At 40.1% G+C, this 132,777-nt stretch overlaps 8 protein-coding genes across 9 annotated transcripts in view; 5 read left to right on the forward strand and 3 right to left on the reverse strand.

Annotated features, from left to right (window-relative positions):
• The window catches only part of dapk1 (death-associated protein kinase 1), a 32,485-nt gene extending 808 nt beyond the window's left edge, over positions 1-31,677 (forward strand). The window contains exons 2-27 of the mRNA XM_088424304.1: positions 1-87; positions 12,519-12,740; positions 14,152-14,290; positions 15,011-15,140; positions 15,731-15,779; positions 15,940-15,966; positions 17,388-17,540; positions 18,352-18,397; positions 18,481-18,570; positions 19,348-19,440; positions 19,919-20,137; positions 21,081-21,179; positions 21,318-21,416; positions 21,510-21,707; positions 21,911-22,108; positions 23,039-23,137; positions 23,222-23,299; positions 23,726-23,945; positions 24,533-24,724; positions 25,210-25,407; positions 25,473-25,611; positions 25,778-25,898; positions 26,076-26,264; positions 26,432-26,929; positions 27,469-27,810; positions 28,565-31,677. The exon at positions 1-87 is cut by the window's left edge and continues 103 nt beyond it. Coding sequence (XP_088280430.1) covers positions 26-87; positions 12,519-12,740; positions 14,152-14,290; positions 15,011-15,140; positions 15,731-15,779; positions 15,940-15,966; positions 17,388-17,540; positions 18,352-18,397; positions 18,481-18,570; positions 19,348-19,440; positions 19,919-20,137; positions 21,081-21,179; positions 21,318-21,416; positions 21,510-21,707; positions 21,911-22,108; positions 23,039-23,137; positions 23,222-23,299; positions 23,726-23,945; positions 24,533-24,724; positions 25,210-25,407; positions 25,473-25,611; positions 25,778-25,898; positions 26,076-26,264; positions 26,432-26,929; positions 27,469-27,810; positions 28,565-29,014 — 4,350 coding nt within the window. The 5' untranslated portion in view covers positions 1-25 and the 3' untranslated portion in view covers positions 29,015-31,677. The remainder of the gene's footprint in view (positions 88-12,518; positions 12,741-14,151; positions 14,291-15,010; positions 15,141-15,730; positions 15,780-15,939; positions 15,967-17,387; positions 17,541-18,351; positions 18,398-18,480; positions 18,571-19,347; positions 19,441-19,918; positions 20,138-21,080; positions 21,180-21,317; positions 21,417-21,509; positions 21,708-21,910; positions 22,109-23,038; positions 23,138-23,221; positions 23,300-23,725; positions 23,946-24,532; positions 24,725-25,209; positions 25,408-25,472; positions 25,612-25,777; positions 25,899-26,075; positions 26,265-26,431; positions 26,930-27,468; positions 27,811-28,564) is intronic.
• Positions 31,678-35,027: 3,350 nt separating this feature from the next.
• ctsla (cathepsin La) lies at positions 35,028-40,891 on the forward strand. Its single transcript, XM_088410939.1, has 8 exons — positions 35,028-35,187; positions 36,414-36,548; positions 37,637-37,759; positions 37,836-37,997; positions 38,896-39,120; positions 39,188-39,356; positions 40,318-40,435; positions 40,505-40,891. The coding sequence occupies exons 2-8, from the start codon at positions 36,426-36,428 to the stop codon at positions 40,602-40,604; spliced, it is 1,020 nt and encodes a 339-aa protein (XP_088267065.1). The 5' UTR covers positions 35,028-35,187; positions 36,414-36,425; the 3' UTR covers positions 40,605-40,891.
• Positions 40,892-42,034: 1,143 nt separating this feature from the next.
• Positions 42,035-50,535, reverse strand: fbp2 (fructose-1,6-bisphosphatase 2). Of its 2 annotated transcripts, none has more exons than XM_088416203.1 (7): positions 50,342-50,535; positions 49,275-49,437; positions 49,098-49,190; positions 48,000-48,140; positions 47,721-47,858; positions 44,577-44,696; positions 42,035-42,271 (listed from the first exon to the last, which is right to left on the reverse strand). In XM_088416203.1, exons 1-7 carry the CDS (start codon positions 50,512-50,514, stop codon positions 42,086-42,088), a joined length of 1,014 nt encoding a protein of 337 aa, XP_088272329.1. In that variant the 5' UTR covers positions 50,515-50,535; the 3' UTR covers positions 42,035-42,085. The 2 variants fall into 2 exon arrangements, with proteins under 2 accessions (XP_088272329.1, XP_088272339.1); XM_088416213.1 differs by lacking the exon at positions 50,342-50,535 and adding an exon at positions 49,652-49,684.
• A 2,271-nt stretch (positions 50,536-52,806) lies between these two features.
• On the reverse strand, positions 52,807-57,198 carry LOC148429282 (fructose-1,6-bisphosphatase 1-like). Its single transcript, XM_088423898.1, has 7 exons — positions 56,979-57,198; positions 56,146-56,308; positions 55,990-56,082; positions 55,751-55,894; positions 54,657-54,794; positions 54,149-54,268; positions 52,807-53,323 (listed from the first exon to the last, which is right to left on the reverse strand). The coding sequence occupies exons 1-7, from the start codon at positions 57,146-57,148 to the stop codon at positions 53,126-53,128; spliced, it is 1,026 nt and encodes a 341-aa protein (XP_088280024.1). The 5' UTR covers positions 57,149-57,198; the 3' UTR covers positions 52,807-53,125.
• A 2,383-nt stretch (positions 57,199-59,581) lies between these two features.
• On the forward strand, positions 59,582-93,792 carry kank1a (KN motif and ankyrin repeat domains 1a). Its single transcript, XM_088427351.1, has 12 exons — positions 59,582-59,793; positions 76,398-76,541; positions 84,210-86,630; positions 88,688-88,807; positions 89,348-89,456; positions 89,569-89,733; positions 90,020-90,107; positions 90,246-90,465; positions 90,626-90,768; positions 91,970-92,170; positions 92,787-92,885; positions 92,960-93,792. The coding sequence occupies exons 2-12, from the start codon at positions 76,505-76,507 to the stop codon at positions 93,020-93,022; spliced, it is 3,666 nt and encodes a 1,221-aa protein (XP_088283477.1). The 5' UTR covers positions 59,582-59,793; positions 76,398-76,504; the 3' UTR covers positions 93,023-93,792.
• Positions 93,793-95,033: 1,241 nt separating this feature from the next.
• On the reverse strand, positions 95,034-99,564 carry LOC148429284 (cilia- and flagella-associated protein 157-like). Its single transcript, XM_088424700.1, has 7 exons — positions 99,413-99,564; positions 98,840-99,111; positions 98,182-98,335; positions 96,789-97,056; positions 96,252-96,352; positions 95,924-96,032; positions 95,034-95,204 (listed from the first exon to the last, which is right to left on the reverse strand). The coding sequence occupies exons 1-7, from the start codon at positions 99,562-99,564 to the stop codon at positions 95,034-95,036; spliced, it is 1,227 nt and encodes a 408-aa protein (XP_088280826.1).
• An 851-nt stretch (positions 99,565-100,415) lies between these two features.
• dmrt1 (doublesex and mab-3 related transcription factor 1) lies at positions 100,416-120,254 on the forward strand. The gene is made up of 5 exons (XM_088432387.1): positions 100,416-100,677; positions 101,043-101,208; positions 103,134-103,285; positions 107,851-108,007; positions 118,317-120,254. The coding sequence occupies exons 1-5, from the start codon at positions 100,441-100,443 to the stop codon at positions 118,448-118,450; spliced, it is 846 nt and encodes a 281-aa protein (XP_088288513.1). The 5' UTR covers positions 100,416-100,440; the 3' UTR covers positions 118,451-120,254.
• Positions 120,255-124,403: 4,149 nt separating this feature from the next.
• On the forward strand, positions 124,404-128,711 carry dmrt3a (doublesex and mab-3 related transcription factor 3a). Its single transcript, XM_088432375.1, has 2 exons — positions 124,404-124,813; positions 127,128-128,711. Exons 1-2 carry the CDS (start codon positions 124,456-124,458, stop codon positions 128,084-128,086), a joined length of 1,317 nt encoding a protein of 438 aa, XP_088288501.1. The 5' UTR covers positions 124,404-124,455; the 3' UTR covers positions 128,087-128,711.
• Positions 128,712-132,777: the final 4,066 nt, after the last annotated feature.

Genomic DNA, 132,777 nt, shown 5'->3' on the forward strand with positions numbered 1-132,777 from the left:
GCACTCCTCCAAGTGCACACACAACATGACTGTTTTCAAGCAGGAGAATGTCGAAGACTTTTATGAGATCGGAGACGAGCTGGGCAGGTGAGCTGCGCTTTTGCTTTGAATCGTCTTTGCACCTGTTTCACACCGACATGGGCAATGCAAAATTCATGGAAAATGAAAACGTAATCCATGCTGTACTTTGACTGCCCCCAAATATATTGCGATGCTGTTAATCCATTCCTAAAACACCAACAAAAATGTAGTGTGTTTTATCATAAGAAAAATAATCAAAACACAATTAAATAAAATTAGAAAAAAAAGTTAAACCATTTCTACATAATTATAATTCAATGGGCATTGTGCTACTCCTTTTAATGTGCAAGCCTTGGACAAGAGGCAGCATAATACTATAACATTAAGGCAGTGCTTCTCAATTATATTTTGCTACCCCCCCCCCCCACACACACACACACACATACACACAAGAAAGAGAAAACGTTTCACACCCCCCACCTCCACTTGCCATGCTGACCATAAACAATATTATTATTGTCTCTATTGTATAAGTATACCTAAAACTGTATCCTTTTTAACACTGACAAAAGGAAAAAACAACATAAACCATCTTTCAACAGCTGTTGAGGATAAGCTGCTATAAAAAAAAATGCATGAATGAATCGATTCTTTTAACATTGAAATCACAGTTAATAAATATGTTCAATCCTTCATTTTGAAACTTAGTATTCATTCAACTACCAAAACTCGACTTTAAATAAAATCGGCAAACGAGTGATGAATAAACAAGTACACTGTTCATCGCACTGGTGGAGTGACTGTGTATTACTATTAATGATGTTCTTCCACATCTATTGTACATGTCTTTCTGCAAACTAGTCAGACAACTTTAGCAGACTAACAGGACAACCACTACCTTTTACTAGGAAGCCAAAACTACTAGTGAGCATTTTGATGCTACCTGTAGCAACCAGAAAGCTCTTCATGTGTGACATACTTAAACTAGCGGGCTTTGTCATGTAACTATTAGTTTGCCTGTAATTTTAATTGCCTACTATTAGGTCAGAAATGGCAGCAGTTGTTTAAAAATACATAGGTCAAGTCTGCCTATTTGTCTTGGTATAATGACAAACTAAGAGCATACTAATACATGAACCTTAAGCTGGATATCAAGGATATTGAATAAATGCTGTGTAAGAGGCAGAAGTGATAGAAGGCTAATACCCTTCATGCACCCACTGACCTAAATTCAACCCCCTTTTACCCAGGCTGGCATGACTGGGTGGATGGGCCGAGACTGTTTGGTAGACCTGTCACTCATCCTCCCCCACTGTTATATACGACTACCCATCCCAAGGAACCAACTTTATTCGCATAGTGACAATTTATTCTTGAAAATATACTTTATTATTACAGACTAATTCTCATGATAGTGGAAAAAAAATAATTGATGCAAGTGTTAAAAGTAAAAAAAAAAAAGTGAGCTAAATGACTTATTTTCTTAAAATTACAACTCACTGTATCAGATAATGTGGTAGACCACCTAAATATGAGGGGATTATAAAGACATAAGATAACTTTTATTAGTATCAAGTGATTTGTGGATTATTTTACTCACAGCCCAAACAGACCACTGTTATTTTAGTCAGCCAAGTGTCAAAAGCTTAAGCCCCTATTCCACCGAGGGCAAACATTTGCGTGTGTGTACAAAGGCAGCAGATGTTGCGTATTTTCGGGGTTTGTTCAAGGTTGCAAACATTCGCTAGACGTTCGCATTTATGAAAGTGTGAGTGCGAACATGATACCTCCTTTTTTTCTAATCAATACCAGTACAAGTACAATACTCAAAAGACATGATTCTTTCAAATGCAGATTCTTTCACTTCTGCACACATGCGGAAGATCAAAGCCAACTCTCATTGCTTTGTTAACTGAACCAAGTGTTGACATTTGGTTCAACACTTTTTCTAAAAGGGCATCTAGCATTGAAAAATGTTTCAATTTGACAATTTCACTTGAGCGCATGTGCTAAGGATCTTAGCTGGCTGTGTATGTTTATTTGACTTTGAAAATCTCTTCCGCTAGTCATACTCAAAAAATCAGAAATTGGGAGAACTTAGAGCATTGTGCCAATGCTTTAATGCAAATTCTTTAGAGTTTAATGGTTGTTCTGTGGTTTTATGATTTGGAATGGGAAGGGATTTCATACTGAATTCACCTTATTTTGAGGGGTGACGGGATCCCTGCCAACTGTGTTAGTGGGTAACGAGTGTGCCCGTGTGTGCGTTCGTGCGTGTTTGTGTATGTATACATCCCATTGTGGTCAATTAGGACAGTCGCTCAAGTGTGGAAAGTTATGTATGCGGTCCTCCACCGTGAATGACCTTGTAGTCATCCCTAGATGTGCATCATAGTGCACTAATTGATTGTTAAGAATTCTTTGCGGTATGGATTGTTTGATTGCGTCTAGAAGCAGTAAAGTGCATTATAAAAGATGTCTGGTTGCTTTTTTGATTTTTTTTGTTAGCAGCATTAAGTTGGAATTCTCTGTACATCTGCGCTATTCACTCGGTACTTCTGTTCAGAACATTCAGAGCGATCTTTACTCATACCGTTAACATTTTTGCCATCATAGTTTTGTCTGGCTAAACACACTATTAAACAAATGTGAGAAAATCAAAAAAAGAACAGACTTATGACGTTGTTTTCAGTAAGAGTGATGCTGCCTGTTGGGGCGTATTCAAATCAAATGAATTTGATCTGTATTGCCCTGAATCACCACAGGTGAAAAAAGAAATCACAGATAGGATCACACTGAACATTTCAAATATTCAACGGCCTTCCCCTGAACAAAGCTTCCAGAAAAGAAAGGCAAAACTCTTCCAGAAAAGAAAGGCAAAACTCAAAAACTCCATTGAGAAACCTTGAGAAACGACCATAGACGTGAGGAGCCCCTATATTCTGGAATTTGCACAAAATGATTGCTTCAAACTGAAATGGTTAACCTTTTTTATTGCAAATACCGAGAAATGATCAATTCAAAAACAGCCACGCTCTGCTCACATTACAACATAGGTGTGAAAATCTCACTGTGCACATTTAGGCAAAATCCCTTAATCGGCGTGCACCAAAAATGCGACTTTTTCATGTGTCCTGTTATGACAGACATGTTCACCTTATGGCACTATATACTATACTATATACACTATACTATATATACTTATATGTTGAAACCAGTTGTGCTCATTTTTTTAAAACTGGAACACACCGCAGATTAACAAGTGTGTCACATGATGTTATCTGTGTAAGCCAACTGACTTTGTCCTGAGGTCATGAAGGCACCTAAAAAAACAGCCAAATGTCAGTTTTATAAGACGGGAGATGATAGATGGATAAATGGAGCAGCTGGTGCCCCCCTCCCTCCCCAAATCCCCCCCTCCCACCTTCTGCACTTCCCACCATTTCCACAATCACCTCCTCTTCCTCCTCTTCACATGCCAATCGTGCACTTTGCACATTTTGTCTCAGAAAAATCATGTTGACATTCCATTAATAATTCAACTAAAGGCAAACTGTTTTATTTCAGAAGTGGCACCTGTAAATTCTGTCTAATTCAATACAACCAAATGGATGGAGAAATTTGCCCTTGCATACATCTGTTATACGAGCATCACAAAAAGAAAACACACACATTCTGTATTAACTATGTAGTTGCACCTGTAATATTGTGCAATGTGGTAAGCGATTGGAAGTCGCCCCACTAACATGGCAAATTAAAGAAAGGAACAAATAAAAAAACACAAATAGTCATAATAATCACAATAACAACAATGATACCAATATTTAATGAGATACTAATGAATGAGCCAATGAGAGTACTCATTTTGACTTAAACATTTTTTCTAAAATGACAATTTTGACCTTTGAACCGATTATTTTGAGTTTGCATTGTTTGCAATGGAAACCCCAGCAACAAGTACAAAATGGCGGCTCTGTGTTGTGGAGATGTGATAAATTGTGACAGATTGAGTCTACTCAGTGACCTCACCGTGAAGTTTGCTGGTGTTATGTGTCCCTGATGTGTCTGAAGGCATTCCAGTGAGACCTCAAGGATGCCAATTATGCTGTGATGAACTCAGCAAGAAGTAACAAAGATAGCTGGAAGGTCATGAAAACAAAGCAGCATCCACCTCATAACCATAAAATTATAACAGTGGTACTGCGACATGACTCATGCTGGTTTCAGGAACACGTTAAAGACCTCTCCATGTTGATAGCAGCATATCATAATAGTAAAGATGGTAAAGTGAGCCTCTCTGGAGCACAATGACCGCCATTGTTAGGCCTGCCAGGGTCGAAGTATGCATGATGTACATTCCTCCGATACCCTCACTGGCACTTTAAAAGTAGTGATGTATAAACATATCCTAAATCTAATAGCAGCTGTGTTAGGTTTGTGATTGACAGCCAGTGCGAGTGGCGAGATAAGATGGCGTCGTCCATGTCTGCTGCGGCTGCTTTAGTATGTGATGGTTTTGCCTAACTAGGAGTAAACAAACAAAACCAGTGGATTCCTTTACAACAGATTAGTTGAGCCTCCCTAAATAAATATGGACCACACACTTTCATGTCAGTTAACACCCTCAGCAGTAATGGTTGAAGAGTCAACAGCATATGAAGCAACAAATAGATAAGCCTAAAATTCATGATAATTTTTACATTCAAATGTTCGTTTCTTGGATCTGACCGGCCGAAGCAAGTTACCTGTTTCAGCAGCATGGAATTTAGCAAGTATTTTTTTTATTGATGGACAGGTATCGATACCAGATCTGAGTGTCGGGCAGATTTCGGCTTTATTGAAAGCCAGTGGTTCTCAATGTTTTTCTGTGAAATAGGTTTTTATCCAAGCACCCCTTAAACAGTGCAGAGCATTTTGGTGTTTAAAAAAAAAAAAAAATTAAAGGTTGCCATCAGTGTTTGACTTCTTAAACTGGAGAACCTTTCAAACTTAATTTTTAATTGTCCACAAGATATAATCAACATTAGGTGTCCTCTTTTGGAAGAGATCTGTCATAAAAAAGAAATAACTTAGTAAATATTTGTTCACAAAAAATAATCAACATAAAGTGTCAGACCTGTTCTCAAAAGTAAATAGTTATTAATGAAGATTTGTCCACAGAAAAATACTAAACATAAACTGTCATCTTTCGGGATTACAGTAGAGATCTGGTCACAAAAATAAATGATTAACTTAACAGGTAGCAAGAAGTGGCATGTGACAAGTTGGGTCGAACCATTCAAGTTTGGGGGAGAATCTGGCTTTTAAAAATAATGAAGTTGAATAACCTAATGAACATGAAAAAATAATTGTAGGAACTTATATTTCCTGAAACATTTAATTCATTCCATAATTATATTTAAAAGAATTTTTGCATGTTTGTTAAAATCTCAAGTACCCCCTGGAATTCCTTCAAGTACCCCCAGGGATACCTGAGCCCCCATTTGAGACCCATTGTCGTAAAGTATCATGTTCTCAGATAGGCTGGTGATATTAGCCACGAATAAAAAAAAATTAAAAAAAACTGACAGTAGTTGGAGCCTTCCTATGGCAGTTTGACTCATTGAAGAATCCTCATCTTGTGAAAGAAAAGCGTTAGTTTATATTTCACAATTTTTTGGTGTTGTGATAAAGAAGTATCAGTACTTGGTATGAGAGTACAGGTCTGAAAAAAGTGATATTGAATATCTCTCATGTTTTTGTCAAGTAGACCCACAAAAAAGTTTGAAGAAGAATGCATGAAAATATGGCCACGTGGAGATTTTTGACTGTCAAACTATCAATCAATCAATCAATCAATCAATCAATCAATCAATCAATCAATCAAATTGTATTGTATATCCCTAAATCACAGTAGTCAAACTAGTATTTATGAATATGTTTTAACCTGTTTAGTTCAGGGGAACATATTTAAATATGCTCAAATGTATTTTCAGGTACGTTTGACTGTTTTTAAAATAGGTTCTAATGTACAGTACAGTATTTTCAAATGCGTTCGGATGTACTTGCAAGCATATTCAAACAATAAACTTTTTCCGTATTTCTATGGCTTATGCTTGTCAACACCTAACATTGTTGAAACAAATGCTATGTTTTTAGCATTTAGCCGTGAGCTACGTTCGGACTTACTGTATTTGCAATTATGTTCTGATGTATTTGTGAGTATATCTTTAAATATGTTTGAACATACTTACAAGTACCATTAAATGTATTTGCAAGTCAATTTGGATGTTTGTAAATTAATTAAAGCGTATTTGCAAGTACAATCAAATGAGCAGTCAATCAAAAATGTTTACCCCACATGGGGACCTATGCTTCTGTGTAAAAAAGACACAGGAAGTCTGCCATTCTGGTTTGTAGCTTCCATTTTATTGTGGTCATTTCCAGACAGACATTTCTAGACAGATGGATGACACTAAATAGCAAGGACTTTTAGTTTTCGTTATTGTGTGTGGGTAGAGCAAGGTAGTGAAGCCTCGTGACTGGACATAAAACTCTGAACTCTTGGTGTTGTCTGCATAGCAATAAATGAGCTCATGAGAAAATCCGCCCACTATCCTGACAGATGTACATTTTTTATTTACACTACGTTGATAATCCATCAGCTTCTTCCTTCCGTCCAGCAGCCGGCGGTTCCTCTTCTCACTTCTCAATCATGTTGCCGTGGTTACCCTTTCCGCCAGTACACAATGGCGCGGCGGTTGCGTAACTGTTTTGTGGCCCTCACGTTGTGAGTGCCTCACGCACACACACGCGTGCACACACACAGCGCACCCGAGTGGGTCGGGAATACTGGGAGCCGGCCTCCCACGCTGCTTACTAACTGCTAATTGCACATGGTGGCCGTATCATTAACATTAGCTACATTGCCACATTCGGTGCGCTCCAATACAATAGCTGCTTCTTTAACTCTGCCTTTACTGAAACGGAATCAGAAGTGTGTATCTTACTTTATTTTTTGCTGGTCTCTCAGTCGTCAGTGCACCGCCCCCCTTCTGTCAACGTCGATCCCCCCAATTTTTCATCATGCCAATCAATTGCCGGTCTGTCGTTCACTTCCATCTTCAAAGCACCAACCCCCCCCAACCAAAAAAAAAAATTGGAAACTCCATCGTTCTACTAAAACATAAAAATAAATTTAATATGTGTAAAAATACAGTAAGTGTACACAATACGCTCTATAGTTTGGCCTTAAAGTTCAAATATGCAGTAGTCAATTCAAACATATAAGCACCCTCAGCAGTAAAATGCAATATGTCATCATCAGAGGTGTGCATCTTACAATTTTTATGCTGGTCCGTCAGTCGTGGGTGCACTGCCCCTCCTCCATCATTGACGGTCTGCCATTTGTTCATGCCGAAAATTGTCGGCCCTTCAGACATTCGCCGGTCCGTCGCTCACTTCCGTGAAAAAAATAACCACAATCACACAGACATAGAGATTTTTTTGTTGTTGAGCATGTCTGAATTTTTATGTATAGGGTTAGGGTTTTATTTATTTATTTTTTGTTATACTGTGGCAGTAAGTTAAAAATGACTCAGGCAATCATTCAGTTATGCAAATAGGATATTCTAAACTGCTACCGCAAACAACAAGCACGTTATCTTATGTTGACACAGCTGTGGTATTGGGTTTTATATTGTGACCCGATAAGGAAGTTTCAGGGTGAAAAACCAGTAGAAAAAGTTAATATTTAGTGAAATAATCACCTCACATGACCGGTGTGCGCAATGTTGCCGTACTTGTGGTATTGTAGCTGACAAGGTTAAAAATGATGAGGAAGGAGAGGAAGGGTCTGGATCAAGTGCTGAGTGTTTTTTGTTAACCGAAGGCGTGGGACCAAGATGTTTAGCATCAGCACTTTTTAACATGCCCGTTGTGTAGTGACGAGCAAACTGGCAGGCATCTTTGTCGTGAAATATTCATGTCGAGTTGAAGAGCAAAAACACTCAGTGATTATTTTGCATTTATCACATTTATCGTCGATGTTAAAAGAAAAGTATATGGTGACCCTAATAGCATGGTTGTCTTAGTCGGTTCGCATAGTGTCTTTGTAATTGTGATAGTAAGTAAAAATGTCATGATATATATGTAAAATAGTCCTGCAGTTTTTGGTTTGATGATACTTTTGTTGTGGTTATTGTTGTGGTTATTTTTTGCAACATTATATTTTTTCCTCATAGAATCACTAGTTTCTTGTAAAGGTTAACTTTACTTCATTCTTACCATTTTGGTACTCATGTACACATGATTGAAGATTATTCTTGCCAAATGAACTCTTTATTCTTAAAACATTATTTGTCTTTTTTACTTTCTCAAGATTTTTTTTTCTTTCGGTGTAGATGATTTTTCTCAAGAGAGTATTTGTTTACTGTTGTAAAATTGTTACTTTTGTCTCTGATTCAAACTTATTTCCAGTCATGACTTTTTCCAGTTAAATTAAGACAGTTTCCCCCCTACCGCTTATTTTTTTTCCCCTGTATTCCTGCAACTTTTTCTGTGTTTTCTCTTTTTACAGTATTCTTGTAAAATAATGGCTTTTACTCTTGTAGAAATATAACTTTTTTGGTAAAACCACAACACTTATGCATCAGTGTCGATATGCTTTATTGTATGCAATATAATATAATTAGGCTGCATACAGTAGTCCTAAATCATAGGTGTCAGACTGCTGTCCTAGAGGACCGGTATCCTGCATGTTTTCCATTTTTTTTCTCTTTGCATCAGTGACTATACGCTTTTCTCCAATGCAATATAATATAATTAGGTTGCATACAATAGTTCTAAATCATAGTTGTTAGATTGCGGTCCTTGAGGGCCGGTATCCTGCATGTTTTTGGTTTTCTCTGCCCAACACACCTGAATAATATAATTAACAGATCAGCAAGCTCTGCAGGAGCTTGAAAATGATTCTAATTGTTTGAATCAGGTGTGTTTGAAAGAGAAGGTTCAAAAACATGCAGGACACCGCCCCTCAACACTTGTGACCTAAATAAAGGAAGAAAAAAAACAATACATTATACTGTACGGCAAACGACAATGTGTAGGTGAGATCACACTCTCACTGCATCAGTCTGTTGTGCATCACCACATTTTTGAAGCGCTGCCAAGCAGCCTTGATATCCTACTTAACACTTTTGAGCTTTTCAGCACCTTCTTCGCAAGAAGCCTATCAATAGCTGTGTCAGAGTTACTTGCTCATCCTTTGGTGCTTTTTTCCCTCAGCCCACATCTGTTTATATACTGTGTGTGTATATACATGTATGTGTGTTCACCATTATGATCAAATTGGATTTTTTGTTTGTTGGATGATGATGAGTTTTTCCAGGAAAAGGGCTTTCATTCGAAATGATTCAGTAGGGTGCATAGACACACACGGTGTATACATACACACATACGTACATATTAGGTTTGTAACAAGACCTAGTTGGACTTCTAAAATCTTCTCGTGATTTAAAAGATCTGAGCACACCAGATGAAATCAAATCGTTCCACTTTGAAGTATATCAAGATACGTATGAAACTGTCTTTTATTTGAGTTGTATCTTATAACAAAATTGCACATTCACATGACAAATTCATTTAAATGTATGTAAAATGACAATAAAAGTCACTGCATCATATTGAACTGAGCCATACCATATTTCATCGAATCCCTCCTGAGTCAAACCGAATTAAATAATTCCACTTTGAAATACATCAAAATACGTATTAAATTCTCTTTTATTTGACAGGTAAATCTTCAAACAAAATGGCACATTAGCAGAACTGACAAATTCATTTAAATGTATGTAAAATGACCATAAATGTCACTGCATCATAATCTCATGAATTATAGTTAATAGTCAAACCATATTGAATCAAATTGTATTCTTACTGAGTCGAACCGCATCAAATTGTTCCACTTTGAAAAAGAATCGTCATTAAATTGTTTTGCACCGTACATATCAAATCATTTTTTGTTGAGTGATGTGCAAGTATTTTGGTCATTACATAACTAACTACACAATGTTTATTTATGACCAAGGGAATCCCTCTACACTTACACAATTCATGCAGTAGACAGGGTGTGGTGGGGGGGCGCAGAAATAATGAGGGAAGAGTCCTTCCGTGCAGACGGAGAACAAACAGAGGCGGGGAGGCAGTTTTTCACAAGGCCAGATAGCAGGAAGCCAGATCAAATGTCCTCACTCCCTTTGTTGTGGCTTAAAGTGCCGACAGGCCTTGACGCTTTTGGGATGACTTGCCAGAGGAGAGAGGAGACGATACGAGAGGGGGTGGGTGCTGGGAAAGGAGCAGGGTGCTGGCTGACTTGGGTTGGGTCTGTTGCGTGATCTAACACTGCAGGATGATGTCTGTTTATCTCAGTTCAGCAGTGAACTTTTGCTGTTCATGGGAATTCAGGACCAATTGTTTAGAATTGACTGAATCAATAGTTTAAAATAGCGTTGCCAGTACTTTTGGTACCGGTATATAAAATGTATGTTACACCAATGACAGATAACTGCTTTTCCTCTGTCTGATGCACGAACTATTAGTAAGATTTTTTTTTTGTTTTGTTTTGTTTTGTTTTTTGTGTGGCTGGTATTGGCAACCTTCATTACTACCCGATGCTGTGAAATTAGATGCATAGAGGAATAACCTCAGGGCCCGACTGCTAACCCAAACAGCAGCACCATACTAGGCCATGTCCTATGTACACCTTTTGGAACGAGCTTCACTTGACATTAATAATCGATTTTAATGTGCCACCACTTACACAGTAAACGGTCCTGATTAAACACATAATCCCACAGGGTCACGGCATATCATACTCTCTGCAACTAAAGTCGATCAAGGTATTTATTTGTGTAATCTTTGCCCTTAATCCCAGCATTATCTAGCTATACCTTACAGCTAATGTAATATATATCATGAGACCCAGATCTCGAGTCCTATTTTCTGTGCCTACTCAGATATCAATGCATCTTTATCAAATATAATTCTTTATCTTTATCAAATATAATTCAAGCAGTATGAAGTAACAATGCTGTACCTTAACACACCAGTATAAACTATTGATGTCTAGTATCACATATAAAGGCTTCCGTAACAAATATCAAATGTATAATACCAATTATCTGTATTAAATATCAATATGGTATCGAATATCAATGCACCAGTATCAAATATAAATGCCCAGGCATCATGTAACGTTACATGTCTAACATACCAATGCACTGGTATTAAATGTAGACACAGTATCAGATCCTTGATACATCAATATGAAATTGTGATGGTCCAGCATCATCTATCAATTCACCGGTATTAAATGTCAATACACTAGCAAATATCAATACACCGTTATATCAATATAGCTGATATGTTATTAAATATGGATACATGAGTATCTGTGTACCCTTATAAGTTATATATAATGTTTTGTCATCACTGCAAATCACTTAAATATAAATATTTTGTCTCACATGCAGTTTGTCCCTCAAATGCTAAGATACCAAATCAATAATCTTATATAGTGACTCCTCATGCTGTCACAACAGTATTGACACCATTAGTCATGCACTTCTTGAGTTCCTCTAGAGGCATGTGGACATTGTTGAATTTGACCAGGAAACAACCTTTTTGCCTGTCTTGACCTGCAGTGGTTGGCTTAGTTCATTCGCCGTGTCTAGTGTCGTGATTAGCTTGGGCTAATCATGATGCACTTCCTCAATCTTGAGCGATCCCAATGTTATCATTTATTAAATACAATATTTGTAAACTCTACGGGCCTGTACATTATGTACTGTGCTCCAAAAAAATCAGCCAATAACACACCACATACTTATGGCCTTCATCTTCTCATTCGTTTAGCTGGCCCATGAGTAATTTGCTTTCAGCAATGGCAAATGTTCACTGCGTCTCTTTATCTATTTGTGTTTTTATGCATAGCAGTGTGCGCCACAACAAATCCATCATACTGTACAAGTGGCATGTCAGCATAGTCGTGTTAAAGGGGTACACATAATTACAGCATTAAATCAGCAAAGTATGACTCGTGTTCCCCCCTGGCCCAGAAAATGAAATGGTGCAGTCCAATTGTCCAGTCATCTGGGTTCATTCATCCGTGCTATAATAAAAATGCTACAGTTTACTCTATTTTGTAACATTTGTTTTTACGTTTTAGAAGAGTCTGCTCCCCCTGAAAAAAAAAAAATGGAAGGTTCCAGCCTCCTTGTCTCATCCATCTTTGCCGTGCGTTAAGTTTAATAAATGTTAAACCCATAGAATCATAGAATCCAATTACACACTAATTACATTGTAGAACCAGTCACTTTTTCACCAATAATCCAAAAATGGTTACGGCTCAGACATCTTGTGCCATTCATCTGCAGAACATTCTGGAAATGTAAAAAATGTCTCTGCTGTTTGTGTACGTGCTAATTAAATCTCGACACCCTGTTTCCTCATGACGACAGTGGCCAGTTTGCGGTGGTCCGGCGGTGTCGTCAGCGGAGCACGGGCACCGAGTACGCTGCCAAGTTTATCAAGAAGCGGCGCAGCAAGTCCAGCCGACGCGGTGTCACACGGGAGGATATTGAGCGCGAGGTCAACATCCTGAAGGAGATCCAACACCCCAACATCATCACGTTGCATGAGGTTTTCGAGAACAAGGCTGACGTCATCCTCATCCTGGAGCTGTAAGTTGGCCAGCTTCTTGAAAATCATAGTGGAAGAATTTAGTAGAAGAACAAACGGTCATTTTACAAGACACTTTTAACTTGGCAATTGTTTACAACACTTGTGGTTTGCCGATGTAACAGGAGAAAACTAAAACAAGGTAATTTGTGTTTACTTGAAATGTTATCCCAGAAACAAAACCAAATCAAACCCAAAACAAAAGCCCACAAGGTGACCTTAGGCATGTGGTTTCCAGCTGCACCAGTCGGACAACATTTCTTAAGAGTGACTAAGGCTCAGTTACACTTCCAAGCAAACAATAATCATTTTTAACACATTCAGCTTCTCCCCTGTTGCTTCGCGTAAGTGACCATGTGGCAAAGTTAACTTGTTAAAATAGCCATGTGAGAAAGTGACCATGTGTCAAGATTACCATGTGTTACTGTGATCATGAGTCAGTTACTAGATAAATTACCTTGTTCCAATATTACCTCATGTTAAATGGCCATGTGTCAATCCAAGCATGTTTTAAAGTGACCAGTCAGCTTTTTATTTTGTGCCAAATGTCCAGGTTAAAGGGACCGTGTGTCAACATTACCTTGTCAAAGTTGCAGGTTTAACGTGACCATGTCAATGACCACGTTACAATTGCCAATCGTATAAGTGACCATGTGTCAACGTGACCATGTTTCAATATTGCCATGGGTCAATATAATCATGTTCAAAATGACTGGGTCAAAATTACTATAAAATTGGCCAAGTGTAAGCTTGCGGCTGATGGTCAATGACCATGTGTCCATCTCAATGTGAAAGTTGTTGAAACAATTACTCCCTTATTGAAATACTTGTCGATTAATTTGATATTTGAATACTTGTCAATTCATCGATTCATTTTGACAACTGTATGTTTAAGTGACCATGTGTCCAAATGCTCACGTCAATGATTATGCGTTTCTCCCCTCGATGTCAATGGTCATACGGGTCCTTACTGTAGCCTTTGCAATCAAATAAATCCCATTTGCAAGCATTTAGGAATGAATGCATTTTGCCGTTTTGAACCTAAACCTGTTTTGACAATCTATTGTAAGTTTTTAGCCTATTAGTCTTTTTTTTTTAATGCATTTTGTTAATTGGGTCAAAACCGACACAGAGGTTAAACAATAACCCGTGGTGAAAAACTGGAGTCTTATCTTCTTATGGGGGGGAACATTCTGCTCAAATGGTCCAAGTTGCCTTAAACAATTCTAAATCCAACCTTGAACCTGTTTCCTGGTTTCCTATTGTACTCTTATTGATGCATTCAATTGGCATGATGTCAATAGCAGAGCTGCTTAAAAGCAACTTTGCCTGCCCTCTAATGCATCTGCATGATGAGATTAGTCTCTCTAAACTCCATTAAAAAGATGCATGACTCTTTGATTTTCTGTTTAGAGTGGCTGGCGGAGAACTTTTTGACTTCCTGGCAGAGAAAGAGTCGCTGAGCGAAGAGGAAGCCACCCAGTTCCTCAAACAAATACTGGATGGAGTTTTCTACCTGCACTCCAAACACATTGCTCATTTTGACCTCAAGGTAAATTTTTATTGTTTAAGCCACACTTTTTTGAGTAGTATATCACATCCCAACTATCATAACATTGTCCCTTTCCCCCCATAGACATTCCAAATTTGTTTTGGGTAATATTAGAACTTTATGCTCAAAATATTGTGATGTTTTTTCTCATAGTATTGGTGCTAAATTGTCATCAGATGTATTACTTGTTACATTATTTTTAATTATTCCATTAGTGTTGTAAAATTAGGAATATTTATCATAAAATGTTTACTTAAGTCTCGTAACTCTATCTCAAAATATTCCTTAAAAATACAGCTTATGTCTTCATGATATTCCGACGCTATTTAGCAAAATCAACACATTTCTTCACGCGAATTACATTTTTTGTTATGAAATTCCGCTTATTTACTCATAGAACTCATAGAAAAAAAATGTGCTTCTAACTTGTTTCCACCAATTACATTTTTTGGCTTGATTGTGAATGGGACTGGAGTGAAATGAATACTTTCTTCTCTTAAAATTGCAATTTGAGCCTTTGAAAAATATACTTTTTTTCATAGTATTAGTGGTATTTCAGTAAAATCATACTTCATTAGAATTTGATTGTATATAAATAATTAAAATTTATTTGAATGATATAGCTTTTTCTCAATTTTTTTTTTTAATTTAATTAGGAACAGTGTACAGTATTTCATCATACATTTTCTTTGACAAAGTTTTTTGTTGTTGCGTTTTCAGCCAGAGAACATCATGCTGCTGAGCCGCTCTGTGCCTCACCCTCGCATCAAGCTGATTGACTTTGGCCTGGCGCACAAGATCGATTTTGGCAATGACTTTAAAAACATCTTTGGAACACCGGAGTTTGTTGGTCAGTACCTCACACGAGTGCATGTGCTTGCTTTTGCGTTTTTTCTTGAATCCACATGAATATGAATGAATCACACTTATGCATGCTAAGCAAAATAAGAGCTATGGTATAATTAATAAAACATTCAATTGTGCATTGTGAATCCTTCAAATGGTTGTCAAACTTTGCCACCATTCATCACCTACATGAGACAGGAGATGAAAAACCTTACCAAATGCACCTGTAGCTAAGTCAAATATTTCAGGAGCTTTACTTCCGGAGTTATTATTCGTTCAGTTTTTTGGGGGCCGGTCATCAAATGTGAAAGTTGAAAAATCAATGCTGCGTTCTTGCCTTTTTGTGACTATTCTCATGATAGACATGTCCACCAAATTTCATGGCTTTAGGTGAAACTAGTTTAATGACGCTAAAGGACTGCTTCATACCAAAATGGCATATTTTCTTTTTTCCTTAAATATTTATTTTTGAGTTGATTTTATTTTATTTTTTTTATCATAAATAGACATGCCTACCAAATGTCATGTTTCTTGGTGAAACTGGCTTGGGTTTGCTGGCTGAAAGAAGAACATGTTTTTACATTATTCTTGCAGCTCCTGAGGTGGTCAACTATGAACCTCTGGGCTTGGAGGCCGATATGTGGTATGTGAGCAAAAGAGATATACATGACACACACACACCCACACACGCACACACACACACACAAACACGTGCGCGCACATATATGCTTTATTCCAGTGAATATCTGCAGTCAAGTTAACATTGATGACATCATTAGCAAGTCTTTCTCTTCTCTCTGCAGGAGTGTTGGTGTGATAACGTACATTCTGTAAGTAGTGCACAGTTGCTTTAATAAAGATATGATTTTTTTTCTACCATATAACAAGAATTTTTTTTTAGTCTTATTTTTTTCTTCTGACTCTTAACTTAAATGTTACGTCATGTAAAGAAGTTATAAATACCAGTAACAAATGCTTGCTATTAAGTGCAGATTTCCATGATACAGTAGGAATTTTTGTGATGGATGTAAATTTTTTAAACAGAAATATTTGCAATATAGCTTTGTGGCATGCAATACAGCTGGAGAATGCTGTATTTATATTAAGATACAAAAAAAGTTCTTATTTTGTTGATGCTTGTACAGTAAATTGTCCCTATTAAGGCTGCCTTGACTGCAAGTGCATGATTGCCTTCATGTCTGCTGCAGCTGTCCCGCTTGGAGTCAGCGTCTGCTACTGACGAGCTGGAGAGGCTTCGGGCACACTTGCCTCACTTTCTGGCTTTAGCCTCAATTCTGTATCTCATTTATATAATTGAATTAGTCTTAGTTCAAATCAAATCAAGCATAGAATACGATTTTTGATTAACTAATACATTGAATTACATAGTAACATAATTGAAGATTATGTCATATCATATACTCATACAAAATAGTTTAATAAGTTACAATTAAGTGACTCCGTAAGCTTCTGCACTTACTTGCTTCTGTTTTTTGCAGATAAAGAATATATGCCTGTGTGGATTGTTCTGTGTGATTGCACTGTTTGTGATCAAATATCCATTTAAAGGCATAAAGCAACATAAATGCTAGTTTTATTTGCCCATCTTCATTGTTCTGCATTTTGTGTTAGCATTAAAACAGCAGATTTTAAGGAATTAAGGAAACGTGATGTGGTTTGGTTAAATATAGGCATGCTGTAGTTTTCAGTTTGGGGTTTTGTTTTGCAGTAAAGATCACTGCTATCATCTAGTGGTACACTTTTTGCTTGCGACGCCAGACAAAACAAAACATATTTTTCTGATAAAATTGAAACGTTATTCTCGTGGAATTATGGAACATAAACTTGCACACCTACATTTTTGCATTTACTGCTTTTTATGACTATTTTCTAATGAATATATTTTTAAAACCGTTTTTTCCAGTTAACTGTTTTCTTTCAACTAATTATGATTTGTTCTGCACTACGTTTTTCATTTTTTTCTCTAAATTGTGACTTGATTCACCAACAAGACGTTTTTTTTCTCTAAATTTACTATCTTTCTGTGTTTAGTTAAGAAAAGACTAACTTTCTTTTGGATGGTAAATTACAAATCTTTGTCCTAAAATTTCATTAACACTGATTTTTTTGGTAATATCTTTCTAAGAGTTTTCTGCAAAAAGACAACTTTGTCTTGTAAAAACAACATCTTCATTGTCATTAATGTAATACAAATGATGAGTAACATTGTGTTTGACCTCATGTAAAAAAGGCTGAGTGGTGCTTCACCTTTCTTGGGCGACAACAAGCAGGAGACACTTGCCAACGTGTCGGCCGTTGACTACACGTTTGATGACGACTTTTTCGGAGGCACCAGCATCCTGGCCAAAGACTTCATCTCCAGACTCCTTGTCAAAGACCCCAAGTACGTAACTCGTGACGCGTGCGCCCCCTGCTCCCCATTCATCTCGAGAAATACATTTGATGCTGCTCCAAGTGAAATTTGATATATCTGCATTCTTGTATTTTATTTATACTTTTATTTTATATATGTGAACATTTTTACAACTTGAAAGTTATTGTGATGAAAAAGAATGTGAATGCATTTAAATTTTACGACGCTGAATATACATAATGCATTTATATCCATCCATCCAGTACAAATGAAAAATAGTGACTTTTTGAAAGTCTTTTATACAAACACTCATAAATATAAATGTATATTTACGAGTCCAAAGTCCAATTCAGTCCAATTGGTGAATAAAATGTTGCAATAAAATTTTAGTGATGTTATTGTTCATTGTTCAATTTATAAATGAAATTGAATATTATACCGAATTTAATGGGATGGATTAAAGAATGTGCAAATGGTATAAAAAGGTTATTTAGTCAGTCATTTTTGCAGAGAAAATATAATAAAATATACATTTCTTAAGTCATTTCCTGAGAAAAATGATTTATGACGCCATATGTTGTACTCACAAGAATAACAATGATCAAATAAAACTTTTAAGTTGTTATATTTTAACAATAAAGATTATTGCATATCTGTAAATGAATTTTTTTAACTTATTAAACCTTATAAATTATGACGATAACGTAGTAATTTTTATATATACACTGTATAAAGGTGTATCCTTCATGACAAAAGAAAAATGTTAATTTGATAAAAATGAGATTTGTTGGAAGAAAGTCACATTATCGCAATCATTAATGTTAATGTGTTTTGTTTTCAGAAAGAGGATGACCATTCAGGACAGTCTTCATCACCCCTGGATCAAGGTAACACTCCACCATAACGCTACACAAATTGATTGATAATCAACCTTGAAGAAGCCATATTCTCAATTTCTTCCCATAAACAGCCCAAAGACACGCAACAAGCGCTGAGTAGAAAAGAGTCTGCAGTCAACATGGAAAAGTTCAAAAAGTTTGCTGCAAGAAGAAAATGGAAAGTAAGTATCTTGAGCCATCAAACATGTCAACAGTTCAACTCTGTTGCTAACCAATACAGCAAGCCCTACCGAGGCATGGACTTACTTTCGGATTACTTTAATCAGGAACAGGTTTTCTGCCGTCTTTTTGGTCATGTCGCGAAATGATTGTTTACACTATTATAAAATTACAATATAAAAAGAAAATGTTCAATTGACTTATTCTTCCACGTAAATTACGGATTTGTATTATGTCCTTTTAAAAAAAAAAATTCACAATCTATATATTTTTTTCTAATAAATTGCATTTTTTTCATTTTTTTTTAATCATGTTTACTCCAAGAGTAATTTATTTGTTCCTCATAAAATTACAACTTTGTTCTTAAAAATGACATTTTATTTTCTTGCATGAATTGCCACAAGTTGCTCATTATCGACATAGTTTTTCTGATGCATTTGTTTTGCTTGTTTTTTTTTTTTTGTTTTTTTTTGCTCTTTAAACTTCCAACCATGTTGATGAGCTTTTATGTTTTCATTATAAAATCATATAAATCGTTTTAGCAGATTTGCATTTTGTTGTTTGTTTCACAGTATTTCATATTGTGTGACTCCAGACTGGTTGCTACACAATGTTGTGCCCTTCAACATAGCAAGCGGCTATGCCACTCATTTCTTCCACGACCAATCTTTATTTTGTACAAACTTGAACCTGGATGTTGAACTTGATTCCAAACATAAGAAATGTAGGCCTCTTCTGAAGTTGAGTAAATCTTGGTCCCTACTTCGTTTTTTTTGCAGCAATCTGTGCGACTCATCTCCTTGTGCAACCGTCTGTCACGCTCCTTCCTGTCCAGAAGCAACATGAGTGTGGCCCGCAGTGATGACACATTGGTAATGTGCGCGTGTGCACACACTCACATGGACAAAATTACAGTTTAATGAGTCTTAATTACTCGTGGAGTATTATTAGCTGCGCGACCTCACTATGCTGCTACACTGCATGACAGCGCAAGCATTCATTAATAGCTTGGATGTATCTTGTATGTGGGTTTGTATATATGACTTTGTGAATTTTCCAGTGTTTTACTTAATGGGTTGTGTGTCCACACGTGTGTGTGTGTGTGCACGTGTGTTTGTGTGCGTGTGCCTCGGTGTGTGTTTTTTGTATGTGCAAGCTTTACTGTGGTCCTTAAGAGTGTATGCATATTTTTCATCTAGTTCACATACTTCGACTTTTCAACATCATCAGTAGAATTATTTTTTGATGACTTCAAACTATGATTACTTTGTTGTTAAACAATGTTTGGTTTTTTTTTTTCTTTCTCATCTGACATGTTAAGAGTTGCATCGTTGTGTGATTTCCCTGCAGGATGAGGAAGACTCATTTGTAATGAAGGCCATCATCCATGCCATCAATGACGACAACGTGCCGGGCCTGCGGCACCTGCTAGGCTCACTGAACAGCTATGATGTCAACCAGCCCAATAAGCACGGAACACCTCCGCTGCTCATTGCCGCTGGCTGCGGCAACATTGACATCATCCAACTGCTTGTGAGAAAAGGAGCCCGCATTCAAGCCCACGACAAAGTAAGTACATACTTGTCTTTTGCCAAATTTATTTTCAGTTGTTGTTTTTTCCCAGGTTGCTAGGTATTTTTGTGACACTTGTTTCATTATTTTACATATATTTACGCAATGTTTTTTTTATTTTAATTATGATTTTATTAATTCACATACTTTTTGTAAGGGTTTTCTTTTTTTATAATTACACATTTTTCTTTCTGTGTAATTTAGTTCCTGATTTTTGCTTTTATGTTTTTGAAAATATATTTTTTTCTGCATATGTGTGAGCATATTCTTAATTTAGAATTTTATGACCTTATATATTTCTACTTTTGTTATGATTTTTTAAATTATTGTTTTTAGCTGATCTAAGATTGAAGTCATTGACACTTTTTGCATTTTTTAAGCTGATTTGATTTTGTTTTCATTTATTTATCTATTTGGCCGATTCATAATTTTTTTAAATTATTTTCTTCAATTGATTTCGTTTTAGCTTAGAATTAGATCAAATGTTAATTTATAGTTTTAATCGCATACTTATACTGTATTTAACAAATTGGTTCTAATGAATTTTGATTCATTTCTTTTTTTATGTATTTTCAGTTTTTAATTTTTCCTCACCACAATGTAAAACATTTATTTTTATACTTCCTTAACTATATAACTTTTTTAAAATAATTTTTAGTAGTTATTTTTTATTTATAAGCTTTTTTTTACAGGGACAGTGTGTAAGATTTGGCGTCATGTATTTTTGGGAGAAAAAATGTTATTCACTTTAAAAACTACTGTACTTATACATTTCTTCAAGAGCTCTCAAAAGAACTCTCAAAATCTATATATTTTTCTTTAATTTTTTGTTCATCTTTTTTTATATATTTATATTCATTCACAATTTCTATTTTTTATCTTTCTATCTTTTTTAGTCATCTTTTATTTCTCGATGTGTGTTTGCATGTTGTTCCACTAGAATGGGGCCAACGCCATCTACTATGCAGCGAGACATGGCCATGTGGACACACTCAAATTCCTCCATGCTAACAAATGTCCTCTGGATGTACAAGATAAGGTGTTAAATCTATAATGAATAAGATTCTTCTCAGTAGTTCACTTTGTTCTCGTAATTGACAACATTACTCAGATATGAAAAAATCAAATCAGTATTGTAACTTAACCGTCAACGTGTCACTTCACTGTTGTGTTGCAGTCTGGCGAAACAGCATTGCACGTAGCTGCCCGTTATGGCAACGTGGATGTGGTCAGCTACCTGTGCAGCATCCGGGCCAACCCGGACCTTAGCGACAGGGTGAGCTCACGCATTCCAAGGAGCCCTGCTCAAAAAAAATAAAAAAATCAAGTGTTGAGCGACCCATTTTGAAAGCCACTCTCCCACGTCCAGGAGCAAGAGACAGCTCTGCACTGCGCCGCCTGGCACGGCTACTCAGCCGTGGCGCGAGCCCTCTGTCGGGCCGGCTGCCGCGTAGATGCCAAGAACCGTGAGGGCGAAAGTGCCCTGCTCACTGCGTCTGCTCGGGGCTTTGTGGACATCGTCGAGTGCCTGGCAGAGCACCATGCTGACCTCGAGACCACTGATAAGGTTAGACTTTTTTTCTTTTTTCGGTTGTCTTTCTTTGCATGTTTTTGTATTCATTTATTCTTTTATAGGTTTAAATTAATCTGCCAACTAATCAGAATTTATTTTTGTGCTAATAATTGTGAATAATTGCCCCCAATATGTACATATCAGTCGTCTTAGTTATTTCTGTTGCCTAACATGATGCCTTCTTGGTCCTCCTCCAGGACGGCCACACGGCCCTCCACCTGGCCGTGCGGCGGTGCCAGCTGGAGGTGGTCCACTCCCTGTTGGCGTGTGGTTGTCAGCTGGACCGGCAGGATCGCCATGGCAACACACCGCTGCACATCGCCTGTAAGGATGGAAACCTGCCCGTCGTTGTGGCACTCTGCGACGCCCGAGCCGTTCTTGACATTCCCAACAAGGTAAAATTCTGAACCGCGTTTTTTTTGATTGAAGGAACTATGAAACTAGTTAGCGGTTAACGTTAGCACCCATCCCCTTTCTGGACTTCCAATGCTTCCTCATCCTTTTTCGTTTATAGCCTTCCTCTACTCTGCAACAAAGGAGAAGTATTATCACATTATTCACCAACTGTCATCAACTCTTAACAGCTCCTTAGATTTTAGGCGTGATAATCCAGCATTAGTGCCTTGTTTAATGGGTTTATGACTAAATCTCCCCTGGCTTACCCCAACACTAATAGGCGCAGTATTTCATCTGATTTACTTTTATGTACATTTACTTATTTTTATTTACTTACTGCTACTACTTTACTACTTTTTTTTAAAATTATGTATTTCATGGTTTTCCATGTTTCTAATACTGTACCTCTTAACTTGTAGCCTTGCCAAGGCTGAACAAACAGCCAAATCACCCCTGCCCTGCCAGTAATCTTTGCAAAATCTAATTTTTTTTTTTAATCACAACATTTGCATTTATTTATTTTGATTTGTATTCGTAATTGAACTACAAATACATTGAAGTACTTTTTTTTTTATTATTTCCCACTGTGTCCACGCTCTAATGGAGTTTAGAGCAGGATAGGTCATACAAACATTAAATGTATTAGAGCATTCCAATCAGAATTTTTCTGAAATGCTTCACTTAGGAGGTCATCAGGGTCTTCATTTATTCATGATGATGCTGGTGTGTTTTAGCTTTGTATTCTACCATCTTAACATCTGAAGAACTAAAATGATTAATCTATTTTAGGATATATGAGTGCTTCCTTTTAATGCTTTTAATGACTTTCCTTTATGAATATGCATCTGGTGTTAATGTTAGATTACAACTTCAGCTACACATGCCGTTACTCTTGTTTGATGTGCGTTTTATGTGTGTTGACTCACTAGTATGGCCGGACCCCCCTCCACCTAGCTGCAAGCAATGGCGGTCTGGAAGTGGTACGACATCTCTGCCTTTCCGGAGCCAACACGGATGCCGTAACCAATGTAAACCTATCCGAAAAAAAAAATGCAAATCAAGTCAGACAGATGTACCTAAATGGATTAATGAATGGAATTGATCAATTTCAGGATGGAAAAAGCGCTGAGGACTTGGCTTCAGCTGAGCAACATGACAGTGTAGTGGCCTTGTTGGGGAAGCTTAAAAAGGTAAACAAAGGTGAAAAAGGTTTGAGTGTGATTGACATTCATCATTTCTTTGAAAGTTTAATGGCGATGTCGGTACTCAGGTGGGAGTACAGACGGCTCTCAGCCACCCACACTCGCACCTTTTGGTACATGACTCATCCATCGCACTCGCAAGAAAATGTCAGCACTTGAATTGATTATTTACATTCAAGCTAGCAAGCCCTTTGTAATATGAAATAGCAGAACAAATTTGACCCACCCATTTTATAGCCATAGCATCAAATTTATGGCAAAGGTGGGACACATATGTCCTGCAAACGTTGGTATTTTACTCCTTTTTGTCAGGGTCGCTGTTCTGTTTCGACTGATGCATTTATTACTGCTGGCTTTCCTTTGTGAAAGAGGCTATTATTACTTAACATGCTGAATGTTTTGCTTGTTGTGCAGGACAACCACAAACTGGCCTTCATCCAGCAGCTGCGGCCGACGCAGACTGCGCAGCCACGCATCAAGCTCAAGCTTTTTGGCCACCAGGGGGCGGGTAAGAGCGCTCTGCTGGAGTCGCTCAAGTGTGGCATCCTGCGCAGCTTCTTCCGCAGACGTCGGACCACACGCATGACCAACGGGACAAGGCATCCCAACTCTCCGGTCAATTCTAAGCCTGCCGGTAGGTTACATAGGTTCCACACTGTCACCATGTGGTGATGATTTATTTTAGTGACTTCCTACGCGATTTTGAGGGTTTGTTTTTGTTGTCGTTGGGGTTTTTTTTGGTTCTACGAAAGATAGACAGAATGTACAAAATCCATGTTGCTAGGAAAAATCTCATATCAGGGATCACTTTGCAAAGTTTAGCACTATGCCGGATGATGACATTTTTTTGCAATTAATATTAACAAATATTTGTGGGGTTTTTTAATTGATGCATCAGACAAAAATGATGACATGTCCAACCCTTTGTTGAAAAAACGGGACATAATTCAAATACTTACTTACATTATTTCAGAACTTATTTACGATTTACAGTTTCTGGTTTGGTCGTTAATATTAGAAAATTAGCACCAATTTTTTTTTATCAAACTACAAACAGGCTTCCTATGACAAATTTTTCAAACTAGAATTCTGTGTTCACATCCTGAAATGGACACAATTACTTTCCCAAAATTGAAGACTTTGTCTTGTCATATACTGTATGGCTTCCACTTTTTTGTTTTCTACTCATGGTAGACCTACCTACCAAATTTCTTGTTACAGTATCGGTGAGCATTTCCAACTTGTACCCGGGCTGTGAGAATGTGAGCGTGCGCAGTCGCAGCATGATGTTCGAGCCCAGCTTGACCAAAGGCGTCCTAGAGGTGTTCTCGCCTGCCCACTCTGGCCTTTCACCCGCAGCCGCCGACGAGCAGGCCACAAGGGCTGTTGACATCCAGCATGCCAGCATCCATGGTGAGATGCACCATCCATATTCAACGTTGCAGTCACCACCTTTTTACTATTTTTTATTTGGAGTTGGTCATGAACTGTAATTACTTTATTCTAAATATCAAAATTAAAATGAACTGAATTATGACTGGAAAAAATCTACTTACTGTATTTTACAAGTACCATATTTATTCATTTTTCATTGTTTTTACTCATTTATCACTTTTTTGTATTTTATTTTATGGGCCACTTAAGGACCTATGGCATGACTGCTATCAAGGAGTATTCACAGCACACAGTAGTACTATTCAATACTGTACAGTGTTTTCCCTACCTTTTGTAATTACAATTTTTTTGAGTACTGAAACGCATCCGTAATGGGTTTGAAAAGTTTGTTTTGGTAAGTTTAAATGTTGTTTAGAGCATATGGAAGGGATAAGTGTACAGTACACTGGCTAATGTACAGTGATCTTTTTTTTCCAGAAGCTTACTGCATTCCATTTTTGTAGGCGTAGGAGATTTCAGCGTGTGGGAGTTTTCCGGCAACCCCGTCTATTACTGCGCGTATGACTACTTTGCTGCCAACGATGCCACGGCGATCCACGTGGTGGTCTTCAGTTTGGAGGAGCCATACGAGAGTCAGCTGAGCCATGTCAGCTACTGGCTCAATATGCTCAAGGCCCTCACACCGCCACATCCCCACATCTGTGAGTCTTTCAAATGTTGTTGCCTTTGTTTTGCTTGTCAGTGGAGTCACTGTGACCCCCTGCAGTGTTTGGCGGGAGAGTTCAGCAGCCTCTGGTGGTGGTCCTGGTGGGCACGCATGCAGATCTGGCTGACGTTCCCAGGTGTTTCTCTGGAGAGTTCACCTACAACAAAGAAAGGGCGCTACTTAAGGAAGTCAGGAACAGGTCAGAAATGTTCTTTATTCTAGGTTAGTTTTGTTTATAATTTACCTTCTTATGAAATAAAATAGAACCTTTTCAGCCAATTTCTACACACACACACGCACACACACACAAGCACACACACGAAATCAAGGTAATGACGTATTTGTTGTCTTTGCTGCATTTTGAGGTTTGGAAATGACCTGCAGATCAGCGACAAGTTGTTTGTGATGGATGCCGGTGCCTCCAACTCTAAAGATATGAAGCTGCTGAGGAATCATTTGCAGGAGCTGCGCTCGCACATCATCTCTGTGAGCACACACACACACACAAACACAAGAGGTGCTCAATTCAAGTCACATGATACATGTCCAGTATATTGTATATGTGTGTGGAAGTGGGTGTGAGTGTTGTGAAGGCCTGCACATATGTGAGTCCTCCTCCATCTGACACATACACAAAAATTACATTTTTGCTCATGTGCACAGAGCTGTGGCACCATGTCGCTGCTGTCGGAGCGTCTGCTTGCCGTACTGCCGGCCTGGCGTAAGTTGAGTGGACCCAACCAGCTAATGTCATGGCAGCAGTTTGTCAGTGACGTCCAGGAGAACATCAACCCACTGGTCAGCCAGCAGCACCTTCGAGGTTTGGCGCTGCAACTGCACAGCATGGGAGAGGTCAGTCAGTCACCGTTGTCACCTCCTCCATTTCTGCCACTGTTAATTCAGCCTACTATGAACCGCCATCTTAAGGGACACCTTATGTCACTGCTGACTACAGTTCTAGTGTTTACATGAAAAATGAACTGGTACAATTGGGTTGAATGTCTTCCCATATTGCACAGATAAACATCATGCAGAGCGAGACGGTGCAGGACGTGGTCCTGCTGGAGCCACGCTGGCTGTGCACCTCCGTTTTGGGCCGCCTGCTATCTGTGGAGACGCCCAAGGCCATCCACCACTACAGAGGGCGCTACAGGCTAGAGGAGGTGCAGGCCCTGGCGCCTGACAGCGACGTGGAGGAGCTTCTGCAGATCCTAGATGCCATGGATGTTTGCGCCCGCGACGCCACCGACCCCGCCATGGTGGACGTGCCCGCCCTAATCAAGTCAGGGGGGCTGCGGCGCTCGTGGGCCGAGGACGACGCAGAAGGGGACTCTGCCGCTATCTACGGGGGCGTTCGACTGGTGCCCGCTGAGCACCTGGTTGCCTTCCCCTGCGGCTTATTCCACAAGCTGCAGGTCAACTTGTGCCGATGGAGTCGACAGCAGAAGCCCAGCGAGGAGGAGGATGACGATGAAGAAAGAGAGGCCGACATTCACCTGTGGACAGACGGAGCCAAGGTGAGCAGGGCGGGTCAAGGCCAGGCCTGCGGCTCAAATGCCAGGAATAGTCATAATTTTTACTAAGGCATGACCAATAATGGATTCTTTCAGCACGGTTTTGCTATTGGACAGAATGTTATAGCGATAACAAATTCACTTTTCGATTAATTAAAAAATAATATAGTACATATTGAATAAAGAAACTTATTTTTTAGCCCCTAAAAGGTTTAAACAACAAAGAACATTTCACTATTTTACATTACTTTTTTCTTTTCAATGGTTTGTTAAAAATCATTTAAATTTATAAACTTATACTTACATGGTAGATATCACATTTTCCTTCAGATTTTGCAATGTTGTTTTTTGAATTTGAAACCAAACATGTAGACATAATATAACAATACCCACAGACATCTTCCTTATCCTCTGCAAAGAATATCTAATCGTAACTTGGCTCAAACAGTCCTGTTATTAGAAATACTTAACAAAAAAGGATCTTTTTTTTGGGGTGGTGGACTGTAACAGATTATTGCAATGGAATTTCTCCCAACCTTAAGGTGAGCCGATCGGGCGCGGAGGCCATGGTGCTGCTGGTCAACCACGGCCAGGCCGTGGAGATCCAGGTGCGTGGGAATGAGACTCAAAGGGCCAAGTGCTACGCACTGCTAGATACAGTCTGCGGCATTGCCGAGAACCTGCTAGCGTCCACCCTACCGGGCCTGCTGACCGCCAAGTACTACCTGAGCCCCCAGCAGCTCCGCGAGCGCCACGCTCCCGTCATGGTGTACCAGCCCAAGGACTTCCTTAGGGCGCAGGTGCAAAGGGAGTCCTCGCTCACCAACACCATAGGAGGATACAGGGAGAGCTTCAGCGCCATCCTTGCCTTTGGCTGCGCAGAGGTATAGACAGCATCCTTAAAATATTTCACTATATACAGTATCAGTCTGTCTCTCTTTCTGCTTAAATCATTTTTGTTTCCTAATTTGAGCCTATATTTTCGCAAATGGTCCGAATGTTCTCATTAATTAAAACATTCAGGCCAGTTCTGCTACATTCAAGCATACTTTTTCGAGAAATGTTTTCTTAGATTAGTCATAATACATTTCTCTTAAAATTATACTCATGCAAAGTTGTACATTTAAAACCGGACAAGCCCCAAAAATTTTCTAATTACTTTATTAATCAAAACAATGACTACAATGCAGTAGATTTAAGTAAAAATAATTGTAATGCGTACTACTTTATTAATCAAAACAATGACTACAATACAGTAGATTTAAGTAAAAATAATTGTAATGCGTAGTTCAACTTCAATTACACAGTAGGAAAACACAACACAGGTGTGTTGCTTTAAATGCTTAACCGATTCTTGTGATAAGATTTGTTCCTTTATCATTTCTTAAATGGTATTGATCTTAAGGTTCATCTTTTAATCTACGAAAAAAACGTTTTTAACAAGGAAATTTTCATTTAAGATCTTGAAATAAAATCTGAGATTTAAGATCGTGAAATAAGTATTTGTTTCTTAAGATTTTTTTTCCACGATATATTTTTCTTTTTAGACAAGAAACAAGAATGTATTTATCATAGTGAGAATTTTTTACTTTCTTAAAAAATACACACACCCACACACACTGTACCTTTTGTATGTAGGTGTACCAGCGTGGCATCCTGGGCCCCGAGGTGCACATCGCCGACGTGCCGCCCCTGGCTCGCCGCAAGCTGTGCCGCATGCTGGACCCGCCCGATGCACTAGGGAAAGACTGGTGCCTTCTTGCCATGAACCTTGGCCTCAGCGAACTGGTGGCAAAGCACAGCGGCAACGGGACGCCGCCCGGCGAGACGCCGGCCAACGCCACGCCTAGCCCGACGGCCGCCTTGCTGAACGAGTGGAGCGGGCGTCCCGGCAGCACGGTGGGCGTCCTCATGCTCAAGCTACGGGAGCTCGGTCGAAGGGACGCCGCCGACTTCCTCCTCAAGGCCTCGCCCGTCTTCAGAGTCAACGGCGGCCCCGCTGACGCCAATGGTTACCCCGACGGGTATACCGCCACCTGCAATGGGGGCACGTCCTACAACTCCATCAGCTCCGTCATATCCCGCTAAAAGCCCCCACACCACATACCACCTATTGTGGCTCAGACTTCGGCCCAAGTTAACTGTGACATCCATTATGTGTTTACGCCGTGATGTCAGAGTTGATCTTTTTTTTTCTGAGGAAGTCGAAGCCCCTCTTACACAGACTGTCTAAGCCGTCTTTCTTCCTGCCTTGCTATTTTTCATTCAAGGTACTGATATGGAATTCAAAAGCGGACCCATTTCCGACATGGTAATAGCCTGGCCGCTTTGGGTCCAAAGCATTTCTCACTGCCCCAGGAATGTGTGGAAGGTACCGATACAGAATTTCCATCCAGTCAACTCAATTTCAACACGGTATGAAAGACATGGCAATGACATGTTTACCATCCGAGGCTTGCTTTTGTGTCCGATGCAATTGTCACCTCAGAATTTTGTAAGGTGAATCAAAGACATTAAGGGCGCTGTGTCTGGGAATTCTGGTGTGCTGGGACAGGGGTGTAAAGTTCAACACTCAATTTGCAGCTCTGCTGCCCCTTTGTGTTGACAGCAGTTATTGTTGTAGATCCAGGCATGGCAGTCTCCTCGAGTTGCGTGTAACTGCCACGGCGGTGAGCATGTGTAGATGGCAGTGTCTAACTTGAGCGAGTGCGATTGGAAAGGCAGAGAAAATGAATATCAGCGCTACCGTTATCCCTCAACTGCGCCAATTCACTTGGGAAAAAAGGGACTATAAGCCACACAATTGGTGTACTGTATCAGAAGCCCCTTTCACACTGTCCGTGGAAGACAATTGGGGTGTTTGAAATTGACCTGTGAGACCACAACGTGACCTTTAACACAAGATTCTCAGACCACACATCCTCCGATAGTGTAAAACCATAGTGTGTTAAAGGGATAAGACTCCTGCAGTGTGGAAGGGGCTTGCATGCAGACCTGGTTTTCTTCACCATATTGTGATGCTTTGGAATCTGTGTTCACAATTGTTGCGACGTGAAAGCGCACACAGACGTAACAATATCGTACCTTTGCTACGCTGTGAATAAGGCACAGACAAGACAAATGCTGGATCCGCTGTTACGTCTTTTCTCAATGCGCAATTTTTTTTGTGTATTGAAAACAATTATGTTGAAGTTGTGTAATTTTAAGACTAAACCTGTGTGAAATGGTGCACCAATGTGGCAATATCACCAGGGTCTGTGTGAAAGGCAAAGACACTTGAAACTGCACCTAACAGCAAATGATCACACAGCCTTTATGTCCTTTGTGTGCTGTATGTACATCTTACACAACTTAGCGTACGTCTTGTCCACCATTTCCGCAGCCAAAGTGATGCCGTCATCACCTCGTGTTCGTCTCTGCCTTTTCTTCAGTTTTGCCACAGCATTTATTCCCAGTGCCTTTGTGGCTTTCTACCTCCCCCAAGCACAAATAAAAGCATGTGTGCCTTGGCTGCATAAAACACTACAATTAGTTTTAGATAAAGCCCCCAAATTAAAGCAAACAAACAACAAAAGAATATGAGTCCAGTATTTGCTAGGATTGTCAGGGTATACTCAAAGTGAATTTGTATGTTAAATGGCGAAGTTTTTTGGGGAGAACATTTTCATTTTGGGGTTTGAGAAAAAAAAAAAAAAGAAAGAAATTCAGGGTGTGAGCCCTCAATACTTTTCTGCCCCCTGTGGGCACTTGGGTCCCGGGTGAAGTTTTGGTGACTTACTCAAAGGGTGCTTAATGAGTCAGTTCAGACCTCTAAAATTGCTACATTTTTGTAAGGATGCTCACGTCAATCTTCTGAAATTTGAATCTCTAGTAAGAGATAGTCATAGTTTGAAACTTTGATTCCTGGAATTGCTTCGAAATTCCCAACTTCCTGTGCAATTTGCATTGTGAGTCTTTTGAATTTTTTTTTTTTTTATGTCCACTAAGCTCAGACATTTTTTTCAAGCTATGACTTTTGGGTATCAATTCACATTTTCTCACATAATTTCCAGCCTGCTCAAAACTAATTCAAATGGATTTAATTTTCCACTCCCCCTCTTCCTCTCAGGAAAACTGAAACTGTAAACTGGTATTAGTTCTTTATCCGCATGGACCCCAGCAAAAATTACACTTTCAGGATCACCATTCGATTCGCTGTCGTTTTAGTGGCCTCAATTTTGTCTTTAACTTTGCCGTCGGCGTTACCTACATTTTGCGTCTGTCCTCAATTTTGTCTCCTCGTTGGCCTAACTGGCCAAAAGCTGCTAAATGTTACGTGTTGACCATGTATTTGAAAAGTCGTCTACTTCCTATCCTTCCACCTTTTGTCATAACGGTTGACACGCCCCAATGTCCTTTTGTGTCACTTTTTTTAATGCCGATTGAATGTACGACAAAAAAGACACACACTTGAGTTTCATTGGTTTTGTGTGTAAATGTTGCCAATGTTTTGTGGCTTTAAACATACCAAGGCCTTGTCCAAGATCACCCCCACTATGAACTGAAAGGGGATTTTTTTTTTTTTTTAATAATTACATCATTGTTCTCTGACCAAAACAGAAAAGAATTTTAACCAGCTTTTTAAAATAAAAAAAAGGTTTGTTTGTTTTTTTCACTCTGCTCTATTTATGTTCTGTTTCTTCAGCATGTTCTCAGTTCTTTATAGTGTAATATTTTTTTTAATAATAAAAAAATACTGATTTTGGTTTGTACATGTTTGGGTTTTCACGTTATTTTTGTGATGCGTTCAAAAACATAAAAGATTATAGAAACTTGAGCATTGAAATTATGAAACCGCTTTTCTGGAAAAATAAATATATATTATGCATATACTTTTCCATCATTGAAACACTTGCCAGGTGGTGCTGTTCCTCAACAGGAATCAAGCCTCAGAAAACTGTATTGAAAATAAAACTACACAATATGTTATCATTTAACAATTGGGAGTTTTTTAGTATATTTTTATATGAAAATCATTTGCAGTATTGTTTAATTTCTTTTTTCAATATTCAATCATTTCAACAGCATTGCATTATATGAAACATTTGTTTAAAACTGATATAGACAAGTATAAAAACATTAGTAACATGTTTTCCACTCACGTTTGGAAGGCTCAAAATGTACTGTATTGTCTGACCGATGATACTAAATATCAAAAAGAATGTTGATTGGCTCAAGAATACACAAACGCACAAATCGACCCTGTAAACACACTGCAAAATATTCATATCCGAACTAATAGTGCAAAATAAAGGAAACCAATGCATCACTCCTGCGGAATTATTCATATTAAACAGCATTAGTTAACTTTGGTTGACATTCATATTGTCAAACTACGCTGCAAAAGGTGCCCGTCTAAAAACAAGAAAAAAATATAAGCAAAGAAAATCTACCAGTGAGGTAAGAATTTTTTTTTTAATGGTTTGAAGAACAATCGGAGTGCAAAAACAAGTCAGAAATCTTTAATGTAAGCTAGTTGCGAATCACATTCAAGCAAATACTGTCGTTCCCAAGGTGCAATTTAAGGTGCTCCCAAACAAAGAGCCCCTCACTTGTACAGTATATAAAGATTCTTTGTTAAAGCTAGAATGGAATGACCTTGAAAGATAAATTCAATCAACGCGAGTACTCCTTCCGCACTTTCTCACAAAGCGATCGGCTGTACCGTTAGGCCTATGTCCATTTCAAGCTTCAAATACAAAGAAACCCAAAAGAATTTGTTTTCCAGGCTTTCATTACATCCTCGGTTGTAAGTCGCTTTAGATAATTGCGTCTGCTAAATGTAGTCATGTAAATACTAAAAATGTCATGTAAATCCCTTCAATGGATAGAATATGAATGATCTGATTAAAAAAATTGATTACCATTACAATTAATGAAACACTTTATTAAAGAGAAAAGAATTGTATGCAAATGCATAAAATACACATTGTGTTTACTTTGTTTTGACTCCTTAACAGCACATTATAGATTAAGTTGATTGTTGTGGCGGTCTTCATGGCACAAGCGAGTGTATACGTGGTCGTCTGACCTTTAACCTGATAACCTGCTCAGCTGACTCTGAGGAATGTACTGAATACATATGTCCAGTCAGCATAACTTGAAAAAGAAGGGGAAAAAAAATCTCTTCCTGTTGCTTGTTGTTGGCCTTCTTCACATGAGCGTGCTGTCCGGACTTGTGCCGGCCGAAAAAAAAGCGCTCCGTCAGTCATCACGCCGTCACGCTAACAGACTATCATCAAGTCGTCACGCTAGGGATTTAGACGCTGACTTGCGCAAGCGGCGGCCAGTGATGCGAAATAAAAATTCAGCTCTTTTATTTGCAGCAAAAGCTCTTTTTGTGTGTGCGTGATATGGCATGAACCACCCCCCAAAAAAAAGGTACATTAAAGATAGATTATTGTTCACATTTTGATTGCTAGTTTAGCATTTATCTTGTTTACCACCGTTAAGCTAAGCTAAGCTAAAATACCAAGTTACTGGAACTATGTAAAAGGTCATATTTGGCTAATGTTGCGCATTTAAAAAATGTATAAGGAATGACCATTGTAGTTGGCCCCTAGCTCAGTAATCTGGAGTGACTATTCAAGATTTGGTCTCATAAATATCATATGCGCTCTTTTCATATCATGAAACCTATACAAATGAGCGCAATGTCAGTTTAAAATCCTTTGATCACCTCAAAGAGATTCACAAAAGGCGGGGTCGCCGTCTGTGCCATTGAGACATTCGGCTTTTGATAGTCTTGTATCAGAAACGATCTGTCCTGTATTTCTTATTAAATTTGCTTTATTTACAGATCAGGAGTTCGCGCAAATCGCTTCTACATTTGGCGTGACATCGTGACTTTTTTGTGACTTTTTAACTTCTTCTGTCATGTATGTCATTAATTATTTAATTTTCTTTGCGCTTCACTGTACCGCTTAAAGAGAAGTTGTACAACCACACGGCATGGATGATTTTCCTCCCACTGGATATTTGGGATTCATTTATTTATTACTCTTTTAATTTGAATTCATCTATTGTTCTATACAATGTTTTTTATGTCAAAAAGATCATAGAAAATGTCCGATCCTATCATACAATTTAAAGAAAAATGTGGCACCAAAAAGGACTTTATTGTACTTTCTTAGTGTGTGTTTTTGTTTTAATCAAAGTTGACTGCTGCTTTTGCTATTTAAATTCGGAACAGGCTTGTTGGTGCACATAACAAAAATCTACATACAATTGACTTGAATTAGTTATAATTTGTATACCATGATTTTACTAGTCAGGCCCACTTGAGAATACACTTTTCACCATGTGGCTCCTGAGCTAAAATGAGTTTGACACCCCTAAGCTAAAGTAAAAAAATAAAAGTGGGAGAAAAGGCATAATCGGTTTTTAATGTTAAAATCAACAACAGAAACCTAAAAAATTCCAAAGTACTATTAACGATTTAATGTTAATTTTTCAAAACCACGTCGATGAAACTAAAATATGAAGACACCGATGTGTACAATGCAGTTTTACAAAAATGAGAATTTTTGCTCGCTTTAAAACGGCATGTTCATTTTAAACAAAGATAAAGTGGCTAATCTTCAAAAACAAACTTCAGACAGCAAACTTCCCAAATACATTTGTTATCAAGAAAAACCTCAACGGGTTTGTTGTGACTGGCGTTCAAAGTCCACATTCTTTAACCTACTTTTTTTTTTAAATACTTAACGATAACGCTCTGAATGCGGTTGGTTTGTTTGTTTTGTTTTAATTATTGACGATTATCCATCTCTTGTTTGCGTCTGTCTTGTGGGACAAGTAAGCGGGCGTTCCCGGCGAGCAAAACGAGCGCATATTTGCGGAAACTCGCTGTTGTCATGTGATCCTAAGCGAAAAGACGAAACCCAAATCTGAAACCTGAAACTGAAAGACCCTCCGCGACGTTTCTAGTATTTATGATGTGTTGTTAGCATACTGTATTAATCTCAGTAATTTGAAGGGTTGAGCGTCGCTTAACGTTTATTTTTTCTTAGCGTCATTCCAATGAGGAATCACGTGCATCCAGGGTGACGTCATGCCATTGACCCGTCTTCAGAGGGAAACAACAAGAAACTGACCAATCAGATAGCTTAGAAGGCGGGGACTCGACTGCCACTCATAGCCTTTATAAGTTTGTGTGGCTCCATTGCAGCAGGACAATTTTCCTTGTTTTCCCTCGTATACGTTGTCTCAAAGGGCTGCCAGTAAGTATGAATTTTAATTATTTTCTTCAATTTTCAGATTAACTTATCCTTAGCCACGATTATTCAGACTGATACATACCATGAATGTGTCGAGTATTTGTGGGGATTTTCGCACAGTACTAATAAAGAGGGGAAACGAACTGCCTTGAAGAAATTTTATTTCAAGCGTAGTCATGGGCACAATTTTGACTTTCGATACAAATACATGGATGTTTTTATCAATTTTTTTAATCGTTCTAGTTCTCTACAATTCGGCGTGTCTTTTGTCGCGCTTTTGGTTAAAATAAAAGACAAATAATAAGCACTTTGCAGTAGTTTTTCACGTTTGGAAGGATGCGAAAAACGGCAACATGGCGCTTAAAATGTGCGGAATTTTCTTGTCTTTTTCCCCCCTATTCTCTAGTTTGGATGTCTCCCCATTTTCTTGGCTCGCCTTCGCCGATCCCGTGACTGTGCAAAAAAAGAAAAAAAGGAAAGAAAACCGGAAACTGAAACCAAACCAGTTTCCGCTTTCGAAACTCTCATTTTGCCAGTTCTTTCCAAATCTGTTTTCCATATTTTGATTGGAAACGTTTTGTATGTTCCTGCTCAATTCGATTCACCAAGACTGGCCAATTAAAACGTACATGAGTGTTCGAGGGTTTGTTGTTGTTCGGGTGTGTTGTTTATGTACTGGAAGCTAAGCGCTGGGTATCGTGTTACACTGTGCCGCCAGGTGTGGAGCAAATGTAAAAAAAAAAAAAAAAAACAACAAACTATATATAGCACCAAATATTACAAGAAAGACATTTAATTTGGATTCAAAGCTGGTTTATTTGCTTTTTACTTTAAATTAACGACTTCTGTTGTTTTGATTCATTGCCAGCATTCTTGTTCTTTATCTTTTTGTTTTACAAATATTTCCGATAGTTATATTCTATCTGAATAATCACAGTGTTCAACGAAATGCAGTTGCAAAAATCTTCAAGATTAATGCTAGCATAAAACAAATAGAGCATCAATGTTACGATTATCGTAACCTGCCAAACAACAACAGCTTTTAATCATGTGACTGTCTCTGCCTCTTTTTCTTGTTCTTTTTTGAAAACCATATTTCTTTAGTGTTGATGAAGTACCGGGTTGTGTACGGAGCTCCATCACACAAGTTACACAAGAGGGTCAATCTATAAGGGGGTGCGAAATGACGATGACATAGTAACAGTATTTTTGTTTTCCTTTCCCCGCAGGTAGCCACAAGTATGTTGCCTCTCATCACATTGGCTTTGTGCCTGAGCGCCGCCGCCTCGGCCCCAAGCCTGGACCCTCAGCTGGATGACCACTGGGACTTGTGGAAGAGCTGGCACTCCAAGCAGTACCACCAGGTACCATGTGCAAATGAAAAGCTGGGGGTAGAATGAGATGTTATCCCACCCCGGAAATGTATTAGAATTTTTTTTGTCCTTCCGCAATTCTTGATTCGAATGTCTGAATATAACAGTTACTTAATAATCACATTTCAAAATGAAGCTATTAGAGATTTTGACCACCTTCGCCATTTCTCAACTATTTTAGCGACTAGTTAACATTATACCATACAGCATTTTTCTCATGAAATTTTGATTCAAAGCCCATCAAGGTCATAGACATCACAAGCCAATGGCTCTTAGCAAAGGCCAACTTCATAATAATCACATCACAAAATACTGTACATCATAAGTCTTAAACTTAAGTCCTCCAGGGCCGCAATCCTGGACGTTTTCGCTGCTGTATTAAACACACCCGATTCAAATGATTAGGATCATTTTCAAGCTAATGTGGAGCATGCTGATGAGCTAATCATTTGAATCAGGTGTGTTTAAGACAGAAGCATTGAAAACATGCAGGATTGTGGCACTCGAGGACTGGAGTTTGAGACCTAGGATATACATGGACAACAAAGCAATAACCATAGAAGGCTTTTATTTTGAAGTTGGCCTCTTCGCAGCTCTTTGTGACTCAGTTTTTATCACATACCAGAGCTAACAACATCCACACGTTGTGATTATTAAAAAAAAAAAAAAAAAAACATTGATGTTTGATTGCATTGTATGATATGGCACAAGTCTCAGAATTTAGTGCTGGCTGCTAAATAAGAATATGGTGCATTCAAAAGGTGTTAGACATTTTAAACTCACGCCTTTGTTGGCCATGTGCATTTTTTTTTTCTTTTTCTGCCATACGTTCTCAGTTTCGGCTTCGCTCATGTTTTCATTTCGTCTATATGTAACTTTTTGACCAGGTAATAATGCGGAAGACACCGTATTACCCGGATTGAATTTTCACTTGAATTTTTTTCTGACTTTTTCTAACCATTCGGCCTCTCAGCAATTCAACAAGTTTCTTTCGCAATTTCTATAAAAATTGAATTCCCTAGTTTCATTGTCCGCTTGATTAAGACATGTCTGATTCGATGCTGTTGCCGTCACTGTAGAAGGAGGAAAGCTGGAGGAGGATGGTGTGGGAGAAGAACCTGAAGAAAATCGAGCTTCACAATCTGGAGCACTCCATGGGCAAACACACCTACAGCCTGGGCATGAACCACTTTGGCGACATGGTAGGCCTCCCAACACAACAGCCGTCCAAAAAAGGCGCCAGTCGCGAAGGTTTTATGAATCCGCGTTTGTTTTCAGACTCACGAGGAGTTCCGTCAGATCATGAACGGCTACAAGCGCAGCAACAAGGTGCAAAAGAAAACTTTGAAAGGATCGCACTTCATGGAGCCCAACTTCCTGGAGGCGCCGCGCTCTGTGGATTGGAGAGACCGCGGCTACGTCACCCCCGTCAAGGACCAGGTAACCTTTATGCACAGCCGCTTTAGTATTGCTGGTGTAAAGAGTGATCAAAATTTGGTATTACAATAAGGCATTTCAAAACTTACCTTTTTTTTCAACCAACTGTTCCGTCTGGCATCTGTTTGATGTGACCCTCCAGCACGTTATGTTTGTTGTTCGTTTGTTGCACGTATATGACTCATAGGTGGAGTGACGTTTGAGATGAGGGACTCCGGCTTGTTTGTGGACAGTCTACTAATCTCCTATTTTCATACACTTTGAATACAATAAGAATTTTTGGGCTGCTCCGAAATGAACATCCTGAAAGGGGTATAATTCGAAAGGGCTATGCCCACCAAAAATGTGTATTTTTGTCTATTACTGAAAACTTAAGATCTGACATTGGCTTGGTTTTGTCAAAACACGTCCCATATAAAGTGTTTCTGCATGCGTGTGTGAGGCAATTGTCGTCAAAGTTGTCAATATTTAGCTTGGTGTTAAAGATAAGATGTTTGCCATAGCACTGACCTAGTTTATCTGCACTGTGCACTCACAACCCCCGTCCGCCCCCACCCTCCCTTGCTGTATAATGTAACGAACAGCTGATGCAAATACGCCCTTGCACTGCAGCTTAAAGTGCGAATTCAAGGCCAAGTCTTAGGCTACCACATCCACTCAGCCCCCCAAATATTTGAGATTTGTATGAAACAAACTTAGACCGCGTATCTGATCTCATGCTTGCGTTGTCAGAAAATTTGTATCAAACAAAATACACAACCAATTCATATCCTAACAAAAGTATGCTACGCTTAATGCAAATCTTAAAAGGCAAATGCTACGAACAAGCTAAGAAAAGATATTTTTGCTCCACTTGGGTTCCCCATCTTGATGTGCGATGTTTGTCCGTGTGCGCGCGCAGGGTCAGTGCGGGTCATGCTGGGCCTTCAGCACCACAGGGGCCCTGGAGGGTCAGCACTTCCGCAAGACTGGCAAGTTGGTGTCTCTGAGCGAGCAAAACCTGGTGGACTGCTCGCGGCCCGAAGGTAACGAGGGATGCAACGGAGGCTTGATGGACCAGGCCTTCCAGTACATCAAGGACAACGACGGCCTGGACTCCGAGGACGCGTATCCCTACCTTGGAACCGTACGTCTGATCCGTTTGCGTGGTCTGCGTTTGTTGTCGTGGTAACCAAGCGTTCCCTTTGGCCCAGGACGACCAGCCGTGCCACTACGACCCGACCTTTAACTCGGCCAACGACACAGGCTTCGTGGACGTGCCCGCCGGCAAGGAGCACGCGCTGATGAAGGCGGTGGCCGCCGTGGGGCCCGTCTCCGTGGCCATCGATGCCGGACACGAGTCCTTCCAGTTCTACCAGTCAGGTCGGTTCGCCGCTTTTAATGCGATTGGGGCCGTTATGTAGATAAAGGCTTAAACAGAATGATGGCCCTTTGACAAGGTCAAGCTATTAAAAAAGGCTTTAAATAATGTAATCATTTAATCATTAATCAGGATTAATCCATTTCAGCACCTATTTTGATGCAAAGCTTGTCGGATAAATACATTTTAAAATTTTGTTTGTAATATAAAATCATCAAATAAAAAATGGCTTTTTAACGGATTTCTTTGATCCATTAAGATGATTATTTTCCTGTAAAAAAAAACAACAAAACTACCCAATCTGATTCTGAGGTATGTTTTGTTTTCTCATTGTCTTCACCAAATTTCTCACTTTAGTTCTACAAAAGTCCTATTTTTTTATCCTTCTAATGAACCATCAAGCAACTCTTTAAGGTTAAAACTAACGAACGACCATTTTTGTCTTTGTGTCGGTGACTCTCTGATTGAAATTAATCTCAATTAATTTCAATTAATCACCAAAATTTAAATCTCCAAAGTTAATGCTTAAGCTTTGGCAGGCCTTAAAATTGATTTAAAAATGTTTGGGCTAAAATGTCACAGAAAACTGATTTAGTGGGGAAAAAAAACAAAAACATAAACACGTTAATGCACGTTAACAATTAGTAGTTTCAGATGGAAAGAAAAAAGCCTGAAAAAAATCCATTAAGCCTTTCCTTTTGAGTTTTATGCAAATAAAAACACTAAATTAGGCACTAAATTATAAAGTACAAACTAAGTATGTTGCCTCTCTAGTTTATCATAAGTAAATTTACAAAATACAGTCAAAGACAAAATATATTGAATAAAAAATGGGAAAAAATGCAGTCAAAAAACTGCTATCTAGTTGTGCCACATCAAGAAGATCAACAAAAGCCTTTTTTTCAATTTGAAGGGGGGAAAATGCAGTCGGTCATTTTTTTTTCTTTTCCAACCGATGTGTAGGTATCTACTTTGAGAAAGAGTGCAGCAGCGAGGAGCTGGACCACGGCGTGTTGGTGGTGGGCTACGGCTTTGAGGGCGAAGACGTGGACGGCAACAAGTATTGGATCGTCAAGAACAGGTGGGTGCTGAACGCCGCCGCTAGTATTGCTAGCGTCAAGTCGCTAACCCGTTTGCGCTAATCCCGCAGTTGGAGCGACAAGTGGGGCGACAAGGGTTACATCTACATGGCCAAAGATCGCAAGAACCACTGCGGCATCGCCACCGCCGCCAGCTACCCGCTGGTCTGACGATGACCACCGATGTAGTGCCAACTAGTCATTATTTTATTTTTTGGAAAAATGCAATATGTGGAAGGGGAGGATTTTGATTTCAACCAACAATTGAGCGTTTGTTTTTTTTTTTTAGATAAACAACGCCAGTTTTAAGCCAATTTGTATTGAACAAATTTTAGCTGTCTTTTTATCCTTTGTACATATGCTGCTCAGTGAGCGGGGAACTCTTCTGTTCTTGTAAATGTTTTTTTCAAATGTTTTATGTGATGTTTAATGTCGACCATTAAAGGTGTGAAACACTACATTTTTGTTTGATGCCTTTTTTTTCTAACACTGTGTTTTTTGCCCTCCTCCCTCAGTCTTAAGAAAAAAATGTAATTGGCGAGCAAACCATTAAACGCACTTTGACGTTCCACGAAAAAGAAATATAAACTTAGCATAAAATTAGCCAATCAGAAGGGAGATACCCAATGGCCTGGCAATCATTTCCCTATGCGCGCAAGCAGATTTCAGCTGCTGCTGCTGCACAGCCTCGTGGCAATGACATTCTTGCCTGTATTATTCTCTTCCTTTAGCAACACGTGCAAAAAAAAAAAACATGAATTGGACAGCCTTTGAAACAAAACAAGGGTGAACAAATGGTGGTTTTCAATGCGGAAATTTGCCTTGCTTGGTCTGTTAAGCCGCTGCCAAAATCAGTGTTTTCCGTGTCATCAGGTAAGTTGAACAATGCACCAATGTTTAATTGTACATTTCAAATAATACAAACAGATAGCATTTCGTGTTTGGCAACATTCTGAAATGAATCAGCCATTCTACATTGTGTGCAGAAGAAATATGAAGCGTTCTACATTGTGTTACAGAAATAGAAACAAGCTGAGTGTGTTAATGAGGGGCGGGGCACCGGGGGATGGAATGAAGTGAGATTACATTTAAATCTTGCTCAAGTTTGAACGTCTAGTGCAAATTTATAAGATGGCCAACCAAAAAAAAAAAAAAATCATAATACATAAAACAATCCTTATAAGAATTGTAGAGAATTTGCTAATCTTTTAGCAAAACCAAATTGATTAAATTTGGGAGTGATTTGGGGGCCTAAATAAATCCAACTATTTTGGATTAAAACTAAAGTGGGGGGGGGTGCAGTTCAGGGTGTCCCGCATCTACTGCCCGGGACACAGCTGGGATAGGCAACGGCAAGCCAAGCCAGCGACCCTACTGAGGATAAACCACTATAGAAAATGGATGGCTAGGGATGTGTAGGGTGTTTTTTGTTGTCGTTGGTTTTGGATATAAAGATAATTCATGAGATTTTACTGGGAAAAAAACTTTGTTTTTTTTACATTTATATTTGTTAAACGCTTCAAAACAAATTTTGTCTCCATGAAAAAAAATGAGTCATGGTTAAAAAGTGGACCACTCAAAGCCTTTTATTGGTCAAAGTACGAAGCCTGAAGACACACGGAGTATAAAAGACGCACGGACGTTCTCGCTCTCTACTGGTACTTGTGGACAAATTCCAAATACTCCTTGACATCATCGGGGGAGCCCACCACGAAGGGCACCCGCTGGTGGAGGGCCCGGGGCTTCAGGTCCAGGACCCTCTGGGCGCCGGTTGTGGCCACGCCTCCCGCCTGCTCAATCAGGAACGCGATTGGGTTGCACTCGTACAGCAGACGCAGCTGCACCAAGACACAAAAATCAACTTTTACGGGCATTTGGAGTTAGATGGAAAGCCAATTGGATGGATTACAGTGTTCCTGAAAATACCCACAATAACCACAATCTTTTTTGTGATCCTTGTGCACACACTTTGTAAGCTATACACATTGCATTTTTTTCCAAATTTTGTAAATGCTTTTAAAGGCATAGTAATTAAAGTTATTTATGATTATTTTTCCTTCAATTGTTCAGCGGCATCAAGAACTTGCAAAAATGGTATTGTCCGTCTTTTGACTCTGTGACGTCGTGATGACACTTTGAGACATAGCCATTAACTGGTCTCTACCGCTATTGTCTTGAGGCGAAAGGCGAGTCAACAAAGAATTTTCTGTTGAGATAGCTTGACCGCCGTTCAATGGAATGTTGCAAAAATCGCAGGAAAATCAATGTCGTAAATCCTATTAAAATCCATCTAAAAAATTGTAATCATAATGGTTTTATATGGTCCAAAATTTGGAAAATGATTATTTTTGTACACAATATCCCCCACACGTCCAGCTGAAATCATATAGAGATGTCAGAATCATTGCGTTTTAAAATTTGTCATGTTTTAATCATCTGCTGAAAATGTCAATTCCCTAGCATCCCCTCCCCATTGATTCTTTCATGATATCATAAAAAAATCAAAGGAATTCCCATAATTTGTAACATAATGCCACAAGAGGTTAATAAGGCGCAAATAAAATCCTTTATATATCGCAAAAATGTGTGTGCCCAACAATTCAGTGTGCCTCATGGGTGCACTGAGTCAAAAAATCAGTAAAAATATGATTGAAAGAATATGATTTGGTAAGCCTTCTGCTTGATTGGTTGTCGGACCACTTTCTGCTGTTTATAGGGGCATAAGGGAAGGAACACACACATACATAGTATGAAGCTGGAAGCAATGTACCACTCAGAGAACATTATGTAACATTGTGTATGTTTAGCGTGCACCTTATGTATGGCTTGAAGTACAAAAATATACTCCATAATTAAGACTACGCTCGTGATGCACCGCTGTATGGTACAGAAAATATGGTGCATATTTTTTTTTTTTTCTCTGGCCTGACGCTAAACAATTTATTATTATAATTTTTTTTAATTGGTTTGACTTAAAGGGACACTGTGTAAGATTTAGACCGTTTTTCATTAAAAAGAAATAAATGATTGTAAATTTCAAAAACTAGCAAATAAATGTGTTCTTAACAAACAACAGTATATTTTAAATATAATCGTAGGTCTAGTTATTATTAAATGACATTACATGGGGGGTGGCACTTGTCCCGAGGCGGCCATGTTTGTTATAGCTACGCACAATGGTAAATGCAGCACCTCCTGCTGTCCGTAATGAGAAACGGTCTAAATCTTACACATTGTCCCTTTAAAAGGGAAAAAAATTGCACGTAAAAGGGCAACGTAAACCTACCGTAGAAATAGTTCTGGTCTAAAATGAAAATCCACAACAGAGTGACGCCGCAATAACCGAACCGCAATTTAGCGAGGGAACAAACAGGGCCTTACTCATAATGTTATTCCCCACTAGTAGCACTCAAACATGAATTAATTTGATCTATAATATCTGTTAATATTAATGAAGGATAGTCCACCCTTCGCTAGGCGGCAGCGTTTCAATAAGTACATTGTTTCTCAGTACAGGAACAAAGAATGTTTATGTGGTGGTGGTGTGAAGCTGTTTGCCCGATTATTTTGAGTCTTATAATACTGATCATTTTCTTCCACTGTGTTATGTAGTTATAATTTGTTTTCCTTGATGCAGGGCTTCCTCATCTTTGTCATTAAAAGTTATGCACTGACGTAGAGGAGTATTATTCTCAAATGAATAGAAAATGTGATCGCATTGTGAAATGTTCATCCCATTTCGCCTCTAACTGACACAGTCCGGGCTGCTGTTTTGGTTAGCAACAGCGTTGAACCGGGCTCGACGTTGCTTATCTGTGACGGCCGTGAGAGAATCGCTCAAGTGAAATGTTTTTCCCCTGTTCTTTTCGGCCAATCGGCTCACTCCTCCCACTTCCTGACATCCTGCCCAGCTGTTATCTTTTCATGAGTTTCACTTCTCCATCTTTGACTTCCTCTCTCGCTTTGGTTTCATTCTGCTGTGTCACTGCGTTGGTCCCTCACTTGTTGTTTCTCTTGAAAGTAAAACTCCAGCACCCCACTTTGTGTTGTAACACTTGGCGGGAATTTCGCTGCATTTAAGGGGAATTGTTGATATCAGCCTCACCTGAAGCGGGTGTGGCTGTCCCAGAAAGTTCAGCTTACCTTTCCTTCCGGGCTTTTTTGGTTGGCCGGGTACATGAAGATGCCGCCGTACGCGATTGTGCGGTGGACGTCCGACACCATGGAGCCCACGTAGCGGGCGCCGTATGGCGTACCGCCGTCCTGTTCCGCACAAGACAAGAGATGAATTGGCCAAAAAATATATAGTATAACGATAATTGAAATGACATGGGTTTTTTTTTCTTACCTAAACGTGAAAAAAAGAAAAAATAACATGTTCAAAGAAAAATATATTGCTAAAAAAAAATAGAAGAAGCAATACAAAAATTAAAGGAATATTTAACATGACATTAGAAATGAAAAAGGTGAATAATGTAAATTAGTTTTGTTCTCACACAGACCAGACAGAAAAAAAATTACATAAATGTTTCAAGAGATGCAAAAAGAAAATCTAAATATTACCCCAATCCAAATTTTAAAAATTCCATATTAAGTCACTCGCTGCAATTTACGACTATCATCGTCAAAGGTCTAGTTTTACTGGGCCGGCACCATTGACAGTTATACAGTGCCTCGCGAATGTTTTGCCCCCCTTGAACTTGATTTACTTTCGTATAATATTCTTCCAATTTTCTATCTGTGTTATTCTTTTCGAGGATTTACTCCTTGTGAGTATTCTCTATTTTCCACAAGTACTGCTTCACCATGTGTGTTGCCCTTAAAGCCACAACTATCAATACCAATGTTAGCATGCCAATAGCACTTTGCATTAGCATTAAGCTACATGAGGCTGTTTGGGTCTTTTTTTCAAAGTACAAAAAGAGTAGTTCTGATTGTTTATGTTACATTTGAAAATAAACTTCAGCTAGGAGAAGCTGAAGACAGATTGAAGACTCTTGTTATTTGAAGGATCATTTGTTATTTTTCCCTTTTTTTTCCCTTTTGAGTTGAAAGAGTTAGCTGCCGCTCAGAGCAGCACTTAAAAAGAGCTCTCGGTACTTTACCCCGGAATGAGAAGAGGCAAAAACAGTAAGTGCAGGTGTGGTTCCTAAAGAGTTGACCGAGTGTATTTTTATCACCGCTCGTCTAAAAAAGCTGAAAATGAGTCAGTGTGATGAAATTCCATCAGGATCAAGCTTCCTGCAAAGACTCAAAGTCCACCAAGGGAGCCCGGTAAACAACTCTTCTAATCCCCTAAACACAACCGGCAAGATTGAGTGAAATATTTGTTTATGAGTCAAGGTAAAAGCTGACTGCAACCTCCTCATGCCATACAATGAAAATCCACGATTTGTGCTCGCTGCATATGTATAATTTAATGAAAACAAGTAGGGCTCTTAAAGGTCATTTGAAATTGGTATGCATGGTTTTCTTGTATTTTGTTGCTACTACTCAGGAATTTCCTGAAAGACAATTTCGAAAAAAAAAAAAAAAAAAAAGCTCTCAAATTAAAAAAGGTCATTGTGGCGGTTGTGTTAGCAGGGGTGATTAAAATTAAGGGAAAACATGGACATTAGTTTACAGCACAGGTGCCAAACTCAAGCTCAGATCCAGCTTGCCAAATCATTTCACAAGGGTTAGGGTCATTTTGATACCAAATGTGCAAGTTGTCTTCAACCTTCAAAATTTTTTGGGGAAAAAAAAAACAACCACCATATTTTTTGTTCCCAATCTCCTTCCTGTAATTTGACCCCTGCCGTAAAAAGACTTGAGCATGAACGTCGCAGTGCAAAGTCAACTTTTCCTTTCAAACAAGGAGGGTCTGCATGCGGACACTTGCAGGCAATGCGTGACGCACAGTAGTCATGTGCTCACTGACTCACAACTCAGGCATCACACGGCAAGGCCAAATGTGTTGGCTGATTCCCGAAAACACACACATGTGGGCACATATGTGCACTGCAGCATCATACACACTCAGAGAAACTGGGATTTATTTTTTTAACTGATTGATGATAAAATGTCAGAAGTACAAGATTGCAGTTTTGGGGGGTTAAGCGCAGCTGAACTACAAATCATCAGAATTGATGGACTGTTGCCAGGCCAAATGTATAAAGGCACACTGTATATAAACTGCTGGGTTAATAATAACCCAATATGGGCCATAAAAGGAGCGACCCAGTATTTGGATCACTTTGACTCAATATTCTGTCTTGTTTAGCGCAGAACAAAACCAAAAACTTGGGCACAACATTTTGTACGAGAGAACCCCTCTCTTAGGTTGTTTTTTTAAAGATACCCCCCAAAATTAGGTTGTTTGATATAAAACGTTTTAGAAAGTTGGCCCAAATTGACCAAAATATTGAGTGGGTCTTTTTTGACCCCAAATTGGGTTGGTTTTGACCCAACTCTTTTTGGAGTGGAAGAAATAATCAAATAAAACAATACTTTAAAGTTATTTTAAGGTAAAACAACACAATATGATAATCAAATAAAAGTGTATTCCAAAATGTTAAGGAAAAAAAAATTCTAAAGTATTGTAATGATCAAATAACACGTTTTAAAATGTAACATGAAAAAAATGAAAAGGATAAAATAAAACAATATGAAAGAAATTAGAAATATATTTTCAAATAAAGCAATATGTAAAAAGAAAAAAAATCATCAATCAAAACAATATTTACCCCCAAATAATATGATTGAATAATCAGCATTTCAACATAATACAGAAAATCAAACAAACACATTAAACATTATATTAGAGCAAAAAAATAATGAACACAAAACTGTAAAATAAAAATACAATTACGAACATGTAAAGTTATAATAGAAAATAAAAGAAACTATAAACAATTCATACAAGCCATTAATCTAATATGTATTAAAAAAATAAAAATCTTGAGTACCATATACAATTCACATTCTCAGCTGAATCATTGCAAAAAAAAAGGAAACAAAAACTCTGCCATATACAGTACATAGGAGCACTGAGCACGAGAAAAAAAGTTAGACTTTGCATTTGTCAGTTGCGACATTTCGCTTGAGACAGAATCTATTCCAAGTCATCGGTGTACTGTATGAGCACATGACCGGTTCCTTGCATCACATGCTGCGTGATGCCAAAAAGTGCTGAGCAAGCTCATGGCAGACAGGAAGGGGATGTTAGGAACAAGTGAGGAACAAGTGACCTCAGCACCAAACACACACACACACACACACACACACAGTCAGATGCATGCAGCTGACCTCAGGGTTCTTCTTGTGGTTGATGTAGTGGTTGACGGAGGGATGGAAGTACTTGGCGTAGCCCTCGTTCAAGCTGTAGATCTTCCCTCTTGGCTTAATCCTCACGTTCCTCTCCGTCAGGATGAACTCGCCGATGGCCTGCCGGCAAAATTCAATGCATTCAAAGTGGCAAAAGTACCTACGTACTATTCTGCAGATACTTGACAAAGTACAAGTACTCTTTCAAGCCTTGTACTTAAGTCAAAATGAAAAAAAAGAAATGTTTTGCTGCTTACTCACTGGATCCAGCATAAAAAAGTTGAGGCCGGCCCCAGTGCTGAGTGCCACCAAGGTGGCACTGCCATAGAGGGCGTAACCGGCGCATACGATGTTGCTGCCAGGCTGGAGGGCATCCTCTTCGGTGGGCTCGCCCTCTGTCACCTGAGGGAACAATATACTCTTGACCTATGTCTTTATCTTCATGTATATCTATAGCTATAGCTACATATCGGCATCTATCTATCTATCTATCTATCTATCTATCTATCTATCTATCTATCTATCTATCTATCTATCTATCTATACTTATGTCTTTATGTCAAGGGACGGCATGGATGCAAGGATTTTGGTGGACCCAATTGGAGGGAAGCTCAGGGGTAAGGAGTAAGTACAGAAGCAATATTTTAATTAAACAAAAAGGTAACCAGGAAGCGGTCAAAACAGGACAGCAAGAACTTCAAAAACAGCAGGAGGGTAAACACAATGATATGACGGGAACTGAAAGAAAACAAGAAACAGAATACATTTGAAACTGATGTGACAACAAGGAACACCTGGACAAGAAACAATTAGAGCATGGAGCTGATTGACAAACATAGGGGAAGCAGGTTGACAGGACAGGTGGATGCAATCCAAAACAGGACACTGACACAAGGGATACAGAAACATGAACTTAAAGACATGAACAAAACCCCATCAATTAACTCTGACACCAACCAAAAACACAACAAACACCAGCCAGAACATAACATTTTATCGATATCCCCCCCCCCCCCCCCCCCCCAGATAGTTTGCATTTCTGCCGACAAACATTTCAAATGGCTCAGCTTTTGCCCGCTACACATCGACTTCCCCCGAAGGCCGCAATGTGCTACTGCAGATGTATATACAGTACAGTATATAAAAAAAAATACAGTAATTTATTTCATGATTGATGAACAGATGGATGGATGTATGGGTGGAGACAAAGATAGGTGGGTAATGGATGAATAGATGACAGAGTGAGCTAAAGATAGATGAGTGGATGGATAGACGCCTTCGATAGTGAGATATAGGCAAATATGTGGATGATGGATGTGCAGTATAAGATGACATGGAGTGAGCTAAAGGGAGACTTACTCTTTTATAGATAGCAAAGATGGTGCCAATGGAAGCCAGGCAGTCGATGTTACTGGAACCATCCAGGGGGTCAAAACACACCACGTACTTACCCTGGAACGCAAACGCCCAATTCTAACTGTACAGTAAGTGCAAACGAGCATGCATGTGTGTACATGAGCGTTAGTTCACGCTGACCCGTTTGTCTGAGGGTGTGACGATGAGGTCTTTGTTCTCCTCGGAGACCATGCAGCAGGTGCCGTAGGAGGCCTTCAACATGTTGATCACCAGGTCGTTGGACAGAACGTCCAGCTTCTTCACGTCGTCCCCCGTTACGTTCACGCAGCCCGCCATGCCCTGTCTGCATACGTGCAGCGTTCACTTGCATGCCAGCCTCACAAAAGGCCACCATTGCCCTACAATGTAATCTCATACCACATCGGATAACAACTGAAACTACAAAGTCACATAAATCAGTGCTTTTTCAACTAAGATCACACGCTGAATAATACGTAGTATTATTGCAGGAAGACATTTATTAAAAAAAATAAATAAATAAAAAAAGAACCCCTCACATTTATGGGGTGACATCCGAAAATTTAAATACTCGCAAACTACTGATTTTATTTACTAGGGCCAAAGTAAGTACAGTTACTGTACTGTATTTTAAAGTATTGCGTTGGAGCCATCTTGTGGCTTTTTAGTGTCAAGGAACTGCCGTAAACCGTAGTAAACTGTGGCACTTGAAAAAGACTGCTTTGTGGTTACTGGTGTTATAGTTTTACCTATTGTTTTAACGCATTCATTGGGAAGTCAATCAATAGATTCTCTGAACCATAAGCTGTTTGTTTAGTGTACAACTCCATCAGTCTAAAAATGACATTCTGATTAAAATTGCGTTTAAGCAGCCGCTTTTATCCATCTCCGGGAACAGCCGTAACTGAAAATGACATCACAGTGCCTCGGGGTTCAGCGAGCAAAGGTCACAAGACCAAACACTGAAGAGATGAGCTGTGATTGGTCGCTACCTGATCCCGAGCAACTGTGATGTCATTTTCAGGTGACAGCTATGGCCAACCCCTTACATGAATTCAAAACAGGTGGGTTTTTCAGCTTAATTCATATTTCACAAGCATACTATTAATCAGAATACCGTGTTCAGACTAGCGTACATATTTCTGTAAAAACAATTTTTTGACTCGTCATGCTCTTTAACATGACAGCATTCAGAAAAACCTTTTTGGAGTTACACGCGTGGTACTTACAAGTGGGCCAGGCCGGCCTTGCGCACGGCTGAGGAGATGGCCTTGATGGCAGTCATCAAGGCGTTGAGTAGCTGTGTCAGTTCACCTGTCGCCCCCTTGGCCTGCCGGCCCGCCTCCATAACGAAGCGGGTCAGCGTCCACACGTCCGTGTCAAAGGTCGACTGGTCCGACATGGTGCCTCCCAATGTGGTTTAGAAGCCTGACTCGAGTGAGGGCAAGAAGCAAGTGAAGGGGGATTTGGGGAATCTATTTGTGTGTGTGTGTGAGAGTGTGTTTGTGTGTGGTGTCAGGTGTCAGCTGCTGTAACTCGCTGCTTGTTGTGTTGTAATACGATTTGGTGTTAAGCAAAACCTACATTTTCTTTTATCCTAAAATGCTTCACGTGAAGATGATCAAGATTACCCTCACTTTCCACACGGAGAAAAGTTTTGCCTATTTCCCGTTGAGATCTTGAAAAACTGCTGAAAACAGGCGATTTGTCATTTATCCCCCGATTCCTTTAACACAGAAACCAGCCAAGGTGGTATGACGTCCAGGGTGTTAGGAAGTCTCACATTTTCAATATTTTTTCTCTTGCCTCCTTTATATGAAGATTCTATAAAATTGCAGTTGGACCGGACCATTCTGTATAGTAATTGTATACTCAGTTAAAATTTTACACAGTTACTCAGTTAAGTCGCCACACCTTTTTTTTTGTATAAAGATTCTGAAGTCGGTCGTATCCATACAAAGTTGAATTTTACACAGAACCCAGCCAAGGTGTTCAACTTTACACATCTGACACACTTTTACTATATTCCCATTAGCCTCATTCAGAAAAGTATGTACCAGTTTTTTACTTTTGTACAAAACACAGCAAAGATGGTAAGCTGTCCCCATTGTTGGATTTCAAGTCAGTATTTTCCAACATTCTTTCAAGCTCCTTTAAGTCATCCTGCTAAACTGAAGCACAAAAGTCGTAACACTAGCGCCAGCATTTTCCCAGATTTAAATTTGATACAGAACCCAGCAGGGGCAGGATATTTCAACATCCATTCTCTTTCATTCAAACAGCACATTAAATGAGGTCTGATGAGACATTTAAAACGGCTGCCAAATTCAGTTAATCAGTAGGGCCAGAGTAATGCTCGTCGGTTATCAACTTTCCGCGTTACTCGTTTAACACAGAGATCCAGCAAAATTGTATGGCGTTATATTTGTGCCACAATTACGCACACGCGGAAAAAAAAATTGAGCGGAGAAAATCAAACTGAGCGAGCGAAAACAGATTTTGAGAGCAAGAAAAAAACTATTGAGCGCGTAATGATAAGAGTTTGAGCGCGCGCCGATGGAGTTTGAACACAGAAAAAGAAATTGCTCGCTCAAAATTCCTTTTTGCTCGCTCGCAATAGCATTCTCCCGCTCAACATCTCGCTCTCGCTCGCGATACTCCTCCCTCCCTCGCTCAACATCGCGTTTGCTCAACATCGAGCTCTCGCTCGCTCGAGTCGTCCTCTGCGCTCGCTCAGTTCTGTTCACGCGTTACGTTTGTGCCACAAAACCAGCCAATCAGAGCTTGTAAAAGCACATTGATTGACAGCTTTGTATCCAATGAGATTGCTTGTTGTGTTCACCCGGAACGAGCAAACGAGAGTGCGTCACATCGACGTAGGCGGGAGGGGTGGGCTTATATTATTAAAGTACAAAAACTAACAAGGTATTTCTGTCAAATGATACAATACAGTAATAATAATAATATTAAAAGTAATTCTCCAGCCCAAGTCCGTGTTGACGCACACTCGTTTGCCCTTTTCGGGTGAACACAGGGCAAACGAGAGTGCGTCAACGGATAGCGTACAAGCAATCTCATTGGATACTAAGCTGTGTCAATCAAAGTGCTTTTACAAGCTCTGATTGGCTGGTTTTGTGGCACAAACGTAACGCGTGAACAGAACTGAGCGAGCGCAGAGGACGACTCGAGCGAGCGAGAGCTCGATGTTGAGCAAACGCGATGTTGAGCGAGGGAGAGAGGAGTATCGCGAGCGAGAGCGGAGAGAGGAGTATCGCGAGCGAGAGCGAGATGTTGAGTGAGAGAGGGCTATCCCGAGCGAGCAAAGAGGAATTTTGAGCGAGCAATTTCTTTTTCTGTGTTCAAACTCCTTCGGCGCGCGCTCAAACTCTTATCATTACGCGCTCAATAGTTTTTTTCTTGCTCTCAAAATCTGTTTTCGCTCGCTCAGTTTGATTTTCTCCGCTCAATTTTTTTTTCCGCGCGTGCGTAATTGTGGCACAAATATAACGCCATAAAATTGCAGCTTCTGAGCATTATAAAAGCTTGTTGGGAAGGGCAAGCATAAAAGTTCAAGAGGGCTGCCTGAACCCTTGCTAACCTTTGAGTTTAAATGTCAACGTAACTGGAGTGCACTCGTCCTTTAATGATGAACATGAGCTGTGCCAAAGTGCTAAAAGAAGAACAGAAGTCTGGCTTGCGAAAATTATTTGTTTATTATTATTATTTTTAAACAGTCGTTCACATTATAAAGCATCACAAGGAGCTTTGAAAAAGTTTTGGTCCTTCGTGTGTTGTGTGTGCATTGTCATGGAGACACGGGTGGATGTAAAAAGATATTCTTCATGGTTTTAATAGCGATGGGGCAAAATATCCTGACAAATTGTCATTTCTATTGACAGCTTTAGCACGAAGTCAACAATAACGTGATATGAAGTAACATTTCAATGAAACGGATGCATTTTGAAATAAAAGCAAATACAATGATCTTTCCCTTAACAGTGCATGGCAAAAGCTCATTTTGCCTTGGCGGCGTGTTTGCGGCAGACGGCCACGTAGTCGGCGACGTCATCGGGGGAGCCCATGGCCACCGGCGCCCTCTGGTGGATGCTCTTGGGTTGGATGTCCAGGATGTCCTCGAAGCCGGTGGACGCGGCGCCCCCCGCCTGCTCGATGATGAAGGCCATGGGGTTGCCCTCGTAGAGCAGACGCAGCTTTCACAAAGAAGCTGACGCGTTAAGATGGCTCAATGCACACATCTTATTTAAAAAAACAAAAAAACTTCACACTGAGATAGTGCAGAGATGCAACGGGAAAGCTCACGTTTAACACACACTCCTTCATTGGTTTAATCATAAAATAAATATAGTCGGGGGAATTATCCAGATAGATCTGAAGTGTCAATTTGCCGGGTCTCTGTGTTAAAAAAATATCTGCTTACACTTACCAACGAAGGTGAAAATTTGCAGTGCTGACGTCAATATGTGAAACTTACGTACAGTATCTCACTATGCTGGATTCTGTGTAAAAATGCAAATGACCCCAAAGTGTAATTTGAAGAGGCGTCAGATACTACCTCTCAGGGTGGAAATATGCATTACTAACTTGGCTGTAAGAAATCACATCCACATTGTGAATGGGGAAATTTTGCAGGATTCTGTTTGAAAGACACTTAACTCGAAGGCAAAAATTTACCAGATTGACATTACTGCATGCGATTTTATTCCGCCTTGGCTATCAATTAGCAATAGATAAATGGCATTTTTTCCAAGATCTTGGCGTGAAAAAGACTAAATTATCTCTAAAAATAACATTTTTGTGTCAGCTATGCCAATATAGTTCCCCAATTTAAATCCATGTTGCCGTTTGCTACAATAGAAAATGAATAAATGTCACTGGTATACAACTTGATAAGATGAAATCAAACAATGCCATTTTTCCAAGATCTCTGCGTGAAAGAGGATGCTCTTAAAGGTGAAAATTTGACTTCACCCTTCACCCCTCATGCACGTTTCCCTAAAATCATTGTAAGAACTCACCTTTCCCTCGGGACTCTTTGCATTGCCAGGATACAAAAAGATCCCGCCGTACATAAGTGTCCGATGCACGTCAGCCACCATGGAGCCGATGTAGCGGGCGTTATACGGCTCGCTGCCATCCTGCGATAGGTTCAGATGCATTAGCATTAGCCACTTGCTAATCAAGACTGATTTTCAGTTTGTACCGAAACCATGTTTGGAACTCAAAAGCACTCTTAAATGATTTTTCTTCCATTGAAATGAATGACACTTCCATTATTACCTTCCTGTCCCCCCCAAAAAAACAAACAAACAAACAAACAAACAAACTACTTCTTGCAAGTCAAAGCAAAGAAACAATCAATAAAATAAAATAAAATAAAAATCAGCCCAGCAAGGCTCTGTTATATTACTTTAAGATCAACAGATCCTTAACACTTTAACACACAGCATTAACAAGAAGGAAGAAGAGATTTATTTCACAACCTGACTTCCTGGAGTCTTTGCCCAACGGTTATGTCAACATTACCTGAGGAAATTTTTTCTTCTGTAAATACTCTGTGACGGCCGGCTCAAAGTATTTGGAGTAGCCTTCGTTCAAGCTGTAGATCTTGCCCCGCTTTTTGATTTTCACGTCCCGGTCCACCAGGATGAATTCGCCAATGGCCTTAAGTGCAAAAAGAATCACACATTTACATTTTACATTTACATTTACATTCAATTTGGAATGGAATTGGAATCAATTGGAATATACATTGAATTTCATCTTTTTGAGTTGTGTATCTACCAATTAGAGTTAACATTAGTGTACAACTATTGGATTCTTGCCTGTCTGTCAAAAAATGTCCTGGATCCAGATTCTGGCTCTGCATTCATATCAACTATTGAAAGTCATGAAAATTATTCACAGGTCCTATTAAAGCCAAACGCAAAAATGTAACCAAATCTGTTCACAAATTCATCTACAGCTACTTCAAGCCCGAATTTTCTTGCATGACTTTCAAAGCTCTGAGTTATGTCCTGGATACAAAACTAATGTGGAATTTTTGTTCCAAATTGGTACACGGCTATTTGAATAACTATGAAACAAGGAGGATCTGGATCTGTGCCCACTTTGATACAAATCACTTCAAAAATATTTCAGTAACTTCCGTACACACACGATGAATCTGGTGTCCAACTTTGGGCCAAGTCTTTTCATGACTATTTATGACAATGTGAGAAAAAAAACTCCAGAATCAGATTAGAGTTCTAAATCTGGATTTACATTACAGTATTTCAACAATTGATGTCTCTGACCAGAAATATATCATGAAATTTGTTCCAATCGAGAACAAACTTGGTTATGTCCAAATAACAAAATCAAAATCAGTAAACCCAGATCGGAGTGGTTCCAATCCAAATTGCAATTAATCTAAGAAAATGAGTTGAATGAGGAGCCACGCCAAATTTAATTCACATCCTGAATGTTTCTTTTTGACTAATCTCCCCATTTTACAATACGCAATGCACATAGAATCTGGAGCCAAATTTGTTTATACAGTATTACAGAAATGGTCTCATTCTGAATCCACGCCAGATTGTGTCTATTCCCATCACATTGCAGGCTCAGAATGCACTGACCGGGTCAAGCATGAAGCAGTTAACTCCACGTCCAGTTGAGATCACCATCATGGTGGCGCTGCCATAGAGGGCGTATCCCGCTGCCACCAGGTTCCTGCCGGGCTGCAGGGCGTCCTTCTCGCAAGGCTCGCCATCATCCGAGGCCTGTAGGACAAGATGGCGGACATTCCTTTGTCCCACATTTACATCTAGTATGTCTACGTGTAATCCATTTTCCAAAGGTGAGACGGCGCTAGTACCTTCTTGTAAATGGCAAAAATGGTTCCGATGGAGACCAGGCAGTCAATATTGGAGGAGCCGTCAAGCGGGTCGAAACACACAATGTACTTGCCCTGTGGAGAAGACATTTTGGCTGATTTCTGGGGTCAAATCCAACGTTTTTGACAGTGCCCTACCCTCGTGTCGGGATCCACGATGATGGCTTTGTCATTCTCTTCCGAAACCAGCACGCAAGAGGTAAAGGACGATTTGATCATGTTGATGACCAGGTCGTTGGAGAGGATGTCCAGCTTCTTTACCTGGTCGCCCGTCACGTTGGTGCTGCCTGCGATGCCGTAGCTGGGAACACACACACACAGGATGGGACAGGGCATCAGAGCATAAAATGTCTGCTCGCTAATTCACAGGGAAAGAAGGGACGCTTTTTAGTCTCATCCACCAAAGCTGAATAGTCAATTAGGCATCTTGGGTACTTTTTATATATATTGAGGTCATATTAAAGCAGCAAAACTCTTACACCCTACCCAACTGATATGCCATGGTAATAATTTCTAATATCCTGTACTATTTCATGCAATTTGCGCATCAAATCACTTATTCACCACTTATTAATCACATTCATTTTGAAACTACACTTTTTTTTCCTCTCCGTGGTAGCACTCATTTGATTACTTTTCCCTTTTCTGTGGGTCCCTCTGCAATTTGTCAATACTATGGTCTTTTTTTAGCACACAACTCAAGTACTATAAAGTAAATATTGTACACTTCAAGTAGTTAAATTGTTTGCCGAGTACTTAGACGAGATTTAACAATATGGCCAGTTGAGAAATCACAAAAACTGAGAGGGCGTGGCCTCAGGTATGCGCTTCCTGATTGGTTTGAGCCAAACCAGAATCTCCTGCTTGGTGTGTGCCAACGTGGATGTCCCTTATGGGGTCCGCAAGCGTATCTGTAATGATGAATAATAAAGAGAAATGCAGTCTTGATCTCGCAGGGGGCGTGTACTCACAGGTGAGCGATGCCGGCTTTGCGCACGGCGCTGGAGATGGCCTTGACGGCTGTGCACAACGCGTTGAGCAGTCGCGTAAGCTCCCCGGTACCTTTGGCCCGCCGGCCCTCTTCCATGACGAAGCGGGTCACGGTCACCACGTTGGTGTCGAAAGCTCCTTGGTCGGACATGATTACCAGCCCCCCAAAATGTTTCTCTCAGTCCGGAGGAGGAAGTGCCGCGGGGCTTAAATGCGTTCCTGATGTGGAACACGACGGGCCAATCAGGCAGAAGAAAAGTGAGAAGGGGCGTGGCCCGCAGGGCGACACACTGGCTCCCTTTGTGGCAACTTTGGAGGTGATAAGATGGAGTGTGAGCTCCACAATGGACTGTGGCCGCTCACTTTATTTGGCAATGTGCGCATTTGATAATGACGTGTTGAGAAATGTTGCAAAAGTTCTCGTTCTTGCGCGCACACTTCATTAGGTACACTTGCACGAGCAATAAAACAAATATAAACTTGAATAGTACGTTGTTTTGTTTGTTAATTTTTAAACATTTTGGGTTGTTTGTATGTGAGGTGGACAAACACACGAAATCCCGAATAATATTCCAAAAATACGAATGAACTTAAAACGGTACAGCCAGCTTGTATGTCCTTCTTATTCTTTCATCTGCAATAGTTTTTGTTCCTTTTTTAAATCTTTAAAGACAACACAGGCAAACTTTACAAAGCGGCAGAACAATGTGTTGCTATATCTTAAAAAAAAAGGTTGTGTAAAGTGTTTTATAGGCGCCAGAACATCAAAGCTAATTTTATCACCGTTGTTCATTAGGTGTTAGCACTAAGCATTAAGATGTGGGCTTTCATAAATCAAAGAAATGTGGTTTAGTTAAAGAGAATGTCAGGTAAAAAAGAAAGCACTTCATTTGTCTGAACAGACCATTCTATAAATATATATACAGTATATAGAGATAGAGTGCAATTTGCCACTTGTTGAGTTGGATATTTTCCTTTTTTCTTTTTTTTGCAGTCCAAATGTAAGGTATGTACTGCCAGCCCCCCAATGTTTTAATTCACCTTTAAATGTAGCGAGAACAATGTGTTCCTTACAGTGTATTTATTGGTCAGCTTAACAGTTTCCACATGTCAAACACGGCATTGTTGTATCTGTTGGCGGAGTAAGACAGCCCAGTGGTTAACACACACAAACGCAAGCACACACACCATTCACACTACGATTCAAACTTTGGCTCAACTGTGATGCAAAAGCCATTCCTCTTTGTGAGCACACTTCACTTTTAGGCTTAAACTCATTTTCGAACTCCCTTTCCCATTCTGATCTGTCTTTGGCTCCTGCTAGTGACCAGCAGACATATTATTAAACGTTCAGAATGTCTTCAAGTCTTTTTTGGCCACTGCAATGTCATCACACTTGCGTGAGTTATCATGTGATGTGACTGGGGGCTGTGTTATTTGTCTATTTATGCAGAGAAGTTGCAATTTAATCCCAACATGGAGAAAAACAGAAGATAAAGCATTTGGGACAGGGCGGTTTATAACTTATAAGTGTGCTGAAATTCATGCCATTCAGTTAAAGGAGCAAAGTTAATTGCATCCCACTCAAACAAATGAGACAACATTGATGAGACAACATTGAAAAGACCAGTGAGTCTCTACTGAGCAAACTAGGACTTAGTACGGTAGCTCAAATGAGTCAAAATGATAACGATCCTTACTCTGGACACAAAGAAAGAGGCTGTCTCAGGAGGATTTTAAAAACAGACTATATTATGTAACAGCAACATTTGAACCTTCAGTGTCAAGTGAGGGATATCATAATATTGACAACAACATGTATTTGTATATTCAAAATGCTTATCCATACATACGAAATGTACTATCTTGTTGGTGTGCAAAATAGTTGTGCTGATCAATGAGACTTGACTTGAATAAATATCACTAAGGTAAATACAAAACGAAAAACAATACGTTTCGGGATGTGTAATATCTAATACAATATTATATGAGTGAATTATGGTCACTTGTCAGAAAAGGTACAAATCAATGCGTAAAGCCCGCTTCTCGACATTAGTCCTAAAAACTACAAAGGACTACAACAAAGGACTACAAAAGCGTCGGCCATGTCTTCTCTTGTTACCTCTATTATTGCCACAAGATGGCGACATCGTGCTATCCTATTGTTAGTGTGCGTGTATGTGCGTGCTTGTGTGTAGTGAAGTGTAGTGTGCGAACTACATCGTTTGGAATTCGAAACGCGGCTAATGAAGGGTATGCTTGGTTCAGCATAAGTAACAATGTTACATTTCCTTTTAAGTGCTTTGTATTGGTTTTGTGATTTGCGTTCCATTTAAGTGCCAGAAAAGTTGACACAAGCAAGTTTTATTTATGTAGTTTTCTTTGCTGCCGTTTAAACTTGCAGAACTGTTTAATTACGACATGGAAATAATAACCAAGTTTAGCCACAGGTAAGATGTTACACCTGTGATGCTGTTTTGACTTTCTCGTTAGTATTTTCGCGGAGGGCTGAGCTAAACTGGGACGTGCAGTACGCATGCGCTTCCCTGCTCCATAAATTACTGCTCGCACACTCGCACGCACAAACTGAGTGGACAAGTACAAAGAGGAGGCTGCACGTCGCACACGGTACCCGCTTGCGCTACGGGAGGGTTTTAAAAGTGAACTTTGCGGGGTTTAAGAGCATCACTGCACCGGCGGAGCACCTTATTCGACACATACGAGATTCTGAGGGAAGCCGCCGGTGTTGCGTTCAAGTCCTAATCGGGTAGCCAGCGCGAGAACACCTTGCATCGGGTAAGTCTCTTGCAATGATCTGCTTACATTTATGCAGTTTTTGCGGACATTTTAGCGAATTTGCTAGCTAAAGTATCGATCTACTCTCAGCAGTGCGTATTAAGCAGGTCAGGTGTCCCCCACGCGGCGAACAGACGAGGCAATCCTATGAAGTGCTGCCGCTTAACGCGATTACGTTGAAAGTTGTGGTGGTGCGTTCAGTGGCTCGGCGTCGGCACTTCGGACTTTGAGCTCAATGCAAAACGGACCTTTCCATGCAGGTAGTAAAATAAATCAATTAAATGGATCACATTTAACGATCACGCGAAGTGTAATTTTGTCATGTATGAGTGAATATTGCGATATATTTTGGTGCAACTTTGCTATTTCACCTGTGCATTAATGAGCTCATCACGACTTCGTAACAAGAAGTGTTTTTTTTCAGTATTGTTTTAATCACATTTATACACACCCTTTGCTGTTCATGTCAAGCTAACTTTTGTGGATATTAACCTTACTCCACACGTCTTTTTATAATGTGCTCCAAAGTTGACTTTGCACAGGTGTGTGTATTTATGTTTAAAAAGATGACACAAGGTTGGTCAGGTGTGTGGTTAGCCTAGTGCATTCATTGACAGTAAAGTAACATTCAACAAACTGGATAGTAATTGACATTACTACATTGCCACCTTTTTGTATTTATTGTTTTTTTTTTTTGGGCCCGCATACACACAGTGCAGTGTTTGCTGCTATGAGTGAAAGTGCTTTTATAATCTTTGTAGTCATGGTTGGCCCAGCAGTGCGTGGGGTGGCGTCAATTGTTGCTCACTTGCAAGAGATTGGGCTGCACGCTTGAGTTTAGCCAATTTCAGCAAGACAAGAAATGGGCTGTAAAGTAAACTGTAATTGTTGATATTTTGTGTCTTTTGACAAAAATCTGAGACACGGAGAGACCTGTTTCAAACGGTGACAAAAATGCGCAGAATGTTGTCTTCTTAAATTGAAATAGTAAGGTTGTTTTGCTTCATTTTGGACTGGCCTTCTGTAATTCACATGCCGCTACACATTTTTCTTTAGCTCCAAAAGGTGTACTAAAAAGAACTTGAGAGTTTTCAGAGCACAATGGTGGGGCCGGTGGTCCCCATTGTGTCCACGAAGAGCTTGAATCCTCCCTTTAGGGGTCTGATGGACTCAACTGCCCTTTTTTCCTTCTCTTGAAGCCTACCCCAAGGCTTCTATGCTCTTCTTCTGGAGTTAAGCGTTGAATTGAACTGTCAAGTGGAGCATTGTGATGGTTGTTTAATTAAATTCTCTTCCCTTCGGTGTTTTTCAACACTTATAGAAAGCTTCCATCCTAAAAGTATGGTATGTTTCACATTATCTGCCTTTGTCATGTCAGTTTTCTTTTTCTGTCAATTTGAGTGGTATTTTCAGATAAGGCAAAAAACAAATGATTGTCCTGCCCCTTAATCTTTAGGTCTTGTTTCTCTTCTTTTTACCGTATGAAACTAACTACAATTATTTTTTTTTTTCAGCAAATGATTCGTTCAGACAAGTGTGACAATTTGACCAGTCTAACTTTATTACGTTGCGAAAACATGAAATCGATTGCGACAAGTCAAGAAACACTGTTTTTGCAGAGTGAAAATTCAAGTGATCTTTTTGATCCCAATTAGGAGCAATTGGTGGAGAGAAAAGTCCTGAATACTGGCCCCGAACTCAACTCACTCCATAACAGCAGCAGTTTTGTCAGGTAGTGAATGATAGTCCCAGGCATGCATTTTTTATCCTCCACATAGAACGACTAATATTACTGCAGCTCACTGAGGAGCCGTGACTATTAATCAGAAGCGCACTACAGTATAGGTATTTGACTTTTTCTACTGGGCTTTTGACTGCATTTTCAATCACTCAACAATACGCAACTGACAAAAATCAAAATGTGAATGAAGATGAGTTTAATTTTCCCAACCGCATCTTTTTGTCACGTGGCGCCTTAAAACTTTCAGGAAGCGGTACCGTAGTTCTCCCGTTTACTTCACAGGCACATCTCAAGCGAGCTTAGCGCCAAAGCTGTGCATACATCGCATAAGCAGGGTCCGCCCGGTGTCGCTTGGTACATTCGGCTTAGCGGCGGGCCCCTCGGGGTCCGCATCAGCCTCTGTGTACTCATGGCAAAGGTCCCTCAATTATCACCGCGGTGACTCGACCTCTCTGTCCACATGATTAAAGCTGGGCCTTGGAGGACCCCTCCTTCGATTTCCCCCTGTTGTTAGCTCACTCCCAGTTTCAGTATTTGCTCTGGGAAAATGACTTCCACCGCCGCAAGCTCCCCGCGTGTGCTGCACGTCAAAATCTTTCTTCCCTCGATGCAGCTGTATTTACTTGGTGGTGTCGCTCACTTGTAATTTTGCTCTTGGCCGCACATCCGCGCATACTTTTGGTACGCTAAAAATATATGCCACGTGGGCTCGGCGCTAACGTAAAGTGGCAAATTTATACGTTTATTCAGCGCAGGAATGTTTTGGACGACACCTCCTCGAAAGGTCTCGCTGGTATCTGCGGTGTGGCGCAGCGGGGGCGAGTTTATTCTAGTTGTGGCATGAGGACCTCCACGACCGGCCTGTAATTAGCCAAAGACATTCAGTAAGCGGCACGCTTCAGTGTAGCGCAACTCGATACGATTTAGAACAGAAGGTGAAATTCTATGGCATAACTCTCGGTTGGGTTTTAAGGTCACGGTTGTGTTCCTAGCTTGGTTTCACAGTCATTTGCTGCAGTTAAATTTGCAGGAAAGTTTTGGAAAGTAACAGTGCCTCCGTAGTTGATCATGGTTAAGAATGTAGCTTTGTTTCAAGGTCAAGGTGCGGTTAGCTTTTGGGATAGTTAAAACAACTTGAATCTTTTGAAAGGACAATGGCAAAGGTGTTGTAACTGTCAAATAAGCATGGCTTCGTAGTTTGGTTTAAATCTTACAGTCAGGCTCATTAAATGCAGTTGCAGTAAAAGATAGGGTTGCTAGTTGCATATTTTTGTTGTTGTTGTTGTCATCTATTATTATTTGGTATTATCCTAAATAGTAGCAGGGTCCGATATTAATGGAGTCCCCAAATAAATGTGCTGCGAAATAAATCAAATTCATTCAATAAATTCATCATGTTAAAAATTTGAGGATTTGAAACTGAACTAAATTAGCAAAACATTGATTTCACAAACTGTCAGTGGTGGACGAGCGCTAACATGTTTACAATAGTTACTATTTACCTCATTCAGTGCCGTTCATTTTCTGACTGTCCTTTATCATAACACTTATAAATAAGGATTGATTGCCGAGACTCATAGAAGAAACTTAAAACTACACCTGGGATTTAGTGAACAAACCGTTAGATTTAAGCAAGTTATGTGCAAGCTTCAAATGTAAAGTTTATGTTAATCCTGACTTAAAATCAATTTACATTTTGTCTAAAACTATATATATTTTATAATAAATAAAATATTTATTTACTGATAAAGGTTTGTTGGGTTTATTAGTTCAATTAAAATCGTGATTGTTCAGGTTGACTCTTTTTGGGCATATCGCTCAGCTGGTGTGTGTGTGTGTGTGTGTGTGTGTGTGTGTACCTATGTGTGTGTGTGTGTGTGTGTGTGTGTGTGTGTATATATATATATATATATATATATATATATTCCAAATGGGCTCCTTCAATTGCCCACTGATGCTTTTTACGCTAATACATTTTGGCCACAACTACACATCGCTTTTCTTCCCGACAAGTATGAATTTAAGTATTGTTTTAAAATCCCATTATGTATGTATTGGTGAGTGGAGAGTGTTGGTATATTTTGTTTTGTTTTGTTTTTAAGCGGCTGCATTGCTCACTGTACTTTGGGGCATTTTGATGCACGAGACTACACGCTTCACTATTTTATCCACATTTACATAATATTTTTTGCTAAGCATTTTTTTTAATCTATCTACGACTATATAATGTGGTTTGGAGCGTCTAGTATTTTTTTAAGCAGATGCCCTGCTCACTGATGCTGCTGTACGTCTACTGTACCGTAAGTCTACAAGCATCACAATTTTTTCCTCAAATAGGCCTTCATGTATACATAATTATGACATTTCTTAATTATTGCTTTATATCACGGCCTTCACAATTTGGCTAATGTTGGCTCAACATGGCCACTACCCAAAAGGCTTCATGTTGGACCCTGGTATGCAAACGAAACGGTGCTGAAAAGTTGACGGTTTAGCTTATTGGGAACTTCACAATGTGTACAGAACTGAATACAATGGCGGTGTTTGATATAAATGGGTCTTAAGAGTCCCTCAATAACAGCATTGTCGAAAACCTTGCCTTACATAATGTTAACATGAGATTAGATTATTAATATCTAATATCACATAAGAAACCCTCGAGGTGCAACCATGGAAAATATACTTAAATGAAACTCTTGTTGAAATGTCATACATGTGACATTCTAATGCCCGCAGCTGCCAGCAAGCAGGCAAGTGCCCTCTTGCTTGCACTTTTCTTAGAAAGTTCATTGTTGCGTTCATCAAAGGACTGGCAGAGCTGCTGCAAATCCGTTTTCAAGTGTGATTTATGGATTGTGAGGCTCAGCAAAATCAAAGGGATTGGCGCTGAATGTTTTGCCTCATGTTTACGGATTATAGTGCTAGATGCTAGTACTAGCACAATGTCAGTATCGCATTTCCTGTACGCTGGTCATTTTGTGGGCCATTACCACGAGTAGTTTTTGTGTTTTTGGTACGCTTAGCGTGATGCTAGCATTTAGAGTTGGAATTGGGGCTTGAGTTCAAAAAGAGCGCTGACGCTAGTGCTAACGCCTGTTGATGTGTCCAGACTAGCCTACCAATTGTAATGCACCCCCTTGTTCATGGCAAGTACAGCTCTCAAAATTAATCAATAATGCTATTTTATTTATCAAGTAGAGCCATCGTACGAAAAATTGTCACGATCCTCTAATTTCAACCTCTCAACGGTGACTGTTAATTGAATTTTGTAGTCCTTTATGAAACTATGAAATACTAATCTTTCACTTTTAATCAGAATAAGACAATTTGCAAACATCTAGTTTTACTTTAGAAAACAATGACCGTAACAAATGACTAAATTGGTTTGGGCGTTTTTTTGTTTTTTTTTTTAAGACTAAATAAACAACAATCATTGGTAAATAGACAGTAATTGAAAAAAATGTTTTAAACACTTTCATACAAAATTTTCTCCAATAATTTGAATACTCATTAAAATAATTCTAAAAATATTCAATACTGACAGTAACTCATTCAAACACTCCACTTGTCCAGGATACATTTTAAAAACTGGCATACGTTTGGATAAATTCGCTGTCAGTATGCAAAATTACAAGTCGATTTCCATTTGCCCCAAATTGCTGCTTAATAAAACCAAAATGTTTGACATTCTGTTTAGTATTGAGTCTCCATTTAGTGCTTTTGATCCAATTTTGTGTCGCTCTGATACATTTTCAACATGATACATAACATGAATTTGCAAAAAAAACAAAAACAAAAAACAATCTTTTGAGCATATTGAGACACTCAAGCAGCTGTCAAAATCTATTGTAAGAAAACAATTAGCAGCACCTCTTGGAAAGTTAGCAAAAGCTTTACCCTTTCATTAGTTTCACGGATCAACATGAAATTGGGTGGACAATTGTCTATAAGAAGAAATATGACAATCTTAAAAGGTCCATTTCCAATATGAAGCAGCTACAATTTTTTGAAGCAAAAAAATGGAGGTTGTTTTGCTGAATTCTTAGATACTATATTTAATTTGTGTTTTGGAATACAATGGCTACATTTCTAAACATGTTCTCGTCTGCCCTACGACTAAGTCTAATGCTCATTCTCAACATTTGCTGTTGAGAAAAAAAAAAGGCCTGTTTGTCAGTGCTTGCAGATTTAATTAGTTGTGAGCGAGGGAAAAAAAAGCGCTAGTTTTTCTTTTCCCCTGTGGTTGGATTAACCCTCCAGTAAATCCTAAAGTGTGTTTCACAATGATGTCTTGTTTCCTGGTATGTTAATCCCTTTCTTTTCACTCACTTGTCATGTGCTTTGTCGGGCATCATCCGTGGCCATCATGCTAGAAGATCTCGTTTCTCATCTGGTGACTTCCCCACACTGGACGACTTGAGCTTCTAGCGTTTACTTGCATACAAGGAGGAAGAAGTTTTATTTGTTTCAATGGTTTTTTTTTTTTGTTTAAGGCGGGCAAAGGCTTCTGTTGATTATTTTGATAAAGCCTTCAGCTATGCAGGCGTGCACAGACATTGCCTGTCAAGTGGATGCATTCCTTAAGGCGTCTTCCTGAATTTGGCCAGACCAAAGATGTCATTCCGTTTTTGTTTTTTTTTTTTTTTTTTTCCCTTTCTGAAACAATTACATCATGAAAGTCGGCACGTCAACTTTGTTTACTGCCATAGAGCAAAGACCCTCCGCATGGCCAAGCCCATCTCTGGTCCTCTAAAGCAGTGGTCTCCAACCCCTTTTATTACCACGTACCCGTCAGCGCTTGAGATTTTTACTGCGGACTGGGAGGCAAATTACATGAACTCAATCATAAAACTGAATCACAAAAGCTATTAATTTCAAGGGAGATACCTGGCATAAACGAAAATGCGAACGAGCTAAACGCATACAGGGCAGCACTATATAACATGATGAAGATAACTAATATTAGCTGGCATGTTATCCACGGTCACAAGTTGTTACATCAACAAACTCATTTTGGCCATATTATCATACATCAACATTTTTACAAAAAAAAGTACAACTTACAGTCGTGGGCCAGATTTCACAGAGACAAAAATATGTGTGCGTCACCGACTGACCACATCATCCTTTCTCACTAAAAAATGTAATATCAATAGTGGCCAGCGGCAGCGCCAAAAAACAAATATCAAGCCAAACAAACCACTTTAACTGGTAAATTAAATCAGCTCCAAAACATTATTAGCTTGGTGGCACAGCTTGGTGCGCAGTGAATATCATGTCCACCTCACAGTTAAAGGGATGCAAGTTCAAATCCGGCTGGCTCCGGCCCTCCTGTGTGGCGTTAGCATGTTTTCCCCAACCCCTCATGGGTTCTCTTCGGGCATCCCTCCCAGACTTCCGCCCACATTCCAAAAACATGCATGGCAACTGTATTGGACATACTGAATTGTCCCTAGGTGTGATTGGATGCATGAAAGTTTATCTGTCTCTGTGTGCCCTGTGATTGGCTGGCAACCAGTTCAGGGTTTCCCCCTCGTACTGCCGAAAGCCAGCTTTGATAGGCACCAGCAAGCCTGTGAACTTTGTGAGGATAAGTGCCTCTACAAAATAAATGGATGGATTGGTGATATTTATGAGAAAATTACAGTCAAATATATAGCCATAAAAAATACAGGTGAAAAATGCAAATTAGACAATTTTTTTTGTGTATATACGGCATTTTTTTATACGTGGAATTTAAAAAAAAACCTTTTCGTCTATTACAGCCAGTGTAATATGTAATGCTCATTACTGACAGTCGTGACGGGTGGAACTATCGGCCGGCATGTCACTTTTTTTGAATGTATTTATTTTCTTAAAGACCTCTTCATTCCAATTTCTGGCCGTGTCATAATTTGCGGTCCAAAGCCATCTCATTCTCCACACAACACGGCTGGACTATGTCGTCGTCTCCTTTCCCGGGGATGCCACCGTTTTACAGTTGAGAGAATCCTCAAAGCCCCCGACCGGCCAGTCACACCAGGCTGCTCGTGTTTCAGTGCCCCTCACAGGCTGCTATTGTCAGGTTACTGTGTGTGTGCGCGCGTGTGCGTTGCTGTGTGTTGATTGGCCCTCGCTCGGACCGTGTGAGACAGCGCCGAGTGACGTCTCCTTGTTAATCCCTGGGATGTTTTCTCTCCGTGTATATAGCGCTAGCTGGGAAGGAAATGTTTGGATCAAAGTAGCTCGAGTACTCTTTGGACCCGATTGAAGTGAGTAGATAACATCTTTTTCTGGAACAATGTGTTTTTGATCAGCTCTGCGTTTCATTTTAAATTTAATGTTGAAAAAAAAACAATTGTTCAAATGTGAACAATTCCATTAATAATTATACATTTTTTCCCTTGTTGATGCCACCCATTGTTTTTTGTTTTTTTTAAATAATACGAAAAGGGTGTCACTTTTCCAGCCTCACTTATCCGCAGCCTTGCATTGACTGTCCCTCTGAAAACCAAAACAAAATTGTCACTGTGCAAATGTGCCCTGAAACTGGTGAGCACCAAATGACACTTTGTCACTTCTTTGTTTTATTGACGTGCAAACGTTAGAGTCGCACGTGAGCTGTAAATCCGTGCTGCCTGCTGACTTCAAATGGAGTTGTCACCTTATCAAGCATTGGGTGGAAAAATAAACCTGTGGACATCTCTCATGGTCAAATTTGATGCTAAATGGACAATACAACAATAGTCTGTCATATATTCTTTATCTTCTTTGGGTAAACCGTGACCGAGCAGTTTTGAGCATCTATGTACATTTGGGAATTACTCTATACTACCCCTGGGTTGCCAAGGTGGAGTGTGGTGCTTCAACAGATGAATGGCATTTTTGTTTAGTATTTTTAAAGTAAATAATTACAACAAATTCACTCCCCCTACATATGGCAAAAACCTGGCACACAGGACAACACAGCTAACTTACTTGCTGAGTGCAAACGATAAAAAAATAAGCCTGCTTAGAACCAAGCACATTATTTACTTTTAAGCAAATTTTAATCAATTAGCAGACAAAATGTCATTTTCGGTTATGTCAAACTGAATTTATTCCAACTTTTTGTCAATTGAATTTTTCAAAATATTAGTCTGAATTGACATCAGGTGAGAAACTCCATGCCATTTCATACTGGTAAATAATATTAGGGTGACAAATGTTAAGGCTTTTGTCATGCAAACATGTGGTAAACATTGCCCCCTGGTGGTAGGATGACAAAGTGCTCGATTTGACTTGTAATCAAAAAACGTGCTTGACTTTGTTAATATCGCAGAGGATCGGTTTAATTGTGACAGCCAATATAGTGATCGCGCTTGAAATTCAATTAATTGTGCAGCTGTAATAGACAGTCACTGCATGGCCTTTTGTATAATTTGATGCCTTTTTTGGCTGTCTTCTATAACCATTTGCCTTCTCTATTCTTTCGCTTTTTTTCTACCAGATGGGAAAAACCACAAAACTACTTTCATCAGGGTTTATCGGTAAACCATCAAGCCTTTCATACCTTACAATATAGTAGAAGACCACCAACACAACCTTAAAAATGTTGGCAACCATTTGCAGCTGGCACTGTGGTTTGCCCACACAACGTCTGTGGCAACAAGCATGCCCCAATTAAAAGCGATGACATTTTTCCGCTCCCCTCATTGGAATCCCCTCCATAAAATCAGTCAGCATTGGCAAAGTGTTTATTCCCGAAAAGAGCGCTTGGTGGGGTGGAGGGCGTTTTAACAGCAGCAGTAAATGATTTCCTCTTGCGGTCTGCAGCACTTTGTTTACAGTGCAGATTAGCTCCCCTGGTGACACAGTTGATCTTATCTGCTGCTGGTAATGGCCCACATGGCAACTTTTAATTTGAAGCCTCGCACTTTTTCCAGTATCACTAAATGTGAAGTCGAAACGACTACGAAGTCAAATTGAACTATAAGTTCAAATGTGCAAAAATTATGTAGAAATTTGTAACTGCATTTCGTCTGTAAAGCCACACCAATAATGTATGTATGTACATATGGTGTTTTGAAATGATATTTATTTAAAAAGAAAAAAAAATCAAGCCTCCTAGAATGGAGCCATAAAACTCTAGAATATCCACACCTTTCTCACCTATATTGTCTCTATAATTTAATAATAGCTTCAAGTAAGGACTTAAGGCCAATGCAGATTTTTGACCAAAATAATAAAAAAAATACACACTATTCATTAATTGGCTTATTAATTTTAAAAATTAGAATGAATAAAATAGCATTTTTTTCATTTTCAATATTCAGCCTGGTACCAATTCTACTCAGTTAGTAGGGGTGAACAGTAGAAATTAAAAATGAAAATGCAGAATGCATTGGAGTGCTTTAATTGAAGTTATAAGGACATTCACTCTTGTCATTTGTGCAAGTTACTCATAGTTGAATATTATATTCAACATATTTAGTTGAATGAGTATTATGTTCAACATATTTATTCTTAATTCATGTGGTCTTTTGTTTTTTTATTATTCTTAAAAAAACATGACCAAAAAATGACTAGGTTTTGTGTGATGTAGTTTCATCCAGGTCAGTCCTTTGCACAATTTCCTTGCATTGCAAGATTTCATAACGAGCTTATCAGTACGCTAGCAATGATAGTTTGTTATTCTACTTGTCGCTGACATACAGTATATCGAAGAAAGGAATGACTTGCAATAATTAACGGACTTCGTCTGCCATTTCACAGAAGAATATTCACTGCCATTGACAAGACATCAAAGACAGCGTTACTAGGTTGCTAGTGAATTTATGTGAATTAGGTTGGGCCAATCCTTAATTATGGTCCACTACATGTGCATATAGCATTAAACATCCCTTATGTGCCGCATTGACGCTGGACTAATCCGACCTTTAGTCCCTTGTCCGTGGAATGGCGATGAAGCTGTGTGACAAGGGACATGAACCTTTCTCAGGTTTCAGTTTCCATCCAGCGAGTGGAAGGCCTCATCTCTAAGGCAACCCCGTCCACAGATCACATGACCCCTTCCGTCTTGTAGTACTGCCGGGCTGGCATAGTAGACATAATGGAATAAATGCTCTTGACCTTCGGCCGTTGTTGTCACAAGTACTTTGTGTTGCTACTGCTTACTTTGCATAATCAGGCAGCAGACATCAGTAGCGGGTGAGGCAGGCGCACGCCGTCCGGTCAATATTTGTTTTGGGAAGCAACAGGTGCTGCCTCTATTTTGATGAATCTCAGTGTGTTGGATATAGAACACTTGCTCTTCCTTTAACTTGTCATTCTAGTGACTATTGCGATAACGAATCAGTATACTGTAATGCTCTGTACAGCAAAACCTTAGGTTTGTGAGAACTGTAATATAACATTTCATATGATAAAGTAATTCAGATGACTTTTTTTTTTTTTTTTAACGCTTTAGTTTTTTTTTTAAAATCTCCAACAACCTCCAGGTCTGAGACCTGAAAGCTAATAGTTTTGTCGTGCAGGAAGGGAAGTGGGGCATTGGGGTTCCTCCATAATGCTGCAGTGTTACCACAGGAATGTCAGCGCAGGTCCCCCACCCCCCCGACACAATACCGTAGTGGCGGTGTCGTACATGCCGGGGCCGGTTTGTGTTTTGCTAGCCTTTGACCTTGTGACCGCAGGCCGAGGCCAAGATAAAGGAAAGGGTGACGCGGAAGTGCTCGTTGAGTCCCCGCCGCTTATTACGGCTTCCGTCCGCCAACTTTGTGAGGCCTCTTTGTTGTCATTCCTGCACCAAGCTCCACCTCCGAGATCTTTTTCCACTCTTGGTTATCAGTATTGTCGCCGCACGGATGGAGACAAATTTGCTAGTGGAGGAAGAAGGTCACTTGGAAACATTAGCTGCATCAGTTAAAAATAGCAATCCCAAATGTATACAAAATGAGATTAAGTAAACTAATGAGAAAAAAAATCAACAACTAAAAAATTAAGAAAAATACACACCGTAAGCCAAGGAAATAATGACGAGCATTTGGTAAAATATCTAAAAAATATTCAATAGAAAAGGGTTTGGTGGAAATAACAAATATTAAACAATGCCAATGTCCAAATATTAATATTGTGGGGAAATAAGTACAAATAATAATTCTACAATGCACACATTTTAAATTAAAGATTCCAAAGATACTGGACAAAATATACAAATAAAACCTGATGAAAAATAAGTACAATTTAAAAAAAATTCTACATTAGAAAAAACATTGAAATATTGTAGATAATAATATAAGCAATAATGTATAATTGGATTTTTCCGGTATAGATGTCAACACCACTGAATGCGTTAAAAAAAAAAAAAAAATAATCCAGCTAAGTAAAAATGGATATTTGATGTCTATAGCTGTCGAATGCAGTGAATGAGCAAAATACAAAATCAAAGAATACACTATTTAAAATAAATACAAATGTGATGGAAACAAACGCAAAATTTTTAATTATAAAAATATTTAAAAAATATTTACTAGCAAAATATTATATTATTTGACATATTTGACAAAGAATGTGACAAATTACATTGTATTAGATCCAATATATACAAATATCCCCAAAAGATCAGAAATATTGAAATATAAGTAGTATTTTAAAACCTTGAACAGTACAATTTGGACAAAAAAAAAATAAATAAAATGAACTCATTCAATGCCAGGGACATATTTTCACCTTTTTATTTATTTATTTATTTTTTTAAAGAGTCCAGAAATTAAATCCCAGATATTTAAGTATCAATTTAATGCTTAAGTATCTGGAAATTAATGTCCCTAGAATACTTAAGTGTCGATTTAATACTTAAATATCTGGGATTTAATGTCTAGACTCTTAAAAAATAAATAAATAAATACGTCCCTGGCATTGAGTAAGATAAATAACGTAAAATGGCTCAAAAAGAGAAGCAACTTACTCCAATCATAATGCAAACACCAATTCCGGAATATTCCAAGTCTGGAATAAGTGTCGTTTTCTTTGTTTGGACTTGAAGATGCTGCATTGTAGGTCGCTTACAATGCAACTTCCTGTGGCTTGTTCAAAAGTTGAACGAATCTATTGCACACACTTGATGTCTCCCCCCCCCTCTTCCCCTCTTCCCCATTAGACTTTCAAATTTGGGGAATAAACCGGCGAGCGTCGTCAAAACCCAGATGGGAGCGCGATACCGTCCCGTCCCTCGCCCAGCAAATCACCGGCCTTCCACTTTAATGGGATCAGTCCTCACGCCGCGCCCTCCCTCCCCACTCCTTTCTTTCTTTTCACATGCCTGAGCCCGTCCCGCGCTTCCCCTCTTCAGGGCCCACTCAAGTACTCCATCTCCATGAAAACTGAATTAATGAGGGCTAAATGAGGATTTGAGAGCCGGAGAAGAATCATTTGGCCTGGCGCTTTACACCAAAGCCGTGCGCTGTCTTATTAACGGACACCAAATGGAGCGCTAAGCTTAAGCGGGGCGTCGGAGCATTTGAGCTTCCAGATTAGCCGGCTCCATATCCCGGACGGCTAATGATGTGGAAGCCACTTAATCGGACCCCCGCCGCCGGTGTCGCCGCAGTCCGCCGCTTGATTAAAGCGCCGTCGCGCCACCCGGTGACGAGGCGCTCAACAGATGGGCCCGCTTTGTGCCGGGTATTAACCGTGTGGTGAATGGCCCCATTTAGCGTTTTGGCTTCAAAAGTTGATCGCGGCTACTTGTGTCGTGGGGATGGCGGCGCTTTGTTTGCTCCCGACTATTATTGACTGGACAGTGGTGTCCTGACTGGGTCCTGACCAATTAGGATTTTTTATTTATTGTTTTTTTTTCTTCCAAGGCCTTTTCATCAGTTTTACCAAGGAATCTTTTGAAAAAACTGTACTGGTATTTCTAGATGTATTTTAGTCAACAGCGCCAGAGGAAAGAGGGTGTTTTGATTTTGGCATATCCGCTGAAAAATTATCACTGACACTAATGTGCGTCCACATGAAATTTAGCAGAGCCATACAACATTTTGCGAGAGTGACTGCAACTCAATTTTGCAGTTATGTTCCAATTAATTTGCTCTTAATTTGAAATGCAATACGTATGTAGAGCAAGACCATGCATTGCATTAGATTTGCTGATATTGCACCGACAAAAATCCTTTCAAAATCTCACATACCCACTGAAGTGCCTTAACACACCTCAATTTGAGAACCTCTGTTTTAAGGCATCAGTACTTGTGGGGGCTGCCGCTATCAGTCACTGACATATAAGACAAAAACAAATCTGACATTAAATACTTCTGGGCAGTAGTTGGCACTATACGGCACAACAAATACATCTATTCTCATTAGTTTTTCTTTGTACCTCTTCAAATAATTTAGTATCTAAACTATTGTGTGCTAAATGTATTAAAATGATATGGACACTTGATTTGCATGGCGTCTCTCGGGCCTTCCTCAGTGGCTGTCGAGTGACATTCACCAGGATGTCACTAAACAAATGCGTGGCTCCACATTGTCCTCTCTCAAGTGCAGGCGGGACAGGGATGAGACATGTGGCGGGGAAGGAGGAGAAGGCGCCAAATCTGTCACATTGTGTGAAACGGTAAACTCACACTTATTGGACACTCTAACTATGCGGCGTGTTTGGACTGATTCAGTTTTTTAACAACTAGGCAATATTGCTTCTCAAAGTTCCTTTGCACTTGGCCTGTAGTTTAGATTTTTTTGTCTGAAGAGATCACGCTCTTGCCTCAAGGGGGCACTGTTGTCACACTCAATATTACTTAAGTCACATTTCCCAAGCAAAATAGTGATACAGTACATACAATTGTTGGTACAGATAAGGTAGTAATGGTTCGCATTATGTGTACATAATGAAGAAGACAAGATACTTTTTCTCTTCAGGGGTTTTATTTCTGTGCCCCCCCTCCAATAAATCTGCAATTGCAACTGTTATTGTGGGGTGGCGAGAAACACCATGCTGTCGACTATTTCTTCCAATTTTTCGAACTTTTACAAGGGAGTGGGTAAACTAATGAACAAACGTGTGCCTCCTTTGTTTACGTAATGTCTGCGAGCAGAACGAGTCATTCTGGTTTGTGTGTGCGCTTTAAGGCAGCTGACATACAAATCTGTTTTTTTTTGTTTGTTTTTTTACTCTTTTGCAGTGAACGATGGTGAGTTTTTTTTCTCCTCATTTTTCCTCACTTTTGGCAGCATTAGCATTTAGGTTGCCCACTTTGCTGATAGGTTAAGAGTGTTTCATGTGGTTGGGGAATGTCAACATGTTGATTGAAGGTGATGAACGTTTAAATTTTGACATTCAAGTCAATTCAGAGTTTAAAATCTACCTTGTATGCATAAATGTTGAAGACAATTCTGAATCTCCAACAAACTTAACACACATCTTTTCAGGAACCGTGTAGATAATTTAGTATAAAGCACTTATTTGGGGGAAAGGTTATAGTGTTGTTTAGTCGTCGGCAAATCTAAGTTACGGTTTGTGAACATAATCACGTTGAAGTGTTGTTTGGTGATGGAATTATGGAGTTGTCATCAAACCAAACATACATGCATTCATCAACTTGAAAAATATTTTTAAAATGAATTTTCCTATCAATTATTCCATCAGATTATGGAGTAAGCATTACTGGACCATTTAAGATCAATAAACCTACCATTTACTTCACATGTGCAGAGATATATGTACATTCCCGATGTAATTGTGTTATTAAGTCACTTACAGGCGATGCCTCATATTTTATGAGTATAACTCGAGTGGAGCTGCTTTGTAGCCACTGAGGTTAATAACTTGCTGATGAGCTCACTGGGCACGTTTCATGCATGACTTCTCCCTGGCTAAAAGTTGAACATCTAAATTGTTTGTTGTGACACGTTCTAATTTTTGAATAATACAAGCCTTATGCTTTTTGGGAAGTTCACGACTTTCTTTCTTTTCGGAAGCTCCATTTGATTAAATTGGCTTTAATGTAGATCGTTACTAAAATATTTTTTCCTCACAAATAGCGTCAAGTATTTAGCCACTAGATGGCGCACCCACACAAGAAATGGAGTCGTATCTTAAAACGGCCTTTACATACCGTCTCTGCAACATTGTCTAACTAATGTGGTGGCAGGTTAGTTTCACCTAGCAAAAATGGAATAGCAGCTTATGTTTGTCATTCTTTTAATTGGAAATGATCACTTTGAGGCTGATATTTTTATGGTCAGCTTACTTGACATAATTGACTTTTTCACAGCTCTCATCTTCATCAGATTTTACATCTTCATACATATTGACAGTGATGTTTCAAGTCAACCTATGTTTTTGTGTGTGTGTTCATTAAACCCAATTGTGTTTTTAAATAAAAGTCACTCAAGGCCCGAGCTTTACATGTGACCTACCTGAACCTGTAGGCCTTTTGCATACGAACTTGAGCCACATTCCCTAGGCATCCGAAAGGGCCCATTTCCCCTTTTAGTATACACTTTGCTTAGTTTGTCATTTGACAACATCGTCTAAACTTAGCCACGTGAACCCTACCCTTCCCTCCGTTGCAGGCTTGCGCTCCGCTTGTCGGTTGCTCTTTTTGTGTGCTCCTAGTTAGAGGACGTTAGCATGAGGCCGACAGGTAAACCCCGCATGCTTTAAAAGCCAAAATGACACAGTACTAGATCGGAACATCGCTTAATTAACCCTTGGAGGATGCCTTGTGGGATGTGTTGTCACTACCACCTTTTGTAAAAGAAGTTACATATGTTAATTGGCTTTATTACACCGCTGTCTTTGATATTATGTGTTGATTACATCACCAATGTCCTCACATCTTTAATCTGCATCACTAACTGGTATTGTGTGTATGTGTGTTTTATTTTTTGTCTACAGTTTGCATGGTGTTCTGGAATTGACGTATGGCCTTTGCACAACGCTGGTACATGTTGTTGTTCTTGTTGATGGTGCTGGTGCGGGACTGAGTGCGCTCTACGGCGACCATGGCTCAAACGGTGCACGTGAATGGCAACGGTCCAGGTAAGCTCGTTCACCTCACCACATCATGGTGCGTTAATGACCTGCTAATCGTTCCTCTTCCATTGGAAGAGTCGCAATTTTAGAGGCCTCATGGTGCCTGACTGGCCATGTTTTGCAGCAGTGCGCTAGCCAGTGCAAGTACATGTATTTTGGAAATGCAATTTGTCGATTTGAGAAATTAAAAAAAAAAAAAAAAAAAAAAAAAATTGAATTTCCATTCCTTTTTTTTTTTTTAAATACACCGCTATTTCTAATTGGGGTGTAGAAAACGCAGAACACAATAATTCGGTTACTGGTCAGAAAACACTGCAGGCTGAAATATTGTTGATTGATTTTGTAAGTAAAAGCTGATCTTTGAAATTGTATTCCGATATTTTAGTTAATTCAGCTGTAACTGGCCACTTGGCCCACTAGGCCGCGCTATAACTCTCCAGTGGGTGTATTTGAACGTATGGAGTAAAATTCAGGCAATATCCGACAAGGTAAACAGCCATGTCTTCCCAGTTATCTTTCTACAGATAGAATGTGTGCCGCAGCACATTTTTTGTGGTCCGTGAGTGTACATGTCAAAGTTCATAAAACCTTCTAGAGCAATCGTTCAAACTGGTTGGAATTTTTTTTTTTTGTGTGTGTGTGGGTGTGTGCATTTTGGGAGGATTTTCACGCTATGGTGCAAAATGAAGGGCCAGCGCCCGGGGGTGGGGGCAAACACCTGCAGACGGCCCCGCATTCCAAGCCGGACTAAGAGAAGAGAGTGGTCTGTCTCGCCAATCCCCACAGGAATGCACAGTCTGTTGACCAGATGATTTCAGATGCTTGGATAGTTTCTCCTTTATTTTATCAAATGCATCGTTCTTGAAAAATGTGAGTCCAGTAGATAAAGCCAAAGACTTGTATCCTTGGAGCTGTAACCTGAAAACAGGTAATGCTCTAAGCATAGCTAAAATTCTGTCTTGGTACGATTAGAGATTGAATGGGGAGACTGTTGGGTCCCCAGGACTTGAAATAGTAAAAAGCAAGAAATTGCCAAATCAACAATAAGCATTCATTTTCATACTTGTATCAATTTCTTGCATACGTCTTTCACTTTGCTTCATCCACCTTTCATCTTTATTACTTAGATTGTTTGAACATACTAGGATTGTCTACCTCTGTTATAGGGTAGTGTTTTTTTGAATGCTGTAGAGTCCATTTACTGCCACCTATAGTATGGGAGAATATCGTCTAACTGCGAATGTATTTTTGCACATGCAGGTTTTGTTGTATACATGTTCAAAAAGTCTCCTGTTTGTCTTGAAATCAGCAGTTTTGTTGCTATTGGTGTTCTGCATCAAAAAGAAAAGACTGGGTCTTCGCCGCTTATGTCTTACGTTGGGCCCAAATCTGTTATGACCCTCAGCTGTGGTAGGCCATAAATGATTGCGGAAAAAAAATCCATCCAGGATAACAACCCAGCAAAAATGTCGGGGCCAAACTATATACACTTTGTCATATCGAAGGCATCAAAATGACATCAGACTTTGGACTGCAAATGGCCAAAGTTTGCTACCATTAGTTTAACATCATTTTTTTAGTTTTGGCTAAGCTGATATTAATGTGATTGGCTTAAAAATGAATTCTGTATACTGCCAAGGGAGTAAACGCTTGTCATGTCTGCTAGCCAGAAAATGAGTTGCTATTTGTTTACAAAATAGATTGATACCTAATGTGTTCCATGTGCACGTGTATCTAGAATTTTTTTTCTAAATGGTAAAACCCAATCAATGATCACCCGTAGACTCTCGGCTGTTGTGGGTGGTGCGTTCAAATGCAGTCTGGCAGCTAAGCTTTTGTGGCATTCTCTCTGGCATTAACCAGCTGCCGTCACATGTGTATTTGACTTGTTTTCCTTGACCATTTATGAGAAAAGTGTTGCTGGCACTTCCTCGCCGTCGTCATCGTCGGATCCAGTTGTTGGATTTGGCAGTGGCGCGTCCGTCTGGGCCCCCGGGGAGAATCCAGCGATTTGGCTCTGTGCCATCCGTTGCCAGTCCGCTCAAGAAAAGGGCAGGAATGTGCAGCGTGCGTGTACTTGTATTGTTTTTGGGGTGGGGGGCTTTCCTCCTTCTTTACAGGGACGGATGTGTCGCCATGCTCGCCGGGAGCCGTTCAAACATCGTTTTTCTTATGAATAATTAGACGTATAAAGATTGTAGAGCAGCCAGGAAATACCAAGCGTGTGTGTGCAGGGGTGGATGTGTGCATGTGTGTGTAGACTCTGGAGTCCCCCTCCACCCACTTGCGTCATGTTTTAGCTGTGTGCCGCTTGTCTCTGTTTTACTGAGAAAGTCTTTCAATTTAAAACTGTCACCTCGTGTTTTTACGCAAAGTTTCAAATTATTAGGCTAATTATGTTTTTGTCTGACTTTTATATTGTAAGTAGTGAATGGACGAGGGTCTTGATCACTTTATTTTTTTTTTCTCCATCAGTCATCTGTCAATATTGAGACCCGATTCGATCTCAACAATGTATTGATGTCAGAAAATCAAATGTCTAAAAATCGTGCATCCAAATTGTTGTTTTTTTTGTGCAAAACTGCCAAAATGACACCTTTTTATATGGGTAAGCGGGTTTGGCTCACACATTTATTGGCTGGCTTTACGTAGTTTTGCTATCCGGCTGTGCATATAGTATAAAATGGTGGTTGTCAACCTTTTTTCAATAATGCACCAACCCCTTGTGAAATATTTTTCTTCCCAATACGCCCTGACCAGCGTAACGTGGTTTTGGATGTGGTTAAAATAATAAAAGATCCATCTCAAACTAATGAAATTTGAGTGCAATATTTGTAGTGCTAATTTGAGGCATTTTCTATTCAGCGCCTTCAGATAATATATCATGTAACATCAGTTTTATTTCTGGCCTCTCTGCAGGAAAATTGTGTGCCTAATAACATTGTGCATCTACATAAAACTTTAGCAACAAGCTGCTTCATGTTCCAATTAAATTTCTTCTAATTAGAAAGGAAAACTACCTGTCACGGCACTAAAAGACATTACATTAGATTTACTGATACATGCAGATACCCTCGTAAAATATGACGTACCCTTGAAGTGCCTTCACATTCCCCCAGGGGCACTCGCATCCCCATTTAAGAACCATTGGTATAAAACATGCTTCTTTTGGCAATATGTGTGTACTTTGGATTTTTTTGTAGTTGGTTTCAAGACCCTAAAAATGGAAAAAAAAATAGTAATGGTAATAAATTAAATTGCCTTACAACCTCGCCCTCCCCCCCGATTCCAGTCAAATGATTGTGATCGATAGCTCACATCCCTAGTGAATACTGTATGCATATTGCAGTCAACATAATATTCAGTTGAATAATCTGAATGTTTTTAAACAAAACCCCGAGAGTTAAAGTCTTTGTCTTCAAAATAAAGTAGGCATTTCCAAATTTTGCGCCATGTTTGAAGGCATTTTATTGGATTGTAAAATACTGTTAACATCTGGTCAAACAAAAGCAGTTCTGACTGTAGAAAGTTTTACCTCGTTGGCAAAGTGCAGGCTGGAGTTTCATTTGGGGTGGGGATGCCATTTTTTTGTCCATTTTTATTTTATTTTTATTTTAGTCCAGTTATCTCGAGTTTCCCAGTGTATATTCGCTGTCAGATACTTTGTCGTTGTTTTATAACCACAATACAGAATTGTCTTTGTTTTCTGTTTAATTTGACAGTCGCCTTTAGCGAAGAGTGGCAGTAACTGGCTAAAAGCTTCTTTTTTTTGTGCTAATTATCTGCCAAACTACTGGTTGCTGTGAAGGGAGTTGTGTCTCCCACCACTATACAGTGCTTGCATCTATTTGACGTGACTGCTGTTGCATTGTAAGAAGCGCAACAACAGCTGCCGTCAACCCTGTCGCGTGCCTCGCTCCGCTGCGGCGAGGACAGTCGCCGCCGTCGGCGACCGGGCGTTCGTCCCTCTAGGAGCGTCTCCCCGGCGGGTAAACAATGACGGCGCAGTTTTCCCACTCTGACACTGCAACGATTGTTTTGGGGTAGGAATGGACTCGTGGATGACTTGGATTAGGAGTTGGGGGAGGGGCATCCAATTTATTTTGATGCTCTGATTGGAGGAAGTGATGGACTGGAGTCATGACTGACAGTGATCTATAACCTGGACAACATCTTCGGGGGAGAAAAATGCGCGCACAAATTCTGATCCAATCTTTGAATCACTGTTGTATGGCGTAAGCTCTGAAAATGTCTGGAAAAGCCCACTCGAGCAGCTGGAGTTCATTTGGGCTTATTCAGGGCTTGGTGTGTTCTGACTCCTTGTAAATTGTAAAACAGGGCAAAGTGTTTTCACTTCCTTTTATATATTTATTTGTCCCGCCACTGTAACTTCAAACTTGTCTGAAATTGGAACTTTTATGACTAGAGCGAGCGTTACGTCTTTCACATAGTGTACAGTATTTGAATTGAGTCCGTTCTCTGCTGATTGGCTCAAAAGTGCCGTTGTCGTCACAGAGAAACCACATGTAACTGTAAACGGCTAATCAGTAAGAGCATTGTTTTGATGATGAGCTTTTGTCGGCTGCTGTTTGAGTCTGATTTACTTTATTGATTAAATGATCCGTTTCAGGGGTAAACTGTCTCTGTGCAGATGTAAAGCGGTGACTATCTCTTGTGCTAAACGGTGGCTCAAATAATTTGATTGCGCTGTAAAAAGTGGTTTGATTTGTCGCCAGTCACTTTTTGAACTCATTTACAGATATTTCTCCATTTGTATTGTATTTGCATATTTTTACAGCTGTAGCTGTCAAGTCGAATTTCAAATTAATATTAACAATTTAATTAAATGAATATTGCACACACCACAGGGTCCCAAAGTGAAAAGAAAAATGACAGAAAACATCCCAAATTCACAATGGGATTCCCTGAACAAGGCTCCCAGAAGGGCAAGGATAAACCCAATACTACATCCTTCTTCTACTACTGTATGTCCTTCATTTAACCAGGTCCAGTTGGTCCTGCTCAATGCCAATGGCAGTGAATGACAACAAGTAATTGTGAAAGAGGTCGCTAAAGTTGCTTTGTTGGCAGCGTTATTTTCCTCCTGCATATATTGTATTTTTTGCGTTTTTTCAAATATTTTTGTATTTTTTTTTAGTTCATGTTTTTTTATGGTATTGTGTTGTAACATGTTATTTTTGTAACATTTGTTTTTATCTATTTTTGTATTTTTTTATATTAATATACACGTTTTCATTTTTAATACTTGATTTTATATGTCAGAAATAATCATCATGCTGTATTATTGTGAATATTTTAGAATACCCCCCCCCCCCCCACGCCCCCCCCCCCCCCCCCCCGGTAATTTTCAGCAAATTTTCTTTTTGAAGTGATTTTTCACAATTTTCTTCTAAGCTGTGTATTGTGTCTTTTTCTTCAATACATATTTTTTTTTCTTCAAATAATCATGTATTTAGTTTTGAACTATTCTTAGTTTAGTATAATATTTTGTATTGCCAACTGCAGTTTGGGATTTTTTTTTTTACTATTTTTTTTCCCACCGTCTGCTGCAACAGTGAACCTCTCGGGTAAAGCATCTTTGGAAGTTTTAATCAGTCCATTTGTGGACATTGACCATTCACAGTAGCTGCATGTGTTTGTCTCTGGGTTTAAAGGAAAAAAAAAATGCTGTTATTCCAAGGAGTTCAGCGCCCCCTCGGCTGAATAACACCTCTCTTCTTCAGCAGAGGGCAGCACCCTGGCTCAGAGCCTCGCGCTATTGGCCGAGGCGGTTGTCCAATAGTTCCCCCGTACAGCGTTTATACCAAGTGTATCTTTTTTTTTTTCCCAGTCAAGAAACAGCACAGTGTAATCTTTGTACAGTCTCAGGCAGCAGCCAAAGCGGAATAGCGACGCGAGCACACGACCGACTGACTGAGGAAGGTGAGTGTGCTTCACAGCAAATGCAAGTGGCTTTTACTTTTTAATCCCTTCTTGTGGACTGGAAAGGACGGCAGAGAGAAACGTTGTCAGAGTGCGGGGTGTTGCTGGAAAGTGTGTTTATTTCCAGCCTGTCGAAGTTCCAAGCATACCAGGCACAACAAGACCCTGCATTTAGACCAGAGAGTGAGGGGAAGTGGGGGGTCTTTTTTGGAGGGGGGCAAGTCACGGTGGAGTTTGGACTTTGAGCAGACCGGGCTCACTTGCCTAAATGAGATGACTTATTTTGGTGAAAGGTGTGCCTAGTCATTTGTGGAGAATGGAAGTTTTAGAACGATGGATTGAGCAAAATTGCGTCTCTTACGGTCCTGTCAAGTCCGTGGAAATGAGCTCTGTATTCTAAGGATGTTGACCGACAAACCCATCAGTTGCAATTATGGTGTCTGCCGTGTTTCCTTGTTGAGAGTCATCATTTTCTTTTGGAAAAAATAGATGTGGACCAGGCAGCAAAGAAGACATCATGTCTTGCACTGCTAAGATAAAGGGTACAAGGGGAGCCAGGTGAGGCTGATTTTTTTTTTTTGTATTTTTAGCCAGTTTTTTTGTTTTGTTTCTAGACTGTATTCTGTCCAATTTATTTTGGAATATCTTCACATTTTATTTGGCCACGTTTTCCATCGTGTTTATACTTTTTTAACGTGCAATTTCTTTTCGCAACTTTACAATACCTTTTGGCGAAATGGTTTGCCAATGTTCATACCGCTTCATCTCTTGTGTAACCATGTTTGGAAACGGCACGACATGTTGCATCTAATATATTTTCACGTGTGGTTTTGCTTCACGTGTTTGCCATAGTTTTGGCCTGACTTAGCTGTGCTTGTAATAGTACTTGTCACTCACTTTCGTTTGTGTGTGTGTGTGTGTGTGTGTGTGTGTGTAAGGCAAGTTTGTACATGTGTTGCCAAATTACATGGATTGTGTGAAGAGAGTACCACACTGTACTACACTTTCACATGTTTCCTCTGTCTACTTTTGAAGCGTTGAATTAATGAGGTCAATTTCCGGAATTGATTGTGTTTGTAAGCCGTTCTGCACAGCGGCGCCAGTTAACATAACCCCTGCCCCGCTTATTTTCGCTGCCTGTGTCATCATCACCCAGACTGGTTGAGGATTCCAAGGCACTTGCAAACAGCCATTCTGAAACTGTTGCTGTGTTCGTGCACCTGAACATGTAGGGAAAAAGTATGGACTGCTCCATGCATTGTGTGTATATTGTAATATGTTGCATTGATTTAGCCACTTTGTCCCATAATATTGGTTTATTTTATGACTGTTTTTTGTATTGTTTCCTTAATTTTTGCATGCTTCGTTAATGTATCGTAAATGGTTAAAAATGCAAGTTTAGCACACTCTTAACTTAAAAAAATGCTCACAACTGATAATTGTGATTATTCAATCATAAGAAATCTAATCAAAACTAAGATATTCACGTATTACAACTTTGACGATGCAATGCCAACGGCTGAACAAACATGGCCACTTTTGGGTTCACCTGAAAATTGAGGATGTTGAAGATGCAAGAATCCCGCCTGATGCCAGTGACAGGCGACTTACAAAATGAGAAAAAAAAAAAAAATCAAATCAAATACCACCTATTAGTATGCTATAACTCTTCTCATCTCAACCAAAGTTATACCTACAGTAATTCCACTTCGTCTTTCTCCCTCTTCACAGAACGAGACCAAAGATGTTCAAGCTCTGATGACAAGGACTGTGCGGATCCGTACTTTGTGGAAACCCCTTACGGTTTTCAGCTGGACTTGGATTTTCTGAAATATGTCGACGACATCGAGAGGGGCAACACCATCAAGAAAGTGAGCATCCAGAGGAAGCCCAAAGTGGCCAAGCCGGGGCCGGCGCCGCCACGCTCCAGCGCCGGTGCCGAATGGGCGTCCACCGACTCTCTCTCGTCCTCCAACAGCGACGACAAGCATTCGCCGGTCTTTGTCAACCCCAAGGCCCAGCTCACGCCCACCCTCCAGAGAGCCGGCGGTGAAGCCGCCCTCCAGCAATCCTTTTCCGGCATTGTGGAGGCCAAGCTGCTCCTGCCGCCGCCGTCGCCCAGATTCACACACCGCCACAACTCCCTCGTGGAAAAAACCCTCATGGAGACCCGGCTTCGTCTGGAGCAGGAACGCTTGTTCATGGAGCCGCTGCCGCCCCGCCGCCGTCTGGCCAGCTTTGGAGGAACGGGCTCAAACAGCTCGCTGTCATCGTACTCTGGCTCCGTGGTGGCCAGCCAAATCTCCCCCAGCGCTCTCCAACCCCTCCCCCTCAACGGGCACCTCCACAACGGAGAGTACAACCCTTACTACCCGCCGTCCATGGGCAGCTCCATCCGCCACAGTCCCCTGAGCTCCGGTATGGCAACGCCGGTGACCAACGTCAGCCCGCTGCACCTCCAGCAGATCCGCGAGCAAATGGTGATCGCCCTGCGCAGGCTGAAGGAGTTGGAGGAGCAGGTAAAGACCATCCCCATCTTGCAGGTGAAGATCGCCGTTCTTCAGGAGGAGAAGAGACAGTTAGCCGCCCAGTCCAAAGGTCCCAGCGGTTTTCGCAAGCGCTCCTACAGTGTGGGCAGCGCAGACCAAATGGAGAACCCGGGCCCCGTCCAAAAAGAGACGGTGCTGCACATTGTGGAGCCTGAAGGCCAGCAGCAGAACACTCAGCAGCTGGAGGAGTTCAGGCGTCTAGCTGCTGAGGTGCAAGCTCTGGAGAAGACCACCCTTGACAACGTTGAATTTGAAAGCCAGCCGCCAAACCACAATCTAAACCAGGTCCTTCAAAAGTCCGTTGGTATGGTTACTGACGAAAACATGAACAATCTACGATTTGAGCAGAGGAAACCCCCCAGAGAACATGGGTACCGGGACGTGGCCGTCGCGACGGATCGCCGGGACCGCCGTAGCGTTGCGGTGGGCGTCGACGAGACTATGCTGGGCCTGTCCAACGAGACGGAGACTGAGTTGGAGCTGCAGCAGCAGACCATTGAGGTGCTCAAAGACAAGATCTATCGTTTGGAGGTGCAATTGAAAGAAACCACTCACCAGATGGAGATGACCAAGTTGAAGCTGGAGCTTCAAGCGGCCGGCGGGTCCAACAAGAAAAAGGCGGATAAGGGCTTGATGATCAGGCCCGAGACCTACAATGTCTGCGTGGAGGCCAAAGTTCCCGTGCATAGCCGGGGTGCCGGTGACCAGCTTATCTTTGAAGCTCAGTCTGTCGGAGTGTCATGTCACCCGAGTGTTTGCAGTATTGCTATTGGACCGGATCAAAGTTTAGAGGTAACTGAGGAGCAGCTCTGCAACGTGGGAACCAACACGGCAGAGTCTCTAGACTGCTCGGCCTTCTGCAAACCAATGACGGAGTTGCTCAAGGAGTCTCGATCGGTCGCCAGCGGGGATTGCTCCGTGGATGTCCACGTGGGCCCGGTCAGGACGACCATGTCACGAGGAACCGACCCGGATCTCGCTGGCAAAGTGGACTCCTGCATCATGGCGGCCCCGGAGTCCACCACGCAAGAGACCAACACCGAGATGGAAGCGGTCAGCAGGTCCACTAACACCAAAGCGCCGGCGCTGACTGACTCCTTCACAAACACCGCCGTCGCTGAAACCCGCACAGTCGCAGCCGGTGAGGGACTCATCAAAGACGTACTCTCGGCCGCCAAACTTCGCTCGGTCGCCGTGGGGACCGAGTCGCTCCTCGGCCAACCTTGCGCGGTCAAAACGAAAGAATTTGGCGTGGGATCCGTCAGCATCCACGAGAACTTCCTACTCGGTTTAAAAACTCGTAACATAGCGTGCGGACCCTCGCAGCTCCCCGAACCCGTCGCGGAAGCCGCAAGCCAGGGCAGCGCCGGCCTGGACCACTACATCGAGCGGGTGCAGAAGCTGCTGCAGGAGCAGCAAATGCTCCTGGCGGAGAACTACAGCGAGCTGGCCGAGGCCTTCGGTCAGCCGCAGTCCCAGTTTGGATCCATCAACAGCCAGCTGGTCAGCACGCTCTCCTCAATCAACTCGGCCATGAAAAGCGGCAGCGTCGACAACCTCTTGGCGCTCCAGGCGGACGCCGGCGACGCCTCGGCTCGCTCAGGTCAGTCACTTTCACCTACATGTTGCGTCATCGTGGCGAATGGCTCTGGTGCCGATTGACGACACCGGCGACATAGTTTGAACCGCAAACAAGAATGTGCATGCTCCAGCGCAACAGCAGTCACATAACAGACTTTTGTTCTTGTGCTGGGTATAATCAAGTTTATGGGGTATTTTAAATACACTGACGTCGTGCTATACTGAAATCGTGTTGATATGACAAGAATGGAGTGTGAAATTATGTACAGTGATAGCTGCGATTCTATAACTAAGAGCTTCGCATGAATCAAGTTACAAATCTAAAGTAAAGTACATAGTCTGTAAGTCTCAATCGGGTACAGTACCCGTCCAGCGTTTGGAAGCACTAGAATAACGAAATATTCACTGATGAGATTTTTCAAGGTTAAAAGCTTGACTTTTTGACCTCTTATTCAGTTTGAAATCACAAGATTTTCGAGGTGTTTCTGAACCTACAATGTTAGGTAGCCTACTTTTACGTTCGGCAAAATGCCTCCTGATTTGTGAATGAATGGCTGTTTTAAACTCAAGATCTCACCACGGAGTTGAATGCAAACTGAATGCCAAACAAAAGTTTCAATAGCTCATCAGGCTTCAGTCTTAAGAATAATGTATGCCCAATTTTAGTGATGTTTAAATGAAGTTTTTGTGGCCATGTAGGCCCCCTTTCTTGGAAAATGTCATATTGGGAAGTGGCTAACAGCTAGTGACCTCTGCTGGCAGTAACAAGCACTGCAGTGTGGAAAACCCCTTCCCTTTTGAATTTGTCTTGATGCTATACACGAATGCTGGACTTCTATTACGAAAAAAAAAATGTTCAGCTCAGGCTCAGTTGTTGCCATGGGTGAAAGTTTGGGAGGGTGCGCAACTGTGTGAAGTGAAGCACACGACGTTACGCATCAGTGTTTCTGTCACGCATGCGTACCAGTTATGTGCCCTGTTTATCACGTTCGGGTTTAGTCACATGATTTTCTGCACGTTACAAAGTCATATTAAAATAAAGAGCAAACTGTAATGTGTATGAAAATTGTCATTTTACAAGAGTAAAAGTATTAGATTTGTAATTGTATTGGGTGTAATTATGAGCATAAAGATGCAATATTTCAGCAATAAATATATACCTGCAGATTTTTATCTCCCCCAAGATTTATTATTTAATGTTGACTGACTGGGGTCTGACTGTCCCCAGTCGTTACGGGCCAGCCTGGTCCCTATTGGGGGCAAATAGTGGGGGCCAACTGTAAAGTCATTATTTGTCACAATTTAACCTGGCTTAAATCACATAGAGGTTAAAAGTTGTACTTGGAGTTATACCCAGGACTTTTTTTTTTATCCCTGTGCTTCTGACATAACATTGTTATATGATAACCTCAACTATTGGGACGTGTCTTTCTGGACTTGAACCAGCAATGAGTTCATTTCTCTATGCGAGCCAGACACACCCATTGCACCCTGTTTCTTGCTTTAATTTTTTTTTTTTTTAACTGTCCGCCGCCCTCCCCTCGCGAAACACCTCGTGCTGATTCATGGCCGCCTCGCTGTTACGTAAGCCGCTCTCACGCCGGCGGACACATTCTTTGTCCCGAGGTGCAGCCCCCTTTAGCCTCAGGTCGCTCTTTCTAGAATGTGCCGTGACTTTCACTTCCGAGGAACAAAAGAGCGCTGACCTGACTTACGAGCGCCTCTCGCACGCAGGAGAGTCGCTGCACAAAATACAAAATTAGAAGACTCGCTATGAGCTGCTGTTAGCCACAACTCTGTCCCAGATAATCACACGCTGAATAACATGCTAGTAATAAAATTTGAATAAATCCAATTTGTATTGCATTTTTTTGGAAGTTCTAGACCTGAATCCAGCTTTTGCCACACCCTTCAAAGGCACACATTTCCATTGGATAATCACGTTTACCAATCATTTCAATATAAAATTAGTGCTCATTGTAGTAATTAAGAAGAGCACAGCCAGAAATGAATTATATTTAAAAGTTGCCACTGCCCTGTTTATAATTTACCCTATCATCATACTGTGTTGCTTTTCAGAGGCTGCGCTGAAGATGCACATAGACAAAGCCACCAAGACGCAAATTCCAAATCATCAGCAGATGAGCGCGGCCGAGCAGAAGAGCCGCATGGACCTGCAAATGTCCACAGCGCTACATGGTGACAAATGCTTCAATGTATTCTTAATAGTTAAAATGACAAAAATTAACTCTCAAAAACATTGCCAACATAGAATTTTTTTTTTTTTTTTAAAGCAGATCCCATACTAAAATAATCTAAAAGACTATCTGTTAACAGATATATAATTTATTTACAAAGTGAAATGCATTTTGCCCATAAAAAAATCAAAATACAAAAATGCACCATTACCAATGACTTCCAAAAATGTCTTAAACATTCCAAATTGACAAAATTATGTACAATTCGCCTTGATAGAACACAGATGCTATGAATATTTAAATTTACTTTTTTTTTTGCCTTCAATTGTGCTTGTAAAAACTTGTATACACATGAACATTCTCAAATCTATTTTTTACAGTATTTTATTATCCTCTGATTGGCCAGAAATATTTTCTAAATGTAGTAATAAAGGAATCATGACAAAATCGATTAAAAACCAAAAAAAAATGAATACTTTGTTTTTCCTTTTATTTTTAAAGTACTTTGTGCCTCTGCTTTATTTCTCAAATGCGCTTTCAGGTCAGCCTTGCAGCGCTAACTCTCTGAAGTCCATCATGAAGAAAAAAGATGGGCGAGCCGACTCTAACGGCGCCAAGAAGAACCTGCAGTTTGTTGGCGTCAACGGAGAGTGCGTGGCATCAGTTTGCCCCATTTCGAGTTTCAGCCGAAGCTTCCAAGTCAAGCCTTTGCGCCCTCAACCTTTTTTTCCCGTTTGTCTTTGTCGCCCCCTTGTGGAGCAGCTATGAGACGACGTCGAGCGACGACACCAGCTCGGAGGACAGCAGCTCCTCGGGATCTGAGGACGAGGAAAACCAGGAAGAGGAGAAAGAAGAGAAGGAAGTTGACAAGGACAAGCAAGAGAAGATGGAGGAAGGAAGTTTGGATGAGCAGGAGATGAGAGAAAGGTAAGGAAATGGTTCGTTTATTTTTTTGTTTTTTTTTCAAGATTGCGGGCACGCGACTCCTCCCACGTTCCAAAAACATGCATGCTAAGTGTATTGGACACTCCAAATTGCCTTTACGTGTGATTGTGATTTGTCTTCATGTGGTCTGCAATTGACCGGCAAGACAGTGACCCTACAGAGGAAAAGCGGCAAAAGAAGATGGATGGATAAAAACTACATACAACACGAGAATAAGAATTAGAAAGAAAGGGCCGTAATTGATTTATTTTCTTGTATGTGTTGTAAGGTACGAGCTCAGCGAGAAAATGTTAGCGGCATGCAACGTCTTGAAAGTTCACCTCAGCGAGCCGGACGACGTGAGCGGTAAAGATTTGGTGAGAAATGGCTTTTGTCTTGGTTTGTTATCTCGTGGGTCAAACAAACAAAAAAAAATTGAAATGGCTTTCGAGGCTTCATTTTCACCACTGGGGTGCGAGCTCCGGCCAACATCAGATTTGAATTTTCTTCCGCAGAGAGCGAGCATCAACACAGTGCAGCACGAGTGGTTCCGCGTGTCTAGCCAAAAGACGGCGTCGGCGTCTGCCGTCTCGGACTGCTTGGCGGCGTTCGGCGCCGTCTCGCCGGACGTCCTGCGCCACGTGGTCAACATGGCCGACGGCAACGGCAACACGGCGCTGCACTACAGCGTGTCGCACTCCAACTTCCCCGTGGTCAAGAAGCTGCTAGACGCAGGTGAATTAGCGCTGAGACAAACTTAATAAAACATTGAAAAGAGACTAGGGAGCTGAAATTTCACCCAGATGGTGACGACATGTTCAACTTGAACAAAATGGTCAAAATACTGCACCGGGGCCAACATGAAACATCCGAGTAACGTGTGCACGTGTTACAGACGTGTGCAACGTGAACCAGCAGAACAAGGCGGGCTACACGCCAATCATGTTGGCAGCGCTGGCCGCCGTGGAGACGCCCGCAGATATGCGCGTTGTGGAGGAGCTCTTTGGCAAGGGTGACGTCAACGCACGCGCCAGTCAGGTAACTGTGCCGCCAGTTTTGCCCACCAATGCTGCACCAAGTCGATACTTTGGAAATAGCGTGGCGTAACCATTTCGGATTACTGACACTGTTTTTTATTGTGCTACTTTTAGTTGAGGAAAAAAAAAGAAATATAGAATCTGTAAAACGATTAAAATATGAAATGTTCCTTAATTGCATTTAAAATAACAGTAAACATGTAGCGGCACATATACATTTCATGATATAAAAGTTAAAAATCAAATGTACTGCACATCATTTTGTCAGAAAATATGAAATGAATGCTACTTTTTTTAAATGAACCACATATATAGTGCTTTTAAAATATATCTGATTCAATAGTATTAAAATAAATCTACCGTTGATGTAAGGTTGCACAAGTAATCACATTTTAATCGTGATCACGCTATTGGCCGCCACGATAAATTAAACTGATCCTCAGCGATATTAACTTTGAAAAAGCCATCAATACATGCCAAAGCAAGTACTTTGTCATTCTACCACCAGGGGGCAATGTTTTGCAATGGTTCCAAGTAGGCTTCATTTTTTTTTTTTTTTTCATTGGTTTGCACTCAGCAAGTAAGTTGGCTGTGTTGCCTGTGGTTTTTACACGTCTTGGGTGAATTTGTTTTATTTACTTTATTTTATTATTATTATTTGTAAGTATCATGCCTTGTTTAATGCTTGTTTAAAAAAAAGTGTAAATCAAGTAAGTAAGTAATTCAAGTGTAAATTAATTCATAATGCTAAACTTAATAAAACAAACTTAACAAAAAATTATGTCCATTTAACACTTATATATGATGTTGTTTTATTATTATTATTATTATTAACCCAGCTGATCCATGTTTTTCAGGTAAGATGCTGTTTTCATACTTATTTGGACATTGGTAACATTTAATTTTCCAAATCGAGAGGGAATGTTGATGAAAAATGTATGGAATGTAATTTTAACAACTTAAAAATACAAATAAAAGAATTGGAACATAATAAACGAGTGGTTAAATGTGATGAAAAGAAATGTTAGAAAAAGTTGACAAAAATCCAAAAATGGTACTATATGTACTTTTAAAGTAAGAAAAAGCTCCATGTCTGTTTAAAAAAAAAAAAAAAAAAAAAAAAATCAGCGCAATCGGAAATGTAGCCCGTCACGTTTCCGAAGAAGCCGCGGATTTTCGTTAACGGGCGTGTTTTCCCTCAGGCGGGCCAGACGGGCCTGATGCTGGCCGTGAGCCACGGCCGCATGGACATGGTCCGAGCGCTGCTGGCCCACGGCGCCGACGTCAACGTTCAGGACGACGAGGGCTCCACGGCGCTCATGTGCGCCAGCGAGCACGGCCACGCCGACATCGTCAAGCTCCTCCTGGCCCAGCCCGGCACCGACGCCACGCTCAGCGACAGCGTCAGTCGCCCGCCCGCCCGCACGCGCGCAAAACGCGCTTTCACTGCTCAATCCACCTTCTTATATACTAAAATATTAAATTGACTGTCTTTCAGCAGCGATAATACATTTTGATTAAAAAAAGAAAAACAAATCTACATCTATTCTACATTTTAGCAAAAACGTTAGCAACTAAACTATATTTGAGCTAAGTTTTTCCCTCTAAAAATGACATTAATATGAACTGGGTACTAAACTTACTCAAATTTACTGAATTTACTAAAAAGCAGAAAAACTTAACCAAAATTTTTTTTTTTTTTTCCTCTCATCTATATATCCTACATTGTAACAATAAATCTTGACAAAATTTAAGGAAAAAATATTTCAAACTCATCCAAAATTTGTGTGAATGTTACATTTTTCATATAAACACTAAATGTGCAAATTTTCTCATTTTGAACACTATGATGTATCCAAAAAGTGCACTATTTAAATCAAAAATATATATTTTTCTCTTTATAACACAATTTCAGCAGCAAAACACTGAATTGTACACATACAGTAATAGGCCACATAAAAGTAGAAAGAATTCGACCCAAATTTCCGCAAATAATTTTCGATCATTTGTTTTGTCTAGGACGAGAGTAACGCCTTGTCCATCGCCCTGGACGCCGGACACAAGGATATCGCCGTCCTACTTTATGCGCACGTCAACTTCTCCAAAGCGCAATCACCAGTATGTAGCACACTTTTTGAAAAATATGAAATAATTTGCCGTTGAATGAGTTTTGACGCGGCTCTCCTTTTCAGGGAACCCCTCGACTAGGCCGCAAGATGTCACCGAGCCCCACTCGCAGGGGCGCCTTCGATTAGCCGCTTGGAGGCTAGCGTTAGCATATCGTTGGTTAGCTTTAGCTAATCAGATTCTCCGAGGCCACTGTCGGTGAGCCAAAAACTACATTTGGTCTTCTCGCCACTGAGTCCCAATGTTAACAAATTTGATGCTACTTTTAGCTAAAAGCTAATGTTAGCAATTCTCAGGATATGGTTAGGAACTCCATGGCTACTGTCAGCAACTAGCAGGCTGGTGTCGGTCCCTTTTTACCGTCTTTTTAGAAACCAGGTTGACTTTTATTTGATTTTTTTTTTTTTTACTTCCCCCTCACCACAGTTCCCGAATGTGAATGTAACCAACTGGTGCCTCAGACAACTTTTGGTGACCCACATGGATGCTAACAAGGCCACCTTTTTTTTTTCTTCCCCATATTAAATGTAAATCAAACCTCCGATTTTTTTTTTTTTTCTTTTTTTCTTTTCCCTTTCCCCCCACTTGTCCGTTATTGCGGTCTGGTGTACATAGTGCAGATCTCGGGTCTGACGTCAGCGACTTTTCTATCAATCCTTTGTACCTATTTAAAAAGAAAGACCACAGTATTTTTCAATATGAGCGCATTTTAAAATCATATGAAGTCATATATATTTATCAAAGTATAGTTTTTATAGCACACCTGCTGTGTGTTTCTTTGTACAATACTGTACGTCTAGTCCAGTATCTTTGTTTCTGCTTTTTCTGTTGTTGACATTAGCGTCATTTTGCACAATGATGTTGTCATCGTGTAACAATAAACATCAATTTAAGTGCACAGCACTCTTATTGTTCTTCATCAATAAACCCAAATGGAAACATAACAACCGCCTTTTATGGGCTTTCCTCCATATTTCAGTAACAGAAATAGATTGAAATTTTACTTTCTCTATGGAATCATGTCATATTAAGTGATAAATTAGAGCAAAATGAAATGCAAATATTCATAAAAAAAATTAAGCATTTAAAAAAATAATTCAGAATTTGCAATTCTTGATTCATTCAAGCACTGAATGCTTTAAAGGGACAATGTGTAAGATTTTGACCGTTTTTCATTCTGGACAGCAGGAATGTCCATAGCTGTAACAAACATGGCTTCCTCTGGAGGAGTGCCACCCCCCATCTAATATTTAAAAACTACACCTAAGATTATATTTAAAACATATTGTTGGTCATTAAGAACCCATTTATTTGCAAGTTTTTGAAATTTATAATTTAGTTTATTCCTTATTAATGACAAACCGTCAATCTCACACCTCATCCCTTTAACTAAACAAATTTGACCATTTATATTTTTAACATATTACTTAAGTATTAAACATAAGCAAAAAAGACCCCTTAGGTAAAATTGATGCAAAATGTGATCAAAAATAAAATAAAAAATGTGACCAGATACACATTAAGTTACATTAAGCAAAGGCCCTAAAAGTTAACATTTGTTGAAAGTTTATCTATAATGCTTTTTAAATTCTTGATAAAATGTCAAGTGTGTGAAATGTTGACTTTAATTGGGGGGCTTTCCCATATAACAATTGAGAAGCAGTTAATTAATGGAATGCCAAATTTTGGCAAACATTTTAAAGTCACCAAATTCCACTTTTTTTAATAAATGTGTGCAAGGGTGACAGAGTGGTTATCGCGTCCGCCTCAAATGTCCGAGGTTGTGCGTTCGCTTCTGGCCTTCCTTCTATGGAGTTTGTATGTTCTCCCGCTGCCTTTGTGCCGCTTGTCTTCATTAGGGTCGCAGGCATGCTCGTGCCTAACCCGGGGGCGGGGGCACCCCAAACTGGTTGCCAGCCAAACGAATTTCACACAGGGACGAACAATCAAACGCACCAATTCCATCTAAGGACAATTTAGAGTGTCCAATACCCCACGCATGTTTTTGTAAAGCGGAAGGGAACCGGAATTCCCAGAGAGAACCCACGCGGGCAAAGGGAGAACATGCAAACGCCACACTGGGAGGCCGGAACCAACTAGAATTGAACTTTGCACTCTGAACTGTGAGGCGGACGCGCGCTAACCACTCTCCTGCCAAGCACCGCTGAAATGCAACAAACGAAGAAGAAAAGACGATTCGAGTTCGAGTTCCAACCTGCGTTTCACTGGGTCGTCTTCGGCCTGCGCGGGTTGGCCGTCCGGGCGGGTACGGGGGCATTCCAGCACTTCAAGCAGCTTGTGCGCATGAGGCTGTTTGGGATGAGTCGCTCAAATTAAAACTCCTTTTGAAGTGGAGTAAAATTCAGCTGTTCTATTACATTTGCTGCTGTAGTTGAATGATGACTTTGCCAGCATGGGAATCATGTATGTATTTTTTATATGAAAAATAAAGAAAACAATTGTTAATCAATCAAATGTTAAAAATACTATGAATTAATATATTAGGTGGGTATTTAATGAACCAAACAAAAACATGTTTTTTTAAAGACCATTATTTAAAAAAATAGAAAGCCAACCATGTACAGTATATCCATAAAGTATTTAAATAAAAATAAACAGTATAGTAAATCATATATAGTATATTAAGTAAGTCATGACAAATACTGATATCTATCATTATTTGTGCAAGTATCACATATTTTCAAATAAGATGTTTTTTTTTTTTTTATTAGAAACAAAAACCACGTACAGATTTAAAAAGGTCATGTGTAGTAACCCTAATTTGAACTCTAGTTTTTTAAAGGCACTTTTGCTTAAAAATCAAAAATGTGTTTTTTTTTTCCTGAAGAAAATGACTATGTATGTACGAGCTGGGGGTTTTTTTCCAAAAGAGAAATAAACAAACAAATAACCAAAAAAAAAAAAAACGGACCTAGCCCAGACCAGGCATGGTGTTTGTTCTGACAAACTTTAACCATTTTATTTTGTCCTATTTGTTACGTATGGTATTGTAAATGTTGCAATCTTACTGCGAGCGTGGGTCCGAGGGCGGCGATGGCGTCCTTGATCCGGCCAATCCTTTTGCTCTCCTCCTGTTGCACCGCCTCCAGATGACCACATGTGGCAGCGTGACTTTTTCTGCAAGAGTGGGGGCAAAAAAAAAAAGAGGTTAGGCAAGGAGCACTTGATGTCACATTTTCTTTGACCTTGGGTATTGGGTCATTGGTATCGCTTGCTTGACATATCGAACTAGGAACGGTATTGATCCGATACCAATACCTGGTACCATTTTTGTACTTTAAATCCGATGATGACATCATAGACAGAAAATGATGCCACTGCCTGTTAAGTTCGTACCTGAGTGCCTCCAGCTCGGCGTGCGTTTCCTCCCCTTGGGTCCGGAGTTGTTCCAGATCGCGTCTGCACTCTGTTAGATCAGCCTGCAGTTGCTCTGCCACCTAGTGGGGGAAGTTGTTACGACGGTTAATAAGACACAAATGTATCATTTGATAAATTCAAATAACAGGACGCATATGACAATATTTTAGAATCTTTTAGAAAGAATGTTTTAGAAATTAAAAAAAATATAAATTTAACATTATATATATTAACATTTAAACATTTTCTGTTGTCGTTTGAAAATATCCCCCTCAATATACCCATTGAAAGTAATATTCACTTGCGTTGAACCCACAATTTTTTTTTAAATTCCTTTCAAAAACAACAAAGCCGTTGGGCAAAAAGATTCATTATAAAAATAAAGCAAATGTCTAAGTATCTTTAAATATAGCCTTCAAAAATGTGGTTGAATAAAAAGCACTTTCCTCTTGTATTTTAAAGGTCCTTGTAAAAAAAAAGAAGAAAGAAAATTGTGAGGGGGGGGCACTAAAAGACCTTCTTGCGCAGACAGCTCTGCCGCGCCATTTTGGCCAGGGTTTCCTCCAGCGCGCGCACGTCCGCCAGCGCGCGGCTCTGCTGCTGGCGCAGGGCGAGGTTCTCGCGAGCCAGTTGGAGGGCCTTCTCCGACAGTAGGTGGTATCGGGCCCGCGCCTCCTGGTTCTCCAGCGCCACCAGCCTGCTGGCCTCGGGAAGTTTTTGCTCCAGCAGACGCTCGGCCTCTTCTGCGGCCGCCGCCAGCGCCGACTCCAACGCCTTCTCCAGCCTGTCCGCCAAAAATGTCTTTTTTTTCACATTTTGTTTGAAAATTCAATGCAAAAATATTTGTTTTCAGCAGTCTAAAATCCACTTGTCTCCACTTTTGGTCTTTGGGGGTTGGATTTTTCCAAAGATATATTTTAGATGTGCCAATGCCAATATAAACAATGTTTGTTTGACTGTCGGGTTTCAGGGTGGGGTTACAAACTAAGGTTCAATTAGGGCTTTAAACTAGAGTTAGGGTTTCCTAGTAGGGTTTTAAACAATATTTCAAACTAAGGTGAGGGTTTCAACATTGGGGTTTCACACTAGGGGTAGGATTTGAAAGTAGGGTTTTAAATATGGTCAGGGCTAGGGTTGCAATCTAGTGTTTGAGTTATAGAATTGGGGTTTAAACAGTGAATAGGGTTTCAAAGTAGGGTTTCAAACTACCGTTAAAGGTTCAAACTTATGGTTAGGGTTTCAACTAAGGCTTCAAGAAAGGGTTAGGGTTGTAAACTAAATTTAGGGTTTTAAAATTGAAGTTTTAAAGATAGTGTTAGGGTTTGAATATAGGGGTTCAATTGAGCTTTAGGGTTTCAAACTACCTTTAAAGTTTAAAACTTATGGGTAGGGTTTCCAATAGGGATTCCAATTGGGGCTAAGTTTGCAAACTTAGTTTAGGGTTTCAAAGTTTAAGTTTTTAAGATAGAGTTAGGGTTTGATTATAGGGTTTAAATTTAGCTTTAGGGTTTCAAACTGTCGGTCGAGTTTTTAATTTAAGGTTAGGGTTTAAAATTAGGGTTAGGGTTGCAAACCAAGTTTAGGGATTCAAAGTTGAGGTTTTTAAGATAGGGTTAGGGTTTGAAAATAGGATTTAAAATCAGCTTTAGGGTTTCAATCAAGTTTCAAATTTAGGGTTAGGGCTTCAACTGGGGTCTCAAATTAGGGATAGGGTTGCAAAATAAGTTTAGGATTTCAAAGTTGAGGTTTTAAAGATAGAGTTAGGGTTTGAATATCGTGTTTTAATTTAGCTTTAGGGTTTCAAACTATTGTTAAATTTCAAACTTAGGGTTAGGTCTAAACAATTGTCTGACTGTATAAAAAATTGCCAGTCCCTCAGCCATTCACTGTGCTTTTCTTTTGTTGTCACCTGTTTTTTTCCAGCAGCGCTTTCATCTCAGCTGCATGCATGGTTGCGGCGTGCTCCACCTCCCGGTCGGCCAGCTTCTTTGTCATGGTTGCAACGTCTGACATCAGCTGCTCCTTATGCTTCTGGAAGGTCTCCACCGTCGCCAAACAGGCCACTAGACGGCGCCAGAGTCACGCTAGTTACGCTGTGCATTTTGCAGTACGTTATTACTTTTTTTCTTTTTTATGGAAATAGGTAAAAAAAAAAGGTCTGGGGAGCTGTGGTTTGAACAAATTAGATATAATAAAATAATACTAAAAAGATAACTAAGGTCAGCTGGAACACGGAATTGCACTACTATTCCAAGTTAATATAGTTGAGAGAGCTTTGGCATCATCTATAGGCTCATTATGGTCATAAGACTACAGTTGAAGTGATGAGGAGCATTTAGATGTTGTGCTTCACCATTATCTTGATGTTTTGGTATGTTTAAGTGAGTTGAAGCGCTTCACTTAGACGAAAAGAGCAGTTTGGCTCCATCTTGCTGATAAGGAACATACACTGAAGTGTGTTGAGGTTCTTCATTTTAAAAATCATTTAAGGACAACTATTCGAATGTTGCTGCTAGATGTAAGCGAGTGCTTTTTCTAAAGTTCACGCCAGCAGTGTTTGATCTCACCGAGGCCGGCATTGTCCTCCTCCAGCCGGCGAATGTGATCCCTCAGCTCCTGGAGCTCCTCGGCCTGCCGTCCCCTCAGGACGTCTCGCTCAGCTCGGGCTTCCTGCAAACTTCGGTCCAGCAGCTCCGCCAGCCGCTCCGTTTCGTCCTCCTTGTCCAGGAGCTCCATCTTCAAGTAGTCCACCGAGTCCTTCTTCACCATCTCCGCGTAGATGCAACGACGCTCCAGGGTCGTTTTCTCCTTCTCCAGGCGCTCACATTTCAACTGCTGTCTGCACAAGTCTTCTCACTTAGTGGTTGATTTGACAATTCCCAAACATTGATTTCGAGCTTGAGCTGTGTGACACTTGGAATTTTGGAATTGAGTCCAAATAAATACTTTTGGGAGTAGCACCTATCCCAATACCAAGTACTTTAAGATTAATAAAATATTATGGTATTTTATATCATTTTTCCTTTAATAACAAGCGTTTCCAGGCCAACCGAGAGTTTGGCTCGTTGATATTCAAACGAGACTTATATCGGTACAAGGCTCAAAACCGGGATTGTTCCGGTTAAATAGAGTCGACTCACCTTTCGAGCTCTTCGTTCAAGTTGCGAATTTGAAGCAGATACAGATCCTTGTCTTTGTCTCCAGCCGCTCGTTTTTCGGCGGGAGCGACCTGACTCGGCTTTTTCTTTGTCTTCTTGTCTTCTTCTTGTTTCTCATCCTTCTTTTTAGGCATTGCGAGAAAAATAAAGTAGCTTGAAAAAAGTTGACTGCGGCCAAGTGTGCTACTTGGTTGCTAGGCGATGGTGCATTCAGGGACACTCGGAGAACGTATGAATAAATCACGGTTGTCCAGTTTTTTTCATTTGGGGGCTGCATATAGAAAAAAAGAAATAATGCAAGACCTACGTTAAAATTAGTTGAACAATTTATCAAAAAAATGATGGTTTATACTCCATCAATCCATTTTCTAGAGCCGCTTATCCTCACAAGGGTCACAGGCTTGCTGGTGCCTATCCCAGCTGGCTTCAGGCAGTCGGCGGGGGGACATCCTGAACCGGATGCATGTTTCTGAGTGTGGGAGGAAGCTGGAGTGCCTTGAGAGAACCCATGCGGGCTCGGGGAGAACATGCAAACTTCACCCAGGAAGGCCTGGGCGAGGTGAATTTAAACCCCGATCCCTGAACAGTGCAGCTTGTGCAGTATAATTTAATAGGGCCAAGTGATCGTTTTACATTTGAAGATATATTCTACTTTTGTACTGGACTACTTTTAATAGTCTGTAGTTTTTAAGTACCAGTACCAATACTGGTACTTTGTCACTTCTGCTGAAATGAAAGCATTGAAAACATCATTTCCCTTTTGTGACATGCTATTTTCCATACTTTGCAGACCTGTAAACTTACAAATCAATATGCCTCCGTGCTTTTGTTAAACTCTATCAGGAAAATGGCCTTAGTACACTGTACCTAACTCCCACTTGAGGAAAACAACTCTCAAACTCCCACACTTGTTGGAGAAAAATAGTTTTTGCGAGACGGGGGAGGACGGGTGTCCTCTCATCCCCCGCCGTTGTAATCCTCACCATCCCGGTGACTTTTCATTTGCGAGCATGGCTGGCAAGATGAGCAAGACGCCACCTCCGCCGGAGGAGCAGCCGGCCCCGCTGTCGTTGCTGCTGCCGGCCAGGTCGCAGCGGCGCGGGCCTCGGACACCCAAGTGCTCCCGCTGCCGCAATCACGGTTACGTGTCGCAGTTGAAGGGCCACAAGCGTTTCTGCAAGTGGAAGGACTGCCAGTGCGACAAGTGTAAGCTGATTGCCGAGAGGCAGAGGGTCATGGCCGCGCAGGTAAACACACGCACATCGTTTTGCCTCCCATTTTAGCTGCACCTGTTAGCTGTCACCCATCACATAAAATGTTGACAACCGCACACAATTTTATTCAAGTCGAATTTCAAATACATATGTTGTACAATAGGGCTTCGCTGGTCACATGGCATACAAGGCAGAAACCCGGTGGGCCGCGCATCCATTAGGGGTGGTGTGGTGTATTTAATTGTTTTTCTCCATTAAAACCCAAGAGACTGTGAGCTAATCATTTTTTTCATACACTTTGATTACAAACTGAATTTTTTGACTGCTTTTTTGACATTTTTTGTCACAAACTCAAAACTAACCTCCTCACTAACTTCCTACAATTTGTTGCATTCCAGGTGGCCTTGAGGAGGCAACAAGCCCAAGACGAGGAGCTGGGCTTTTGTAGCCCGATAAACCTGCCCATGATGAAAAGTGAAAACGACCCCAACTGCATGCTTGTCGCAGAAGGACAACCCCTGACCTCAGCTGAAGAGTCTTCTTCTTCTCTGCCATCAAGCATAGGTGAGGTCACCGTTATAAAATGTTTATAAATCGCACTGGTGAAGTTTTAAAGGGACAGTGTGTAAGATTTAGACCGCTTTTCAATAAAAAGGAATAAATTCAGAGATTAGAAATGTCAAAAACGTGTAAATGAATGTGTTCTTAACAACCAATGGTATGTTTTAAAAATAAATGTAGGTCTAGTTATCGTTAAATGATATTACATGGGTGAGTGGGCCTTCTCTGGAGGCGGCCATGTTTGTTATGGACGATGGTAAATGCAGCACCTGCAGCACCTCCCAGCTAGCCGTAATGAAAATGGTCTAAATCTTACACACAATCCTCTTCAGGTAGTGTTTTAAAATTCAGAATGTTATACTATAATTTGAAAGAAGATGTGTTCTGGAAAATTGACTTTTTCTATAGAAGTATTTACATCTGTGGGCTGTCATTCATGTAAATCTTTAGTAAATTTACATTTATCTGGAAAAAAAATCTGCTATAGAATTGCTTATGGCACAATTGTCAAACACAAAGCCAAGGGACCAGTTCTGGCCACCACATCATTTAAAGGGACAGTGTGTAAGATTGGCCTGCAAAAGCAAATCAAGCACGCCTTTTTCCTTGATACATGCTAAAATTTCATATTGTCATATAGCCTAATTGAAAAATTGGAAGCACTTTGTGACAAAAACGAGTGACACAGCTGTCTTATGACAAGACAAAACCTTGTCAACTACGCAAATTTCATTTTTGTTCTCACCACGTGGCTGAAACACTGAGCCAAACGAGTTTGGATTGGTCTCATCCAGTCATTTTAGCTGAGATTACTTTCATCTCTCACAGCATTTCCCACAGTACGACTTTTATCAATCAAATATTATCAAAATATATTACGCCTCACAACATTGTCAACTTTATCAAAGTGCTTGTCCTTGGGCGAGGTACGTTAGAAAATGCAACATAAAGTGTGATAAATCCAGCGCCCAATAAGTGGCGCAACAGCACTTGGGAAAAGGTGCGCACGCCGATACGGTGTTCGGGCTGATATCTAAGAGCGCATTTTTAGGAGGCCCGGGACATGACAGGTCGAGGCCGTTGCCGCCACGTCACGGGAACAAAAAGGAGGCGAGCACGCGGCGACTCTGCCATGATGAGTGATAGGTTCACGTTAGAGCATGATGTCAGATGTCCGTTGAGAGAACAATGTGGCCTTGCTTGCTAAAAACGTGGAGGGAAAAGTCACCTGCTACAGCAGCTATCGCGCATGTGGCCTTTAGGTGACGCTGTTGACCTATAGTGCTTTGAGGAACGAGGCAAGCCCAAAAGCATGAGATATTAAATGCTGGATAGGGTGAGATAATTAAGCTGAAATAAAGAAAATAAATGCGCAATAAAGTACTATTTAATGCTACTTAAATAGCTTACATTTAATAGACATTTACAGTTTTTATTTGTTATGATTGCTGGCAGAAAGAGAGCAATCCTTTTCAAATGTGTTTTTACGTTATTTTGCACATTTAGTTTGTGTATAACCGTGAATCAATTTATATGATCAAGAATCTTGTGTCGAGGACTTGTATGTAAACCAAATGTAAACTTGTAATTGATTCCCAGCCTTTTTTTTTTTTTTTTTTTTTGCATAGCCTTTATTTTGATTTCTGCTGGATATTCCATCCATCCATCCATTTTTTAGAGCCACTTCTCCTCACAAGGCTCATAGGCTTGCTGGTGCCTAACCCAGCTTACTTGCGAGGTGAATTTGAACTCAGGTCTCTGAACTGTGAGGAGGACGTGCTAACCACTACTCCACCGATTCGCCCCTCTACTGGATATTAGTAATTTGCATTTTGTATTTTTAACAATGTCATTCCTTATTTATTTTGCATTTACAACAGTTAATTACAGTGTTCGTATTAAAATTTTAACTTTATTACTCCCCGCAGGTGCCGGGAGTCGCTCCGGCCTGGCGTCAATGAGTAGCAGGCCTCTTGAAGACGTTCAGTCCGAATTGCAGTTGGAGACCTACAACAGCCAATACCAGACCCCCTACTACTCGGCTTGCTACAACAACCTGTACACCTACCCACAATACCAGGTGACAGCCAATGGAAATCATAATCCCTTCCATAACCTTAATTATAAGACTGCTGGAGAAGTTAAAATAATCCTTGCTGGTTGTGTGTGTATGTGTATGTATATATATATATATATATATATATATATATATATATATATATATATATATATATATATACACACACACACACACACATACATATATAAATAAAAGAGCGTTGCTTGTAATTGTAAAGCCATATACTTTAATTGAATACCGTGGTACGTGCGCAACAAAGGCTGATATAGTTTTGAAGAAAAATCAGAAAAAAAGTCACACCCAGTAAAACCCCAAACTAAAATCATTTCCCATTGAAATGCTACTAATCTGTTCCAGCCTTACACATTCACAACACATACAATAATGACAATTAAATCCAGTGAGGGAATGAAATTGACACAGGAGAACGAGGGCGGACCTAAGAGGACGCATAAACGGGTACGATGAGTTACAGTCTCTTTATCATCAAATACTTGCTGGCTCGAAGGGTGAAGGAGGTGAGCTGCTGCGGTGGGCCGTTTGCACAAGGCGAGGTCCGTACGCGGGCAAGCGAGCGCTGACGGCAGACTGTCGAGTGATCGGGTACAGGCTGGGTCAGTGCACAGGCAGGCGAGAGCGGTCGAGAGGCTGGCGGGTGGTCGGAGACAGATTGGGTCTGTACACAGAAAAGCAGGCAAGATAGCGTGCGTCATGACAGTCTGGCAAGTTCTGGGAGAGGCTGGGTTATATACAGAGCAGGTAATTAGTAGCAGCTGTTGGTAATTGGTGCTGATTGGCAGGAGAGAGGTGAGCAGGTGTGGTGAGACAGAACTGGGGTGACTGGCCTGGCAGATTGTGACAGAAACATGTTTTCAAGGACTTTGTGTTGCTCCTTTTGGTGCTTTTGCCTCCAGAACACATGAAAAACTGTTTCACAACTGAATCAGAAAGCTGTTGTGATATCAGCCAATTTGCACAATTGATCAAGAATATATGTCAATGAAGATTTTTTTATTGTCTATCTGTACGTTGTTGTACTGTTTGTTTCAAATATTTTTGAAAAGGTTTTTGAAAAGGTTTGAAGACCACAACACTTGGCTAGCATTAAGCTAAACTTATTCATCAAGACAAAGCGGAGTGGTTGGTTTAAATGTGCGAAGGGGAATACTCTTTTGTTTTTTCTTTAGTTTGATACATTTCAATAGAGAATATAATAAACTATTTTGGACGATTGTACACTATTGACTAAACAGCTGCTAGCTGTGTTTCACATTGTTTTGACTTCATTACCATCTCAAAGTCTGATTATAATTTATAGCAAAAAAAAAAAAGATTAAAAAAATTAAACTTGGCAAAAAAACAAAAAACAATGGGATAAAAATATAGGGTTGGAGTTAGATAAACGCTCAGCAAGCCGTTCTTCGCTAACGCTCTGCTTTAGCTTCATGTATCTCTACAGTGTCGACCGTAATGAGCTTTGCGATTTGAACAAATGATCTCCATAACTCCCAAGCGATCTGGAATGAGGCGTTTTAGTTTTCATGATAAATGTTTGTCAGCCCCTCCCAGCCCTTTCCTGAGTAGCAACACGGCGCGCCGGGGTCACCACGCGCTAGGCGGCTTAGTGGCGCTGCCCGAATTGCAAAGGTTAATGGTATTGTCTATCGGCGCAGGAACAAACCGCTCCGCCTCAGTGCGCAAAGGAGGAAAGCCAGCACATTAATGCTAATCAGTTAGCACTCCTTAGCATAATTTAGCCATCCTCCTTTGTGATTGATGGGATTTTTAGCCAAGCTGTCATCTTGAGCTTATTCATATTCAGATGGTCGCTTTATTGTTTTTGCGCCAAAGTGAAGGTGCCTCAGACACACAACACTTGTATACAGTGTACATCTATATTTTATATTTGTCATATTTGTCAAATCGGTTTAATAACTTCTTCTCAGGGTGTCCAAAATTAGCTTGATTTTGCTTCATTCAGATAAAGTCCAGTAAGAGCGTATTTGTGAAAATTATATATATATATATATATATATATATATATATATATATATATATATATATATATATAATTATATATGTTATATTTTCTTAATTAAAACTACAATCTGAAATAAAAGTTGCTCAAATATTAAATAACAAATGATGCGAAAGGTCTTGGAAACGTTAAAACAATACAGTTTATGTTGCCACATTGAGTAAAGAAGAGGTGTTTATCCTTAAATTTCTTTTAAAATATCTTGAAATCTTTGATTAAAAATAATTAAAAAAAAAAACCTCTTACCTTTGTTTTGAAAAATGTTCCATACATTATTAAACACTTTATCCTGCATTTATTATTTTTGAACTGGGCACATTGAAAGAGGCCCTATCAATGAAAGTGAACTTTTTTGCGCTTTTAACCACGCTACAATGTTGATTTTACACCCTAAACACTCTCAAAGTGTTATTTCCTTTTGTTGATGCATTCCTACACATTCCTTGCTTATTTCGCGCCGGAGAAAACAATTTGAAAAAAGCTTATGACGACAGAAAACACACTGACCTTATCCACATCTTTTAGTTTCGTTTTTGTTCCGGGTTGAAGAGGAAATATTTTGCACTGGGTTGACCAAGAACAAGCAATTTTTCATTCATTAGTTCCGTTTTACTGTAGAAAATGCTAAAGTGGTGAAAATGTGTATGTGTGTAATATATATATATATATATATATATATATATATATATATATATATACACACACATACATATGTGTGTGTGTGTGTGGCAACCTTTCTTTCCATTCAATTCACCCATAATAAAAGCGAGGCCTTAAAAAGTGGATCTCTATCCACTGTCGTTTTGTAGATTGGAGTTTCAGTTTTTGCTTTAAAAAAGTAGAATGAGAGAGGAAACATTTAGTCGTTTATCGTGTGAGGCATCTGACCCCCCCAACGGTGCTGTGCTGCACACTCTCTGATGCTTGGCTGCCAAGCAGGTGGGTGATGCTAACTCAAATAAGGGTGCAGACACGAGATGGTGCCTGATTACGAAGTCAAGACCTCTCAGGGAGGTACAAGCCCCTAAAACTAATGCACACAGCCACAAACACACATACACGCACATTCACACCCCACCATTTATTTATTTTTTTCACTGTCATACAGATGTAAAAATGTAAACCACAGCTCACGTTTGTCTCTTAACACTCTCTTGTTTAATGGGTTCTTTTTTGTCATTAAAAAAAAGGACAGTTTCTATTAAAAAAAAAATCTCAAATGGGTAGTATTTTGGAATTGTATTACATTTAATGAAGGAGAGGCCTTCAGTGGAAATGAGCCTCGGAACGATCTTGAGTGCTCAGAATTGCAATTTTGAGCCCATTTTGCCTGGCATTTACTGATGATGAAAGGGCCAAATAAAAATTCTTTCTAAAAGCATTGTTTTCCCCAAAATCATAGTCCGTCTCATGTAAGTGTTGATATTTTCTTTATTTATTTCATCACATTACTGAAAGAGGTCTTGCATTTGATTAAAATGTTCAATTACTTTAGGTATTTAAGTACGAAGGTAATCAATTACTTTAAGTAATGATATTCTAAAGCGGTTCATTAATAAGGTAATCAAGCAATGTAATAATCACTTGCTTAAAATATAGTAAAGTCATGAATTACATATGAAACTTGGAGCATTTCTGACAGGGATATGTATATTTTTGAAAACATGTTTGGCAAATTCCCCCCAAAATTCAAACGTTGAGCTTGTCACATGTTCTGGAGAAGTCTTACATTTCTAAAATTGTACACTTCTTAAACGATGAGATCTGCAAGAAATGTTTCACTTTTTTTTATCACATTTTTAATGTTGCTATTTTGATCAATCAATCAATCAAATTTTATTTATATAGCCCTAAATCACCGAAGTTTTGATCCTGAATTGTATTACATTTAATGGACACATCATCATTTTTTTAAAAAGCACTTTGATTTTCTTTACTTCTTAGATTTCCTTAAATGAAAAGCCTTTCCTTTCCTGAAATACTGATTTATGCTGATCACATTATTGCAAAATTTCCTACCCAGAGGCAAAACATTTTGACATTTTGAGGGCGTATCGCAATAGGCTCTCTGAAGTCTTAAATCTGAAAAAGATCTTAGATTAGATTTGACCTGTCCAAATGTTTCATGCAGACAGACAGCGTTATGGACTCGTGATTGACTGTCAATGCAAATGCAAATAATAATAATAATCTGTGGTTGTACGTGGACAATCTTGGTTTGCTGTCCCCCAAAGACAAGTGCGGCCCCCCTCCATCCGTCCGCCCAATCTGTGTTGTATTTTTCAGAGCCTAATACAAGAGCTGAGTGTCGCTTAAATAACACTTTATAAAGCTGTCAGCGAGCTGATGGTGTGGACAAGGCGGCTGACGTATTGCTATTGGCGTTGACAGAAATCACATTCCATAAAAAGTGAAATTGAAAAAGCGGCCTTCTCTGGCGAGGAGACGTCTCGTTGCAAAAGTTTGCCGTGCGCTGTGGGAGATTCTCTGACGAGTGTGCGTGTGTTTTATGTTTTTGGGCGGACAGGTGTCCCACGGTGACGACGGCCACATGTCGGCCCACAACACGTCCCCGCAGTACCGCATGCACTCCTACTTCTCTCCGGCAACTTACCTCCCGCAGGGCCTGGCTTCCTCCATCTTCACCCTGGACGACACCAGCTGCTCCGAGGCCATGGCCGCCTGTGAGTGACCCGCGCATATAAAAAAAGAAAAGGGCTTGAGTTTGATGAATGTGGCCTTGAGAAGCATCTCGAAAACGTTGCACGCACCATATCCAAATGAGGTGTATTTCAGGCAATTTTGATATTGAAACCATGCATTGTGTCAAATTTACTATAGGAGAGGTCCCAAAATTTAGGGAAATGGTCCTAGAAATTGTCTATAAAATATTTTGCATACAACATATGAACGTGTACTCACATTTTACAGAAGATTTTGTTCAAATTCTTAAAACGGTTAGTTTATGACAGGGGTGGCAAGCTCCTTTTAGCTTGCGGGCCGCATAGAGGAAAATCTATTCTCAAGTGGGCCGGACCAATAAAATCCTGGTTATATATTTATATAACTTTAAAACAACAACTTCAGATGTATTATTCTTTTTTTAATACTGTCCGAAATAGTACAAGCACAACATCACTATATATCATAAAACATTAACATTTAACATTTTTTATGACAACAGTTTTTCATTGATTGAAAAAAATTCAGTTCATTTTTATACTTTACAAAATCTCGCAACGATTCACGCCAGTTCTGGCCCGCGGACTGTATTTTCGACACCCCTGGTTTATGAGCTTGTATTGCGTCACATTTAAGGGAAGAAAGGTCTGATTTTTATTTTTTTTAATTGCCTACTTTATTATTTGCTTGATTATGAAATGTAGTGAACAGAATAAGAATTTCATTATATAGTATTACTACGCATATGACAATAAAACGCTTGAATTTTGAAATTCCCACAGTATAAAAAAAGCTTACTCTAAGTCACATTTAATTGAAGACTGAGTTTAATTATACAATTTAAAAGTATATGCTATCAGTTACCAAAAGAGAAAACAATATTTTTCTACTATATCAACAGAATCCGATTTTTCCAGAATTGTTTGTTGAAATTCTCAACATAGATGATTTTTTCCACATTGCCCCAAATGATACATATTAACAGTGTGTGGCATCACATTTAGCAAGAGAGATCGTATGATGATAGCGGCCTATAAAAAACAACAGATTCTTTTTCTGAAAAATATTATTTTTCTAGAAAGGTTGATTGAAATTCTCACCAGGTGATTTTATTTTTGGCTGTATTGTGTCACATTTAATAAAGGTTAATAAAGGCTTTAAAGATCTTTCAAAACAATGTTATTTCATTCTATATATATATAATAATATTTTACCGTGAGGATTATTTTCTTGAAAATAGCTTTCAAATGTTAAGAAATATGAAATATTTTAAATGTTTTTAACAAATCATTTATTAAAGGAGAGCAACAGAATTTGAGATAACGTTAATATACATTGTCTTAATAAATGTTTCATACAATATATTGGAAAATGTATTATCTAGTCATATTTTTCTCCAAACCTCTCTTTGGACTCCAATGTGCTGATATTTTGATCCACAACTGCATTATATTTGATGAAAAAGGAGTCTTGAATTTCATGGAAGTGAAAAAAAAACTAAAAGCTAAAATGTTATAATTGTCAAACGAAGAGTGTTCAAATTCCTCTAAAATGTGACTGATCGCATCACATTTACTGAAGGAGCAGCCTTGAATTTGATCAAAAATTCCTTGAATAGTGTCTTAAAAATGCTTCATGTCACGTCAAGGCACATTTTAATCCACAATATTGTCAACAATTTCCCCTTAAATTGGAGCCTCAATGCATTTAATGAAGGAGAGGTCTTAAATCAGCAAAAACTGCAATTTGGCTCGGGCTGTCAAATTGTTACGGTTTTGATACTGCTGGGTTGTCTTTAACCCGTTTCACCCGGCGATCCACCGACAGCGTCGGCAGCTTTAAGACCCCCGCATGTCTTTCATATTTGTTTTGGACTTTCACCTGTCTGTTTCCTGTGAGGGTCCCCCGCCTCAGCCCCTCGCTGCCCATGGCTTTACGCTCCATTACAAGATCACAACTACCTTCCCCGCGGGTGGTCCCACATTTGGTGGCAGCCCCCCGGTTGTTCCCACCATTTTCATGCCCCTAACCTAACAGGAAAGGCCTGCCACAACATCGGCTACACCTGTGAGAACTAATAATATCCATAACATGTAGCACGAACCATGAATTTTGGTAGGTGCGTGTTTTGAGAATAGCCTCCTAAAAAGGTCTCCAAAAGCCAAGTTTAAAAAGTCACAAGACATTTTGGTTACAACTTTGCTGTCCTAATGTGATTTTTCTCGTTTTCAACGCCTTTGTTCCATTTCTTTCACATTTAAACCACAAGGCATTTGTACGCGATAGCCCATCTGGGCTCTTGCATCATTTCCTCACGTTGCCAGAATTATCACTGGCATTCCTTTGTATTCCTTTATTTGACATCATCTGGTGAGAAAGTTGGATGCGCATGGAGTCCGCATCTTATCAGACAGCTGGTCCCGATCCAACATGTGGGCAGTTTTAATGATGAGAGCAGGTTTTGCCTGAGCTGACGTGTCTGCGTAGCATTCCTCACGCTCGCCTGAGCTTTCTGCGAGCAAGTCCTGGACTGTGCAACCTTGACTCGGGGCCAAGAGGACGCTCTAATCTTATCCAGCCAAAGTGTCATTCAGCGGTGTAATAAGCACGCTGTTCTTGTGGGTATCAGCAACACTGACTGATTTGGGTATAATTAAACATTTTTAAAGCCTCTTCTCTGGAACAGGTGTGAAAGTGAAACTCATCAATCTATTGATTTTCTGTTGCTTATTCTTCCTGGGCCTGTGCAGAAGCAGGGAAGCCCAGAATTCCTTCTACCTAGCCACTTCGGCCACTCGGGAGACAGTCTCAACAGGATGTCTCGTGTCGTCGTCAGAATCTCCATGCCCAGAGAGTTTCAGACGCAGCTGTCAACCTCCGGTTTTCAACATGTTTAGATCATGTCTTGTCGAAAGAAACATCTAAAACCTGAAGGATATCAACCCCCAAGGACTAAAGCCTTGGTCTTACCTCAAGCTCAAGCCCCAAGAGTCTTGAACTCGACCACCAAAATTCTCTGCCTTGACTCAGTCTTGATCTCAAAGGGTCTTGGTCTTGTTTTTGTCTGACGCCCTTCAAAGTTTTTTGTCTTGTTTTGAGACTGGCAAGAGTTTTGGTCTTTTGTTAGTCTTGACCTCCAAGAGTCTTGGTCATGTCTCAGTCTCGATACAATCAAATTTTGATCATGCCTTGGTCTGGATTGGTGTGGTCTTGACTGCAACATTATTTGGAGGTGCTTATTCTCTTCACAACTGCTTCACTCCTAGCAGTCGTGAATCCCTCTAGCGCAGTGCTTCTCAAATTGTGGGGCGGGCCCCCCTGGGGGGCGCGAGGTGATGTCAGCGGGGGCGTGGATGATCCCAGGAAAAAGCCTTTGTTTTTGTCATGTGGAATTGCGATAAAGTAATCATTTTCATCATTTTCTTTTAGTTTTAGGCACTTTTATGCGCTTGCTTCTTTTTTTCCATTTTAGACTAAGCTGTAACCCGTATAAACGCGATAAAGAAAGTTGATTTATATTGCATTTTTCTGTTGTTAATGTTAAAAGGGATACATGTGTAGGTATACTTAAACAATTTTCATAAATAATAATCTTATTTATAGTCAGTGCTTTGGCTGGGGAGGGGCCGCAAAAAGTTTTCTCTTTTCTAGGAGGGGCCTGGCAAAATATAGTTGAGAAACACTGCTCTAGCGGAACTTCAATGCACGATGGAACCAACAGAATCTGTTCATCTTCACCTTGGCCGAGAGAACGTTTCCATGATTGGGATCGGATTTGGTGACAGCCTTGACGCAGGGAAAATTCAGATCAAATTGATATGATCATGCAGACTGAAGTGCCCCTATTAGAAGTCTGGGCACCATACTCCCAAGGGAGACATGTTTGAAAACACCCGACGGCACTAGTGTTGTTGAGATTGTGGCACTCTGAAAAGTGTTTTATACGTGTCACAGAATATTGGTGACGATGTCAGATGTGTGTGATGATCTTGTTATCTTATTGCTCTGCGGTTTTAGGTAAGATCCTTTTGAAGGTTCTCTGTGTGTATGATGTTGACATCATTATTGTCCTGGATTGAACGGTAAACCGCTTGAATGTGAGACTACAGAAGAAGCGTGCTTCCCGTTTACTGGCTTGGTTTTTAACACAGCTGTCTAAACGAGGACTAACCCAAAACAGGAACTAGCGAGAGGCACCTTGCAGCTGCCAAACAGCGGCGCGACAGATTTATCGGGGCTTTGAAGGCAAGGGCTAATCACTTGGCCAAATACAGAGATCCAAATAACCTTCAGGAGCACCGATGCTGTCCTTTCCCCCGCCTCCCTCGGAATAGCCACCCACCGACAACCCCCCGCTCCGCAGTCCCCGCTGTCTCCGCAAAATTGCCTTCTGGAGTTAGTGAGCGGGAACAGTTAAGATTTACAAACAATGATGAAGCTTGTCATGCGTCTTTCTCCATCCGTCACGGCGAGCCGGCCGGCGCTGCCGGAGAGAGCCGTGGCGGTGTTCTTCATAAAAGCCAGCTCCGTGTGAAATACGCGCCCCCCCGGCCCGCCCGTTTACTGCGCCGCTCTCGTCAGCAGCCCCGCTGTCGTAAATCGCAGAGCGGGGAGGTGACAGCGCAGTCCATCAAGCCCCCGCCCCCCCTCCCTCCACCTCACCTCCATGTACACACACACACACAGTCAGAATGTTTGTTCACACATACACCCACCAACCAGGATGCACCGCAGAGGGTGGGGGATCTTGCTTCATGTTCCTTCTTGCCCCCCGTCCTTGCGGAGACTTTGTAAAGTTAGCCAGCTCAACTTCTTGGATCAATCGCAGTTTGAAAGCAAAGATTCAAACTGCAGCCTCTATGAGCACGTCGATATACGGATTGGTTATACGGGTGTCAGGAACGACAGCATTTAAATGCAAATTACAGACTTGCTGATCGATAGACCCGCGCCAACCCACCAAGCCTTACGAATCCATAACTATCTTTCCGAGATGATTCAATTGATTCGGCCCGCTTTGCTGTACACCGCGCCTGTTACCGTACTTTCTCCGCTAGATTCAAAAGAACGTCATCTGTAATGAAGGCACTGTAATGAAACTGAGACCGAACCAAACTGTTCCGCTTTGAAATGAACTGTCTTAGAATTGTTTCACACTACATGTTTCGAGATACTTAGCACATTGTCATTCATCGGAGAGAAGCACTCTCCTAGTAAGCTACTACGGCCATCGACAACAACATTTTATACTTCCCAGCTATGTATCGGAATTAGTTTTCTGGCTTTTAGAACAATTGGCTTTATGTTGTAGTTCTCGATCGGCCGTGGTCTGGAGACAAATTTTAAGACTGCTCTTTAAGGGTCCATACCTCATTTTGGGATCAAAGACATTTATACTTGGTCTTGTCTCTGTCTTGCCTCTGTCTTAGACCTGTCGAGACTATCAACTACTACTACTTGTCCCACGCTGCTGTCATGAACTTCCTGTGATGGCCACTGACTTTTGGCAATAGCCCCCAACCCGCTTCTGTATAAAAAGCTAGTTAATATCATTGGATCTCTGTCTGATATAAGCGGCCAACTTGCTTTGTAAGCTGTAAGTAAGAGTCAACGCTAATATTTGGGTTCCCCCTGGGGCCAGCCTTTACCCTCGGGGCTTGAGATTGTCTTTGCTACCCTGCTGTGCCGCTAAGTGCTAAATACAAGTGTAATTGTGTGTTGTAATGACTTGTACGACAAAGCCATTAACAGCAGCCTGCGGGCACAGGAAAGCATTAAATGGACGCCGTGCGCTTTATGTTTTGTCTGCTGTCTGGCCAAAACACAGAACCGCTGAGCAGTATTACGAAACGAACCGTGATAGGTGCAAATCCATATTGAAAAAAAAATAGTTATTCAAATCAGAACCGCTTGCCTCATGTTGCTCGTTATGCCCAGGTGAGTTTTTAAAACAAACTTATCGAAAAAAAGAGGATTAAACTCCAAAATGTTCAACCAAACCACGTAATTATCATCGAACAAATGCCCACCAGCTTGATTTGGCGAAACACATTTGCATCGATGGTCATTGTTGACCTTCGCAGAACTGCAAATTGAACACAGGGAGCGCTAAACATACAAACATAGGAATAATGAGACATCGAAATTGATTCGTTTTTGCTTTATCGATTTTATTGGTCAACTCAAAATGGTTCAAACTAGTTTGTTACGTCTGTTGAATGCTTAACAGTCTAAGAAATATTGTAAAAGTCAGTCTCTCTCACTGTGGGAACTGTGAGCCAATATGTTGTCTCAAGACCAACGTCTTGATGGGTTTTAGATAATAACAAGTGAAAATACTTAGGTTAGCTATATTTCAGCTATCAAAATCAATGATAGTGTTATGAATTTGCAAATGAACGTGATTTTGGAGTCGTATTGTGTTGACGTTGGCATGCAAATATCAATAGCAATACGGTATAATCCCAATTTATTCATTCCGCCCCTCTTGCGTGTGTCCTTTACGTTGGCATTTTTCTGGCGCCGTCTGTCCACCCTCGACAAATGTGTTGTTTAAAACGCAACCCGAAGAGCAGAAGTGCCAAATATTGATCAGCCACCTCAGCTCATTAAGGCGTATCCTTTAAGTTCAGAAGACGGACAGGCCATTTTGTGAGTTGATGGGGCACGCGCAGGCCCAAATAGAGATTGAACGTGGGGAGAGGAGGATGGCCGCCCCCCGCCTCCGCTCCCCGCCAGTCGTCTTCCAGCGAGGACAGATTGGTTAACAATACAGGGGCAAAGGGTCCTCGCTCCTTAATTAGCCTCTGACCCGACACTGATGCCTTCTGTCAGTCGGAGTGTAATGGCTGCATATGCGCACACGCTCAGGACCCAGACACAGCAACATTGCCCCATCAGCACCAGCATGGTAGCGTCACAGCGAGTCTAGTCCAAAACCATCAAAACTGTCATGTTATTTTCCTCTCATCCTGTCATGTTTTATCTTCACGTTTTGTTCGCTTTATATTCATGTCCTTTCTATGTTGATATTTCTTACTCTCGTGAAGAAAAAGTCTCGACGGGATGGGTGGTCAAAAAGTCGGGGTGAAGGTTCGCCGTGTGAACATCATTGGGAGCGGCGTGAGCCGCCATGTTTAAAGGCCGTCTGCCTGGCTGCCCTTTGACTGAGTTTTCCGGATCATTAAGTTGCACTGGGCCAGTTGATGATGACGATCCACACACGTACAAGCACACACACGCACGCAGGCACACACACAGGTACACACCGCACAAAAGTGGCCAGGGACATTTTGTGCTCGTATCATTTTAATGAGAGCCATTTCATCCCAAGCTAACCTTGTCATGTGACAGGCTACTTTTCATTCTTAAGATTGAATTGCTTCGTGGCCCCCAACCACAGTGACACTTTATTTCCTTCTTTCGTTTAGTTGGGTTGGTCTTTATTAATCCTGGATGATGCGGCACATAGTTTGGGGATTTTGCTGTGTTTAGCATACTGTTGTTTTTCTATTAGCACTGTTTTTAGCATAAGCATTACACAGATGGCGAAAAATTTCGGTCGGTTGGTTTCGACAGTCAAAAGTTTAAAACGTGCAACAGAGACACCTAACGGACTGGAGTGGAAGTGCAATAAACTGAACCAACTTGGCAAAACTGACTTTTCCTGATATACAGTACTTGCCGTCTTTCCCCTTCATGACCTTTCTTATTTTTTCTTTCTGCCTTCTTTCAATCTGATCCACTTTTTAATTATCTCTGTGCGTGTGTGTATATATATATATATATATATATATATATATATATATATATATATATATATATATATATATATATATATATATATATATATGCCGTGTGCAGCCTGAGTTTAAGTTGAAAGAGTTACACACATATGAGAAGAGTTCACTGTCAAACGTTGCGATTATGCGGCGGCATGTTTGCTTAAGTGTTATCTCACCCCTATGAAGTCGTACAGTGTGTATGCTGGCTATTATGACACCCAGCGAGAGAGACGATGGTGTCACATGCGGGCTTTTGTTGCTCAGCATGGCAGGCAGTGATTGCTCTTTGATGCACTCCCAGACACTCTTTAGCTAGCACAAGGGGGAGGTTGCAAGCGCCTCCTTTTGTCCAACCTCTCAATAAAAGATAGAGAGAGCCTACCATTGTTTGGGCACTGAGCGACGGACAAAAGTTGCTTACTTTTGCTTATTCCCTTCATCGTCTTTTGACACCGGTTTATGCCAATTAGACATGATGTCGCATTTTATTTTATTTTCTAATATTGCTACTTAATTTTTGTGGGTTTGTTCAAATGACATTATTGGATTTATTGGATGAACTGATATTAAATTCAATCAACAATTTACCCCATTGTACAGTATAGCAATGAAAACATAGTCAACTAACCGTCACTAATTAATAATAATTGAGTAGTGTCTACATAGGAGCTAATTGACAATGAAAATCATGTTGCACTCAGGACCTTCAAACAGATGTGACAGGAAAGTGAATTAGACAGCAAACATGTGAACCGCGTCCTCATTTAACACCCCCCAACACCTTTAATTACCAATACACTCACACATTCAAACACACACACACACAGTGAGTTTAATGGCATACAAGCCCAGCACACTGGCTGCACCTTGCAACACAAACATCCCTTTTAATGATGGAAGCGCCCGTTTAAAAGTGATGACAAAGTGCAGACGGGAAAAAAAAAGTGAGCATCCTGAACCAATCAGGAAGTTAATGAGGAGAGAAATGACCTCATAAGACTGCAGGGAGGAGGATCGCGGGGAGGGAATGCTGGCCAATCACATCGCAGGAGTCAAGGCGACTGAACGTTGATATAAACGTAGAGACACCTTCAATATTGTAACGCTGAAATTGAAATTTACTTATGAAAAGTCTTTTTTTTGGTTTAAAAGTCTGATTTTTTTATTTACAAAAATGATTTATGAATATTCCATGAAACGCTGCGCACGCATCGAGCCTGGCAAAAATGTCATATTTTAAAGGGATCGGAAATGCAAAACACTAACTCTGCAAATGGCTAGGGTTTCAAAGTAGGGTTGAGATTCTAAAGTAATAGGGCTTTATAATAGTGATTTTAGTTTGTGTTTTTTCCCTTCTTTTTAAAGTCGACTTAAGCTTTCAAAGTTGGGTTTCATTGTAAGATCTGGGCTTCAGAGTAGGGCTAAAAAAAGGGTTAGTTTCAAATTTTTATACTTTGAAACCCTACTTTAAAACCCTAAACTGAGTTTGAATCATATTTTTATACCCCAGCCCTGCTTTGGAACCCTTATCCTACATTGAAACTATATTTTGAAACGCTACTCCTAGTGTTTGAGGGTTTGAGTTTCAAACACTATTTCAAACATTATTTCAACCCATACTTTAAAGCCCTATTTTTGAAGCCCAGATTGCAACCCTATTGTGATATTTTAACCCTACTTTGAAACCATAGCTTCTTTGAAACCCTAGCCCTACTTTCAAAAGACCCTACTTTGAAAACGAGACCCTACTTTGGAAGTCTACATTAAAAGCCTGATCCTACTTTTAAACCATTAGGCTATTTAAAAACCCTGCATTGAAGCCCGGACCCTACATTGAAACCTCACAATGAAAATCCAACCCTGTTTTGAAACCTTAACTCTGCTTTGAAACTACTTTAAAATGAACCCTATTACGTTGAAGCCCAGACCAGTCTAAACCGTACCTTCAAACCCTACTTTGACAGCTTAGCCCTATTTTAAAAGTATATCTAAGAAATCCTGACCCTATTTTGTAACAGGACTTTCGAACCCTACCCCTAGTAACTCTAACCTAATTTTGAAGGCCATACCCTAATTTGAAACCCTTCTTTAAAATGGCAACCCGACTTTGAAACTATGAACCTACTTTTGAATGACAACCTTACTTTGCAACCCTAAATTGAAAGTGAGAGAGTGTCAGAAAGGTAAGGGAAAATTTGTGGGGGTGTTGGGATTGACCATAAGAAAAACAGAGTGCGATCATATATTCTGACAGTTGCATCTGACAGTTATGAATGATTTCCTCTGTTACCACCATACTCAGAGCTGTGTGTAGTTGTGTGTGTGCGTGTGTGCAGATGTGTGTAAACACATAGTGTAGAAGTATTTTTTTTATGGTTCAGCAGAAGCCAAGATGAAAGCTTCTCGTTTTACTACGGTGTGTTATAACATTATTTTTACTTCAGTTTCTAATAAATACAAATTCACGATTGTTTTCAATAGGAGAGAATGCCTTGTTGATTGTAATGCATTTATTGTGTGTGCGCAGCAATGTCAAGCAGCAGTGTCGTCGGCGTCCTGGACTCCATGGCCTTGCGTCCCATCGGGGACATCAAACCCAAGACGGACGATGGAAACGACAGCTCCGACCGCCTCGTCATTGACGAAGACGCAGGCGAATGAACGCCGATGTTCACTTTTTGCACTACAAGTGATGCCTTTAATCGATACGTTTGTTTTTGTCGAGTTTATGTCAAAATTAATCATTGAAAACAACCGTTAACAGGATTTTCACTTCATACGGTAACGTTACGCAATAATAACTATACCGCAGTGAAAATTTGTTCACTTGTTCAATCATGTCATATTATTTCAATAATCATCATTGACAAATAACAGATTTCAACAAAGTGAAGTCTATCTCATTATTTTTTTACTCTAAGGCAGGAGTGTCAAACTCATTTTAGCTCAGGAAAATCTATTCTCAAGTGGGCCGAGCTTGTAAAATCATGGTATAGAACTTCAAAATCATTTCATGTCACTTATATGTAGATTTTCGCAATGTGCAATGGCGATTTCCCAGCAAATAGGGGGGGGCAATTGTAAATATATTGTTGTAAAATATTTAAGGAAAAATGTTATGTTGGGATGTATAGGAATTTATAGGATATATGAAATAAAGATAAATATATTAAGATAACTTTCTTTTTGATCCGCTTTATATCCCAACATCACATATCTCCTTAAATTGCATGAAATGAGCACATGTACCTCACAGTTTAGAGTCCCATATTTAATTCCAGTCCATCTGGGATAGGCAAACCAGCGACCCTATTAAGGATAAGCAGCTGTGAAAAATGGATGGATGTTCATTTGTTCATAAAACACATATTTTGAATAGAACACATAAAAAGATGAACAAAAATATGATCAATGCACTATTTTTTTTTTATATGAAGTGCAATTAAACATTTAATTGGTTGTACAACTTCCTTGGAGCGAGTACAGTGAAGTGCAAAGAAAATGAAACAAGTGAAATGGTGTTGTAGTGTCTCATTCTGGACACCGGGTGGCACCAACGCAATGACATACATGGCAGAAGAAGTGGAAAACACACAAAGAAGTCATGATGTGACATCAAATAAAAAAGTGCAGTTTGAGAACTGATGCGTTGTAAAACTGATGAGCTGTAAATAAAGTGGATTTAAAAATAAATAATAGATTGATCCTTTCTGATACAACACAGAGCAAAGCTGAATGTATGGGAATGAACCAGACAGCGATCCCCGCCAAAATCGAAGCTTTTACTCGCGCTGAGCAGTAGCATGACATTGTGTCCTCTTGCCTCTCATTCTCATTTTGTGGTATTTTTTCATAATGTTGCTCTTCTGTTGTTATTTTTTTCACCTATGGTTCAGTTTTCTCAAGCACTAAAGAATGACGGTTTGTTTTCCCAACTCACTCATTGGGTAGCTTTTAGAGGTGAAGAGCTGCAGCATATTTTATCCCTGCATTTGTCTACATTTTGGTGTTTTTTTCTGCATTTTTGCATGTTTTTGTAATAGCATTTGTTTTGCAGTTTTACTTCTATTGCACGTGCATTTTCTGTTCGCAGCTGTTTGATTCTCGTGTTGTTTTTGCACTTGTTTTGTGATTGCATTTTTGCCGCATTTTCTCAGTGTTTTTGCATTTTTTGTTTGTTTGCAGATGTTATGTTTTCGTATGCCTCATTCCTGTGTTTGCCACCATTGGCTACCCTACCATTGTAAAACTTATTAAAATTAGAATGATTTACTCCTAAAATAAATTGAATTGAATCCCGATTGATCATTTGCGAGAGCATTTGTTTGTAAATGATGACGATGACAAAAAATGTGTTTTCTTTCGGGTCTATTTTGCTGTAAAGTATAAGAATCCTAAACTCTTACCTCTGCAGTTGTGTTCCCCTCACAAACATTCTTCCAAATAATAAAAAACATAAAAATGTTGTGCCGCATGGAGGTTTTTCATATGAAGTGTTTTCTTGAGTTTATGTGGCTACAAGTTTGTTTGTGGGGTCGAAATGATGGAAGGTGGTGGAAAACAAAGTAGAAGTGTTTTCTTTGCGCTAACACTCAGCGGGTCGTGCCCCAGCTGCTGGAATCAATAACGCTGGAGTCTTGTTCTTCTTCTTCTTTTTCTTTTTTATGAAACGCACTTACTCTTAATTTCATCCCCGAGTGGTTTTAGAGAGAAGAATGTGGAGTTACCTATAAGCGCCACGCCGCCATAAATCAGCGGCGGCGCTAGTATCGATTGATGCTGATATATCACACAAATTTACTGTCACTTCTGTTTTCAATTAAAGATACAATCAGTCAGATAATGACTTAATTGGATTTTACACAAGATTGACTTTTATGGCCGGCGCTTTTATGACTTTAGTTAAGGGAGGCCATTTTATCACAGGGAGAACAAAGTGTCTCGCCATCGCTTTAATTTCCCCTTCATACAACGCCCCCTGCTGGCTTGCAGCGTTATTTTTCACTTGATAACGTCATGCTATACTTGATTCTGTGAAATCTCAAGAGAGTTCAGCTCAGTGAGCATTGAGAGGCTTCGTGATAACAGCCACAGAACAGGACATAAATGTTTTCTGAGATGATTAGACAGTAAACCACGTACAAAATGTTGAAAAAGATTTTGAGCGTTTTAGTTTTGAGTTATGTACACATACGCGTATTGTATAACGGTGGCCTCACCTATACTTGATGACAGTCAAGAAGACTCTCCACCTTGGGTCAGGGCTCATCCTTCAATGCCAAACACACATTTGGGGTTGTCACTATGGACATCGAGCTGGGCATGCATGTATATATATATATATATATATATATATATATATATATATATATATATATATATATATATATATACCGATGACACGTCACAGACACCTACATGAGCAATATTATCTGCGGCATGATAGAGCTATCACAACAAATGTCCACTTGTTTATTTGAGATGAAATGTTAATGAAATACGAGGAGTTAAATCTGAAACCTCAAATGAAAAGATGATCACGTGTTTCATTGCAAAGCTTCTTGGAGAGACTTCCTGAAAAACTGACGCGTTATTTACTGAGAAAAACAAAACAAAACATCTAAACAAAACTGCGCTGTACCATTAAAATCATTCGAATTTAATTTCATGCATTTTGGATATAATATGCATGATAAAATTTTCCGTTGAACCCGATGCCACATCAAATGGCAAACCATTTATCTGTTGAGATGTGAAACTTCCTGAGGGTTTACCATGTTCAAATCTCAGGTCGCGTCATTGTTTGCTATTTAAATATACTATCCATTGTGCATGTGACACTTTCTGAAAGTTTCAGGACAATACCTTTTTCCTACGATACTGTTTTCTATGAACATTTGAAAGATAAACGTGCCAAAACGGTAAACGTGCTGTGACGTCATCCATTTTAGAACTAACGTCACGTATGACTTCAGATAATAATTGGAATTTTGTGTACAATTAGAATACATCTCAACTGTCATTTTTGATGACAAAAGCCTGTTTTACGCACACATAAACATTTGTATTTGTGAGTATTTTTGGGCACCTTACGATGACAATTGCGTGCCTACCCGCAGACACAATTGTGAACGTGTTCAAACATTGATTGAGACTCGTGGACAATATTGCTCCCCCAGGGACACTTAATCAGCAGTCCTGTGACAACAAGCCCCGCCCCACAATCAGCACCTCCTAATCATAGCCATCTTCTCCTCTGGTCCATTTCCATTTTGCAGGGATCCTCCAAGCCTTTTTCAACTAAATGCATTCCAGTGTCAAACCATCAGGCACGCAAAAATTTTAAGTAACACTTTCAACATTCAACTGTCTTTATATGGTAAGGAGTGGGAGAGTAAAAAAAGAAATTAAACCACACTCAGCTGTTGAAAATTTAAAAGAAAAACTATGATAATAATGAGCATAATTAACAAAAATACGTACAGTATATACTGTAATTTTGAGCAACATATAAAGAAAATATGCACGTGACTATCTGTCTACATGTTTTGCTCCAGTGTCTTTATTCCAAAATCTTATTTGGTTACACTGTGTTGTGTTATGCATTGTTTTAGCGCGTCACTAGGTGGACATTCCTAGAGCAAATTTATGTAGTTGTTTTTAAATACACATGGAATTTTCTTTGTTTCATTTTTATCATGACAATAAACTTCAGTTATTTTTTGTAAGCATCGCGTGCACGTATCTTGAATTTTTCTAGGACGTCAAAGCAGAAAAAAACAGACTAATGGTGTATTGAAATATATAGTATCTCAAGGCACCACGCCATTTTTTGCACATAAAATGAAAACTAAATATCGAAGTACTATACAATATAATTAATATTAACTGAAGTAAAGACGGACGATCTATTCATATTTTCTCAACAAATCATTCATATGTAACACTAGTGGTAAAGTAATATTTCTATTTCCACATTTTAATTTGAAGAGTAACGAAGAATTATACATGGCTCACTTCTCTAGATTTATATATATATATATATATATATATATATATATATATATATATATATATATATATATATATATATATTTTACCGTATATTGGAACGATACTGATTTTTTTATTTTATTTTATCGAGCAATGTAAAATGCATGTATTTTTTCTCCTACGCATGTTTTTCTATTTGCCATTGTGGTCACCTTGCACAACAGGTAAGAAAGTCCGGAAGCGAGTGTTTTGCAGCACCTGGAGTCCATCCAGATCCATCTCGTCACCTTGAAAACGTGCTGGGCCATTTTCCAATTAAAAGCTTAATGGCCCCACTTGATTCCTTGCTCTGCCATCCATCCCATTATGTGCTTCAATAAAATGCTGGCTTTCAATGGCCTCCATTAGAAATTCTGTAGTCACAGCAGTGCATGAAAAACGTACAAGTTGTAAAAGTTGCAGATGATTTCCGATTGAATTGCTCTTTTATTTGTTAGCGCATCGTTTGTCAGGGCGGGCTGGCATGGGGGGAATGATAGAATTAATACATTTTGAAACTTTTCTGGTTCGAGACTGCACCCCACCAATTTTTGAGGCGTATTCCAAAATTCTTACAAAATATTACATGCCTTCATCCACGTTAAACTCTATTACAAGTTACTTTCGAACTTGATTTTTTTTCTTATGAATGATAATAGTGTTTCGTTTTATTTAAAAACTCCCAAAGCTCACGTTGCGCTATAATAATAATAATATTGTTAGAGCTCAACTAGTTTATGATGAGACAGTTTTATAAACCATTAGCTCTAAAACATATGCCATTTCAAACGCTTTTTTCAAATTGGCCAATTTGTTTTGTTTTCTCTGTTGAAAACTTTGACAACAATGACAAAGTTTTGCTAAAAAGAAAAAAAGTCAAATAATTGGCCTGGGATTCATATATTTGTTGTAGTTAGCTTAACGGGACAACATCGTTTTTTTAGTCCTTAAAATTTGGCAGATTTGTCCTCTTATCTATATAAATGATAAATAAGAAGACATATTTGAAAAAGGTCGAATGTTCTGCCTGGAATTTTCATTTTGTTGTTGTTATCCTGAAGGGATAAAAATACGCCCTTTTGGTTATTATTGACTGAGCATCAGAACTTCAGCCTGAAAAGATCAGGATCCCCCCAAAGCCACATCGACCAGGCACGAATTGTTATGCAAACATTTGCTTAATCCACTCCTCCCCAGAATGACATTTGTTTATCTTTTTTAACTTTGATTACATCATTTTGGGTGGTTTAATTTGAATGTTTCATTTGTTTTAATAATGATGTGTAGTATGTGTCAACTGAGTAAAATTCCCGTGTTTATTCATATTTTTTGTACATTGCTGCACATTGATGCTATAGCCATGAATGTGGCTACTGGTTTCGGTCTGAAGGTGCTTATCGTTAATCGGGGGAGGGGGGTGCATTTTTACGGAGGCGTTTCATAAACAAAAAGTCCCTCTGTTTTCCGCAATTTCCAAGTGTAGGTCACGTGCAAATTTTGATTGACAGCCGGGCGTGTGGGCGTACGTTGTAAATTGCCCCCCCGCCCCACCCCAGCATCCACACGTCCCCGGTCCCAGTCCCCCGCACTCCGGTCGCTCTCATCTGACGCGTCACAAGCAGCGTTCGCGGGCGATGAACGGCTACGGCTCTCCGTACCTGTACGTGGGCGCGCCGGTGTCGCAGCCGCCGCGGGCGCCTCTGCAACGGACCCCCAAGTGCGCGCGGTGCCGCAACCACGGCGTGCTGTCTTGGCTCAAGGGCCACAAGAGGTACTGCCGCTTCAAGGACTGCGCCTGCGACAAGTGCATCCTCATCATCGAGAGGCAGAGGGTCATGGCCGCGCAGGTGGCGCTGCGCCGGCAGCAGGCCAACGAGAGCTTGGACAGCCTCATCCCGGAGGCCCTCAGGGGCGTGCCTGCCGAGGGGCCCGCCGCAGCCTCCGCCGCGGCCGATCCGGAAGCCAGGTGGAGGAGCGCAGACGAAAGGCGAGGTAGGGACGCGCGTTCAATCACCGAGCGATTTGAAACTTGAAAGACGACTTGTACGTTTCAATTCTTTTCACAAAAATACAACGTGTTTCGCAAAGGCGCTTACGATTGGAAAAAAGAGGAAAAATAATAGCATCTGTATGTGCATTGTTAGACTGAATTCAAAATTAATGCTGACAGGTAGGCCTAAACCAAGTAGAATTTAAAATCATAATTACATTTGAAACTTGAAACTGAAGACGTGTAATTTAATTTAATTATATGTATTGAAATGTTTACAAACATGTTTCTTGCACTTACAGTATATTACACGCACATTTACGTAATTCTTTGCATTGACATGCAAAGGGTGGAAAGTGGACTTATATTTTAATGTCATGCGTATATGTAAAAATGCTCTTATATGTCATAATTGCCATCGTATACACTGTAAAAACAGTTGGATTAAAAATAACTCAATGCGACCCAACCTTTTGTGCTTTTTTTTTATACACAACAAGCCCTTTTTTTTAGGTGTTCTGACACGAAACGACCCATTTCTCTGATTGGTCAAATTGACCCCGGATTTTTATTGACCACTAATTCGATTATTTTCTTACCCAATTACTTTTAGAGTTTAAGATGCAAAACAAACATTTTACTTTGTTTCATGTAAAATGTTTAGAGTAGATTTATTTTATTTCATCATCTTGAAACACACAAATGTTGTCTTTCGTCAATTCCTTGAACGTGCATGTAAAATTCAACAATTTCACTTGTAAAAATCCATCCATACGTTATAGAACGTAAAAAAATACATAATTATATAGTGTAGTTTACAGTAAACAATTTAAGCGGCGTTGATTGAATAAGTCGGTCGGCTTTAAAGTATAGACATTAATAATCCCCCACTCTCCATGAAAAGCATCTTTGGAATTACATATTTTATTCGACATCTCTTTTACTTGTCAGTCCAAAACAAATTTCCAAAATAAAATGAACGTTCTAGTTTTCTTCTATTACTAAAGACATCAGAACCGTTATGTTCTGTTGGAGTTTTTGGTTGTGGGTTACCTTTGCGGGTTTCAGTTCTTTGCTCTTCGTGGGGCTCTGATGACATGTTCCTGTTTGTGTTCCTCTCGTGTCAGCCCTCGTTAGTATGATGTTGTCCACCTGTCTGTTCTTTACCTGGCTACCAATCAGCTTCCCCTGCGTCGTGTTCCTGTCCAGCTGATCTGTGTTACCTCATTAGTGTTGCATGTATTTAGTTATCAGTTCGCCTTCACCTTTTGAAGGCGCAGTGTCTCATCATGCTACGTGCACGTGGCTGCACGTTTTTATTTTGGTCCAGTTCACCTCCCTGCTAGTATTTTCTTAGTTTTCTCGCTGTCCTATTTATTTCGCATTCTATTCTTGCCTTCCTTTTTTGCTCATTAAATATGGCTTACTACACGCACTTCCGATCTCGGAGCCCTCCTGCATCTGGGTCCAATATTCCCGCTATCCTTTTTTTGCAGCCACACCGGCTTCTGACAAGAACTGATGGTTTACGAATGAAACAGAACTTGTTTTAAATTTTCCATCTGACCGTTGATATGTGTATATATATTTAACGCATCCAAGCATAGAGCAATCAGATAGTAAAAACGATCTATTTCTCACAACTTGAGATAAAATGTATTGCTATGCAGCAGTTGATGTTTTTACACAACTGACACACTGAAGGAGCAGCTTGGCAGAGAACAAAATTGAGGCGCCAATTATTAGTGAACAACACATGACTTTTTTTATGCGGGGCTGGGCTCAAGCACCCTTTGCATTTTACGGAAAACGTGCATTTTGTAAATATGAATGCGTTGCTGTAAGAATGCAGACAACTAATTGCTGCATGGAAAAAAATATATGGAAACCTTTATGCAAGAAAAGGACGTAAAAATATGTTAAACATCTATTGTTGAAAGTTACGTGACAATACCTACACTCGTGAAAAAAAAACTACACGTGAAAATAACTACAATCACAAACATTTTTTTTTATCTTAGTCATTACATTGTAATTAGGTATTTCTAGGCATTGCTATAATTTTTTTAGTCCCGGATCTACAGCACAACAAAGAAGAAAACCGGCAGAATATCTCCAAATCATTTCGTTTTGATCAAGGCTTTGTGGTCATTTGTTGCTAGGCAGACTTCACAGTTAATCATATAACTTGCATATGCCACTCGGGCAAAACACAATCAAGGATTGTTAGGCAAGTTTACTGTCCATATTATTTCCACTCTTTAGTTTTGCTCTTTTTTATATAAATGTATACCCTGTGCTCCTCTGTTTTCACAGATGGTCCAGAGGATGGGAGTGGAGATGTGTCTGGGCCAGAGACCGCAGGCAGCCCCTGTGAGCGAGACCAAGATCAGGTGAGCTCCCCGGAGGGTTCCAAACCAAACTCCTGCTACACCCCGGACCCTGCGGACGGTCAACCGGGTGAGAAAGAGCCCAAACCCATCGACAGTCCCCAGAAGAGCCCCGCCAGTCCAGGGAGCCGGGGGGTGCTGATTGAGGGTCTTGCGGGGTCCGTTAACCTGCCTTTCAGCCTCAAAGCCAACCGCCCTCCCCTGGAAGTCCTCAAGAAGATCTTCCCAAGCCACAAGCCGCCTGTTCTCGAACTTATCCTCCGGGGCTGCGGAGGCGACTTGGTGAGCGCAATCGAGTTGCTGTTGTCCAGCCGGGGCCCCGACGGAGGCGCGCAGCCGCACCCTGACTCACACCCGGACCACCTGGTTCTTCCGACGAGCGGACACCCTTTTGAGCACGGCGTGGGCCCCTACCACCCGGTGACGTCCTCCGCCAAGTGGTCGGTGGGGTCCGCTTTCAGGGTGCCCGACTCGTTGCGCTTCACATCTGAGGCGCCCTCAGTGGGCGCCCTAGGGGTCCCCCTGCAGCACCCGCGCTACCCACTAGTGCTGCGCAACTCCCTGAGCCGGGGCCCGGGTGGTGCCCTGGTGCCCAACGATGTGACCCTGTGGAACACCATGGCCCTGCAGCAGCAGTACCAGCTCCGCTCCGCCGCCCAATACGTGTCACCATTCGGCCCGACCGCTGCCCCGGGGGGTTCCGTCTTCCGGGGAGCCTCGCTCCTGCACCAGCACCACCCCAGGGTCACAGAGGAGCCTCGCAGTGGCATCCAGGAAAGTGAGAGTTGCGGGCCCGGGCCCAAGGCGGGCCTGTACTCGCCCGATGAGGACTACGAGGAACGCTCAGATTCGGCAGACTCGCGGATTTTGAACTCATCCGGCTAGAGCACCAGAACCAGAATCATTCATACAATGAAGTGAGAGCCACTCGTGAATGTACAGTACACACTTCTATGACTACTTCCTGTCAGCATGTTGTCATGATTGTGAGCATGTGTTGAGTGTGAATAATAAAGGAGAAACACTGGAAATGTAAACTGTGTCAAATGTTGCATTAGTACAGCCCAGCTATGGCCTCTATTTCGCAAATGAAAGGAAATGATCCAAATATAAAACATCTTGTTAGCGTCACCAAAAAAACTTCTGTACATTTGAAATGGCCATGGATTGGTTTGTGAAACTACAAATGTTTACTGCTTTACCACTGCTTTAAATGGTAATAACAGTGTTACCCACTAGATGGCAGACAAGAACATCTCCAAGGCCAAGATAATGCTTCTACACCGGAGATGAAGAGAGAAAGGTCTTACAAGAAGTGGGAACAAATTTGGTCAAGAAAATTATGTCGTCCCGGTACGATAGGAAGCAGATTAGATTAATTTAAAAACAGATTCATTTGTCTTGTTTGCCTAGAGATGCTGTCAGCCATGATGGTTTTAAACCTGAATCACTACTACGAAATCAATCTCAAAGATACAGTTTGATGGAAATACATTAGGAGTTATGAAATTTGGCCCCCCAAAAGTCATTTAACACTTCATGTTACAAATATCTTGGGAAGTTATTGTTTAGTTTTGGTCTGCTTTCAAAGCCTTTGTAGTTGAGTTTTATATGCATGTGAGCATAAAAGTGTATCAAATCACTTTTTTGTGCTTGGTTCAATAAAAGTTTGAAATAAAAAGCTATCAAAGCGTTGTTATCCATGTATTACTTTAACATGTTTGTAAACAGCATCAAATAACAAAGATATGTACATTTTAAATTTGACAATGTTAAGTGCAAGTTAAAAAGATGTGAAACACTCCTGTGATGTGACGTCAGTGACGTGACGTGGTCTTACCAACCAGGTGGCACCAGAACAGAGCAGCTGAAGCATCTCCATATAAAAAGAAAGGACAAAGAAAGAAGCCTTAATATAGAATACATATGTCTCAGAAAAAGAATGAAGATATTCATATATTCAAATTTTACACCTAATTCCCTTTAAAAAGATATATGGTACATGGAGGTAGCCTAAAAGAATGACAAAGTTGCAGCAGTTTGAATGTTGCCAAGTATGAATCCCTGACTTTGCAAAAAAACAAAACAAAACTGCATTTAAAGTTTGAATGTTTATATTGATATTCTCTCCACGGTAGGAGGGGCATGCTCTTATGTAAACAAAACACCGAACACCATTTTGGCACAACTTGCTTTGATTCATGAAAGCATTCAATTGAAAGTAGAAATATGTTTGTTAAAGAAAGAGAACCGGAAGGGATGATTACTGTAATTACATGTGGATTATCCTCCCATGTTCGGATGACATGGTGATCTGCTCAAGGGTAAGAAAGATCATGCATTTTACATATCCGTGCGTCTGGCTTCTCTTTTCTTATGTGTTATGACTCGTATCAAAGAGTCACACCATGGTGGCTTTGACTTTTGTTGTACAGTATCTATATCGATTAAAATTTTTTGAAGGAAGTGAGAGGTGAGGATCTCTGACTTATTTGTTCGCAGCTTTAATTAATTAAAGACGTGCTATAGCCATCTCACCGATAAAAACTCGAACCCAACGCAACGATGCGCATCGTCTATTAGTCCCTTATTTTTCTACACATTATTACAATTTGAACTCTTTGACTGCTGGGAAATGAAAGTCGTGACCTTAAGGTCGTTTTCTTAAAAATCCCCCAAAATTGGACGTTTCTGTCAAAATAATCCCTGCTACATACATCTAGTTTCATTAAAATAAATTACACACACACACACACACACACATATATATATATATATATATATATATATATATATATATATATATATATATATATATATATATATATATATATATATATATATATATATATATATACGAAAGAGGGAGAGAGAGTGAGAGAGAGAGAGAGAGAGAGAGAGAGAGAGAGAGAGAGAGAGAGAGAGAGAGAGAGAGAGAGAGAGAGCGGGTTCTTTCCACCCAAATAACACAACAAATGCTGCCACCTGCTGGTGAAAGGTTTACCCAGGCTGTGTCCAATGACTCCAACCGCTCCTGTTGGTTAGGATATGCCAGTTGAGATGATTTGCTTTAGTCTGACATCTAGTGCTTATATGTTAACACGACATTTGATGCTTTTCATAGGAAAAAGAAAACACCAGGTGAACATGCAGAAATTCCAGTGTTTATGTACGTAATGTTAACTTTTATTTCCTCTTACAATGTATACATTTACGTAAAACACAAGCAAAGTTGAAGAGCAGAGTAGTAGTAAAACTACTTTCCATACACACAAAAGATCCTATTAAAAAAAAAAAAAGAATAAAACAAGTAGCAACAGTGAGTGTTCCGAGCTGATTTAGTGTGTTGACTGCTGTTTTGTGTTTTGACTCCTGCCGGGTCAGGGTAGAGGTGTCAAAGTACTTGAGACAAAGACAAATAACGCCCGCGACGTCTGCTTATGTCCTTAGGTGCATGTGTTGTGAGTCAATCATGCGCTAATTAACATACCGGTGCCCTTCTTACACTTTTAGTGGAGTGCAACTCCTCAGCGGGACACTTCCAACTAGACACAGCTCTTTCAATCAGGAAGTTATTTCAATAGTGTTTGTATGTCTGTACAGGTTAGGACAATAATGGCAAATAAAACCTACATGTTGCTGAAGTGATGAAAACTCTTCATCATGTCAAAAATACATCTGTGTCAAACATGTATTCCAGATTCCCAAAGATGGCTGGAATTTAGGAAAACTCTAAGCCCTAAACTCCTTCAATGTCTCTAGAACTTAAGAAAGGGCCTGGAAAAGTTTCACAATTCAATAAACACCCAAAGAGAGAATCCCAACATTTTCCATAATAAGATCTGAAATAACTTCCTCAGGAATCATTCAAAATTTACAGTATATAAAGACTACCTGGAAAAATCTAAAACCTTTGACAGGATCTGGAACCTTTCAGTAATCATTTTTCCCTCCCAAAGATTTATTTGAACATCAAATTTCTTTCATGGGCCTGGATCTACTTCACTTGTCAGTCCATTCCTAAGACTCTTTTGAATCCCTGCAATTATTCGAAATTGTTCAACAAGACCTAGATTTATTTAAATATCAGTGACCCTCCCAACATCTCCTTAGAACCATAGAAAGAATGCCAAATTTTCTCAATCAGGACCTAGGACTACTTAAAACTTTAATCAAAATGTCCAAAAATTCTGTGGAACTATCGCAGAAACCCCAGTTTTCCACAGGTACAGGCCCCCCACGAACTCATTAAATTCCGAAGACATATGTAATTAAAATGTTTCTAAAAATTAAACCAACTTTGATCTTAGTCGATCTTTGAAGCCCAATTCTTTGGAACCACTTCAGAGATGATTAAACAAACTGCTGTGTTCCATGCAAGCCAGGATAAAAGAAAACATTTTGGACAGCCCAAGAGGCTTTTTGTTGGGGAACCACAAAGATGGTTGGTTTAATTCCACTTTCAGATAAAAAAAAAATAATAAAAAAGCGAAAATTGGCCATCCCTGATTGTGTATCTCCAAAAGCAAGGGTAGACACAAAATGTGTTTGGGGCCAGTTATAGATACTTGGCAAAGTGATTATGGATCCTGGAAGAGGATCTCTATTTGTAATCTGGGCCTGGAGCTGGAAAATGTCTGTAAAAACCTGGCAGAGGCCGACACATCAGTAGCATGTTCCCTAATAAAAATGGTCAAAACTTGGCTTTGCCCTAATGGGGGACTCACGGGCGGGTTTTTATTGAGAATCCAGGGCTCCCCTTCTCAAAAAAACTTCAGACCCTACACACGGACCTCTGGAAGACCTTCAAGGTCTACAGGCTGTCCCACATTTCCTGCAGTAACTTTTTTTTCCCCTTCCAAAAAAAGATGCCAGGAATTCCTTCAAAGTATCATCCCAGGGGTCCTTAATGAGCCACAGAGAACACGTTACACCTGGAGGTGTCCGGACCCTGGTGACGAGCGCATCCATCCGACCCCACTTGTGGCCCGGGCCCGTCCGATCAAAGCATTCCTTGTCTGGAAACTGCAGCGTGGGGTGGCCGCTCACAACCCCCCGTCGTAAATTAGGAGACCAAGTGGAGAGTCAAACTGCACCTGCAGGTCTAGAAAACACTACCTTCTCCACACATGGAGGAAGAGTTAGGACCGCAGAGAACCCCTGGGTGCACAACTCAGCATCTTAGATTAAGGGTTATTACACAGTTGTTACACACAGTGATTAGCAGACATTTTTTAGATTCAGGAGTATTACACAATTGTTACATTGTTATTACACATAATCGCCAATTCTACACAAAATATTCATACACATAAAATTTAAAACGTAATAACGTGTATACTTCACTAACTAAAATAAACTGGAAAAAAATAAATGAAAACAAACAAGTGGTAAATACTCCAAGACAAATAAAATAAAAATACATGCCATACTGCCAAAATAGGAAATGAATAAAAAGAAATTCAAATAAATAACATACTTGTAACAGACAGAAACATGCACATCATCCTAATGAAAGTGTTATTACAATATCATGACACATTTTGCTGACATTAATAATTGTTTCCTTTTGATTA

Source organism: Hippichthys cyanospilos, chromosome 1 (assembly GCF_059441005.1).
Source record: "Hippichthys cyanospilos isolate Australia breed blue-spotted pipefish chromosome 1, RoL_Hcya_1.0, whole genome shotgun sequence".
Classification (NCBI taxonomy): domain Eukaryota; kingdom Metazoa; phylum Chordata; class Actinopteri; order Syngnathiformes; family Syngnathidae; genus Hippichthys; species Hippichthys cyanospilos.

Excerpts from the sequence above, each read along its gene's own strand:
- ctsla (XM_088410939.1), top strand. The coding sequence starts at position 36,426 with ATGTTGCCTCTCATCACATTGGCTTTGTGCCTGAGCGCCGCCGCCTCG. Across the intron at positions 36,549-37,636 it reads ACTCCAAGCAGTACCACCAG|AAGGAGGAAAGCTGGAGGAG; the intron begins GTACCATGTGCA and ends CCGTCACTGTAG. Across the intron at positions 37,760-37,835 it reads TGAACCACTTTGGCGACATG|ACTCACGAGGAGTTCCGTCA; the intron begins GTAGGCCTCCCA and ends GTTTGTTTTCAG.
- fbp2 (XM_088416203.1), bottom strand. The coding sequence starts at position 50,514 with ATGTCGGACCAGTCGACCTTTGACACGGACGTGTGGACGCTGACCCGC. Across the intron at positions 49,191-49,274 it reads TCACACCCTCAGACAAACGG|GGTAAGTACGTGGTGTGTTT; the intron begins GTCAGCGTGAAC and ends TTTGCGTTCCAG. Across the intron at positions 42,272-44,576 it reads AAAAAAGCCCGGAAGGAAAG|CTGCGTCTGCTGTACGAGTG; the intron begins GTAAGCTGAACT and ends GTCTTGGTGCAG.
- dmrt1 (XM_088432387.1), top strand. The coding sequence starts at position 100,441 with ATGGCTGGCAAGATGAGCAAGACGCCACCTCCGCCGGAGGAGCAGCCG. Across the intron at positions 103,286-107,850 it reads ACACCTACCCACAATACCAG|GTGTCCCACGGTGACGACGG; the intron begins GTGACAGCCAAT and ends TTGGGCGGACAG. Across the intron at positions 108,008-118,316 it reads CTCCGAGGCCATGGCCGCCT|CAATGTCAAGCAGCAGTGTC; the intron begins GTGAGTGACCCG and ends GTGTGTGCGCAG.
- kank1a (XM_088427351.1), top strand. The coding sequence starts at position 76,505 with ATGGCTCAAACGGTGCACGTGAATGGCAACGGTCCAG. Across the intron at positions 90,769-91,969 it reads TCAACGCACGCGCCAGTCAG|GCGGGCCAGACGGGCCTGAT; the intron begins GTAACTGTGCCG and ends GTTTTCCCTCAG. Across the intron at positions 92,886-92,959 it reads TCTCCAAAGCGCAATCACCA|GGAACCCCTCGACTAGGCCG; the intron begins GTATGTAGCACA and ends TCTCCTTTTCAG.
- LOC148429284 (XM_088424700.1), bottom strand. The coding sequence starts at position 99,564 with ATGCCTAAAAAGAAGGATGAGAAACAAGAAGAAGACAAGAAGACAAAG. Across the intron at positions 99,112-99,412 it reads TTGAACGAAGAGCTCGAAAG|ACAGCAGTTGAAATGTGAGC; the intron begins GTGAGTCGACTC and ends AGACTTGTGCAG. Across the intron at positions 98,336-98,839 it reads GGAGGACAATGCCGGCCTCG|TGGCCTGTTTGGCGACGGTG; the intron begins GTGAGATCAAAC and ends GGCGCCGTCTAG.
- LOC148429282 (XM_088423898.1), bottom strand. The coding sequence starts at position 57,148 with ATGTCCGACCAAGGAGCTTTCGACACCAACGTGGTGACCGTGACCCGC. Across the intron at positions 54,269-54,656 it reads AGAAGAAAAAATTTCCTCAG|GATGGCAGCGAGCCGTATAA; the intron begins GTAATGTTGACA and ends AACCTATCGCAG. Across the intron at positions 53,324-54,148 it reads CAAAGAGTCCCGAGGGAAAG|CTGCGTCTGCTCTACGAGGG; the intron begins GTGAGTTCTTAC and ends TCTTTGTGAAAG.
- dmrt3a (XM_088432375.1), top strand. The coding sequence starts at position 124,456 with ATGAACGGCTACGGCTCTCCGTACCTGTACGTGGGCGCGCCGGTGTCG. Across the intron at positions 124,814-127,127 it reads GAGCGCAGACGAAAGGCGAG|ATGGTCCAGAGGATGGGAGT; the intron begins GTAGGGACGCGC and ends CTGTTTTCACAG.